Raw genomic sequence first — 144,179 nt, 5'->3', positions numbered from 1 at the left:
TTCTGTGTTGTTGGATTGTGCTCTGTGCTTTGGACCCTCTTTGTGCTGGTTCTTGTTCAAAAGCAGTCATAAATAAATTGGCAATAGAAGGGGCCATCGTGGCTCCCATTGCAACACTGTATACTTGCTAGTATAATTTATCTTCAAATTGGAAAAAATTATCTTTCATAACCAAGGTTGCAAATTCTGCTATGAAGGAGGTGGGTACTGCCAACGATGGTCTCTGTTCTAAAATCACCTTCAACACCACAATGACTTCATCCTGTAGAATTACAGTATAAAGAGAGGTAACATCTAAGGTTAGAAGGAGACACTGTTGAAGGTGATCTTGCAATGCAATCAAATGTCTCATAAATTGAGTAGAGTCAAGCCGCATTGAGTCTGCCATGAGTGGGAAAGCGCGAGGTACAAATGTAACTAAAAAAAAATATATATATATACAATTTGCCTGCCATTACCAGAGGTTGCAAAAAACAGTCAAGAATGCTAAAGCAATGATCCTCGACTGGAAACTATAGGTCTCCCGTGAGCTTTTTCAAGTGTCTTGTAAGTTGTAGGCAACATATAAAACACTGGAATCTGGGGATGTTATATTTAGAAAGTGAAATTCTTTTTAAGTGCTATATATATTCAAAGAAATTACTGCCACAGAAATATTAAAGTTTGAGGATTTCTTTCTTTCTAAAGTTTGTTGTGTTAGTCTATTGGAATACAGAGAAATAGTCACAAGACTATTTGTGTTTCAAGTATAATAAAACACTTTTATAACAATTCTAGCCTGGAAAAGCTCTCAGATTTACAATAACAGAGATGAGATTAGAGCCTGTGAATGATGTTGCTAGTAGAGTTACTGTTAGCGAGCCTCAAGGTGAAGCTCAGAGACCATCTTATTATCCATTACCCCAGCTGCAAAGGTGTGGTCTGCAAATCAGCCCACATCGCCGGATTTCTGTATAACGTGGCCAAATGGTGGAATACACTAACTAGAGACGTATGACACGATCCTGCTTATTTTTGAAAGAGAAGGGCGGCCATCTTCCGACAGAAATCGGGAGATGGCCGCCCTTCTCCTGAAGCCGGCCAAATCGTCATAATCGAAAGCCAGTTTTGGCCGGCTTTAACTTCTTTCCATCGCGAGGCCGGCCAAAGTTTAAGGGGTGTGTCGGAGGCGTAGCGAAGGCTGGACTAGGGCGTGGGTAAGAGATGGGCGCCCTGGGCCGATAATGGAAAAAAGAAGGCCGGCCCTGATGAGCATTTGGCCAACTTTACTTGGTCCATTTATTTTCAGGACCAAGCCTCAAAAAGGTGCCCAAACTGACCAGATGACCACTGGAGACAATCGGGGATCACCTCCCCATACTCCCCCAGTGGTCACCAACCCCCTCCCACCCCCCCAAAAAAAATTAGAAACATTTTTTGCCAGCCTCCATGCCAGCTTCAAATGTCATACCCAGCTCCATGACAGCAGTATGCTGGTCCCTGGAGCAGTTTTAGGGGGTACTGCAGTGCACTTCAGGCAGGTGGACCCAGGCCCACCCCCCCCCCACCTGTTACACTTGTGGTGGTAAATGTGAGCCCTTCAAAACCCACCCAAAACCCACTGTACCCACATGTAGGTGCCCCCCCTTCACCCCTTAGGACTATGGTAGTGGTGTACAGTTGTGGGGAGTGGGTTTGGGGGGGGGGGTTGGGGGACTCAGCACCCAAGGGAAGGGAGCTATGTACCTGGGAACAATTAATGAAGTCCACTGCAGTGCCCCCTAGGGTGTCCAGTTGGTGTCCTGGCATGTGAGGGGGACCAGTGCACTACAAATGCTGGCTCCTCCCAAGACCAAATGCCTTGGATTTGGGTGGGCTTGAGATGGCCGGCCTCAGTTTCCATTATCGGCGAAAACCGAGGCCGCCCATCTCTAAGGTCGACCTAAATGTGGAGATTTGGCCGTCCTAATTTCGATTATAGGTAGGGAACTATGGGCGTCCCCAGCTCATTTCGATTAAGGGTGACAATGATAAACGTCCACAGCTGCTCTTCCCATTTGGAAGCTTGCAATTCCTTGATTGGCACCTCTTTAAAACGGCTTTCTCTGTGCTTGCACAACAGGCCCTGAGAATGGATGTGTGCATCCCTCATGGTCAACGGTTCGCCATTCTCTGTATGTTCTCTGAATTCAAATCTTACCTATATTTTCACCAGGTTCACGGGTATCCACAGCTGGTAGTTTTTCTCCCGCTTTGCACCTCATGTGTCTTCCTGCTAGGTTCTGTTCCTCAACAGAAATGCCCACCCAGCCTCCTCCCCCTTATCATATAGCCATGCAGTTTGGAAGGAACAGGTGGCCTTCTGTATGGCCACACTTATCACACATATATACCAAAGTTTCTCTGTCACAGGTCACCTGTCATGCAACCCAGATTGCTGCCTCATCTCAAATCAACCCCAGCATTTGATAATATGTAGTGCACAAAATAGAGACACAGACCCTGGTTGGTGAAAAAGGTTAACATTGTATTGTAACTATATACAATAAAAAAAATATTTACAAGTCTCCCACCCCCTATCCCTCCCTCTCTAAATTCCGCCACAGCAGCTCTATTACCAGCAGCACCAGCCTGCTGTGGGTCTCCTGCTGCTCCCCCACAGAGTGCCGCAGTGCTGCCACCTCCTGCAGCAGCTGGTTGACTAAAGCAACCAGATGCTGCAGGAGCTGCAGTACTGCGGCACTGTTGTCTGTAGCTGCTGGTGCTGCTGGTGTGGGTGGAGCTGGTGGGTGCTCCTCCCCCTCCAGAGGAGGCATATCTTCCCATGTTGTTGCCGCCTCCTCCTGCTGCCGCCCTGTGTATGTAACAGGATTGTCTTTGAGATCAGCTCATCCAACATGGCTTGCATAGTGCAGGAGCTGGCTGGCCTGAGGCGGGGGATGGGGAAAGCTGTGGTGAGCCCTGGGCTATACCCATGGGGTGTGAGATGTATAAGATGACAGGGAACCCTGGATGCTGGTCTGACACAGAGTACACAGGCAGACCACAGTCATTGCTCAGCAGCATGTTTGCATTATGCTTTGTGACTATGGTTGGCTGACCATTTTGGGTTTTTTATTTTGGTTTTTTTGGGGGGTGGGGGGAGGGAAGCACATAACTTTAATATGAGGCAATAGCATCCACTAAGAGTAGGACCTCAGACAGGAATACCATGAAAGGGGGATACAGAAGTGAGGCATGTCATCTCATTCATCTCAGAGGAGGTTAGTTGGAAGTTGCAGCCACACTCATGGGAGGGTAGCTGCAACCTCAGGCCTTGATCTGGGTCAAAGGTGTTATGACTTACTAGTTGCCTATTAGCCACATGGAAACTGATATTGTACAGGACATTTGCATTATTAAATACATTTACAAATGAGTACAGGTGCCCTGTTTATAATACTTACGTCGAGCCCTGAGGCACAGTCTCGTTGCCCTGATCATGTCAGGGCTCTCTCTTTTCCTTCGGCGGAACCTCCGCCGGAGGGACTCGCGGTCCCTCCGAATGCCAAATCTTCTGCAAGATATAAGTTTGTACACCAGGAGTCAGGGGATGGCCCTTCTTGCCTTCAGCACACAAATTCATTTGGAAATCAAATAGGAGAGACTCGCAACACTGATTGGGGGGGGGGGGGGGACACACAGTATTGTAGGGATATGGGAATGTTTTTGCTTTCTAGTACATAGATTCTATTAATGAATGTGCATGTGCACATATGACTGATTACCCTTGAAAGCAGACTCCAGTTTGTGCTTACATTGCTGAGGGAGCTCTTATATGTGTAGCTACAGGAGGGGGCCCTGATAGTCCAGGAGGGGGGGGGGGGGGTGAGCAAACACTTACCTCTCTAACCTGTCCCTTATCTCACTCCAGGCTTCAATGGAGAGAGTCCTGGGGGGCAGGTGGTGGTGGTGCCTAAAGAGTACATGTCTGTGTTTGATGCACAGCTGCACCAGGTAAAGCACTTCAGCTTTGCTGAAATTGGGCTCCCTGCGGAGTGCCATGTTTCTCAGTGAATAACCATTAGAAAGCGTGCATCACCTTATATGGACGCCCATGCGTGATGAACGTCTATACATCTACAGCTCCATATATGGACGACCATCCCATATGGACAGGTCAGTATGTGCACATCTTGGCATCTATAATGGCTCCATACATCGACGGCCCTGACGCATGTGGGGCCTACGTGCGGAGTTCTCCTTATATGGAAAAGTGTGCAAACTTCATATATGCACAATAAAATATGTATTTTCCTTATATTTCCCATACCTGCATGTTCCGCAAGTACAGTGCATGTAGTTGTGAACAGCCAGGTACGGGGAAAATATAAGGAACATTGAGAAGTGTGAAGTACAGTAACAAGGACATGTTTCTCATAATTGCTGTATTTTTCGTATACTTTGGGCGCCCCTGATTTGGCCGTTTTCAACTCTGATAATGGATTGTCTAAGGGCGCCCATCTTCCTATACTTTGGGCGCCCTTGATTTGGCCATTTTCAACTGCGATAATGGAATGTCTAAGGCCGCCCATATTATTTTTCGATTATACTGCCTTATTTTGGCCGGCTTCGTTAGGGCGCCCAAATTCAGATTTAGCCGAACTTTCGATTATGCCCCTCCACATGTCCTACGAAAGCTTTCACAAAATACTGAAAACATTTCTATGTAGGAAATTCCTGATGACAGATGTAACTTAAAGCTGCGCAGTTGGTCACTTGATCTCGTATTACTCTCCCCAACGTAGCTTTGTAAAACTCACCCACAGATTTTGTGTATAAATTCAAGAAGCCATCCACTGTCATAAATACTTAAAAAGTGACAGTAGGAATATTAAGAATAACAACTATTTTCCATTTGCTTTTCTTTTTGGCAGTGCTCAAACACTTTCCTTTCTTTTATCCAGGGACATCATCACTGTCTGTAAGCACTTTGGGAGAAGGCTCTTAGTATTTTGTGGGATAATTTCTAGAATTTCTGTGGGACCTGAAAGCTACATTTTAAAAGAAATTTTCTGATAGACTTCCGTTTGCAAATTCAGAACCTATAGCACCACAGGCAGTTTACAATCCACCTTACAATCGAAAGAGAAAAACGCCTATATTTCGACCTAAATCTGGAGATGGACGTCTTTCTCTCGCAGGTGCCCAAATCAGTATAATCGAAAGCCGATTTTGGGCATCTACAACTGCACTCCGTTGTGGGAACGAATAAAGTCGATGGAGGCGTGTCAGAGGCGTGGTGAAGGCGGGACTGGGGCATGGTTATCGGCCGAGCAGAGATGGACGTCTTTAACTGATAATGGAAAAAAAAGGCGTTTTTACCGCAATTTGGGTCACTTTTTTGGACCCTTTTTTTTCACGAAGTCCCCAAAAAGTGCCCCAACTGACCAGATGACCACTGGAGGGAATCGGGGATCACCTGCCCTGACTCCCCCAGTGGTCACTAACCCCCTCCCACCAAAAGAAACCCACTTTACAAACTTTTTTTGCCAGCCTGTATGCCAGCCTCAAATTCCTCAATGACAGCAGAATGTGTTCTATCTTCTGACAGCCTTTCCCTGGTTCTGATGTGGGTCTCAGATGAGTGTGACACCTTTTCTGTTAAGGGCACTGCAGACTCACATCAGCAATGCATTGTGGTGGGTGTAGGGTACTGGACTCCTTGATTCTACTGGTTTGTGTTCAATGCTCACGATGTTGGTAGTTGGTAGGCTCTACTCCCATGGTGCTTTTCCCTCTGCTTACTGGGTCAGAGTGTGCCTTGTTGTGTTTCCGGTAGTCCATGAGGTAGTGGCCATTTTTGTAAGCCAGTTTTAGATCCCGGTCATGTGTTAGCCACATTACAGCACTTAGTTCTTACCTTGAATGTTGCTGAAAGAGGGCATTGTACAGCATTCTGCCAGCTCAGACCTACTGCTAATCTCAGTACTAGCGAGACTCGTTGCCAGTGGGGCACAACCTCTGATCTGCAGTTAACTGTGAGTAAACGTGCTTATTCAAATAAAGGACGTTTTCAGCGAGATTAGTCTTCAGGTGTCAACTGCTGTGCCAAGGTTATACAGCAGCAACAGGTCCTGTCCCTGGAATACTTTTAGTAGGTACTGCAGTGCACTTCAGGCAGGCAGACCCAGGCCCACCCCCCCCCCCCCACTGTAAATGGGAGGCCTCTGAAACCTACTGTACCCACATGTAGTTGCCCCCTTCACCCCTAAGAGCTATGACAGTGTTGTTCATTTGTCCCTTCCACGACCAAATGGCTTGGATTGGGATGTTTCTGAGCTGGGCGTTTTTATTTTCCATTATCGCAAAAAAAACAAACTGCCGAGCTCAGAAAGGACCAAATCCATGGGCATTTGGTCCGTTCAAACCGTATTTTCGAAACAAAAGATGGATGCCAATTTTTTTCGAATATACGGTCTGTCCCACTTCATGTACCCATTTTCGGACATAGACGCCCATGGAGATGGGCATTCACGTTCGATTATGCCCCTCCACGAGTACCACCATGTCCATCAACAGGCCTACCAATGCCCAAAATGTCCAGGAGATGGAGCAAGGTTGGCTTTGGTGGGAGGTGGAAGCCCATCTGATGATGCAAATGATTTGCCATAATCCCAATGATACAAAACCTCCATGGTGGTGGTATGTAGTCTCGTGATTTGCCTCATGAGGCTCATTGGGAAAGGGAAGGGAGTTTGGATTTAGCTCATGCTTTTTTCAGTTGTAGCTCAAGGTGAGTTATGTGCAGGTACAGTATGTACTTTTATGTCGGAGGGCTTACAGTCTAAGGGTGAAATTTGATAAAGTGGTTCCTTAAGATAGGGAACACTTAAGTGCGCAAAAGCTGCCATGTAATTGACAATTAGGTAGTTCCTAAGTTACATAGCTCCTAATTTCAAGATGGCAAAACATGGGTGGGCCATGGGTGTGTTTCCCAGTCACGCACATGATTTATAGAATAGTAAAAACTATGTGCTTCACATGATACACCCATGAGTGCCACTTACGCCTACCATTGACAAAGTGTAAGAGGACGCACCTAAAAATGGTCATGCTAATGTCGACCTTACTCTAGTATTCTTTAATTGCATCTTAGCACCCAGATGACATTATTGAATTGGTGCTAAGTGCACAACATTGGGGTGTGTAGTCTGAGGTGCCAAGTTATAGAATTGCCCTTCATGTTTGTACCTAAGGCATGACCCAAGATCAGAAGGAGCCACACACTGGTGCCCTAAGTGGTCACACACCTGTAGTGACAGCCCTGAATCCCAGTGAACTAAAGCCAAAGATGTGATTTGTAAATGTCAACCAAAAAAAAAAATGAAAACAAACCCCTATGTATCATCCAGCGGAATCGGATAAGAAATTGCTCAACATCCTATTAACTGTTGCCTTGCATTTAATTGTCTCCAATTGGAAAAATAATGTACATTTAAATTATAATGAATGGTGGAGCTATGTATGTGTGATCAGAAAATATGAAATGATTCTGGCTCACAAACACCATAGAGTTGAGTCTGTTTTAAAGACCTGGGCCCGCTTAGATTTATTTTGTCAAGATCCTCCTGGCACTAACTAATCTTGTATATTCATGCTGGTATCTAAGGATGGAACGCTGATAATGCTCTGTTCTTTTATTTTGGCTTCTTCTATTTGTCATGGATTGTTGATATTGTTTGATTTTCTGTCTGTTTTATGTTTTGAAAAACAAAACCTTTAATAAAAATATGGAAAAAAAAAAGAAATGTATTAAGTTATGTCTAATAAAAGAAATGTATCATCTTAAAAAAAAACAGAGGTGTGGACCAAATAACCCTCCAGCAGCCAGAAGATGGACAAACAAATATATTTATTGGAAAAGCACTCACATAAAACTGACATGACTGTGAACTTATATTCGTATGCAGATGATATGTTGTTCCTCGTACCAGTTTTTGAAAACTGGTCCAACACCATTTTGAAGGTGGTCAGTTGTATTGATAAGATCAAACACTACAGTTCTATTCATGGTTTTAAATTAAAGACAAGACCAAGGGGGTCTTTTACTAAAGCTTACCTCGAGTTATCTGTAGCAGGGTCCATTTTATTCCTATGGGCCTGTCCTGCAGATAACTCGAGCTACGTTTTAGTAAAAGACCCCCCCCCCCCCCCCAAGTTACTCTAGATAGCATGCAAGGGTAGCATTATCCCCGAGTATCTTCCTTTATTGAAAGATTTCTCTCTTAAAATAGATCTAACTTCCAAAATCTTTGGTGTCATTGTAGATTCCTCTCTCTCTTTAGAACCCAGGTTAATTATTTAACACAAACTGTTTTTTTTATTTTGTTTTTATTACATCAGTTCTGTTGTATCAGAAAGTATTTTGATAAACATAACTTTACTATTTTATTGCAGGCATGATTTTGAGTCACTTTGATTAGTGCAATGCTTTGCCTCCCCCCCTTGTTCCTTCTCACCCAGTACTTCCCTCGCCCTTAATTGTCTTGTCTGTCTGTATTATTTAGATTGTAAGCTCTTTTGAGCAGGGACTGTCTCTCTGTGTCAGGTGTTCAGCGCTACGCGCGTCTGGTAGTGCTATACAAATGCTAATAATAATAATGCTTTGTATGCTTTTCTTACTTTAAAACTTCATTCCAAACTACAGTTGTTGCAGAATATGGCAACAAAACTTATTTTGGGCCAAAAACGATTTGACAGCTCAACAGCTGATTAGCTGCTTTATATTGACTTCCTAGTCATTCTAGAGTTTTGTTTAAATTAGTCTGTTTAATTTTTAAAATGTTTGATGGCTGTGCTCCAGAATATTTTTTAAAATTAATTTGTTTTCCTCTTGCTTGCAGAATGTCTAAAGTTAGGGACCCGTTTCACTTGTTACTGCCTTCCTTTATTGGTATTCGATTTAAACAGGTTTTGGAAATGTCTTTTTTTTTCCAGGCACTGTAATTCTGGATTTCTCTCACTCAGGATTTACTTGGATCTTCCAGTTATCTTTCTTTTAGAAAATAATTAAAGACTGTGATAAGGCAATCCCAGGAAGTCCATCTAGGGGGTGGATTCCCAGCAAAACAACCCTTAGGGATAAAGCTTCTGGCCTTAGACCTAAGGGAAGGAAAGAAAAGGGAATGCCCTCAGGAAACAAGGATTAGGATTGTTCCTCCTAAGGCAGAGGTGGAGTTACCTTGTTTGGCAACCAGGGGAAGTCTTAGTAAGCGAGTCCAGCTCCCCTGGGTGGAAAAAGCACGATGTGCCTCATCAGGAGGAGAAGCAGGGGGGGCTGGAGCCATTCTCATCCCCAGCTGCAAATAGGCAGGCTTGAGCCAGAAGGGCAGAGAGGAAAGAGAGCACTTGGGAAGAGGAAGGTGTTGCACTCTTCCACCTGGAGGTTATGGAGTGTAGGGAGGAAGATAACCCTGACTCTGGTTGTGAAGCAGAGGGTGGTGAACTGGAATAGGAAGCCTGCTAAAGGAATTCCAGATACTGCAAAAGGCAGTTGTGGGAAGCCACAGAAAGAAGCTTCTTGGAGCCAGGAGCTGCCAGCCCTCAGTAGTGAATGGGGCAGACCACAGAAAGAAGCTTGTTGAGCACCTTTGGACTGGATACCCCTAGTGAGCAAGTAAAGGGGACAAAGACTTGGAGGAGTCTTTTGGGTTTGGACACTGTCCGTTTGCTGTTTTCCTTTTGTGTGTTACTATAACCTGTGGTTAAATATTATTTTGTTTGCCTGAAGGGGGAAGCTCATTTCAGACGGGGGAGGGGGGGGCGCAGGGTAGCCCAGAAATAGTCCACAATGCCACTGAGACCAGTACGGTCCATCCAGTCTGCCCAACAAGACAACTCATGTGTGCTACTTTTGTGTATACCCTACTTTGATTTGTACCTGTGCTCTTCAGGGCATAGACCATATAAGTCTGCCCAGCTCTAGCCCCGCCTCCCACCACCGGCTCTGGCACAGACCGTATAAGTCTGCCCAGCGCTATCCCCGCCTCCCAACCTCCAGCCCCGCCTCCCACTACTGGCTCTGCTATCCAATCTCAGAGCTTAACCGGTTCTATAAAACTTTTATAGTTCAACTAGGCTTTAAGTAAATCACATCTTCTGGAATAAACATATTCTATTAAACTTTCATCTTTTAATTTTCCTGTATATAATTACTTACAAAATATTCATTTGAAATCTAACAGCTTTTCTCTAGATTTTCACTTATTTTTCCTCTCACATTTTTTGGAAGTTGAGACAAGGCTAGTTTGTTAATGAAGCTTTTCCCTTTGTCTTTACATGAGCACTCTGAGGTAATGTTGTAGGCCACTGGTGACGTACTTAAATCCTATTCAGATACATGTAGGACAGAGTCAGGTCATGGGACTAGGGGGCTTACATTACACTGGTGTTAAAACTGCTTGATTGGAATAAAGGAAGAAAACCAGGAGTGGATCACTTTGTGGCCTTTACCTGAACTCATGTAAACTACAAGGCTGGGAGTGCTAACCAAGAGATAGAAGGGCTCAAGAGACCCGGGACCCAGGGATATTATCACAAGATGTATTTGTTTAGATGATTTATGTCTCAATGTATGTTTTTCTGTTATTTCTGTTTTGTTTTCTCCTTGTTAAACTGCTTTGAATCTCTGTTTAGAGGGAGTTAGGGGTATATAAGGAACATAACACATCACAAGTAGACAGTAAAAAATGAGGTGCAAAGACAACTATGAGCTGGCAGATTTGAGATACTAAGGACCCTTTGCCTTAGCTTTACAGTATTCTTTTGTGAAGACTCACTTTTTACTAGGTAGTAGTTGTCTTTGCACCTCATTTTGTACTGTCTACTTGTTGTGATATAGTGTATGTGATCCCTGAAGCAGGCATTTTCTCCGACAAAACAAGGTCCCAGGTTGGGCCCATCTTTTGCGAAGTGCTTTTCCAATAAATATATTTGTTTGTCCATCTTCTTGCTGCTGGAGCGTTATTTGGTCCACCCTTACTAAGTGCATAGACTACACACTCTCACATTCACCAAGGAAATAGGATATGATAGATACCTTTTAATGTGATGCCAGCAGAATAATCAGCTGACATAGCTTCTGGTTTCAGATGGACAGGCTGGGCTGGCTCTTGAGGGTCATGTCACGGCTCACAATGTTAGAGCCTTGGCAGTGTCAGTGGCCCACTTGAAGTCAGCCACTATTGAAAAGATCTGCAAGGCTGCGACGTGGTCATCTGTCCACACATTCACCTCTCATTACTGCCTACAGCAGGATACCCGACGCGACAGTCGGTTCGGGCAGTCGGTGCTTCAGAATCTGTTTGGGGTTTAGAATCCAACTCCACCCCCCTAGGCCCATTTTTTATTCTGTTCCAGGCTACACTCTCAGTTAGTTGGATAAGTTGTTAGGTTAATCTCAGTTATGTCCTCGCCGTTGTGAGGCCCAATTGACCATGTTTGTTGTTTTGAGTGAGCCTGGGGGCTAGGGATACCCCATCAGTGAGAACAAGCAGCCTGCTTGTCCTCGGAGAAAGCGAATGCTACATACCTGTAGAAGGTATTCTCCGAGGACAGCAGGCTGATTGTTCTCACGAACCTGCCCGCCTCCCCTTTGGAGTTGTGTCTTCCCTTGTCTTTGTCTTGCTACATATGAGACTGGCCGGCACGAGCCGGTTCGGGCGGGAAGACGGTCGCGCATGCGCGGTGCGCATGGGCGCGCGAGGGCTAGCAAACGTCTTTGCTAGTGAAGATTCCGATTGGAGGGGGTGCCGTGGACGTCACCCATCAGGGAGAACAATCAGCCTGCTGTCCTCGGAGAATACCTTCTACAGGTATGTAGCATTCTCTTTATGGTTGGTGTTCATTTAAATATGTTTCCTATTCATTTTACTTGTTTCTTTAGGTGCACATTGTCCCCCTCATTCTATAGAGTGCACCAAACATTTTGCGCATAACTTCAGCGCTACAATGGCAGTTACTGTATCTGCCAAAATGGGCGGGGGGGGGGGCAGTGAAACAGCAGATACACGCATAAGTAAGCTTATGTTCTGTTCTGTAACTTTGCACCCAAGTGCTCTAGTGCATATCTGCAAGGGGGGTGTTCATGTGGGAGGGGCACAAACAATTAAGTCAAACACAAATAGAAGAAAAAAACTCCATGGAAGGAAAACACCGGGCATCAAACAGTAGAGGAAAAAAGGAAGAAGCTCTCGCAGATGGTGTCCAGGAAAGATTTCTATTAACAGTCTTCAATAATAGTAAAGGGGACCTGACACGACAAGTCATGAAAGCGCTTTCCTTTGTAACCTTTACAAGTTTGTGGAGCATTAAAAGGCTGGGCTTGTTCGCAGATCACAGTATAAAAGAACATGGCCTTGCAGCGAAAGATTGCAAATAGGACACTTTGTTTCATGACTTGTCTGGGAATATGTTTGACATGACAAATTCCTAGACCCCAGATGCAGGCCGGTCGGGCTGAAACATGAGTCATGTCGGGTCCCCTTTACTATACTATTATTGAAGACTGCTGTTAATAAAGATCTTTCCTGGAAACTATCTGCGAAAGGTTCTTCCTTTTTTCCTCTACTATTTGATTCCGAGGGACACAAACAATACCACACTTAGACACGTGCATTTAAACTTCCTGTTGACATGGCGTGAGTGTGCGCACCTAAACACTGGCATGTACAGTGGTGGAAATAAGTATTTGATCCCTTGCTGATTTTGTAAGTGTGCCCACTGACAAAGACATGAGCAGCCCATAATTGAAGGGTAGGTTATTGGTAACAGTGAGAGATAGCACATCACAAATTAAATCCGGAAAATCACATTGTGGAAAGTATATGAATTTATTTGCATTCTGCAGAGGGAAATAAGTATTTAATCCCTCTGGCAAACAAGACCTAATACTTGGTGGCAAAACCCTTGTTGGCAAGCACAGCGGTCAGACGTCTTCTGTAGTTGATGATGAGGTTTGCACACATGTCAGGAGGAATTTTGGTCCACTCCTCTTTGCAGATCATCTCTAAATCATTAAGAGTTCTGGGCTGTCGCTTGGCAACTCGCAGCTTCAGCTCCCTCCATAAGTTTTCAATGGGATTAAGGTCTGGTGACTGGCTAGGCCACTCCATGACCCTAATGTGCTACTTCCTGAGCCACTCCTTTGTTGCCTTGGCTGTATGTTTTGGGTCATTGTCGTGCTGGAAGACCCAGCCACGACCCATTTTTAAGGCCCTGGCGGAGGGAAGGAGGTTGTCACTCAGAATTGTACGGTACATGGCCCCATCCATTCTCCCATTGATGCGGTGAAGTAGTCCTGTGCCCTTAGCAGAGAAACACCCCCAAAACATAACATTTCCACCTCCATGCTTGACAGTGGGGACGGTGTTCTTTGGGTCATAGGCAGCATTTCTCTTCCTCCAAACACGGCGAGTTGAGTTCATGCCAAAGAGCTCAATTTTTGTCTCATCTGACCACAGCACCTTCTCCCAATCACTCTCGGCATCATCCAGGTGTTCACTGGCAAACTTCAGACGGGCCGTCACAAGTGCCTTCCGGAGCAGGGGGACCTTGCGGGCACTGCAGGATTGCAATCCGTTATGTCGTAATGTGTTACCAATGGTTTTCGTGGTGACAGTGGTCCCAGCTGCCTTGAGATCATTGACAAGTTCCCCCCTTGTAGTTGTAGGCTGATTTCTAACCTTCCTCATGATCAAGGATACCCCACGAGGTGAGATTTTGCGTGGAGCCCCAGATCTTTGTCGATTGACAGTCATTTTGTACTTCTTCCATTTTCTTACTATGGCACCAACAGTTGTCTCCTTCTCGCCCAGCGTCTTACTGATGGTTTTGTAGCCCATTCCAGCCTTGTGCAGGTGTATGATCTTGTCCCTGACATCCTTAGACAGCTCCTTGCTCTTGGCCATTTTGTAGAGGTTAGAGTCTGACTGATTCACTGAGTCTGTGGACAGGTGTCTTTCATACAGGTGACCATTGCCGACAGCTGTCTGTCATGCAGGTAACGAGTTGATTTGGAGCATCTACCTGGTCTGTAGGGGCCAGATCTCTTACTGGTTGGTGGGGGATCAAATACTTATTTCCCTCTGCAGAATGCAAATAAATTCATATACTTTCCACAATGTGATTTTCCGGATTTAATTTGTGATGTGCTATCTCTCACTGTTACCAATAACCTACCCTTCAATTATGGGCTGCTCATGTCTTTGTCAGTGGGCAAACTTACAAAATCAGCAAGGGATCAAATACTTATTTCCACCACTGTAACTGCCAACTTACGCTCATATTCTAAAACACATTTGGCACCTTTTCGCACCCATTATAGAACTGCACTTCTTGAGTGCACAGGAACTTTATCTGTGTATGGAGGAAGGAAAGGAAGCTAAAACACTTCACCTACTCCAGGTATGAGGTGCAATTCTGAAAGCTACATCAATCGTTCGCCTGAGATTTACCCTCCAACACTGAGGTTCAAACCACCCATATTGTTTCTGTTAACTGCATGAAGAGGAGGCGTTTCCTGTGGATATATTTTGATGGGGGGGTTAGGATGGTTATAATATACCTAAATTGCATTTTCAGATCAATACAAATTATTGTGTATTAAACAAGTGCCCAGAGAAAAAGCAAGTGCAAACGTCTGTAGGTGTTTTGTACCTGTGGCAAACTTCAAAGTAAGCTGTTAGTTTCTCTCTGTATTTGCTTCACCCTGCTCATGATTTTGTAAACCTTTGTTGTATCCCCTCTCTGTCATCTCCTTTCCAAGCTGAGGAGCCCCAGTATGTTCAGCAGTTTCTTCACAAGGAAGTCGTTCCATCCACTTATATCATTCCTATTGCTCTTCTCTTTAATTTTTCCAGTTCTTCTCTGTCTTTTTTGAGATGGGTTGACCAGAACTGATATGGATATTCACTCTTACTGTATATGGCAGAAGAATAACTTCTGTATATGGAATGTTTAATGTTTAATATGTACTTGATATACCGCCTTTCCTAGGAAGGTCAATAGATATCGAGATATACACATGGAAATATAAATAAAATGTTTACTAATATATTATGTGTCTTGCTATAGTCTCTTCTCCTGTCCTATGGAGTTGGATAACCTGCTCAAACCAGCCTGGGAAACGTGTGCCCCAGATCTCTGATCCCTCCAACCTCCCTTGCCTCATCCTCCTGCTGCTTCTGTGACCCTCCTTTCCCATCTCCAGCAGCCCACACCTTACCCTTCCCTCCTCTCCAATGTCTTCATATCTCTCCACCTCCATTCATTCCCCTACACTTCTAGAGTTAGGTCCCTGCACTAGGGCTTGATTGGTCTCATTTTTCCTTTCTCTTTCCACTCAATTCTGCCTCCTGGGTGAAGGGGGAGGAGGGTGTCGTGGAAGTCATCAAGTTGTCAACATAGTAATAGAGCGAGAGTGCACAGTCCCCGTACCCGTAGCTGCTCCCAGTTCCCTAAATGCTTCATTTGGAAATATAAAGGCGCAGGCTGAAGGGAGGAAAATCTGATGTATCCCTATGCTGAAAATCCTGGCAGAGACTTTTAATTTTTTTGGCAAAGTATGCAGCAAAATCACTGCACTTTAGTTGTGACTGGGCAGGTTGGTTCTGTTGTGGGGGTTGCAGTAGGCTGTTTGCTATGCTGAACAAGTACTTGGTTGAATTGGCAGCCTGTTCAATGCATTGAGAGAAATATTGTTTTTTGGCTGCTGTTAAGGCGTGGCAGTACTTTGTCATGTGATTCCTACAGTTTAGCCTGTCTTCATCCACTCGAGATTTACACCATCTCCTTTCCAGTTTCCGACCTTCATGCGTAAGGGTCCGAAGTTCTAGAGAAGACCAAGGTGAGCGTTTGTTAGTGGGATATAAGACCTTTTTTAGTAGTGCTGTTTTCTCTAAGGTCTTAGCTAAGTGTGTATTCCAAATATCAACCTGTTCTGACACTGTAGTTGTCTTTTCATCCACATGTGGATAGTCCAAGCCTCTAGGAAATTCTCAGCAGTCAGCTATTTTTGTCTCTGATCTCCTTCCAAACTCTGGGAGGTGCCATTTGTTTCAGGTGATCACTTAGGTAAAATTTAATTAGAAAACGGTCTGACTATGATAGGAGTGTTATTTCAATACTATTATTATCCCAGAATTCTGAGATGTCACCCCCTTTGTAGAATACCAGGTCTAGTATGTGACCCTTTCCGTGGGTTGGGAAATTGATCACATTTATTTATTTGGTTCACTTGTATCCCACATTTTCCCAGCTTATGTGAGCTCAATGTGGCTAACAAAGTTACTAGAAAATTACATAATACAACAGGATAAATTTGGTCCAGTATACAAAGGTTGCATGTGTCATCATGTCCAGGAACCTGATTTCAGGTGCCAGTGGACACAATTTGTGAATAGCCTTTTGTACGTTGCATGTAGTTATAGTTTGTTTAGTTTGTTATATATTTTTTATTATGTGTGTTGTTTTGTACTCCACTCTGGGTAAGAGGGGAATATAAATATTAATAGATGAACTGAAATGATGGAAGGCAGCTGTGGTGGTGTCTGAGGTTTCCATGTAGTTTGAACTCTTCCATGATCACCATCCTGGGGTAATACAGGGTCACTTGTGTAAAAAGATCAAGGAATTTTAGCACAGATAATGTGTTGTTACAAGGTGATCGGTATACCATAAGCAGCCGAATTGGTTTCTCCTCTTCTAGCTGGATTGTAAGAGATTTTGATTCATTTACTGCTACTACTACTTATCACTAGCTGCAAGATGATGATTCTGCAGGGTTTGATTGTATCCCAAATCAAGACTACTACCCCTCTATCCTGTCTTCCTGGTCTTGGTCGATGTTGGATGTTGAAACCCGTTGGGCATAGTTCAGCCAGTGGTAATCCCCCACTTTCATCTAGCCAGGTTTCACTTATTCCTAAAATGTCAAGCTGCTGTTCATGGATGACATCATGGATCACTGAAGATTTCTTTGTAGCTGATCTGGCATTCACCAGTCTTACAGTTTCCAAAGGTATTCTGGGGATGCTGGGGGTAGCTTTGGTATGACAATTAGGTGATCTTTTAAGTACCGTTATAAAGGTGTTTGACTTTTGTCTTTTCTTTGGTTGGTGGGGATTGTAGTTACCTCTCCCACACACCACTGGGATCTCTGAGGTCTCAGTCTGCTGGGCCAAGGCACATTCCTTGTGACAGAAGTTCCTAAGGCAGATTTCACTGGGTGGCACTGCAGTCCACCCTGTTCATCAGCAATCTTACCAGTTGGCAATGTAGGATTAAAGGCTGTGATCTAAGAGAACAGACCTGTTTAAAGTTGTAAATTCAGACCAGGCTTGGGAAATCAAAGGCTTCCGGTTATAGAGAAACAAATGACTGTACTTTGCACGTCTATGTGAATTTCTTTGGACACAATGTAGAGGAGGTTGATGGTGGACTTTTGTTTTAACAGAATGTAACAGATTCAGAATCTTAGAAATAATTAATGTAGTTAAAACTACACAAATCAAAATGGGTGTGGCAACAAAATATACAAATATACAAAAATGTTCCACTTTCGAAAGAAATTATATCTCTAGGATAACAATAACTGTTGATACTCAAAAAAAGGAAGGAAAAGCCTCAAAGAGCTCCAGGTCAATCCAACTTGTAGAGCTATAACGATAAAAAATGATCTCATAATCATTGGCAAAAATCTTCCATATTAACCAAATTTTCAAAAATTTAAAGCATCACCCTAAAAGTGTTCAACTTCGCTATAATCCAATTTCTATAATGTCTGATATTCTGTTCATAACCAAAAACATATCTTCAGAGGACACACTTATCTTAGAATGCGTTTTATCAGCCAGCTTCTCAATTCCCCCAGTACCAATGATGGCCAGTGTTTTGCATGATCGCACTTCTTATGGATGCATCAGAATCCATAGAACTGGGGCTTAAGAGAATAAAGAATGAAAAATCAGACTTTATAATAAATCTTTTTGGAAAAATACAGCAAAACTTACTTTCTTCTTAGCGCTATTGCTCCTAGCTGCTTACGCATGGCTCTCACTACCTTTCAAAAAATGGCTTCCTCTTATAACTGATGACATTAGACGCCAACAGCAACTCCTACCAATCAGCACAAAGCACAGCATCTGTAGGAGAAGTATATTCAAATAAAATGACACCACTCAATGCATGAATTCAAACCCACAGGCTCCAAGGAATTTATTAAATAGATCCATTCTTGTTCATGCCTTAATAATAACGTCCAACGATCACCACTTCGATCTAGTGAAGCAATCCACTGTAGAGCTAAACATCGCAGATCTTGAAAAGAATGTAGTGCATGTGAACAATGTGCTACAAGTGGAAGTCCCATTGCATGTGTCTGCAGTGACCTTTTATGTTCTGTTAATCGGGTATAAAACAAGGAAGCCACACAAAGTGTGGAGGTGCACTTAATCCTCACGAAACAATATAGGGAAAAAAAGAGAAGAGTAGGAGAAGATAGGCTCTTTCTAATCATTGGGGGAGACATATATTTGAAAAAAGTATAATATTTATTATAACAGGTTGACTCAACACAGCCGTGTTTCGGTGCCGTAGCGCCTTCTTCAGGAGTCTACAAAACCAAATATAAAACATAAATATGACTATAAATTGTGAACAACAATAATCATAGAAGAATATTATAGATATTAACATAAAAGACATCTATAAAAGCATAGATTCTAGAGAATGCATGAAATGTTTTCACAAAAGAAAATACAAATTAGCAAAATTAAGAACATGGATAAAACCGAATAAAACCAAATAAAATGTGGTGTTGCAGAAGAAAACTTAAAATCTTAAAATATGCAGAGAGATAAGGGTAGATGACACATCAATATCTAATATAATAAAACGCACCGTGAACGTTCTGAAGACAACATTCTGAAGTCACTCAAACACTCCCTGGCTGTAGGGTTCGTGGATTCATGGTGTGAAGCCAGCCAGCCGTCTCTGCCCCGCCCTCGCGTCAAACGTCATGATGTCGAGGGTGGAAAATTATATTACATTTACCTCCGTGGTGGCGGTTCCGGCAGCGCAGCGTCAGGGAAGGAGGCGGCGCTCCTGACGTCTCTAGCCTTCCCTTCGCTGTGTTCCGCCTTCTTCTGACATCAAGGATGACGTCAGAAGAAGACGGAACACAGCGAAGGGAAGGCTAGACGTCGGGAGCGCCGCCTCCTTCCCTGACGCTGCGCTGCCGGAACCGCCGCGGAGGTAAATTTAAAAAGAAAAAAAAAAAAAAAAAAAGGGATGTTGGGGGGAGAGAAGAGGGTGGGCAGTAAAGTTGAACAATGGGAGCGGGAGGGCAGGGGAGAAATGACAGCATGGATGCGAAGGGGGGGCATGGATGCGAAGGGGGGGGGAGAAGAGGGCGGGCCAGGCAGGGACATGGGAGAGAGAGGAGCATGGATGCGAGGGGGGGTCATGGAAGGGAGAGAGGGGAATTGCTGGAAAAGGATGAATGGAGGGGGCAGGGGACAGAGGAGCATGGATGGGCATGGATTGGGAGGGCAGGGCTCAGGGAGAGAGGGGAATTGCTGGAAAGGGATGAATGGAGGGGGCAGGGGACAGAGGAGCATGGATTGGGAGGGCAGGGCTCAGGGAGAGAGGGGAATTGATGGAAAAGGATGAATGGAGGGGGCAGGGGACAGAGGAGCATGGATGGGCATGGATTGAGATGGCAGGGCTCAGGGAGAGAGGGGAATTGCTGGAAAAGGATGAATGGAGGGGGCAGGGGACAGAGAAGCATGGATGGGCATGGATTGAGATGGCAGGGCTCAGGGTGAGAGGGGAATTGATGGAAAAGGATGAATGGAGGGGGCAGGGGACAGAGAAGCATGGATGGGCATGGATTGAGATGGCAGGGCTCAGGGTGAGAGGGGAATTGCTGTAAAAAGGATGAATGGAGGGGGCAGGGGACAGAGGAGCATGGATGGGCATGGATTGGGAGGGCAGGGCTCGGGAGAGAGGGGAATTGCTGGATAGGGATGAATGGAGGGGACAGATGGGCATGGATGGATATGGATTGCAGGGCAGGGCTCAGGGAGAGAGGGGAATTGCTCTATAGGGATGAATGGAGGGGGCAGGGGACAGAGGAGCATGGATTGGGAGGGCAGGGCTCAGGGAGAGAGGGGAATTGCTGGAAAGGGATGAATGGAGGGGGCAGGGGACAGAGGAGCATGGATGGGCATGGATTGGGAGGGCAGGGCTCAGGGAGAGAGGGGAATTGCTGGATAGGGATGAATGGAGGGGACAGATGGGCATGGATGGATATGGATTGCAGGGCAGGGCTCAGGGAGAGAGGGGAATTGCTGGATAGGGATGAATGGAGGGGGCAGGTGACAGAGGAGCATGGATGGGCATGGATTGGGAGGGCAGGGCTCGGGAGAGAGGGAAATTGCTGGATAGGGATGAATGGAGGGGACAGATGGGCATGGATGGATATGGATTGCAGGGCAGGGCTCAGGGAGAGAGGGGAATTGCTGGATAGGGATGAATGGAGGGGGCAGGTGACAGAGTAGCATGGATGGGCATGGATTGGGAGGGCAGGGCTCAGGGAGAGAGGGGAATTGCTGGAAAAGAATGAATGGAGGGGGCAGGGGACAGATGGGCGTGGATTGGGAGGGCAGGGCTCACACTCTCTCTCTCATATACAATGTCTTTCTGACTCACACTCTCACACACTCTGTCTCACACTGTATCACATTCACTCTCTATGTGCCACACAGTCACTCACACACTCGCTTGGTCTCATACACTCACTCTCACAGAGAATCTATCTCACACACACTCTCTCTCTCGCACACACACACACACACTCTCTCTCACACTGTGTCTCACATACACACTTGCACACACTCTCATTCTCACACACACACTTTCAAAAACACACTCACACCCAGACTCACTCTCTCTCTCACACACACACACTCACACTTTCACTCTGTCTCTCACACAGTCACTCTCACATACACTCTCCCAAACATACACACTCCGAGGAAAACCTTGCTAGCGCCCGTTTCATTTGTGTCAGAAACGGGCCTTTTTTACTAGTCATATATAAACTCTAAATAAAGAATTTTTTAAAAAAAGCAGAAAAACTGTAAATGAACACAGTGACATGGTTAACACATTTGTAAAAAGGAAGCAAGAAAATAGTACCAACATTATCCACTGTAGGAAGTATACATGTACTTCTAATGATGTGGAACAACGAAAAAATGCATATATGTAAGCAAAAGAAATAATGTAATACTTATTGCATAAACAATGGAACCACAGTTATGGTACTAAATATTCCAAAGTATATACTTTTACAGTTAATACATATGAATGGATTTCAGAATAACATAAAACCTTGAAGAAATATATTTTAAAAAATGTAAAAAAATATATATATGTATGTATATGTGTATGCATGTGTATATCAAATGCTGAATGCATGATTGTTAGTGGTTGCTCAAAACACTGCCCCACATGTAACATAGCTCTATAAAAATGATAATAAGTTAACAAAACACACTTTTAATATACGATATATATCAACATGATTCCATAGTAGGTAGAAAGTCAAAAAGAAAAATGAAAGAAACAAAAGGATTGAAAAATAAAATTGTGAAAAAAAGGGGTTAGTATCTGAAATGCTTTTCTAATTAACATATCTTCTGGCTGCTGGAGGGTTCTTTAGTCCACCCTTACTATGTGCATAGACTACAGACTCTCACATTCACCCAGGAAATAAGATATAATAGATACCTTTAATGTGATGCCAGCAGAATAATCAGCTCATACAGCTTCTGGTTTCAGATGGACAGTATTCATTGCAGTCTCTACCCTCCCATGCAAAGGGAAGGAGTAATGAAGGGTCTGCCTGTACAGACTTAGCTATATCTCCACAGTGCACAGAGATGGAATATCAGAACAAAAAGTCAAAGAAAAGAAAGAAAAAAGCTCCAATGAAGTTTCCCCTAAAAAATACCAGTGCATAGTGCGGTTATATTCCTGCTCTGCCCAGCCCAGGTGGGGCAGAACCTGACCAGGATGACCAGTTAGAACATGCACATTTGAACAGAGCCTGGCCAGAGTAATATGTGTACTTACATAGAAAAAGAGCCTGTTTCCTTAGTACTAACTGATGAGGGGTCTTTGATTGTGGTAGGGGATTCAGAGACAAAGTAGTGTAAACATGGGCACCTAAAAAAAAAAAAAAAAAAACGTGAGGCTAAAAGGATGTAAAACCCCCATCCTCCAAATTTCTCCCTTCCTTCCACCTCATATCCCACCATTTCTCTCTCCTTTCTGCTGCACTGGGTTGAGGGGTGGGGGAGAGGTGGAAGAGAGATGGCTGACAGGGAGGGCACACCCTGAGGCTGGGGGATATTTACCTACAGGGCAGCAGGCTCTTCTGCTGTGGTTGATTCAAATTCTATTTTTCTATTATTTGCCACTCCTTGAAAGCTGCTACCTGAGACTTCAGTGTCAGTTGGTCTGATTATTGAGCCACACCTGCATAAGATTGCAGCAAGGTTAAAGTAGAAACCACAAATATTTACTTTCACTTTCAGACAGAGAAGGAAGAGAAGCAGGTTTAAGGTGAAAAAATGTATACTTATGCTGTAAAACTTAGGAAAAACAGTGTCCGACGTCCTTGTATTCATAATGTTTTGTTAGTAAACATTTAGATGGACAAATTAACATGTTTCTTGTTTTACATTTCAGAATATCTTCATTATGAAGGAGAGGAGTCAGAGATTCGACATATCTTGTGGGATCTGCACTTCCTGAGACTACAGAGACTATTCTGAGAAGACCATGAACATGAACATGAGGTAGAGTAAACTCTCCAAACACCTTCAATTGTTCTGATAAACCTCGCTGCTCTCCCCCAAACTTTTCAGTACATTTACAGAAGGGGAGTGAGGGGAGTTTTGCCACTTAGAGTGACTGGCTATGTACTGAGTGTGGGATATGAGACAGTGTGCAGGGTGAAGAAACTGTCATCTTTCCAAACAACCTTCAGAATCATATCGGCAAGATACGTGTACCTGTAACCCTACAGGGCGCCTTCCTCTAAATATAGGATAGAAGGGAGATGGTGGTGCTGCAGGACTGTTATAATTTTCACAACATTTTTAAAAAGTAAATTTCCATCATGAAATAACATAAACCTAATTTTATAAAACCAGGTATGCCCAGAGCAGAACATTTGACCACACCATTCTGGTACTGAAGATACATGGTCCTAAAAGCAAGTGGGGGTGGGGTGGGGAGGGGAATGGTCCCTCCTGAAATCACTAGAAATGGTGTCTTCCCCTCCTGCATTACCCTTGCCCAGATCCTCCCTTGTCTTATGTGCCCTCTTACTTCCACTGCTGTACCTTACTTAGCCCTGCAGCTGGAACATTGCTTCTTCTCTAAGTGATTTCCACTGCGGACTCTTCCAGCACTTGTGCACTAACAGGCCCTGAAATGTCCCACCTTTTCTGGCACAAGCTTCCTGTCACTATAAAAACCCAGGGAGAGGGAGGGCATCACACAAGGTCTGTCAAATGCACAATTGCTGAAAGGTCCCATGCTACAGACTTACAGAAGAAGCATTGCTGCACAGTGTGGGGTAATCTAAGGCACAGGCCTAGATCAAAGCTGGCAATTGCAGCAACTCTCCCATTTGTGCTGTGTAACACTATATCAGTAAACCCTGCTCTATTCCAGGATTGAGATACCCCACCTACACACACATACACATACATGCACACACATTCTCTGTCCCTGAGCCTCAATTTCTCTTGATGTCAGTGTAACTTAATTTCACTGTATTGTAGGTAATATGATTGTATTATTTTCAGAGGACCTAGAGATGGATTTTCTTGAAATATCTTGGAGAAGAGCTCTCTTCTCTCTTCTCGGCTTTGTCCTTCTGTTGACTTGTCGTCACTTCCAGAATGTAAATGCAGGTGAGAGTCACTCCAATGTGAAATTTTACAGCTTGATTTATTGTTACTATCAGCATTTATGTGCTGAGTGGACTGAGATTATCTTTAAACATTGTGAAATTAGAGACTTTTTAGCTTGACCACCTAGCAATTTTCACACACTCAAAAATTTTTGCACTGTAAAACTATCGCTATTTGGAAAAAAAAAAAAAAAGAAAATGGGTACCAGCTTACTGTTAATGATGTCACAGTGATGTGGACTTTTGTAAACAATAATTTGAGTTTGAGTAATTTATATTTGATAATATGATGATTGTGAGGGGAGCGAGTAGTGTAGGGGCAGGAAACACTCTCTCACTGATGAAGTTCAGCCTTCTTTCAGCAGATGGTGCTAGTCTTCTGAGTCTTAGTTCAGCCACCCAGCAGCAGGTGGCGCTAGGCGGCAGAGACTGAGCCTGAGTCAGAGGGTCAGGGCTCAGGCCAGGAGGGAGCTAAAAGCCCTCGGGCAGTTCAGAGAGAGGAGGCCCCCGATACACAGGGCGGGTCTTAGCAAGTGCGGGGCCCTATGCAGACCAATTTGATGGGGCCCCCTCCCTAGCTCCAGGGCCGGCCACCCCTCCCTCCAAGCTCCCAGACCACTCCCTCCGAGCTCCAAGGCCCCCAGCTCCAGGGCCTCCCTCCCTCCCAGTCATTTTTTAACATTCCCCTCCAAAATCCAGTACTAGGTATGCCGAGAATACAAAACACTCAGGACCTATAGAGCAATTCTACCATACCATAAGTAGTCATTTCTACTAAATCACACAAAGAAAAGGAAAACATCTTAAAACACTACAGTGAGCACTACAGCATCAATTCACCTATTGTAAAATGAAACCAGACAGAATAGTACAGATCGTTGTCAATCCTGCACAGTCAATGCCAAGTGAAAGCCATGTCTTTTTCACAAACACAGATACACCCTAATCCACTATAGAATAAGTAGTAATATTAAAACTTTCTATTGAGAAAAAAATTAAACTGAACCCCCAAGATGCCAGACTCTGCATACAATGCAACACCACAGAAACAGAAAATGTCCCCTAGTACTGTGCAAAATATAAAGACAGCAGATGTAAATTTGAAAAAAAACCTAACAAATACCAATCACTACTTTACAAATTAACAAATAGAAATAAAACAAATATAGAAAATAAAATAATACCATTTTATTGGACTAATAGACTTAGCTTTCAGAGGCCAAAACATCCTTCCTCAGGTCAATATAGTATAGTGCTGTTACAGTATCCTATCCTGACCTGAGGAAGGGGGTTTTGTTCTCCGAAAGTTAGACAAAATGTATTAAAATTAGTCCAATCAAAAGATTACCTTGTTTACATGTTCTATATTATAAACATTTATTAACACATCTACAATACTACTTTATCCTAAAGCAAAAAAATAAAAATATATATTTTATTTACAGTTTGTTGTCTCAGGTTTCTCCTTTCCTCATCTTCTTTTCACTGTCTTCCTTCCATCCAGCATCTGTCTTCGGTCTCTCTCTGCCATCCAGTGTCTGCCCTCTCTGCTGTCCCCTCCATCCAATATCTGCCCTCTCTCCCTGCTCCTTCCATCCACATCTGCCCTCTATCTCTGCCCCTTCCATGATCCATCCACCATCTGCCCTCTCTCTCCCCTTTCTATCCCTTCCATCCACTGTCTGCCCTCTCTCTCTCTGCCCCTTCAATCCACCATTTGCCCTCCCTTTGCCATCCATCCAGGGTTTGCCCTCCCTCTCGCTCCCCCATCCAGGATCTGCCCCTCTCTCCGCCCCTTTTTTCAGCCCCCAGTTCCAGCCCCACTATCCCACCAGTCCCGAGCTTCAGCCCCCCAGCCACTTCTCCCTGTCCCCTTTTCAGCCCCCAGTCCCAGCCTCCAGTCCCAGTGCTAGCCCCCTTATCCCACCTACCCTCCTTTTCAGCCCCCAGTTCCAGCCCCCTTCATCCACATGCCTTGTATTAGGGCCCCCTTTTCAGAACCATTCTCCCACCTGACCCACGCATGCCCCATTTTCCCACCAGCCCCAGGCCCCATATGGCCCCTTCTCAGACCCCAGTGACAGTCCCCTTCTCCCATCCAAGAACCCCAGTCCCCTCCCCACCCGTCCCCTTCAACCATCCAAGAACCCCCTCCCCGCCCCCTTCTCCCATCCGTGATCCCCTCCCCAACCCCAGTCCCCTTCAACCATCCAAGAACCACCTCTCCACCCCCTTCTCCCATCCATGAATACCCCTCCTACCTCAGTCCCCTTATCCCATTCAAGAACCCCAGTCCCCTCCCCACCTGTCCTCTTCTCCCATCCGAGAATCCCCTCCCCAGTCCCCTTCAACCATCCAAGAACCCCCTCCCCACCCCTTCTCCCATCCGTGAATACCCCTGCCCCCTCAGTCCCCTTATCCCATTCAAGAACCCCAGTCCCCTCCCCACCTGTCCTCTTCTCCCATCCGTGACCCCCTCCCCAACCCCAGTCCCCTTCAACCATCCAATAACCCCCTCCACACCCCCTTCTCCCATCCGTGAATACCCCTCCCACCTCTGTCCCTTTATCCCATTCAAGAACCCCAGTCCCCTCCCCACCTGTCCTCTTCTCCCATCCGTGACCCCCTCCCCAACCCCAGTCCCCTTCAACCATCCAATAACCCCTCCCCACCCCCTTCTCCCATCCGTGAATACCCCTCCCACCTCAGTCCCCTTATCCCATTCAAGAACCCCAGTCCCCTCCCCACCTGTCCTCTTCGCCCATCCGTGACCCCTCCCCAACCCCAGTCCCCTTCATCCATCCAATAACCCCCTCCCCACCCCTTCTCCCATCCGTGAATACCCCTCCCACCTCTGTCCCCTTATCCCATTCAAGAACCCCAGTCCCCTCCCCACCTGTCCTCTTCTCCCATCCGTGACCCCCTCCCCAACCCCAGTCCCCTTCTCCCATCCGTGATCCCCTCCCCAACCCCAGTCCCCTTCAACCATCCAATAACCCCCTCCCCACCCCCCTTCTCCCATCCGTGATCCCCTCCCCAACCCCAGTCCCCTTCAACCATCCAAGAACCCCCTCTCCACCCCCTTCTCCCATCCATGAATACCCCTCCTACCTCAGTCCCCTTATCCCATTCAAGAACCCCAGTCCCCTCCCCACCTGTCCTCTTCTCCCATCCGAGAATCCCCTCCCCAGTCCCCTTCAACCATCCAAGAACCCCTCCCCACCCCTTCTCCCATCCGTGAATACCCCTCCCCCTCAGTCCCCTTATCCCATTCAAGAACCCCAGTCCCCTCCCCACCTGTCCTCTTCTCCCATCCGTGACCCCCTCCCCAACCCCAGTCCCCTTCAACCATACAATAACCCCCTCCCCACCCCCTTCTCCCATCCGTGAATACCCCTCCCACCTCTGTCCCCTTATCCCATTCAAGAACCCCAGTCCCCTCCCCACCTGTCCTCTTCTCCCATCCGTGACCCCCCTCCCCAACCCCAGTCCCCTTCAACCATCCAATAACCCCCTCCCCACCCCCTTCTCCCATCCGTGAATACCCCTCCCACCTCTGTCCCCTTATCCCATTCAAGAACCCCAGTCCCCTTCTCCCATCCGAGAATCCCCTCCCCAACCCCAGTCCCCTTCAACCATCCAAGAACCCCCTCCCCACCCCCTTCTCCCATCCGTGATCCCCCCTCTCCACCTCCCCATTTGAGAACCCCCACCCTTCTCACATCTGAGTCCCTCCCCCGACCCACCTACCAGCTGAGCTCAATTCTGCCGCCCACCACCCTCACTGCCTTTAAAAAAAACAATTTGGAAGCGTCGGAGAGACAGTGACAGGCAGCACCTCGGTCTGCCCTGCTAATAAAAATCTCTTCAACATCGTTCGGGTCTTCCCCACATTGAGTCTCGCCCGCCCTCGCGGTAATTGGAAGTTACCTCAGAGGAGGGCGGGACTCAATGTGGGAAGGCCCAATGACGTCGAACAGATTTTAGTAGCAGGGCGGGCAGACGCGAGGCGCTGCCTGTCACTGTCTTCGGCGCTTCCAATTTACGTTTTTAAAGGCAAGAGAGCAGCGACTCAGAGCACCCCCCCCCTCCCGCTGACATCGGGGGGGGGGGGGGGGGGGGGGCGACCGCACTGGCCTTATTCTACAGCTTCTGAAGCTGAATTTTGTCTAACCGTGATCAGAGCACAGACCGCAAAAGTCTGCCCAGTACTGGCTTTGTCTCCCAATTACCGGTTTTGTTTCCTGATCTCTGCTAAGCTTCTTTAGATCCATTCTGTCTAAAGAGGATTCTTTTATGCTTATCCCACACTTTTTTGAATTCTGTTACTGTTTTCATCTCCACCACCCCCTGTGGGAGGGCATTCCAGGTATCTATCACCCTCTCCATGAAAAAATACTTTCTGATATTATTCCTCAGTCTGCTGTCTTTCAACCCTAATTCATGTCCTCTCATTCTAGTGCCTTCCTGTCTCTGGAAAAGGTTTGTTTGCGGATTAATACCTTTCAAATATTTGAAAGTCTGTATCATATCACCCCTGTTTATCCTTTTCTGCAGGGTATACATGTTCAGGTCAGTAAGTCTCTCCTCGTATGTCCTCGCAACGCAAATCTCATACCATCTTCATTGCTTTTCTCTGAACCGCTTCTATTCTTTTTACATCCTTAGTAAGATAGGTCCTCCAAAACTGAACACATTACTCTAAGTGGGGCATCACCAACGATTTGTAGAAGGGCATCAATACCTCCTTTCTTCTACTGGTTATACCCCTCTCTATGCAGCCTAGCATCCTTCTGGCCACGACCACAGCCTTGTCACAGTGTTTCATCACCTTCAGATCCTTGGACACCATCACCCCAAGGTCCCTGTCCTGAGCCAAACTTACCAATCTCTCCCCTCCTATCTGCTACATCTCTTTTGGATTTCTGCACCTCAAGTGCATCACTCTGCACTTCTTGATATTAAATTTTAACTGTTGACAATGCTATAAACCAATAAAGTTTGTTGTATAAAAGCCCACACACTCCTTGTTCTGTGAATCCATTTTTTTTTTTTTTGCTTGAGATTTGATAAATGGTAGTCTTGCCTTTCTGTAGAACTGAAGTTCATTTAGAAAAGCACATTCACCCTGGTATTCTATGGTAGTTTTGTACAGGGGAATCTTTTTGCATTGATTCTTTTTTATCTCTTAGAAATGGAACCAATGATAGAAATGCACTCTTGATATAGTAGTGGGTTAACTATTCATCTTGAATTTCCTTACTTGGAGGTTTGAGGTTTCCTTTGTCTAATTTTTTTGGATTCACAGAACCGGGAGCATCTGGGCTTTTATACAACAAACTTTATTGTCAACAGTGAAAGTTTGTTTTTCCTATTTTTTGTTTGTATTAGATTTTGACTGCCAGACCTTGACCGTTCTTCTAACTTTTGGAGATCCCTTCTCATGGTTTCTACTCCCTCCAGGGTATCCACTATATTGGCTATCTTCGTGTCATCTGCAAAAAGGCAAACTTTTCCTTCTAACCCTTCAGCAATGTCTCTCACAAATATATTAAACAGAATCAGCCCCAGAACCAACCCCTGAGGCACTCCACTACTCACCTTCTTTTCCTCCGAGCAGATTCCATTTACCACCACCCTCTGTTGCCTATCGGTCAATCAGTTTCCAATCCAATTCACCACTTTGGGTCCTAAAGTTCAGTCCTCTTAGCTTATTCATGAGTCTTCTGTGAGGGACTGTATCAAAGGCTTTGCTGAAATCCAAGTAGATTACAACTAGAGAGTGTACTTCATCCAGTTCTTTGGTCACCCAGTTGAAGTCAATAAGATTCATTTGGCAGGATTTTCCTTTGGTGATACCATGTTGCCTTGGATCCTGTAACATGTTGGCTTTTAGGAAGTTAAGTATCCTTTCCTTCAACAGCGACTCCATTATTTTTCCTACCACCAACTAGAGGCTTACTGGCTCGTGGTTTCCCACTTTTTCCTGTCTCCACTTTTGTTAAGAGGAACCACATCAGCTCATCTACAGTCATGAAGAACTTCTCCCGTCTTTCTAAAGATCTATTAAATAAATCCTTAAGAGGTCCCGCCAGGACTTCTGTGAGCTTCCTCAATATCCTGGGATGTATCCCATCCGGCCCCATAGCTTTGTCCACTTTCTGCTTCTCAAGCTGTTTATAAACACCTTCTTTTCCATTCCCAGATACTCCCTCAGCAGACAACAGCAATCCTCCTCCAGGATTTGTGTCCATGAACACCGATGAGAAGTATTTGTTTATCACATTCACTTTATCCTCATCACTCTCCACATAGCCATTGTCATTATCTTTCAGTCTTTCAATTCCATTCCTATCTTTTCTCCTTTCCCCAATTTCTCTGAGGACAAGCAGGCTGAATATTATCACCGATGGGTTGTCGTCCGTGATGGCCCAGGAGACCGGAACTTGTAAAAAGCAAAGAACTTTCCAGAAACGCGCCGTCGCTCGGGACAAGATGCACCGCGCATGCACGAGGAGCTTCCCACCCGTGACGTGAGCATGCCCTCCTCAGTTCTTTTCTATCCGTGGACTGGAGAGTTGTTTTTCGACTACGCTCTTTGTTTTCGGCTCAGGAGAACCGTTTGGGCGTTTATCGCTCTCTTTTTTTCAGTGGCTATTTGCCTTAAGTTATTTCACATTTAAAAAAAACTTAGCTAGTTTAGTTTGTTTCCTTTTATTTGTTAGTTTTCTTCATTTTTAAGGTTTCCTTACTTTTTTCGTCGCGGCCGCCTTAGGCTGCTCGGTCGGGTCTTTTTCCCCTTTTTTGTGCCTTTTTATTTGGCACCATCGAGCCTTTTAATTTCACGGCCACTATTTTCCCACTTGCTGCAACTGGACCATCTCGGGCACCGACCCCCACGCATGGTGTCTTCAGTGTCTTGGGCCAGACCATCTCCCAGCTGCCTGTAAGCTGTGTAAGTTGATGAAAAAAGGACCCAAGTGGCTTGAGAGGCTCAGCATGAGAAACGTTTTGCACATCGGTTCGGTCCTTTGACATCAGCATCGACATCGGCACTGAGGTCAGCGGCATCGGCGTCAACGTCGAGGGAAGCAGTGACACCAAGAGTCCAGGTAATGGCTGCCAAAAGACCGCATTGAGCTGGGAGCAGCAAGGCATCGAGTGGGTCTCCACCCATCTCGAGGCCTACTGCTGTGCAGGCCCCCCGGGAATAACCTGCATCAGACCCGGCCCCGAGGAGGCGTGAGGATTCCACGTCCTCCTCTTTGGTACTGAGGAGTCTCGATGACGGGCGTCGAGCGAAGGCTAAGAAGCACCATCATTGATCTCTTTCCATGCATGGTACCAAGAGCTCCGGAGAGCCAAGGGAGTTGGCGCCGACGCCGGGAGGACCGCTCACCCTCCATTCAGGAGGTGCCGATACGTCAGTCATCTGGCAGCCTGGTACCAGCTCTCGAGCCCCTTCAGATTCTGCAACCGACTCCTGCACTGGCCCCCCAGCCTTTTCCGATGGAAGCTCTCGATGAGTGCATCCGGCCCTTCTTCCACAGCTTCTGGAAGGGTTGCTTCGCCAGTCTGCCTCGGTGTCGGGGTGCTTGTGCTCCTATACTGACTGCAGAGGCGGCATCTGGACCATCGCCTGTGAGGAGGTCCCCCAAGCAGTACCGGCGTCGGCTGCCACCCGGGTCAATTCCCCCTCGACGCCGGTGGAGGAAGCTTCATCGGAGTCCAGGCAGGGGTCGACTTCTCGACACCCCCCTCAAGGTCGTCGATCCTCGACATCGAGACAGGATCGGGTTCAGGCTGCTCTTAGGGAGCTCTTGTCCGACACCGATGAGGAGCGCTCGTGGGAAGAGAAGGAAGACCCCAGATACTTTTCGGAGGAAGAGTTGTGTGGGGTTCCCTCTGACCCAACTCCGCCAATTGAGAGTAGAATGTCTCCACCTGAGAGTCTCTCATCTTTTGTGCGGGAAATGTCTAAGGACATTTTATTCCCTATGGAGGTTGTGGATGAGCCCAGGGCCGAGATGCTCAAGGTCCTGGATTATCCTTCTCCGCCTGCTGAGGTTGCTACGGCCCCCTTGAATAATACACTGAGGGAAGTGCTTATGCGAAATTGGTCGTGCCCTCCTTCTAGTCCAGTTGTCCCCAAAAAATCCGAGTCCCAGTATAGAGTCCATGAAGAGCCTGTAATGGTGAAGGCCCAACTTCCTCATGATTCCATGGTGGTGGACTCTGCTCTCAGAAGAGCCAAGAGTACTAGAGACTATGCCTCGGCGCCCCCAGGCAGAGAGTCTAGGACCTTGGATTCTTTTGGGAAGAGAATGTATCAGGCCGCTATGCTCGCCGCCAGGATCCAGACATACCAGCTCTACACAAGCGTCCACTTCCAGAACTCGGTGAGGCAACTGTTCAGTTTAGTTGAAGCATTTCCTCCGGAGCTTGCTGAACCTATTCACCAGGTGGTCAGGCAGAGGAAGGCTTGTCGCAAATTCCTGGCCAGGGGGTCTTGATGTGGCATCTCGAGTAGCTGCTCAAGGTATAGTGATGCGCAGACTCTCATGGCTGTGTGTCTCTGACCTGGATCAGAAGACCCAGCAGCGAATGGTGGATGTTCCTTGCCGGGGAGATAATCTTTTTGGAGAAAAAGTAGAGGACATGCTCGATCAGATAAAAAAGCATCATGATGCCATGGCTTCTCTCTCCCGCCAGACATCTTCTGCTACTGCCTCCTCTTCTAAGAGGTTTTTTGGAGGGAAGAGGAGTGCTCCCTATTCCTATAACAGACGTAGGTACACTCCTGCTGCTCGCTAGCTGGTTCAGGCTCAGCCCCAGCATGTGCGTTCCCGTCAACGCCGTGCGCCTAAGGCCCCTAGGGCTCCCCAGCAAAAGTAAGGGACGGGTTTTTGACTGATTCTAGTGCAGCATAGCCTCGGTACAAGTGTCCGTGCCGGACGGCTTGCCCTTCGGGGGGGAGGGGGGGAGGTTGATATTTTTTCACCAAATGTGGCCTCTTATAACCTCCGACAGGTGGGTTCTTCAAATAGTCCGGTTAGAATACACTCTCAATCTGGTATCCAAGCCTCCAAATTGCCCACCGGGAGCTCAGTCCTTCAGCTCCCAGCACAAGCAGGTACTTGCAGAGGAACTCTCCGCCCTTCTAAAGGCCAATGCGGTCGAACCCGTTCCACCAGGGGAAGAAGGGCTGGGATTCTATTCCAGATACTTCCTTGTGCAAAAGAAAACGGGGGGGGGGGGGGGGGGGGGGGATGTGTCCCATCCTAGACCTAAGAGCCCTGAACAAATTTCTTATCCGAGAAAAGTTCTGGATGGTTTCCCTAGGCACCCTTCTTCCCATGATTCAGGAAAATGATTGGCTATGCTCTCTGGACTTAAAGCATGCCTATACTCACATTTCGATACTTCCTGTGAGCTGGAAGTATCTTCGATTTCGGTTGGGAACTCAGCACTTTCAGTACTGTGTATTGCCCTTTGGTCTCGCATCTGCACCCAGGGTATTCACAAAGTGCTTGACAGTTGTTGCAGCATCGTTATGCAGACTGGGAGTGCATGTGTTCCCTTATCTCGATGATTGGCTGGTGAAGAGCACCTCGGAGGCAGGGGCTCTACAGTCCATGCGGATGACTATTCGACTGCTGGAGCTACTAGCGTTTGTAATCAATTATCCCAAGTCCCACCTTGTCCCAGTTCAGAAATTGGAGTTCATTGGAGTTCTGTTGGACACATGGACGTCTCAAGCTTATCTTCCCCAGGCAAGGGAAGACAATCTCTTGGCCCTAGTGTCCCTGGCTAGAGCGTCTCAACAGGTCACAGCTCGGCAGATGTTGAGACTTTTAGGGCACATGGCTTCCACAGTTCATGAGACTCCCATGGCATGCCTACATATGAGACCAAACAAAAAAAACAGCACCACGGGCCTTTAAAAATGGAACACAGTTCTTTAATGAATGAGCCTTGACAAAAAGACCCATTTTGATACAGAAAGTGAAAGTGCCTTGGTGCTTTGTAGCTTTTACTACATGAGACGTGGGGTAAGGAATAATATATTGTAGAGGAATATATTCGAGTTAATCCCCAAGTTTTCCACGTCATCACTGTGTATTCTATGTAGACCCCTGACGCAGGTGCTAGTCACCGAAACACGGCCCGTGTCGGGTCTTTTTGTCAAGGCTCATTCATTAAAGAACTGCGTTCCATTTTTAAAGGCCCGTGGTGCTGTTTTTTTTGTTTGGACTTTAGTTTGTACTTTGTTCCCTCTCTTTTGTTACATCCATGCCTACATATGAGATCAGCTCAATGGACCCTAGCTTCCCAGTGGTGCCAGGCCACAGGGGATCTAGAGGATGTAATCCATCACTCCACCAAGTTTTGCAGATCCCTTCAGTGGTGGACCATTCGATCCAATCTGACCTTGGAACGTCCATTTCAAATTCCTCAGCCTCAAAAATTGCTGATGACAGATGCATCCCTCCTGGGGTGGGGAGCTCATGTAGATGGACTTCACACTGAGGGAGCTTCCTGGAATTACGAGCGATCTGGAACTCTCTCAAGGCTTTCAGAGATCGGCTGTCCAATCAAATCATTCTAATTCAGACAGACAATCAGGTTGCTATATATTACACCAACAAGCAGGGGGGCACTGGATCTCGCCCTCTGTGTCAGGAAGCCGTCCGGATGTGGCTTTGGGCTCACCACCACGACATGTTTCTCCAGGCCACATATCTGGCAGGCGTAAACAACAGTCTGGCCGACAGACTAAGCAGGATAATGCAACCTCATGTGGCCACTGAACATGGATGACGTCCAAGCGTGGGGCACCCCCTCGGTGGATCTTTTTGCCACTCAAATCAATCACAAGGTCCCTCAGTTCTGTTCCAGACTACAGGTGCACGACAGACTAGCGTCAGATGCCTTTCTCCTACATTGGGGAACAGGCCTTCTGTATGCATATCCTCAAATAACTCTAGTAGGGAAAACTCTGCTGAAACTCAAGTAAGACCGTGGAACCATGATTCTGATTGCACCTTTTTGGCACCGTCAAATCTGGTTCCCTCTTCTTCTGGAGTTGTCCTCCGAAGAACCGTGGAGATTGGACTTTTTTCCGACCCTCATCACTCAGAACGAGGGGTCGCTTCTACATCCCAACCTTTAGTTTCTAGCTCTCACGGTCTGGATGTTGAGAATGTTACCCATCTGTGGTGAGACTTCACACAGTATCAAAATACCTCTAATATGTAGTCGCGCCAGCCGAGGGAACTAACTGTGCTCAGGTCACCAGAGACAGAGTGAACATAGAATAAAACATCATCCTTAAAAGATAATACCGGATGAATCCATAAAGGTGAACATAAATTCCTGTGAATGGAATCAATTTGATTTACAATAAATCCAGATATTACTCCCTTATATATGTAACAAGAAATTATTTATTAAAGTGGAATGAAATTATTTAACTGTACTGGTAAACAGAAAGAAATACTCTTCAGTTAGATTGTACAGGATTAGACCAGTAAAACTGCTGATTCCCTACTGGATCCAGTATACACTCTACTTTCTTTACTAACCAAACCTTTAGTCTCCTAACCAAATTGCAAGTCAGTATAACACTTCAAAGATTTCCAACTCAAAATATGAATGTTCCTTAGGTGTATTTCATGTAAAATCTCAGTTCACTTGTGTGGTAAACAGGAGTTTCAGAAAAAATGTGAATTCTCTCTCTCTGTACTTAGCTGAAGGAAACTTCCAATTGCAGACTCAACTTCCAGTTGCAGACTCAGTCTTCAAGAGATCTCTCCTTTAAAAGTTGTCTTCTTCCTAAACTTAAACTAAAAATAAAATAAAAGGAGAAATACTGCCTCCCTGCAGTGAGTGTGTCTTTTAGATCAGCCTGCCTGAAACTGGAACCTGGACTGAGTACTAAACTATGAAAAAATAAAATAAATTGAATTTCCTCAGTTCTAATTTCCTAAGTAGCTTTATTATAACTTTACCCTGACTATCTAAAAAGCAACCCTTTTTGTTTCTTCCAAGCTGCTGAGATCTTGAAGCCCACTGCTGGATCTCATATACACACACACACATTCATAGATCCACTCCCCTCTCAGCAGAGAAAACTCAAGCTTGTAAATCTCAACCAATCTCTTTCAGAAATAAATCTTTTTCCATAAATGTTTAATGATTTCTGCTCCTTACTATTAGGACCAAATCAACTTGGAAACTCACAATCCTTTCCTCAGGAGAGAGAACTAAAACTTTCAAATCTAGTACAAACCTCTCCTCAATTTCCTGGGAATCTTTAGTCAAAAACACTAGATAAACCCTTCGTTTTTGGATCAAACTCCACATTTTTGATCAGAGTCATGCCCTAGCATTAAGACTGTAAACATTTCTAACTATTTTTACCCATAAATATGCAAATGAGAACCCCCCAAAAACGGACTAATTTGCATATGATTTAAACAAATTTGAGTACATAGCATATCAATCCCATCTCCTAACACCTAAATTCTGCAATTAGATTTAATGCAAATACTTTTAAAACTTATTTTTAGCACTTTTAAAATCTTAGGTGTCAGTGCAAATCTCTATGGTATGTTCTGTTCATGCATACAAAAAGAGAAGTCCAAATCTCCCGTGAAGACAAAACAAAACACAAAAAAAGGCGGAAGACAACCCAAAACAGACCAAAAACAAGGGAGTTAGAGCGCCAGAAAAGTTTAATAGGACCCTACACGGTCCATGTTTCGGCCAGCAGGCCTTCCTCAGGGGTCCTGAATCTGACGTTTACAGGTACTCCTCCAAGATATTCATGAAACAAAACTGGGTTGTTATGTTCCAATAGTTGATTTGTATTGTACTGTCCGCTCCAAAAATGCAAGGAAGACAAGGGTAAACTAGCCTCTGCTGGGAAACAGCATCCTCCATGCTAGAAGCACAATAGGTCTGTTTTGGGTTGTCTTCCGCCTTGTTTTGTGTTATGTTCTGTTCATGTGCAGGAGTCTCTATGGTATCAACTGCTCATGTGCAGGAGTCCTCCTGGCTGAATATTTCCATAGCAACTCAGGACACCTCTAGCAACCCCCCCCCCCCCCCCCCCCCCCGCTCTCTCAGCAGTAAGGTAAACACATTCAACCAATTTATACAACTGGTTACAAGAACTTAGAAGTTGCCTCTTTAGGCCTTTCAGAGGGTGTCTCCTGAGTCTTGCTTGCTTCCAGGAAAGATTCCATGAAAAAGTGTTATTCTTTTAAATGGAGGAGGTTTGCCGTCTGGTGTAACAGCAAGGCCCTAGATCCTTTTTCTTGTCCTACATGGACCCTGCTTGAATACCTTCTACACATATCAGAGTCTGGTCTCAAGACCAACTCCGTAAGGGTTCATCTTAGTGCAATTAGTGCTTATCATCAATGTGTAGAGGGTCAGACTATCTCTGGACAGCCTTTAGTTGTTCATTTCATGAGAGGTTTGCTTTTGTCTAAGCCCCTTGTCAAACCTCCACCAGTGTCATGGGATCTCAACGTCGTTCTCACCCAGCTGATGAAAGCTCCTTTTAAGCCACTGAATTCCTGCCATCTGAAGTACTTGACCTGGAAGGTCATTTTCTTGGTGGCTGTTACTTCAGTTCATAGAGTCAGTGAGCTCCAAGCCCTGGTAGTGCATGCACCTTATATCAAGTTTCACCATAACAGAGTAGTCCTCTGCACTCACCCTAAGGTCTTGCTGAAGGTGGTGTCGGAGTTCCATCTGAATCAGTCAATTGTCTTGCCAACATTTTTTCCCCGTCCACATACCCGCCCTGGTGAGGACAAGTTGCACACATTGGACTGCATTGGCCTTTTACGTGGAGTGGACTAAGCCCTACAGACAGTCCGCCTAATTGTTTGTTTCATTCAATCCCAACAGGAGGGGAGTCGCCATTGGAAAATGCACCATCTCCAGTTGGCTAGCAGATTGCATTTCCTTCACTTATGCTCAAGCGGCCATGTCACGGCTCATAATGTCAGAGCCATGGCAGCATCAGTGGCTCACTTGAAGTCAGCCTCTATTGAAGAGATTTGCAAGGCTGCAACGTGGTCATCAGTCCACACATTCACATCTCACTACTGCTTTCAGCAGGATACCCGACGCAACAGTCGGTTTGGACAGTCAGTGCTGCAGAATCTGTTTGGGGTTTAGAATCCAACTCCACCCTCCTAGGGGCCATTTCTGTTTTGTTCCAGGCTGCACTCTCATTTAGCTGTGTTTCTTTTCAGATCAATCTCTGTTATGTCCTCGCCGTTGCGAGGCCCAGTTGACCAATGTTAATTGTTTTGAGTGAGCCTGGGGGCTAGGGATACCCCATCGGTGATAATATTCAGCTTGCTTGTCCTCAGAGAAAATGAAGATACACACCTGTAGCAGGTATTCTCCGAGGACAGCAGGCTGAATATTATCACAACCCTCCCTCCTCCCCTTTGGAGTTGTTCCTGTTTTATATTTTGCTTTTTTATTTAACTGAGGAGGGCATGCTCGTGTCGCGGGCGGGAAGCTCCTCGCACATGTGTGGTGTGTCTTTTCCCGTGCAACGGTGCGTTTCTGGAAAGTTCTTTGCTTTTTACAAGTTCTGGTCTCCTGGGCCGTCGCGGACGACGACCCATCGGTGATAATATTCAGCCTGCTGTCCTTGGAGAATACCTGCTACAGGTATGTTTCTTCATTATATCTGAAAAAGGTCTTGTCATCTCTCTTAACATATTTAGCCATTTTTTTCTTCTGCCAGAGCTTTCATTAGACATATTTCCCTCTTCGCTTCTTTGAGTTTAATCCAATAATCTTGTCCAGTGGTGTGCTGGTAAATTTTTAACAACAGGCTCTCTCCCCGGGTATAGCCAGCCCTGCAATTTATTTTGTTGGGGGGGGGGGGGGCGCAGAGGCCCCTGTCTACCTCTGCCCCCCCCCCAAATTGCAAGGCTGGCTAAACCCAGGAAGAGAGCCTGGGAGGGGGCAATGCATTACTCTCTCCAGAAAAAAGAAAGATGTTATATGCTCCCAGGTTCCAATCTAATTCATGTTTAATGTGGGATAAAATGCCAAAAATAAGTAAATAGATAGATAGAAACTCTGAATGTTGAGCACCTGATTCTCATAATATGATGTCTGTTTTAGTGGACCTTTTTCCAGGAGAAAAAAAATCTCTGCAAGCATATAACACATGCTAGGGTGTCCCTGTAACCAGCCCCTCCTCCAAATGACACACTAATTACGATTTATAACAAATTACTACTCTACCTATAAAAAGTTATACTTTCTCTAGTACATTTGTATGCTGCAGCAGCTGGCTGGTATGTTTGAAAATATAAATAAGATTAAATAAAAATGCTACCAACAATTAAGCACAATGTGGTTGCAGCAGCTCTTATCCAATCCGATCTGGTCCGGCTCCCTCCACCCCCCATCCCAGACTCACACTTTCTGTGGCTCCTCCAGCTCCATCCTCTCTGGTGGCGCTGCAGGTCCCTCTCTCCTGATGATCTGCTCTCTCCGACAATAAGAGCAGATCGGGAAGGAACCCGCCACCAGAGACATCTTCCATCTGGCATCTGTCTCCGCGCTGCAGCACAGCCAAGAGGACCAGGCCAGGCCACGTGAAAAAGCTGCGATCAGGGAGGCACAGAGACCACCACTGGCACTACCGGCAACAAATCGAGAAGGCGCGCAAGCGAGCACACAGCCGCGGCGCAGTCAGTTTTTTTCAAGCAGTGCTGGTATACGTCGGCAGGGAACAGGCTACTTCAGCCAATCCAAGGGGCCTTCCTTCAGCCTGTCCCACCCCGGAGGGATGAAGAAAGGCCCTGGGATTGGCTGAAACAGCCTGTTCCATGCCGAAGTATACCAGCACTGCTTTAAAAAAATTAAGTGCTCCGCAGCCGGCAGTACAAGAGGCAAGGAGGTGCAGGGGGGCAAAAATTGAACGCAGAAAGGTATGGGGGGGGGGGGGAAGTGGGGAAAAAAGATGCCTAGCCTAAGCCACAGACATAGGGGAGGGGGACGCCAATGCCAGGAGGGTATCCAAACCCAAATTTTGGGAGCCGGTTGTTAAGTAGCTACATTAACAACCGGCTCCCAAAATTCTTAAAAATTTAACAAATGGCTCTTGCGAGCCGGTGAGAGCTGGCTCCAGCACACCACTGATCTTGTCTGCCATCCTCCTGTTGCATTCTTCTGTATTTTTTGAATGAAGCCTCTTTTTCCCTTATTTTTTCAGCCACTTGTTTGGAGAACCATATAGGCTTCCTGTTTCTCTTGTTTTTGTTTACTTTCCTTGTGTAAAGATCAATTGCCATATTTATAGCAGTTTTCAGCTTGGACCACTGTGCTTCCACTTCACCCACGCCTACCCATGCCATCAACTTCTTCTTCAGGTGTTCCCCCATTTTACCCAAATCAGTACATCTGAAATCCAATACTTTGATATGTTCATACTCTGCTGTTGCTCTTATATTAAAACATATTGTGTGATGATCACTATTACATAGGTGGGCACCCACCATAGGCGCCCGGTATAAGAGGCTTGGACAGGCTAAGCCTCCCCTGCTGTGCTCTGAGAGGTTTAAATTGTTCCTCACAGCAGGAGCTGCAGTGAAAGCCCTCTAGCCTTGTGTAACCAATTGTAGAAATTGGTTTATGGTTTGTTTATCTTACTGCTGGGAGAGCTGGGGAGGGGGGGGGGGGGGGGGGTTGGCGGGAGGTGTCCTGGGTTGCCAGGGAGATATTTAAGGAGGATGACTTCCTGACCTGCACTGAGCACAGATAGCAACAGAATTGGATACTGGACCAGCATGATCAGAAAAAGTCACCAGACTACAAAGGTAGAAAAGATCATTTTATTTTCATTATAGTGTTTGGAATATGTCCACTTTGAGAATCAGGTGCTCAACATTAAAAGTTTATATTTATTTACTTATTTATGGCATTTTATCCCACATTAAACATGAATTAGGGTGTTTTGTGGCTCTACATGAGAATTGTGATGATATGATCCCTTGTTTCATATTGTTGACGGTCTGCATTTTCCGTATGGGTGGTATATTGGTGTATTAGGTTCTGCCCAGTGTAATATTTATGGTACAGTAAGGTTCTGAGTGTGTTTTTGCACAAAGTTGTGCATAGTGGAGGAGTGGCCTAGTGGTTAGGGTGGTGGACTTTGGTCCTGAGGAACTGAGTTCAATTCCTGGCACAGGCAGCTCCTTGTGACTCTGGGCAAGTCACTTAACCCTCCATTGCCTGCCACATTGAGGCTGCCATGAGTAGGAAAGCGTGGGGTACAAATATAATAAAAATAGTGTTTTGCAGTTGAGTGATTGTGGTTAGAATATGCTTTGAGCAACCACTTTATTCTTTGACATATGATACATATCTAATATCTAAATTTAATAAAAGGTATTGTGACTTTATTTATTTATTTTTTTCTGTGTTATCAGACAATTATGGATTTAAGCTCCACCCCTGGCCCCACCCCTAACCCCGCCCCCTTTAGCCCCCCCCCCCCCCAAACAGTTGGGCCACCGACCGCCTATGGCACCTACACAGATATTGGAAACACTTCCTTCATTGTTGTGAGCACTAGATCCAGTGTCGACCCTTCCCTCGTGGGTTCCATCACCATTTGTTGAGCAAGGCACTTTGACAGGCATCCACAATCTCTCTACTTCTTTCCTATTCTGCTGACGAGATGTTCCAGTCAGTGGCGTAGCCAGACTGCCAATATTGGATGGGCCTGAACCTAAAGTGGGTGGGCACAAAATTTTCTCTCTATTCCCCGTTCCCCAGCAAAATTTAGTCACACTAATCAGATGCATTTGTCACATAGGGGTAAAGTGCTGCTTTTCAGTGCATCAGGTTTCAGAAAATTTATTTAAAAGCCTAACACCCTTTTCAATGAGCTTTCAGAGGCCAAAACCTCCTGCCTCAGGTCAGCATAACGCTGTTATGGTATCCTCTCCTGACCTAAGGAAGGAAGTATTGGTCTCTGAAACTTTATTAACACAGGTACCATATTACTTTATCCTAAATTAAAATCAAATTATTTTCTTTAACTTTGTTGTATGGCCATTTACTTTTTCTCATTGTGTTGCTCCCAGTCTCTAGATTCTGCTTTCCTTCGTCTTTCTCTTGCCAGGGTTTCCTGTCCATTCATCACCTATGGCTTTTCATCTTTTCCTCACCATTGTTCTCCACATGCCCCTTCCTCTTATTCTCCAGTCTTTCCCTACTCTGTCCTCTCCCTCTTTCCATCCAGCAGCTCCCCTCTTTCTTTTGCATCCAGCGTCTCCTTTTTCTCCCTACCCTTCCATCCAGTGTCTTCCCTCTTTTTCTCCTCATCCTTCCACCCATCTACCCTCTCTCCTGATCCTTCCATCTAGTGTCTCTATCTCTCTACCCTTTTCTGTTCAGTCTCCCCTCTCTCTCTCTCCACATCCTTCCAGTCTCTCCCCTTTCTCTCTGCATCCTTCCATCCATCTCCCCTCTTTCTCTCCCTATCCTCCCATGTCCAGCGGCTCTCTCCCTTCCCTCCTGTCCCTTCTTCCTCTCCCTCCCATGTCCCAGCGGCTCTCTCCCTTCCCTTCCCTCCAGTCCCTTCTTCCTCTCCCTCCCATGTCCCAGCGGCTCTCTCCCTTCCCTTCCCTCCAGTCCCTTCTTCCTCTCCCTCCCATGTCCCAGAAGCTGTCTCCCTTCCCTCCAGTCCCTTCTTCCTCTCCCTCCCATGTCCCAGAAGCTCTCTCCCTTCCCTCTAGTCCCTTCTTCCTCTCCCTCCCATGTCCCAGAAGCTCTCTCCCTTCCCTCCAGTCCCTTCTTCCTCTCCCTCCCATGTCCCAGAAGCTCTCTCCCTTCCCTCCAGTCCCTTCTTCCTCTCCCTCCCATATCCAGCAGCTCTCTCCCTTCCTTCCAGTCCCTTCTTCCTCTCCCTCCCATATCCAGCAGCTCTCTCCCTTCCTTCCAGTCCCTTCTTCCTCTCCCTCCCATATCCAGTAGCTCTCTCCCTTCCTTCCAGTCCCTTCTTCCTCTCCCTCCCATGTCCCAGCAACTCTCTCCCTTCCCTCCAGTCCCTTCCTCCTCTCCCTCCCATGTCCCAGCAGCTCAGCCATTTTTCCTCCAGGTCCGCCCATCCGCATCCTTCGCGCTGTCTCTATCCTTTTTGTCCCACGGAGGCAGCTCTTCCTTCCTGCCCTGTCTTCTCCCGAAGCTCCGCTGCATTGGTCCCTCCCTGCAAGTAGAATCCTCCTTCGCCGGTTGCGCTGCGCTGCCATGCACATGGAGCTTCGCTCCTCCCCCTGCCGCGTTCATCCGGCCCTAAACAGGAAGTACATCACAGAGGGCCAGATAGACGCGGCAGGGGGAGGAGCATAGCTGCATGTGCAATTGCATGGCAGCGCAGCGCAGCGCGACCGGCGAAGGAGGATTCTACTTGCAGGGAGGGACCGATGCAGCGGAGCTTCGGGAGAAGACAGGGCAGGAAGGAAGCGCTGCCTCCATGGGACAAAAGGGAGACAGCAATGCGGATGGGCGGGCCTGGAGGGAAAATGGGTGGGCCTGGGCCTGTCCAGGCCCACCCGTGGCTACGCCCCTGGTTCCAGTCCACATTAGGCAAGATAAAATCTCCTAACAATAGCATCTCCCATTTCTCCAAGCTTCCCCAAGCTTTTGAATATCTTCTATCAGATCCTTATCCAACTTCTCCATTTGTTCCGGAGGTCTGTAGATAACACCCATGTGGATACAGATTCCATCTTCTCCTTCCAGGACAATCCATATAGCTTCTTCCTTTCCACAGGTTTGCTGATATTTTTTTTCACGTATAGCGCCACTCCTCCAGCTCTTTGTCCATTCAGAGCCATTTTGACCCTAGCATCATATTGAATAGAAAGATATGCCCAATATAGGGTAAGCAGATCACGTCTGTATTTAGAACATAAGAATTATCATGCTGGGTTAGACCAATGGTCCATCTAGCCCAGTATCCTTTTTCCAACAGTGGCCATGTCGTCACAAATACCTGGCAGAAACCCAAATAGTGGCAACATTCCATGCTTCCAATACCAGGGCAACTAGTAGCTTCCCCATGTCTGTCTCAATAGCAGAGTATGGACTTTCCTCCAGGAACTTGTCCAAAGCTTTTTTTTTTTTTAATTGTTTTTATTAACTTTTTCTTTACATAACATCAACACAGCCCAACGTGTAAATCTAGGCACTTTCTCATACATGTATCATCAAAATCCCTCCCCCCCCATCTAGGCATCTCAGGTATATAAAGGGCTCCCCCTGCTTAGAGTACCCCCACTGTACATATGTCACCCTGTTAAACCTCGCCATTCCACATAGGAGGACCATGTTTTTAAGAATCTCACCATTCCCCCTCGCCTTAGGGCTGTAAGTTTGTCCATTAAGCAGCAATAGTCCACTTTAATCAATACTTGATCCACAGTGGGGGTCGCCGATTGCTTCCAATATCTTGCAATTAGAATCCTGGCTGCTGTTACAATGTATGATAAGGGGCCATGACGCAAGCTATGTCCTTCCCTTGACGGAATATTCAACAAACACAGTTCAGGAGTTAGTGTAACCTCAGCTCCCAAGCCACTCTGCAGTCTCATCTGTAAGTCCTTCCAAAACTGCTGTATCACCGGACAGTCCCACCATACATGCCAAAATGTTCCTTCCGCCCCACAATTATGCCAGCAACTCACCGCTCCCGTTTTAAACAGCCGACTAGGAGTCATATACCATTGGTACAGCATTTTATACCCATTTTCCAACAAGGGAGTAGCCACAGAAAATGACAACAGTTGTTTAAATATCTTTTTTCAAGTTTCTGGTTCATATGTAGTACCCAATAGGGACTCCCATTTATTAATACACTTATTTAATGGTTGGGACTTATGAAGCAAAGCTCTATAAATTCGGGAGATCCCTCCTTTACCTTCCCCAGATCTCATTGCCATTTCAAGCTCCGTGGCCACCAGAGACAGATCCTCTCTAGCTTTCTTCTGCACAAAATCTCTGATCTGCATATAATGAAACCTGTCCCTGTCCTCCAAACCAAATTCCTCTTTTAAAGTTTCAAACGAGTGGCATTTCCCATCCTCCCATATCTGTCCCAGCAGTCGTAAAGATGCCGCTGACCAATGCCCATACACCCCTTCTCTCCTACCAGGAATAAAATCTGTGGCATATATTATGGGCGTAGTCAGATGATATTTACGCCCCGGGAACCAGGCTGCTCTGCATCTTGCCCATTCTCCTAGTGCCACCCTCATTGGGCACCCCCTTCATCCCCCACTGTGCCGCATAAGTCCACAACTTATTCGGACCCCTCTGCACCGTGGCCAGCATTTGAAATAGAGCAGCTCTATAATAAAGCCCAAAGTTGGGTACCCCCATACCCCCATCGTTCCTTAATTGATATAGTATTCTACAATTCTTACGGGGTGGCCTTTTGCGCCAAATAAAGGCGAACATTTTCTTGTTAAGTGTGTGAAAGAAAGTATGCGGCACAGAAACAGGCACAGCCATGAATAGGTAAAGTAACTTGGGGAGCATTGTCATCTTTACTGCTGCTATTCTGCCCATCCATGACATTTGCAGCCCCCCCCCCCCCATCTCTCTAGTTCTTGTAAGAGTTCCCGCATTTTAGGGACAAAGTTCTCCTGGAATAGATCCCCCGTATCTGGTGTTAAATTAACCCCCAAGTATCTAATGTACTTAAGAGACCACTTAAAAGGGAAGTGAGATTGTAATTCCTCTTGTAACCCTGCAGGGCATTGTATTGGCATGAGCTCTGATTTTTGAATGTTAATCTTGAGGCCTGCTACCTGTCCATACCCCTGAAGTATCTTCATCACCGCTCTCAATGAGGACTCAGGTTGTGAAAGTGTAAGCAGGACATCATCAGCATAAAGCATAATTTTAGTTTCTTGCCGCCCTATTCGGATGCCCTGCACCTCTGGATCCTTTCTAACCAAGATTGCCAGAGGCTCCATAGCTAATGCGAACAGTAGTGGGGATAGGGCACACCCCTGCCTAGTACCTCTAAGCAATTCAAATGAGTCGGTGTATGTGCCGTTAATCCGCAACTGAGACATAGGGTGTCGGTAGAGCGCCATGACCCAATATAAGTATTGCCCACTGATGCCCACTTTCTTCAACAATTCAAACAAATAGGGCCACAGCACTTTATCGAATGCTTTCTCAGCATCCAGTGAGAGAAAGACTGCCGGTTGTCCCACCTGTTTGATTCTGTCCAATATATATTGTGCTCGTCTCGTGTTGTCAAAAGTTTGCCTATGTGCTATAAATCCCGCCTGGTCCTCATGGACCAGGCGAGGCAGCACCTTTTGCAACTGGTCGGCCAAGATTGTGGTTAGGATTTTATAATCGGTTCCCAATAAAGATATGGGCCGATATGAGCCGCAGCTTTGTGGGTCTTTATGCGGCTTAAGAAGTAATACCGAGAGGAAGTGATGTATTTATCCGACATGGCTGCCTAACTCCGTAACTCCATCTCCCAACACTTGACTGTAGCGAACATCAGCGATCTTAAGCTGCATGGAGGAGAGAAACAGCGATCTAAACACCCCTACAAACAAAAGCGCCATGAGTAAAGCGGCGTCCGCCCATAAAAAAGATGCGGAGAAGCGGGAGAAAAGCGCGGGGGGACAGGACGCGCATCGCCACGAGTCCCCCGAGCGGGCCTCACAATCAGACTCGGATTCTGATTTATCCATGGAGGAGACTCGCCCCCCCGCCCCCCAAAAAAGGTATATCCGGAGAGCTCCGACAATTTCTCTCTAATATTCAGGACGAGATAAAGCAGTCCAAGGAAGAGATCCTGGAGCGGATGGACACTCTGAGCACTGAAATACGGGAGCTGGGGGGCAGGGTGGAGGAGGCCGAGCTTAAGCTTGACGAGCATGCGGAAAGTCTGAACAAACATGCAGAATTGATTCAAGGGCTTGAGAAACAAAATGCTGAATTGGCATACAAGCTGGATGACCTGGAAAATAGGGGCCGGAGGAATAACCTCTGGTTCCGTGGAGTCCCGGAAGGAGGTGAGATGGAGGACGTGCCTCGGATAGTGCAAAACCTGTGCGCTACTTTGATGGGCTCTGAAGCAGGGGAGGCCCTGGAAGAGCTGGACAGAGCGCACCGAGCGTTGGGAGCGAGGAAAGAACAGCAGACGAGAAACATAATAGTTCGCTTCCACAAGTATGAAGCTAAAGAATGGATCCTGGCGCAGGCCCGGAAAACGCAAAACCTGGAGTTTGAAAGGGCCAAAGTATTGGTATACCAAGATCTTTCTCAGTACACCCTCCAACAGCGACATCAGCTGAGGCCAGCCCTGGACATTTTGGTTAAGAATCAAATACAGTATAGATGGGGCTTTCCGTTCTCTTTGAACTTCATGCTGCAGGGCACTAAATGCAGAGTGCAAACTCTGACGGAGGCCTGAGAAGCGCTGTTCAAGGGGGGTCTAGTGATATCTCAGAGTCCACCTGGGGCAATGGCCCCAGCAACCAGAGCTAAACTACAAAAATGGGAGCGAGTGACTGAGCCCACCAGACACCATACACAAAAACGTTGAAAACACCGGAAGGAGATGGCCCGGCCACAGAACATTTGTGTTAAGTACAGAACTGTGCAGGGATGCGAGTTCTGCTAGCTCTGGTGATACAGGCCAGAATCAGGACTGCTAAAGTTTGGTTACAGTGTTCTTATTATGCTATCTAGTAGAGGTATTGGAGGATGTGTAAAAAGTGGAATGAGTTGGGATGTATTATAGAATGATTGAAAGAAAGGCTGCTTAAGATGACTAGGGGGGGAGTGGGGGATGGGGTGTCATTGAGGGGGGTGGGTCATTTCCTTGATTCCCATCTGGAGGACTTAGATCTCTGGGTGGTGTTCAAGTTGGAGGAGGGGGGAATTGGGGGTTTGGTAGGGGTAGAGGGGACAGGGTACGATTCAGGGCAAGCGGAGGTGCTCTCACTTTAGGACTGCGCTGGTATATTGTCACATTTATTACATAAAACATGACTACAGACTTAAAGATATTATCTTATAATGTTAAAGGTCAGAAGAGACAGAAACTGTTTAAGGAATTGCAGCAGTACAATCCCCATGTTGTCCTTGTGCAAGAAACATATTTGCGACGTAAGCATGAGAGGCTTCTTTCCCACCCTAGCTACCCAGTGGCCTACTTTGCGTCTTGGAAGTGTTAGGATTTGGGTCTCGGTTCCGGGGATGGATACAAGCATTTTACGAATCACCCAGGGCTTGTCAATGGAGGCAACTCGGAGCTTTTTTCTTTGCATAGAGGAACTCGGCAGGGCTGTCCACTATCTCCCTTGCTCTTTGCTATGGTGATGGAGCCTTTCGCCTCTAGGATTTATTTATTTTTTATTATTTTATTATATTTGTACCCCGCACTTTCCCACTCATAGCAGGCTCAATGCGGATAAGGACGTATCCGGGTATCTCAGGACTACGCATAGCGGGCAGGGCACACAAATTGGCCCTTTTTGCGGACGATGTCCTGCTGTTCATTACTCGACCCCTGGTATCGTTTCCTAACTTGCTGCGCACAATTGAGGAATACTCAGCAGTGTCAGGGTTTAGAGTAAATATGACAAAATCAGAGGCTTTGAATGTCACGCTACCTGACCGGGAGGTGGACCAACTGAGGACATCCTTACCTTTTCGATGGGCTGCCAAGAGCATACGGTACCTGGGGGTCAATCTGACCTCTGATCACTCGGAGCTTTTTACTGCCAACTACAAGGGATTGGGACGGGCCGTTGCGGCAGACTTGGAAAGATGGGGGGAAATGGCGTTTTCCTGGTTTGGGCGAATAGCTATAATTAAAATGAATGTCTTACCACGGTTACTGTACCTTTTCCAACTGCTGCCTGTGATGATGCCCAGGCGATTTTTGCCAACGCTGCAGGATAAACTAACGCGTTTCGTCTGGGCAGGTAAACGACCAAGTCTATCACGTACCCTACTGTATCAAGATAGAAGGAAGGGGGGGCTGGGAGTCCCGAACCTCATGTGGTACTATAGAGCGGCTCAAGGGAAGGTGGCAGTTGAACGGTACCAAGATTATCCAGATAGGCAATGGGTGCACCTGGAACAGTGGTCATTAGGCCATACACCGCTGGGAGCAGTTATGTGACTCCCAAAGTCTCTTAGGACCCTGGGGATGGGAGAATGCCCGACCATAAGCTTAACTCTCCATTATTGGGATAGTCTTTTTCCAGTGTACACTTTCTAGACTGTCCCCTATAGCATACAACCCACTCTTCCTGCCAGGACTCGCGACAGGGGTATTTACGGGATGGTATGCTAAGGGCTTAAGAAATTGGGGTCAAATGTCTGAGGCAGACCAGTTGTTATCTTTTCAGAACCTGCAGACACTTTATCCTGTGGAGAGGGGGAGACATTTGCCTACTTCCAATTGGCACACTTCCTCAAAACGGAAGCAGTGCGAGTGGTCATAAAGAGAGAAAAACTCAGACTGGAGGATATCTGTGAGAAGGTTACCGCCACTAGTGGATTAATAAGCCAATTATACAAATGCATCGGTGAGCAGCTCCCATGTTATAGCATCCATAGGAAGAGTTGGAACAGGGAGCTGGGAGTTGCCCTGGGGGAGGTGGAGTGGGAAAGAATCGAAAAAATGGCGGGGGGTGGGTTTATTCATGTACCACTAAAAGAAAATGCGGTGAAAATTCTGTTCTGCTGGTATCTCACACCGGACAGATTACAAAGAATATACCCAACTGCTTCGGGCCTTTATTGGAGGGGATGTGGCCAACGGGGCACAATGGGGCACATATGGTGGACATGTGTTAAAGTCAAAGCATTCTGGAAGGCGGTCCACAGCAGGCTACAGAGATGGGTGGGATGCACCTTCAGGTGGGCCCCAGAAGTTTTCTTGTTCTCTGTTCAGGCAGTAGGGTTAACACCCCACAGCAGAGATTTGTGAGAATAGCGGTTGGTGTGACCAGAGTGACAATAGCTGCTCAGTGGAAGCAAAAGGGTGTACCTTCCATTAAAAAGTGGCTCTCTAAACTGGGGTATGTCTGTGAAATGGAAAGGTTACTAGCAGAACGTAAACAGAGGCTGAATACCTGGCAGTTGGTGTGGGGCACCTTTCAAGCACAAAGCGCACAGTGAACAGAGTGGACCCTTGGACTTGACTGTTTGATGTGTTTTACCCTGGGGATGGGAGGGACGGGGGGGGGGGGTGAATAGGGGGGAGTGGGAAGGGGTGGGATTGGGTCACTTCTCTAAGCCAAAACCCTATAAAAAATCTGAAGTTTAATGGAGTTATAGTTAAAGACTTTGTCACTAATGTTGTTTTAGTCAATCTATGTATTCATTCAATGGCATTATATTAATGGATTGACCTGAAAACACCAATGTTATGTTTTAATGGTTAAAAAAGACTTCATGAAAATAAAAGAAGTAATACCACGGTGGCTAAACGCCATGACCGTGGGAGCACAGAATCAAGCTGAAGGTGTTAGGATAGAGTTAAAGCATTTATAAAATCTATTGCTGTACCCATCTGTACCCGGGGCCTTTCCCCTAGGCAAACCCTTGATTGCCAAGGTCACTTCCTCTAGTGTTATGGGTGATAACAATTCTTGCTCCTCCCCCCTCAGGCTAGGTATGTCTACTGTGTCCAGAAAATTCTGTATAGCTTCCTCTGCCACCTGCCCCTCCGGTCAATAGAGCTTCTGATAGTAATCAACAATTATTCTCTGAATCTCTTCTACTTGATCCCAGCTCTGACCATCCTCCGTTCTCACTCTACCAATGGCATTACGGCCCTTAAGCTGTTGTAATTTATAGGCTAATAATTTACTCGCTTTATTATTAAACTCCTGTTTAATAGTAAATTTCTGTTGTGTCCGCTGCATTTGTTCCTTAATGACCTTAAGTTCCAAATCCAATAGTTGTACTCTGGACCTATGTAGTTCCTCTTGCTGTCTGGCCGTAGCCTGGCCATGTTTAACTAATGTTTCTAGGTGTTGTACTGTATGTCTAAAAGCTGTTTCTTTCTCCCTATGGTCTTTCTGTAAGTATGCTTGCAATGCTATCATTTTCCCTCTAATCACCACCTTTAAGCTTTCCCAGAGTATCTCTGGTGTAATTCCCGGTGTATCATTAAACTGTAAAAACTCCCTAATTTCTCTTTCGATTCTTTGTACATTTTGTGGATCATCCAGTAAACTATAATGGAATTGCCAACTTCTGGATCTTGTACTCATTGGAAATCCCCTCAAGGCTATTGCTATCGGAGCATGATCGAACCAGGACTGGGTATAAATCTCTGTAGATTCTGCCTGGGTAACTATGCCTGCACTTCTCATCCACATATCTATTCTCGAGTATGTATCACGTGGAGCAGAATAGCACGTGTGGAGGGGTATAATCGAACGGAAACGCCTATCTCCATGGGCGTTTATCTCCGAGAACGGGTCCGTGAAGGGGCGGGCCGAACCGCATTTTTGAAAAAATGGACGTTTTTGAGCTGGGCGTTTGTTTTTTTTAGCGATAATGGAAATTAAAAACGCCCAGCTCAAAAACGTCCTAATCCGAGCCATTTGTTCGTGGGAGGGGCCACGATTCGTAGTACACTCGCCCCCCTGATATGCCAGGACACCAACTGGGCACCCTAGGTCAGTGCGGTGGACTTCAGAAAAAGCTCCCACATGCATAGCTCCCTTACCAAGGGTGCTGAACACCCAACCCCCCTCCCCCAAAACCCACTACCCACAAATGTACAACACTACCATAGCTCTTAGGGGTGAAGGGGGCACCTACATGTGGGTACAGTGGGTTTTGGAGGCCTCCCATTTACCAGCACAAGTGTTACAGATAGGGGGGGGATGGGCCTGGGGCCACCTGGCTGAAGTGCACTGTGGTACCCACTAAAAGTGCTCCAGGGACCTGCATACACACAGGCCTCTAGGACTGGTTGCTGCTATATAACATTGGCACACCAGTGGACACCTGAAGACTAATCTCTCCGAAAACGTCCTTTATTGGAATAACCGCGTTTACTCACAGTTAACTGCAGATCAGAGGTTGTGCCCCACTGGCAACGAGTCTCCCTGGTACTGAGATGAGCAGTAGGTCAGAGCTGGCAGAATGCTGTACAATGCCCTCTTTCAGCCACATTCAAGGTAAGAACTAAGTTCTGTAACGTGGAAAGGGAACTAAAACTGGCTTACAAAAATGGCCACTACCGCATGGACTACAACAGGAAACACAACAGGGCACACTCTGACCCAGTAGGCAGGGGGAAAAGCACCATGGGAGAAGAGCCTACCAACTGCCAACATCGTGAGACTGTAACACAAGCTAACACAATACCCTACACCCACCACAATGCAATGCTGATGTGACCCTGTAGTGCACCCGAGAGCCACATCTGACCCAGGGAAAGGCTGTGAGAGGATCGAACACATTCTGCTGTATTGGAGGTGGGTACGGCATTTGAGGCTGGCATACAGGCTGGAAAAAAAGTGTTTAAAGTGGGGGTTTTTTTTGGTGGGAGGGGGTTAGTGACCACTGGGGGGAGTCCAGGGAGGTCATCCCCGATTCCCTCCAGTGGTCATCTGGGCAGTTGGAGCACTTTTTTGAGACTTGTTTGTGAAAAAAAAGGGTCCAAAAAAAGTGACCCAAAATCGCGGTCATTTTTCCATTATCTGCTAAAGACGCCCATCTCTCCTCGGCTGATAACCACGCCCCAGTTCCGCCTCCACCACGCCTCCGACACGCCCCATCAACTTTATTCGTTTCCGCGACGGAGTGCAGTTGGAAACGCCCAAAATCGGCTTTCGATTATACCGATTTGGGCGCCTTTGAGAGACAAACATCTATCTCCCAATTTAGGTCACACTATAGGCGTTTTTCTCTTTCGAAAATAAGCTGGATAGTCTCTCTCACCCCCGTGCACCACCCGCCAGATATCCACCAGCCCCCAGTGATTCAGAAATTGGAGTAGTTTGTCCCGTTCTGGCTGAGCATATCCAGCCAACCCGGTCGAATTATTCACCGCGGGATCTATCGTCAGATTGAAGTCTCCTCCTACCAGTATCTCCCCCGGCACACATCGCGTGAGGTGGTTGCCAAGGGTGACATAGAAATCTTCCTGGGAGTGATTTGGAGCGTATATGTTAACTAATGTGTAAGATTGCCCCCCAAGGGACAGTACCACAATCACAAATCTACCCCTAGTATCCCTTTTGACCTCCTGTACTTCCCAGCTGCAACCTTGCCTAAAAAGGATCCCCACTCCCGCTGTTTTATTTTGTTGTCGATTAGAGGCTAAATATTGGTGAGGATATCCAGAATTATATAATAAATGTTCATGTCTGGGCAGCAGATGTGTCTCCTGTACAAACAGTATATCCGCTCCCACCCTCTTCGCCTCCCTAAACAGCCTCCTACGTTTTTTAGGGGAGTTAAGGCCCCTTGTATTGAGGGATAAACAGGTTAGTTCTATCATGGGGGTTTATAATCAGCCTCCCTGCTGGATGTGATCCCCTCTGATATCAAAGGAGTTTGTGAGGACTTTGCAACTCTAGCAGCGGACTCTCCGCGGAGGTCCGCTGCTAGAGTTGCAAAGTCCTCACAAACTCCTTTGATATCAGAGGGGATCACATCCAGCAATGCCCAAAAGTCTTTAGCAGACAGCTCCCTTTCCTTCGCACTCTCACCGGGTGAAACATTACCCCCAGCGCTAGCGGTTTTCCCCGCTCCTCGACAGGCGCCATCTTGTCCACGCTCTGATGCGATACATATGTAAAGTCTTTTATTTATTTATTTTCAAATTTGTTTATTAGTTGCTGTCTGTACCTTACAGGCTGCGGAGATTATTATACATATTATGTTAAACACATAGGATCTTATATAAACAATTTATTTATTTATTTATTGCATTTGTATCCCACATTATCCCACCTCTTTGCAGGCTCAATGTGGCTTACAATTCATCATGGATACTGGAAATAGGAGAGAATAAACATTTGGTTTACAGAGGGTTTTGTGTTACATGGTGGTGAAATACATGAAGGTGTTAAAGCAAAGACATTATAGGACAGTTGTGGAGGTTTTAAAGATTATACAGTTACACATGTTGATCTTTGTGATATATCTTGTCGAAGAGATAGGTTTTCAATAGTTTGCGGAAATTGGTCAATTCATAGACCGTTTTCAAGTTACGTGGCAGCGCGTCCCAGAGCTTCGTGCTCGTATAGGAAAAGGTGGATGCATGCATTGATTTGTATTTCAGACCCTTGCACTTGAATCTATTGTCAATAGCATCTGCTTGTATACTTTAGACAGCAAATTTCTCGTATATGGAGACTAACTTAACTAACACAGAATGAACTACCAGAACTAAACTGTCCAACCAAATCCCAACTTCCAACCCCTCCCTTTTATCCCCCCTTCTCCTGAAACCATCCCTCTGTCCCGCTGTAAGTCTTCCGATACACTTATATTAAATTTCTCCTCGCTATATCCGTTCCCAGTGGTTATATATGATGAAGCTTCTAAGCTGGCATGCGGAGCTATTCTCTCACACCGCCATTGCTCAGCGTGACGTCACCGCTCTGTCCAAAGCTTTTTTTAAACTCAGATACACTAACTGCTGTTACTGCATCCTCCGGCAAAGAGTTCCAGAGCTTAACTATTTATTGAGGGAAAAATATATTTCCTCCTATCTATGTTAATAATATTTCCATGTAACTTCATTGAGTGTCCCCTAGTCTTTGTACTTTTGGAACGAGTAAAAAATAGATTAACTTCTACTCATTCTACACCACTCAGGATTTTGTAGACCTCAATCATATCTCCCCTCATCCGCCTCTTTTCCAAGCTGAAGAACCCTAACATCTTTAGCCTTTCCTCATCTGAGAGAAGTTCCATCCCCTTTATCATTTTGGTTGCTCTTCTTTTCTAATTCCACTATATCTTTTTTGAGATACGGCAACCAGAACAAATCACAATACTCAAGGTGAGGTCACACCATGGAGCAATACAAAGGCATTATAGCACTTTCGGTCTTATTTACTATCCCTTTCCTAATAATTCCTAGCATCCTGTTTGCTTTTTTGGCCACCACCACACAACTGAGCAGAAGATTTCAGTGTATTATCTACAACAACATCTAGATATTTTTCTTGGGTGCTAACCCCCAAGGTGAACCCTATCATCAGGTAACTATGATTCAGATTATTCTTTCCAACGTATATCACTTCGCATTTGTCTGCATTAAATTTCATCTGTCATTTGGATGCCCAGTCTTCCAAATTTCTAAGGTGTTCCTGCAACTTTTCACAATCCGCATGTGTTTTAACAACCTTGAATAGTTTTGTATCATCTGTAAATTTAATCACCTCATTCATTCCGATTTCCATATCATTTATAAATATGTTAAACAGCACTAGTCCCAGTACTGATCCCTGCGGCACTCCACTGTTCACCCTCCTTCATTTAGAGAAATGACCATTTAACCTTACCCTCTGTTTTCTGTCCAATAACCAATTCCTAATCCATACCAGAACATTGCCTGCTATCCGATGACTCTTTAATTTTCTGAGGAGTCTTTCAAGTGGAACTTTGTCCAAAGCTTTCCGAGAATCTTCCAAAAGACTCTGAACATTCATGGAGTACAAGGCAGAGAGATCAGATTGCAGATTCACCCCCTGAGTTTTTAGGACCTGCTCCTCCCAAGTCAATGTAAATGCCCCCACCCAAGAGGTCCACACACCTGGCAAAATAGGAAGGGCCACCAATTTTGACAAGTTGAGAGTAAAACCCGAGAAGTGTCCAAATTCAAAGTGCTAAAAGATGTTCCAAGGCTAGCTGAGGAGTGGTTAACATCAATCATGTCATCTGCAAAAGCCAATGCTTTGATTTCTTCAGTGGAAATCTGCACCCCTGGAATCATAAGGTCACTGTTAATCCGCCTCAACAATGTCTCCAAGCAAAGACAGAATAACGGCAATAAGGGGCATTCCTGCTGGGTGCCTCGCTGAATGGAAAAGGTCAGCGTCCGGACTCCATTGACCAGGATCTGGGCTTGAGGATTCTTACAGAATGCCTGAATCGTAGCAATAAATCACACTGATATGCCTACCCTGTTCACTACCTGAAACAAATGGTCCAAGTGCACTTTATCAAAGGCTTTTTCTGCATCTAAGCTTACCGCCAACGATGGAATCCCCAGGTCCTTACAATGGGACATAGCTATAAGGATTTTCTGTACATTCTGCACCGACTGATGAGCCCCTCACAAATCCCATCTGCGCTTCACTCACTAGCATAGGCAAATAAATGACAAGCCGATCGGCCAATATTTTAGCCAGAAGTTTCATGTCCAAGTTAAGTAACAAAATTGGTCTGTAGGAATCTGCTTTCTCCAGGGGATAAGAGAAATAAGGGCCACATTATCATGAAGATGAAAAATCCCCTCTGTCACTACCATCTGAAAATAGTCCTAAAGAGGACCCCTGAATGGCATCCATCACAGGGGCAGCCCTAGTCTTAAGAGATTTGCTTGCTCCCTGGAGTTTCTTTGCTTGCAGGGGTCGAGGCAACCTGGCATGATCTAAGAATCCCTCTCGGAGTCCGCCCAACATCAGCATAGAGGGTTTCAAAGTGTGCATGAAATATATCTGTGATCTTATCGCTATGCGTGATTAGCATTCCAGAAGCATCCTTCAAGGCAGGTACAGCTCGAGATCCACCCCAGCACTTAATTACTCTCACCAACTGCCTACCTGCCCGATTCCCATATTTGTAAAATTTATATTTGTAGTAGATCAAACTATGGGTTGCTTGCTCATGGATTAGTGAATTGAATGCTATATAGGTAGATTCTAGGGTGCCTTTGGCCACCCGATATTTTGTTCGTATATAGGCCCATTTTGCTTGTCGCAACTAACCCTCCAATTGTATTATACTGTCAGCCAACCTTTTCTTCCACACATTAGTGTATAAGATGATGTCTCCCTGCAATACTGCTTTTGCAGTATCAAAAATAGTTTGGGTTGATCCAAATGTTGCACATTAGTGGTGAGATAACCATTCCACTAGTCCTGCACATACTTCAAAAAATCAGAGCTCTTGGCCAGATACACAGGAAAGCACCACCCCTGGGTAGCTTGGTGACAGCTAGGCACTTCCGTGTCTATCCTTACAACTGTGTGATCAGATATCATTTCAGGATCAACTTCTGCTGTCTGAATCGACACAAACAAGCCTTGCTTCACAAATATATAATCAAGCCGAGACAGTGTACCATGTGCCCAGGAGTGATGAGTGTAATACCTGAGGCTGTCCCAAATGAGGAAAGAACACCAGTTTCCGGGGGTCCCCAGCCTTGCAAGCCTGTTGCAGTGCTGTCCTCTGCAAGATGCATGACCAGATTCATATCTCCTACTGTCACTAGGTCAGCTTCATTGTAAGGGAGTAAGTGTTTGATCAGTTTGGGGTAAGAGGATCTATCAAATGGCATGGGGCCATATGCCACCAAGATATAGAAGTCTCTGCCATGTACCCTTTCCTTCAGGAGAAGATACCACTCATGTTCATCTTTTAAAGACCACCTGGGCAGAGTAGGACAATGTTTTCCTGATGAGAATGGCCACACACGCACACACACAAACAAACACCCTCCACCCCTTGGTGTCCCCTAGACAAGGCATAAAACACATCTCCCACCCAGAGACCACCTGAGTTTCTGGCGCTAAGCATCTGTGAGTCTAGTCTCCTGGAGACATGCCACATCTACTCCTCTCAGTTCAGGGCAGTCAAGATTTTGACTGGTGAGGTCACACCACCCACATTCCAGGTCCCAATCCGACAGCTAGATTTGCTTATGATGGTCAGCTGTCAAAGTACTCAGCATCCTCTGAATATCGTACTAGAGACTCAGAATGTCCAGCCACCACTCTAAATCCCACTTTCTGGATGATACCCCCTACTGTACCAAAGTGCTAAAACACAAGTGCTAGCACTGATGTACCAAGCACACCACTACCCCAGCACACACACACCAAATTGCTATCATGTCCACCCTACCAATTCCCCTCAACTTCCCCTGCCCACCCCTCCCTTCCACCCCGCTTCATCCCACAATATCTTCCACCGCATGTTTAAGCAGTAGAAAATGAAAACCACTAAGGATGTCAGGAGACCCACAGCCCACCACCCAGCTCAAAAACATGAGAAGTCTCTAACAAGATGTAACATTAAAGAAAGCCCACTATGAAAGCATATGATCTTCAGCATTTTTCTATTTAGCCCCAAGAATGTGGAACAATCTACTGAAATTTAGACTACTGCAATCTGCTTCTTGCTGGCCTCCCACTTAGTCACCTCTCCCCTCTCCAGTCGGTTCAAAACTCTGCTGCCCGTCTCATCTTCTGCCAGGGTCGCTTTACTCATACAACCCCTCTCCTCAGGACCCTTCACTGGCTCCCTATCCGTTTTCGCATCCTGTTCAAACTTCTTCTACTAACCTATAAATGTATTCACTCTGCTGCTCCCCAGTATCTCTCCACACTCGTCCTTCCCTACACCCCTTCCCGTGCACTCCGCTCCATGGATAAATCCTTCTTATCTGTTCCCTTCTCCACTACTGCCAACTCCAGACTTCGCGCCTTCTGTCTCGCTGCACCCTACGCCTGGAATAAACTTCCTGAGCCCCTACGTCTTGCCCCATCCTTGGCCACCTTTAATCTAGACTGAAAGCCCACCTCTTTAACATTGCTTTTGACTTGTAACCAATTGAAACCACTCTCCTCCACCTATCCTCCTCTCCTCCTTCCTGTACACATTAATTGATTTGATTTGCTTACTTTATTTTTTGTCTATTAGATTGTAAGCTCTTTGAGCAGGGACTGTCTTTCTTCTATGTTTGTGCAGCGCTGCGTATGCCTTGTAGCGCTATAGAAATGCTAAATAGTAGTAGTAGTAGTAGTAGATCAGAAACCTCCTTTTAAAATTTCAAATCCTGTTTAAAAACACATTTTTATGAATTGGCCTATGGCTCCATAAATTCCTGACTTTTGAACTGGTAGTTTGTAAGACTGGAGGGCACTCTGATTGTCAGTCTTTTACCCCGTCCCTGACTTTTTATTTATTTTCTTAAGTATTGCCATACTGGGACAGACCAAAAGTCCATCAAGCCCAGCATGCTGTTTCCAGCAGTGGCCAATCCAGGTCACAAATACCTGGCAAGATCCCTGTTACCTCTCCTATCTATAAATTGGTGTTCTTTTCCTTACCTGTTTATTTTTAATGAAATTGTAAACCACTTCAGATCAGTTTCTGGCAAGCGGTATATCAAACACATGAAAGCTACTACGTAGTAAATTTAAAATAAATCAGAGAACATATTTCTTCACTTAACATATAATTAAACTGTTGAATTTGTTGCAAGAGAATGAGGTGAAAGTAGTTAGCTTAGCAGGGTTTTAATAAAGGTTTGGACAAGTTATGATGACCCACCTCATTCGAATGGAGATCCAGGCCCTCCTCCAAGCGTCTGCCATTGAGCTTGTTCCCCTGGCAGAGCTCAACCAGATGTTCTACTCTCGTTATTTCCTCATCCCCAAGAAGACAGGAGGATTCAGACTCATCCTGGACCTCTGAGAGCTCAGCCAATGCATCCTGAGGGAAAAGTTCCAAATGCAGTCTCACTGATCTTGAAGAACAATTGGCTAGTCTCTCTGGACCTCTAGGATGCTTGCACTCATATTCCAATCCAGAAATCCCACAAAACAAAGAGAGCACATTCTCCTTACCATTTTGGACCTAGTTGTCATGTTAGTTACACAGCCATTCTTGTTTCCTTTCTCATTGTTTGGCTCACCATGTGGGCCTTAATAAAGTTCAGCAAAACCAGAGCTCGATGTCTCGCTTAATTTCTTCCCTGTCTCCACAGCCTCATCCTACCATAGCGGGCTCTCGAAGGGGCCCATCCAATAGGCAAAAGTATCTGGGCTCTTCTCACCCCTCAGCTGGAGAGTCACCAATGTGTGGCTGAATCATCCTGCTTGTCCATGGAGCAAATGGAGCTACTTACCTGTAACGGGGGTACTTCATGGACAGCATGAAGTCTTCTCCCCTATGGATGAGTCCACGGAACCAAACTGGAGACACCTGGAGGGGAGAGGGCCGCACAGGGACCTATATAGTGGGCAAGTAATGCACGCTCAGAGGGAGCCTTCCAAACACTTTCCTCTGAGTTCTGGGAGAGCATAATCTACTTCCAGGTTCATCGGGTAACGTTGCCTTTTAGTAAATCTAGCCCTCGATTTTAAGCCTTCTGAGGCAAGGATCTATCAGAATTGACTTTGTACATGGATTTGGAAAGGTGGGTGATGAAATCTAAATAAGGTTTCAGTAACTGAATGAGTTATCAGGATCAGGATCAGGGAGTGTCTTTTGCTATCTCTGGGATAGGTTTTTCCACCTCTGAGAACCATAAAAATGTAAAAACACAACAATTGCCATACTGGATCAGAGCAGTGGTCAATCCAGCTCACAAATAGCTGGCAGAATCCCCCAAAAGTAGCAAGATTCATGATACTTACATCAAGGATAAGCAGTGGCTTTCTCCAGGTTTACCTTAACTGTTTATGGACTTTTCCTCCTGGAACTTATCCAAACCTTTTTAAAATACAGCTATCTTAACTGCTTTTACCACATCATCTGGCAACGCGTTCTAGAACTTAATTATGTGCTGAGTGAAAAATATTTTCTCCTATTTGTTCTAAATGTCTGTAACCTCATGTTGTGTCCCCTACCTTTGTACTTCCTGAAAAAATAAACAATCAATTTACATTTGGAAGTTTCAGTCCACTCAAGATTTTGTACACCTCTATCATATCTCCCCTCAGCCATCTCTTTTCCAAACTGAGGAGCCCCAACCTCCCCAGCCTTTTCTCATATGAAAGTCATTCATTCGTAATCATTTTGGTCGCACTTTTTTCTTATTTTTCTAATTCTTTTTTGAGATGCAGCAACCAGAATTATGCACAATACTCAAGTTGCAGTCGCACCATGGAGCAATACAGAGGCATTATGATTTGTTTCTTATATTCTCTATTCCTTTCCTAATTATTCTGTTTGCTTTTTTGGCTGCTGCAGCACACTAAGCAGAAGTGACATCTAGATCCTCTTCCTGGGCAGTGACTCCTGTATAGTTATAATTTGGGTCATTGTTCTCTCTGTGCTTCAAGTTGTATACATCCACATTAAATTTCATCTGTCATTTAGATGGCGTCTTCCAGTCCTTCTGCAGTTTCTCACATTCCACATGACAGGATTCCTACAATCCAAGATAAACACTTGGAAGGTTATCCAGTTTGTAAGAAAAGTTTATTGGTCATTTTCACTCCCCTGCCTCAAGGCCCTTGTAACTAGTGCAGACTGTTATATCTCTTTATATGCCTCATCAATCAGACCCATATTCTCCATTGCTAATTAATGTCTTTCCATTTGTTTTTAATATAATTTACAGAACACTTTAAAGTCATCGGTCCTGATCAGCCAGTGGTTGCTGTTCTGGGTGAAGATGCCGAGTTATCCTGCCACCTCTCCCCAGACCTCAGTGCTGAGCACATGGAGGTGAGGTGGTTCCGATCCAGGTTCAACTTAGTCGTGTACCTGTATGAGAATGGGATGGATCAGAATGAGCATCAGATCCCAGAATACAGAGGCAGGACAGAGCTGATCAGAAATTATATTTCAAGTGGTATCGTGTCATTGAGGATACAAAATATTGGGCTTGATGATGAAGGAAGTTACACTTGTTTCTTTCAATCTGATACGTCCTATGAAGCTGCAACATTGGAGCTGAAAATAGCCCGTAAGTGGAAGATTTCATTCTCTTCTGACTTTCTATCTTATCTGTGTTCAGTGTGACATTGACTAAAAGACTTAAGTAGCTTTTATGGCTACACCGCCATAATGTGGATACACTGCAGGTCTCACTGATATTACAAATACATTGTTAAGGAAAGAGGCAGAGAAGTGATAGGAGAGATTAAATGTGGATAGTGAGCTCAGACACTAGGGCAGACAGGAACAATAAACACTGAACAGGACCCTGACCAGGAGTCAGACCTAGACATATTACAGGCTGAAAGTAGGGGATAAAATGTTGTCTCGTATATCTTCCCTTAAGGTATTGAGAGAGATCCTGTAAGAGGATGGGATAGGGCAGAAACTACTCAACCATGTGGACACCCCCTCACAGTTACTGCATAATTATAGAATAGGGTATATCGGCGGGGTGGTGTCCCTCCCCCGCTCCGCGGGGATGAGCTGGACGGATTCCCCTCTCCCACTTGTGTGGGGATGAGCTGGGTTAATTCCCCTCCCCCGTTTCGGCAGTGGTGAGCTGGGCAGAGTGTCCCTTTGTGGGTGTAATTCTCTAAGTGCTGAGTCCTGCTGATGGAGCTTTGATATCGACATACTGAGGAGTTTCCGGCAGCACATGACCACATATAGGGAGGCAAAAGGTTTGCTCTCTATCTCCACCTGCTGGTAGATGGACACAACCCACCAGTCTATGGATTGATCAGCTATGATTAATGGAAAGAAAATTATCAGGTATGATACATAATTTTACCATAGGGTATAGGCACTATACTGCCCTGTATGTGCTTAAGTAAACACTGACCCATGTGGATGGCAATATTCTATAAATGTACATGTGCAATTAATATGCAAATTTTAGCACCCTGTTAGAGAAAGAGGTGGAAGGAGCCTTCATTACAAGGGACACCACTCTGCTGTATTGTGGATACACTGTAGGGCTTGCTGATATCAAGTTTCAAGTTTATCAAGTTTTAAGTTTTATTAGAGGTTTACTATCCTGCCTATCAGATCAGGTGTCTAGGCAGCGTACAGGCTAATAAAAAATGAGTTAACATGTATGTATGGACAGTACAAGACACAAGAGGAAAGAGGGCAGAACTACAATATCTCGATTGGAAAGAGGGAAGGGAAGAAGGAGCAGGGCATTAAAAATCACAGCCAGTCAGACTCATCCTCTGCAGCAGAGGAAAGGGGAATGTATATAGAGGATTTAGGAGAATGCATCTAGGAACAGCTGCTTTTTGAAACTTTGAAGGGAGGTGTGGTGACAAAGTGTCTGTGGAAGCCTGTTCCAGTATTCTGGGCCCTGCACAGAGAAAATAGCTTTCCTAGTATGTTTGAGTACAAGAACACAAAAAGTTGGTACTACTAGTAAATTTTGAGTGGATGATCGGAGTAGTCTCAGGCTGGTGTATGGAATCAATAGTCAGGAAAGATAAAGTGGTTCTCCAGTTTGGTGGGTCTTATAGACCAGCAGCAGAATTTTAAATATAATATGGTGGGGCAATGGGAGCCAGTGTGCAGTTTAAGGAGTGGGATCACTTGATCAAATGTCTTTTTTCCAGTTATTAGTTTTATAGCTGTGTTTTGGATTATCAGTAAGCATCTAGAATCTGTAGCTCTGAGATTTAGTTATAATGAGTTGCAAAAGTCTAGTCTGCTAATCACAAAGGAGTGTATAAGGATGTTAATGTCTTGCGGATCAAGGAATGGACGAATGGATCTAATCTGTTTGAGTCTATAGAAGCAGTTCTTGATGATGTGTGAAGTCTGTATGGAGAATGTAAGAGATTCATCTAGGTAAACTCCTAAGTATTTTAGTTGATTGCACTTGTAGAGCAGGTGTAGAGTTAAGGAGAATGGGGTGTGGTATACCGTTTGCAAAGTTGGAAAACAGAAGACAAATTGTTTTTCTAGGATTCAGTATAAGCTTATTGTGGGATAATCACTTGGTTATTTGTACAAGCTTATGATTTAGTGATTGAATCATGTGAGTATCTGTTGGGTCAATATGATGTAGAAGTTGTATATCATCTGCATATATGAATGCTGTGAAATCTAGGGACGAGTGTTAGTAATGGGGCTAAAAAAATACTGAACAAGGTCAGAGAAAGGATTGATCCTTGTGGAACGCCTGAATCGAGAGTAAATGGCTTCTATTTCTGGTCTTTGACATAAGAATGTATATGAGCAGTCGGAGTGGAAAGATTTGAACTGGCTGAGTGCTTGGTCTCGAATCCCTATTTGAAAAAGTCTATCTAACAACAGATTGTGATTTACCAAATCGAATGCTGCTGAGAGGTCGAGTGAGAGTAGGTTTGTTGATTTATTGTGATCTAATTGATGGCGAATATGAGTTGTGATGCCTAGCAGGGCAGTTTCTGTACGATGATGTTTTCTAAATCCTGTCTAATTTGGCTAAAGAGTATTAGTTTTGAAAGGAAATCTTGAAGCTGTGTGTGAATGGTGGTTTTATAATTTTTATCAGAAAAGGAAGGTTTGCTATGGGGCAATAATTCCCCTTGTCTGAGAGAGGTTTGGATGGGTCTTTTAGCTTAGGCCTTAGGATAGCTTGCTTTCAGGCCTCCAGGACTATACCTGAAGAAAGGGAAGAAGAAATCATGTGTGAGATGTAAGGGCCTATCTCCCGGGCAGATTTTTAATGAAAGTGGAAGGGATGGGGCATTAGTGAGTTTCATTCCTTTCATTATGGTGTCTTGCTGAGATTTGGATGGGGTATGAAATACATTGAGTAGGCTGAGCGATAGATGAGGTTGTGAAGTAGGGCTATGTGACATAATGTATGGGTGAAGGTGCTACGATGAACAGTGATTTTATCTTTGAAATAGTCCGCAAGATCTTGGCTGGAGGGGACCATGGAGGGATCAACAGGAGGGGGATGAGGTGCAGTTAATGATTTCAGGGTTTGATAAAGTATAGCTGTGTTTGGTGCTTTAGCTAAGGAAAGAGACAGAGAAGTGAAAGGCGAGATTAAGGCCCCCTATGCTCAAGAGTCGCCATTAAATGCTGCAGTTGCTCTTGAATTTACTAATTTCTACTACTACTACTACTATTTAGCATTTTTATAGCGCTACAAGGCGTACGCAGCGCTTCACAAACATAGAAAGACAGTCCCTGCTCAAAGAGCTTACAATCTAATATAATCTAAACAGCGACCAAAGGAAATTGCATGCAAATGAGATGCATGGAAAATCTGCAAGTGACTTGGTAGAGAAAGCGCTTAGCACATGTGCAGAACAATCTCTCTAAGAGTCCATGTTCTGCGCATGCCTAGGAATCATTTTGTCCCACTGCTCCTTTCCCCTGCAGAGCTCAGCTTACTTGCTTTCCTTCTGCCCCCCCCCAGATTGATTTTGCCAGTGTGCTTGGGAATCTCCTCCTTGTTTAAGCCCCCCAGGTGATATCATAGGGGCTTTCCCCAGCCGATAGGCTGTCTGCTTTTGTTTCTCTGCCCCTCTAAGCTGTTTTCTGCTCTCTGACACTATTTTGCTCCCCCTGCTATTGAAAAATGCAAACAGACTGCACACAACTACAGCTCCAGACCAGCATGGGCAGATGGGAAAAATTTTCCCCACCCCCAAATCGGCCCTAAACCAGCCCAAAACCCACCCAAAGTCAAACCCCGCCTCCAACGTCACCGCCCCCACCCCCAACGTCACCGCCCCACCCCCAACGTCGCCACCCTGCCCCCTGACGTCACCTCTGCCGTCGTTAGCCTCGCCCCTGACATCACCTCTGATGTCATTAACCCCGCCCCTGATGTCAACCCTATCCCGGAAAAGCTTCTATTGTACCAAATTGGACCAATAGAAGCCCCAGAAAAGCTTCTATTGGACCAAATTGGACCAATAGAAGCCCCCGAAAAAAGCGCAAACCCCACACAGCTGCAACGAAAAAGAAGCCCAATTTCCCGCAGCCTTCGAAAATTTCCAGCATCCTGGCTTAAAAACCAGCCCAATTGGGTGGGAAACCCACCCATCTGGCAACACTGCTCCAGACCCGCCCTAAATTTTAGCACATTAAAGGTAGGTGCTTCTTTCTGTGCAACACAGGAATGCTGATTGTAATACTAATAAGCTTGTTATAATACATTTGCATAGGATTCTCAGTAGCTGCTATGGCAAATAGTTAAAGCCCTGTAAAACCCCTTTCTGCATTAGACGCTACATAACATTTGCTTTAGACTGGCTACAACAGGTCTGAAGCAAACGTTGCAACCATGGTAAACTTTGTGCATCGGCCCCTTAGTGTGGATAGTGAACTCAGGTTTGGCACAAGGGCAGACAAGTACAATAAACTCTGAACAGGACAGTGCTGCCTAATACTGATCAGAAATCAGAACTGAACACATTACCAACAGGAGTGAATGTACAGAGCCATGAGGGCCCACTTGTACCCTGTTCCCCATTGAGCTACCTGATTCAGGGGATAACCCATTCCTTTCTAAGTATCTTATTCTGTATGTACCATATATAGACTCTTCTCCGGTAGCTGCTATTGAGATAAACATAGAAAATGATGCAGATAAAGAACACACAGTCTATCCAGTCTGCCTAGTCGTACCGACTACTAATCTCTACTATCCCTTCCTCTCCCTCAGAGATCCTCTGTGCTTGTCCCCTGCTTTCTTGAACAGATACAGGCCTCAGCTGCACCACCACCATGTATCCACTGTTTTCAGAGCTACCTTTCAATTGTATCTATGCATCTTAAGATGATCAAATATGATTAGACCCACCTAACAAGCTGAAATTTCAAATAATAATAACTTATCACTGTGAGCTGTTAGTGTATGATATAATTCTTATTTATATTAATATTCATGGAGAAGTGCTAGCTTAGAAATTTTTGATCTGCTGCCAAGCATAGACTGTTGAGGTCTTTTCCTCCACGAATATCAATATAAATAAGAATTATATCATACATTAACAACTCACGGTGATAAGTTATTATTATTTGAAATTTAAGCTTGTTAGGTGGATCTTTACATTAATTTCACTGAAAATTTGTCTAGTCAATATTGTATCTACAGCAAATATGATTAGAACCAGGTCCTTTTTTTCTTTTGTGCGCACAAATACTTCACTCCCTATACTGTTCCATTTGGTTTTTGCAGCCTAAATGCATGTCTTGCAGTTTTTAACATTAAATCTTAGATCATTCCTCAAGTTTAGATCACTACTTGTGTTATCCCACTTTTCAGGGTGTATACCCTATTACAGATTTTGGCATCATCCAGAAATTGTCCCATGTAAGCCGCATTGAGCCTGCCATGAGTGGGAAAGTGCGGGGTACAAATGTAACAAAAAAAAAAAAGAGACAAATCTTATCTGACAATCCATTAACACTCAGAGCTAGTACCACTCAGGGTCCATCCACTCCCACCCCTTCCCCCCTCACTCTCCTCCCCTCCATAACCTATCAGTAACACCCTACAGAAAGACACAACACACCCAACTGGAGTGACAAAAGGCCACATCTTTGTTTATTATTATAATTAAGCAATATAACAATTCAACATTTGAAAAACACAGTTTCCCCACCTATCTACTTGCCTTATCAGCTAAGCAGCCAAATTCAGCATGTCATCACATAGCAACTCCTCTTAGCCCTGCCCTGGTAGCAAGGGCCCAGGGAGCAGGCTTGGACGTCCATGCCTGCATAACCGGGTCACTTGACCCAATAGTAAAACCCCAGGCTCATCCCCTACGAGCCCGATTCCCTGTAGCTTAGGAAACTGGCACCAGAAGCCAGCACCACTTCCTGCTGCCCCCCCCCCCAAAAAAAAAAATAAATGGAGGCTGTGGTCCTTCTCAGTGGCGTAGCCAGACCTGACTTTGGGTGGGCCCAGAGCTAATATGGGTGGGCGTATGTAGGTATGAGTAGTGTTTCTTGGGATACTACAAAATAATGCCTTAGAATGCTGCCCAACAGCTGCCCTGCATCAATATAAACCACATATATACTTAAAAAATGATATTTGTAATTATAGTTACATTATGCCATATCAAACTTGACCAGACATAAGTCTACTATAATAGCAAACATCTCAATGCACATGACAGGATCCTGCATTATAATTACAGCAATGACAGCCGCTGCTCCCCCAAGCTGACCTACTACTCTGCTTTCGGGTACATTAGATACTTTTTTGCGAAGATCCGGAGTTCAACAGAGGTCGGAGAATGGCACGCTTGCGACGCCTGGAATAGGTGGAAGCTCCGAGACGCCGCTAGTGCATGACATCTCTCTAAGTCCCGATCCCTGGGCACTCTTTCTCCGGCAGCGTCGTCGTCTCCTCTGCAATCAGGAAGTGTTTCAGCAGCGGAGCTACGGGGGAACATAATAAACTCGCCGGAGAATAAAAGTGCTGAAGGGAGCTTCAGCCTTTCTTTAGCCCAGGAGTCTACACCTTTGTCTGCGGGAGTTCCTCTGAGTTCAACAGAAATGCAACTTGTAAGTACTTCTGCTGAAGGGCAACAGACTTTGAACACTCTTGCGTTTTTAGAAGTTAAACCAGCAGAAGTGACCCTGGAAAATTTATGGCTTTTGATAGTCAATTTAGGAAAAGCTCTATGTCCTCAAGTTCAAGTATTAGAATCCCGAGTAAAGAAATTAGAAGAAATAGTTGTAACTGCGGAAAATGAAAGGAAAGATATATCAAAAAACATAAAAAACCAGCAGGAACTCATAGGAAAAATACAAGAGACACAAACAACTTTAAAGACTGTATTAATATGAGAAGGAAGATTGAATTTCTGGAGAACTCCCAGAGGGCCAATAATTTGAGACTCTTAAACTTCCCTAGGACAATTACGATTGCTCCTAGGGAATTGTTGAAAAAATATTTCAAAGAGTCCCTGGGGATGACGGAGGATTCTCTTCCTCCTCTAATTCAGGCTTATTATTTACCAACTAAGGTGCCTGGAAATTCTTCGGATCAATTGCTAGATGCCTCCGCAACATTAGAGGCTCCAACTGTTGAATTAGTTTCTCCAGCAACATTGCTGGTAACAGTTGCTTTTCCTCCAGACAAAGTCTGGATTATGAGACAATTCTTCAAAAATAAAGACAAAGAATTTATGGGATTAAAAATACGCATATTTCCTGATGTTTCTAAGGAAACACAAAGAAGACGTAGACAATTTTTGCTTCTAAAACCAGGTGTCCTTCAGCTGGGCGCTACCTTTTACCTATGCTATCCTTGCAAGTGTGTAATCTGTTACCAGTCAGTGAAGTATGTTTTTTATGAATCCTCCAATTTACAGAATTTCTTGTTGCTAGAAGATCTTGAGGACTAGTGGATAATATTAACATAAATAGAGCTATGATTGAAATAGGAACTCTTTGTTTAGACAGGTTTAATAATTCTTAATGTTATATTTCTTTAATATTCCACTTGTGTAACTCTTGGATCATAAAATTGAGGACTTGAGAGTACTTAAATCTGATAATCTATAATTTTGAATTTATGTGAATGTATTTGCTTTTGTTTCTTTTTTTCTTGATGAAGTACCTTTTTTGTTCAAGTTGAAATGCTTGATGAATTATGTAAAATAATTATAAATAAAAAAATAATAATAATTACAGCAATGACATAATACAATGTATTCAAATTCTGGTAGTACCTCAATAGCAACAAAATCCCGTCACTGCCAGGTACTTTGTGAAGTAACACTAAATCCTGCAAAGAGGCTTCTTAGAGCCTATATTGCAAACCATAACACCAGTTCCAATAACATTACCTTTAAAAAAGCAGCAGTGAATATACACAACAGCAATACGCATACCATTGGAAAAGCCAGACAAGTCAGACTCATAGATCCCCATACAAACCACATGCCAGCAGAAACTTTCACCTGCTCGGTCACATGCAGACCACAGACCAACCCTCATCAATTACAGAATAATGGACCAAAAATTAGAAATTTATAGATTTAATTTCTAAATTTCTATGCCACACTATCACTGCAATTCTAAGCAGATCACAATTCAACACACATAATTTTAAAACATATTACAAAAACATAAAACATAAAGACCTTCCCTTCCCCCACCCATCCATCCCAGCAGCCTGGCATCCACTTTTCCATTCCCTACTCCCTATCCATCATCCCCATAGCTCACCTTCCCTTCTCTGTTACCCCCACCCCATCCCATCCCTCCCTGTAGCCCAGTATCAATCCTTCCCTTCCCCACAATCCATCCCATAGCTAAGCATTAGCCCTATCCTACCACCCCACCCCTCCCTCCCAGTAGCCTAGTGTCAGCCTTGTCCTACTCCCTACCCACCCCCATGGCATTAAATATAAAAGACCTTTTTTTTTTATGTCCTGGGCAATGCAGAGCCCACCTCCACATCAGTCCACCCAGAGAAAAACACCTACACTTAAAAAAAAAAACTTTAACCTAAGCACTGCAGAGACCACCCCCCCTCCCCCGAAAAAAAAAACAAACAACAAAATGAGAGAACGACAACTTTTAAAATTAAGCTGGGTACTATTAAAATTTATTATTTGTGAATTTCTGGGTAGGGATAGGCTTGCTCATTGCTTAGGGCAAAAGAGATATATTTAATGATTAAATATATCTTTTTTATTTTTTGCCCTAGGCAGTGAAGGGTCCACCCCACCCCCACACAGAAGTCCACCACCAGACCAAGTCATCATTTTGATTACAAGAGTAATCAAAATGCTGGCTGGGGGTGGGCTCTTCACTGCCTAAGGCAATAAAAAGGTATATTTTACTCATTAAATATACCTTTTTTGCCCTAAGCAGTGAAGTGCTTACCCCACCCAGAAGCCCACCACCAGCAGCCAGCATTTTGAGTACAAAAATTACACGAGGTTAAAAAATTTTTTTTTAATGCATTTAAATTTTATTACCTGCTGGGCAGCTGCTTGCAGTTAAATGTGCCACGTGGTGCAGAGTACCCTGGTTCCTATCCTAGCTGTCTCAGACTGTATTGTGAGGCCGCGGGGGACGGCTACTGCTGCTGGCTGCTGTGACATTGACCCAAACGGCAGTGAATCATCTAGATCCAGACCTGGCCGGCAGGGCACCAGGGAGACACTGCGATGGACTAAAGAGCTGCGCCCACAACACAGCCAAGCCGGCAGCAGCCTTTCTTTCCCGCCAGCACTGCATCCGGCCGGCACGCTATTATCATGCCATGCGCACTGCAGGCCCGGGGCAGAGGAGGAGCAAGCAGTGCCGTGTGGCTGCGGCGCGTTCAGCAGCTGAACTCATGCTGCTTAGCTTAGTGCTTACTTTTTTAGCGTGAGAACGAAGCCGAGGAGGAGGAGCTGGAGGACCAGAAATCAAGAGCTGCCTGCAAGTGGCGACTGCTGAAGGCAGGTGAGTGGGATTGGGACGTCAGCTGAGCGGGTCACGCCGGCAGAAACTAAGGCTGTGGCCCGCGGTGCTCAGCTGCTGCTTTGCTAGTTTGCTGTGCACTTTTCACCAGTGGTGGCACCTAAAACTGGGTGGGCCTGAGCTGAGATTGGGTGGGCATGGGCCCACCCGTAGCTATGCCCCTACAATGCTCAATAGCTTCCTTGTTAAGAAGCACGTCTAAGCCCACATCCCATAAGTGTACCCCGCTCCACCAAAATATCCTCACGCATTTATGATTCACCCAGCTATGTCTCAACTGATATCCTCCTCCTACCCCAACTAGGAACCGAGCAACGGGCTCAAAGAAAATGGCATACTGTACAACAAAGAGAAAAAAAGGGAAGGAGGAAACCAAGAGGAGCAATTTGTTTTTACCACCAAAATACTCTCGCCAAATCCAGGACCTACATAAGAACATAAGAGAAGCCATACCGGGTTAGACCAATGGTCCATCTAGCCCAGTACCCTGCTTCCAATAGTGGGCAATCCAGGTCAAAAGTACCTTACAGAATCCCAAATAGTAAAATAAAACACAAAAAGGAGAAATAAACCTATCCCTCGAGAATAAATAAAAAAAATCAAACATAGGGAAATAGGTGTCTCAGCCAACAGAACTTCTCTTCAATGATATACCATCAATTTCTATATGGCAGAAAAGGAGGACATCATTATAGAAATATAAGGTACCGGACCTCTCACAGCACACAGCTGTCCCAAGTCCTAGCCTTGTTTAAAACAACACATCTGTCACTCCAGCCTCCATCCTACCTCAATATTCCTGTAGCAAAATTCTAAAAAAAAAAAAAAGTAGAAAAAATGAAATAAACCAAATAGAAAAAAGAGCAAACACATAGCTTCAAAGCTAAAGTAGCAATGCTGTTGTCAAATTGCACACCCGATGCCCACAAAAGCCCAATGACATTTTGGCGGTACAGGCTGTTTACAGGGTCAACAGTGTGGCGTGATTGAATTAATTTTCAGGGTTATTAATTTTGCTGGATACAGATATATAAAAATGTTTTGCAAAGAATCAGAAAGCAGATCTGGCCCCATCCTCCTCCTTCAGACCAAGAAACCAGAGACTAAAAGAACTGTTAAATGGTTAATCAGTGTATAACAAAAGCAGGCTGGGTGGATATAGGAAAGTTAATCACCACATTCTCTAAGAACAGGATCCATGTATTGATAGCAAAGAGGCTGGACATGACAAAAGAAAAGACCATCTACCTGAAACTCCCAGACAATGACTCTTAATCTTGTTAAGTACATTCTGGAGTGTGTAATACAGCACATGGTCAGCCAGGAAACATGTGACCAGCTAAATCAACTTTTTCATGTCTCCATCTCAAAAACCAGAAAGAACCAGTTCCTGAGTTTTGATTGGATTAATACACCCCACCTGGACTTCACCCTAAGACTCAACAAGAATTATAAAAACTGGATTCGCACTGAAACAGTCCCTCTCTGGCATCTCTCTGGGCCTTTGCTAGACTCCAAACACACCCAAGATAAGACTTTCTCCAGGTTCCACTACCATCAACTCTGCACATAGAAGACTTCTTTCCTAGCAGAGGATCCACCATGAAGCTACAGACACAATACCTAATTCACCACTCCAACAGCAGCAGAAAAAATACATCTGAGCCTCAATCAAAGTGAGTTAATATTAATCCAGCATAATTAATAATTCTGACTTTCTAACAATATTTACCTTGTGGCACATTTCCCTTGTGTAAAATTCCTAAACTGAGCTAAAATTATCTTTATATATATCTAAGAATAAGAATCTAGTCTTTATATTTCCTTAAACATTATATAGTGCAGGTTAGGGCAATTCTCCAACACACATATAGATCTTTATTACAATAAAACAATGCCAGTTGCTCAAAACTACACAAAAAAAACAAAACAAATAAATTCAGCACATCAATAAAATACCCCACGGAGACTATTGCATGTAATTAGATTAATGATGATTGGTAGAATTTATTTTTTGGTATGTTTTGTCTTTGTTTTTGTACTTCTATGTGTGTATATTGTACCTCTCCCTGGATAAATGTGGGTTATAAATAATAAATCTAAATCTAAAAACATAAAGTTAAACAACATCTGGGACAGCTCTGCACTGTGAAAGGTCCGGTACCTTATATTTCAATAACTGATGTCCTCCTTCCCCTGCCATATAGAAATTGATGGTATATCATTGATGAGGAGCTCTATGGACTGAGATACCTATTTCCCTATGTTTGATTTGTAAAAACCCAAATAGTAGAACCATTCCATGCTACCAATCCCAGGGCAAGCAATGCCTTCCCCCATGTCCATCTCAATAACAGACTATGGACGTTTCCTCCAGGAATTTGTCTAAACCTTTTTTAAACATCTCTGACCTGCTCTGGAGCTATTCCACAGTGTTTGAAACTCTGCACTTGCAGTCTTTGCTGATTGTTATCCTATCGGGACTCTTTTCTGATACCATCTCATTGCGGCGTGGGAGCACGCTCCTCCCTTTGTTCTTCTTTGTCAACTTGGCTTTGGGTGTGGGAGCAAGCTCCGCCCACTGACTGTCAGATGCCGTGGGGCATTTAAACTGCAGCACCTAGCAGCGCCCACCACTCAGCATGCTGCCTAAGGTGCAAGCCAAAGGCACACACCTTAGTGCAGTACTTGGGTTATTGAGAATATATTGCCAGATCTGATTGATTTTAGGTTGTTTTTTTTAGTTTTTCTTTTCTGTTTGTATTTCTAGTGGAGATAGAATGGTTTCCAATATGGTTTGGTTCATTTGGATTACAATTTGGTTACTTTTATCAGGGAGGCTTGGATTTTATGTTTGTAGGGACAACCCTACTTTTTTATGATTACAGTAGATTCAAGCACTTAGGGGTGTAGAGCACTGACAGAAATGGCAGCATAATCACTGAGCTCCTGATGACTCCCGCATTAAATTGAAATATCATCTCAATCCATGCAGCAATTTAACCTTTTTTCTTTAACATTAATCTTCGATCCGGCTTACTGACATGGCTTCTGGTAAAAATAGCAAACATCATAGAATAGAACCAGTTTCTCCACAAAAAGACGTCTCAGATAAGACTGAAGATTCTGCTACAGTCACCATATTGGAAGAGATTCGCGCTCTCAAAGACCTAATATCAGAGTCTAAAGAGGATCTAACAGACATTAAAGACTACCTATCAGTCATAAAATCAAACTTATCCCTGTTAAATTTCAAAGTGATCATGTTAGAAACAAAACAGTGGTAGCAGATGAAAACATAAAAACGCTGCAAAGACAAATTAAGAAGATCTCACAGTTTGAGTGGGAAATTACAGATAGCAACAATAGAGCAAAGAGGAATAACGTCTGTCTCCTGGGCCTACCTGAAAACACGGAAGGTGCAGATCCCATACAAATTTCTCCAATGACTTTGAACTGGAGCATGCGCATCAAGTACTGACTCAACGTGGCCCAAAAGATGAATATCTGCGGCCCATTGTGATACAGCAGACATATTGCAATGTACTTGTCACGTCCCTCACCTGTTCGACGCTCCTCCCGACTAGGTCATCCCGCAGTTCCATCTAAAAGGGACAAGGATCAGTCTTAGGAAGGTCTGTTTCTATTTCCTATTTCTGGCAGCCTCATCTTGGTTGGATCAATGGCCGCAGCCATCTTGGATAGCTCAAGAGTTGTAGCCATCTTGGATAGCTCAAGGGGTACAGCCATCTTGGATAGATCATCTCCTAGGAAGCCATCTTGGAGTTACGAGGACAGGAAGGAAGCCCATATTTGGTCCTTTGAGATCTCCTGTGGGGGCAGCCATTTTGGATTCAGCTGAGGATGGTTGACTCTGATTGCCTTACTATTTAAAGCCTTGCCTTCAATCCTTCTGTGCTTCGGCTTCTATTCAGTTCCTGGGTAGTTGCAGTGCAGTTGGACCTTCTTGTATTTGTTCCTGATCTTTGACCTTTGCCTGATTTGGACTCTGCTTGTTTGCTGCCTGCCCTGACTTTGGACCGAATCCTGACCATTGCTTGATTGCTGCCTGCCCTGACTTCGGACCGAATCCTGACCATTGCTTGTTTGTTGCCTGCCCTGACCGCGGACCAGATCCTGACTACCTCCTTCTGGGTATCTGTTTTCCACACGTGTCTTTCCTGGACAACAACCCCACGTGGTTCCAGAAGACCTGTAGACCACCCGCACCTGGAGGCTCAACTTCCAGGGAACAGCTTGCATCTCCATATCAGATCATGGCTGCCACAATGATATAAGTGCTCATTAGATTCTAAGTGACTTAAATCATATTACTAGTTTTCTTACTTATAATCATATATTTTTCATCATATATATAATAATATATCATTGTTGATATTTCAATCTGTTAACACTATTCACATCATTATTATTGGAGTCAGTGAAGGGTTGCTGCCCATCTGGGTCTCTACATCTAATGGTTGTAACATACTGTGCTTGTTTTCTGCACAATGCTGTTTTTTTTGTATTTATACTCAGTTTGTACATCACATTGTCTTTATTCTACTGCCTCAGAAAAGATCACTGGCCAAATTTCTCAACATTTATTTATTTACTAGTAAAAAAAGGCCCGTTGCTGAAAGAAATGAAACGGGCGCTAGCAAGGTTGTCCTCTAATGGCAATTATGTTTTTAAGGGAACTGTTAGGAGAGAGTATGTGTGAGAGAGTGAATGAGTATGTGTCAGAGAGTGAGTATGTGTGTGAGAGAGAGAGAGAGTGTGTGATTGAGAGAGAGAGACAGAATGTGTGAGTGAGAGAGTGTAGTGTGTGTCCCATTTGCACCAATTATGCTCTGTCCCCTGCATTCATCCATATGCTGCAAACGCCCTCTGTGCTCTGCCCCCTCCATCCATCCATGTGTAGCATCTCTCCCCTGCCCCCTCCATCCATCGTGGTGCAGCAATTCTCCTCTGTCCCTTGCCCTCCCCCCCTACATATGCATCAACTCTGCATTCTCCCCTGGCCTCTCCTCCATCCCCCTTTATCCAGGGCCCCCCTCCCTCCATCTCTCTCCCCTCTGAGTTCCAGGCCCCCTCCCCACCTCTCTGTGTGCCCTCCGAGTTCCAGGACCCCCTCCCTTCCCTCCGAGTTCCATGCCCCCCATTCTCATTTGAGTTCCACACTCCCGCGCCTCCCTCCCCTTCGAGTTCCAGGATGACCCCCCTCCCCTTTGAGTTCCAGGACAACCCCCTCCCCTTCGAGTTCCAGGACACCCCCTCCCTCCCTACGAGGTCTACGCCTCTCTCTCCTTCGACTTCCACGCCTCCCTCCCTCTCTCTCTCTGCCCTCCAAGCACGACCTGTCCTCCCGCAGCCCATTGCCTTCCTAAGTGCTGGCTGTATTTTAAAAATTCTTACCTTGGGGTGCGGCGTCCACAGTGAAGGTGAGTGACGCTTCAGACTGCCTTTGCATGTGTCTCAGTTCTGCCTCTGGTCCCGCCCTCATGTCAAGGGCGGGACCAGAGGCAGAGCTGAGACACATGCGAAGGCAGTCTGAAGTGCCGCTCACCTTCACTGTGGACGCTGCACCCCAAGGTAAGAATTTTTAAAATACAGCCAGCACTTAGGAAGGCGAGGGGCTGCGGGAGGACAGGTCATGCTTGGAGGGCAGAGAGAGGGAGGGAGGTGCGGGGGCTGGCAACTATACAGAGTTCCCTCTAGGGTGGGGCGATTACGAACCCTGCCTTTATGAAGGAATTCACTCAAGGCTGTGTACAGTAAGAATAGATCAAACATGAGCAATAGGCAATCACAGCAGTAAAAATATTCCAATAACAATACAAAGTATGGCATTGTATACTGCTTACAATGTCAACACAATACGTAATAGAATATTTTAATTGATAGTGAAGGGTAAAGCAAAGATAGCAAGAAAGTAAGAAGAGTTAGAAAGTAAGGTGACTGATTTAAAGAAAGTTGCATGTCTGTTGAGAATATTATATACCTTTGATGTTACATGACTATCACTATCATATCCCTTAATGTTAAGGGTTTTAACAATCCTATGAAGAGGAAAAAAATATTGAACTCCTTGACCAAGCATTCTCCAGCTATTGTCTTTTTCCAAGAGACACATTTGTCAGAGTATGAATCTGCCAAATTAAAAACTAATTGGTCTCTCCCGCCGCTTTTTTCTGCAGCTGATGATAAAAAAGTGGTATTTTGCCATCATTATCAGTGACTTTAGGGCCTGTACCAAGAGTGCTCAGTTTCTTCAAAAGTGGTTTATTGGGAACCATGTCAAAGACTCTGATAAAATCTAAGTAAACCACATCCAGCGCTCTCCTCCAATCAATATCTGGTCACCCAGTCAAAGAAATTTATCAGATTTGTCTAACAAGGCCTAAAGTCATGCTACTTGGGATCCTGCAATCCATTGGATTCCAGACATCTCACTATCTTTTGTTTAGCAGTGTCCCTATTATTACAGTCATCACAGAGAACAGACTAACCAGCCTATAGTTCCCAACTTCTTCCTTACTTCCTATCTGGTCAGAGAGGGGAGCCATGAGAAAGTTTGTAAGTTCCTTCAATATCTTTGGATGTATCCCACCTAGCTTTGTGGTTTTGTCTACTTTTAGCTTAACTAGTTCCTCGTAAACAGTCTTCTGAAAATTGCTGGAGGTCTAACTCACTTCCATTCCTATTTATGTTTGTTTTCTGCAATCCTGGTTCCCCCTAGTCCTTCATCTATGAACACAGAACATAAATATTTGTTAAGCAGTTCCACATCTCCTGATCAATTTCTACATATTCCTCCTCTTCACTCTTTTGAGTCTCACAGTGGCACTTTTGTACCTCCTCCTGTCACTAACATATCTAAAATTAAAAAAAAATATATTGTATCCCCTTTTTACTATACTGGCTATTTTTTCTTCCATTTACATCTTTTTCTGACTACTATCCCAGCTTCTCTTAGCTTTCCAGATATTGTTGCTTGTCTTCCTCATTCTTGTAGTTTATGAAGGTCAACCTCTTTCCTTATCTATTGAACAACTTTTTTTGAAGAAATGGAACTTACTTTGATTGACTTTACCAACAAAAAGATTAGTTACCCTTAAAATACCTCCTTTCATTTTTGCCTACTGCTGTTCTGCTTTCCTCATATGTTTCTGTCCAGTCAATGACTTCTTCAGATATTCCACTGTCTTGACAATGTTAATCTTCCTGAAGCCTAGGACCCTCACTTTTGAATGAATCATCTCCATATATATCCTAATATTGAACCACACAATCTGGTGATAATGGATGCCAGATGATCACCAACTATAGCATCAGAAATATTCTCCCCGTTCATAAGCACCAGGTCCAGTATGGCCCCTTTCCATGTGGGTTCTATTATTGGTAAGAACAGCTCTAACTGTAGAGAATCCAGGATCTCCCACAACTGGATTTCCCAATCAATATTCAGCATATTGACATCACCTATCAGTAGAACTTCTTCTTTCATAGAAATATTCTGAATGTTTTTAATTAAGTTTGTCCATTTCTGCCTGTGAAGGAGGTCTGAATATCATATAAATATAAATATATGCTCCATTCCCTCCTTCCAGATTAACTTATGGTGCCTATTCCTTAGCATGTAAGTTTTTAATTTGATACATATACTGTAGCTCCATTCTTCTTCCCTTTCTACTTATTCAGTCCTTCCTGATGAAATTATAGCCAGGTATAACTATATCTCAGTCATAGTTCTCTATGAACCACAGATTCAAGACCACTGCCTCTTCCTTCACAACCACTAGATCCAGAACCTTATTTCCCATACTATGGGCATTAGTATGCATGGCTTTCCAGATATTTTCTGGGTTTTCCCATTTTTCTGTAGAGGTATTTAATGTTTTACTTACCTGATGGTTTTGTTCACCTATCCCCAGTGATCCTAGTTTAAATCTTTCTTCAGTAGATTAGACAGTCTGTTGTAGAAGACACTTCACCCCTTCTTTGATAGGTGGATGCCATCTCTGCTCAGCAGCTCTTGGAAAATCATCACATGGTCCAGGAAAGTGAAAGTCTAGATGACACCATCAGTGTAACCGTGCATTCATCTAGAGGATGCAAGCCTCTCTGTGTTGGCCTATCCTCCTCACAAAGGTTTGATAAGAACCATCCATGCACCTATCTGCTTCGTCCTCCCTCCTTGACAGATGAAGTTACCTTTAAATATATATCTTCTACATCTTTTATTTTTTGATTTAGTATGCCTTTTAACATATTTGGTTTACGTGTTTTATATATTTTTATATATGATTCTGTATTTTACAAGATATGTTTATCAAATCTTTTTTTATTGTAGACTCTTGAAGCAGGCACGACTGTCCTGAAAACGGTGCCATGTCTTTGGTGTTTTGGGAAGTGATTATTACCATAAAGTGGGGCTAATCTAGTTACTCTTTTCCCCATAACAGATCCCTATTTATCTTTTTCCATACCAGCAGAGTTGTGTAAGTAAAGTGGTTATCTATTCCCTTTACTATGCTTCTCAAATGATTTTGTCAAATTACATCCCTAATAGGGTTCCTCCAAACTCATCTTCTTCCAGCTGTACCCATTGCTATTGCTAGTTAGCCCCCCACCCCCAAATCAAAGAACACTCTCATCTGGTCTGCTATGCAGTATTTATTTCAAAACAGGGGACCCCCCCCACTCCTCTTTGCTCTTTCCCCAGATATAACACTTCCCTTGCTACTCATGTGGTCTCCAGTTCCAAATGAAATAAAAAATCTGTTTCTGCTATTTCATAAAGAATTTATCTGACAGCCTCTCACTGGTAGAGTAATAAACAAGTTCAAGATTCTTGGAGGCTCCCTCGATCCCATCTATTGAGGTCATGACCAATGATCTTCATGATGAGCTCATAATTAATTTTCTCTAGCTGCCTGCAATCCTTGGTTACATAAAAACTCAAATATTTGATGGGGGACTGCACCTGTATAAAAGGAAATAACTCCTTCGAATCCCATTCATACTCTTCATTCAAGATTGCCTTCGAAGCTTCCATTTTATCCCAAGTTATTCTGTATATCTCTTGATCTCATCCATAAGAACATGCAATGTTAGTCATGGATTGGATTGCTAATGATAAAGATGATATCATCTGCAAAGTGTTTAATCTTAAAATCACGGCCTGCCTCCTGAAATTCCAGAATGTCCCCATTAGCTTTCACATAAGATGTTAATTGCTCAATGGTCAATGAGAAAAACAAGGGTGAGAGTAGACAACCCTGCCAAGCCTACAGCTTTCTGTATGACCCCCATTAATCCTAATCTGTGCCTTCAGTTTCAGACAAAGGGCCCATATGCCATTGAAACATCTACCCAATTTGCACTTTCTGGAGGACTCAGAACTGGAACCCCCACCCCACTCTATCAAATACTTTCTTAGCGTCGACTGCCAAAAGCATGACTGGGTAGCCACCTCTCAAATCCTTCTAGATCAGGTTCAGTACCTTACGAATGTTGTCACCTACCTGCCTTTGGGGAATAAATCTACATAGATTAGCCCTTCAATAACTGACTTCAACCTATCTGCCAATACCCTTGCACAAAGCTTGGCATCGAGATTAATAAGAGATATGGATCTGCATGCACTGGGATTTTTTTCCTGTCTTCGGCAGGACCATTATTCCCATGGACTCTTGCATGCAGCCACTCTGCAAAATGTCATTGAATACTCTGATAGGTTTGTGTCACATCTGTGGCCGTGACCACCCTCAGACTTACCTTATTCCTGTGGGTCAGCTTCCTAGCTGGCTCCTGTTTCTTCTGTCTGTCCTTTCTGAGCTAGCTCTGGCTCCCTGTGCTGGCTGCATCCAGCAGCAGGGCACTGATTGCTTCACTATACTGCACCTATGGGTGTTGCCTGGGTAAGCTCTTTCTCTATGTGCTGGCTGCTTCCAGCATGACTCTAATTGCTTCACTACACTACACCTGGGTGTGGGAAGCCTCTCTGTGTTTCACTGTGCTTTCTGCCTGCTCCTTGGTTTATGCCTGAACAGCCTCCTTAGTTACTTAGAGATTGCTGCAGCTGCGCCTCTGGTGTTGAAGGGCTTTATTAAGCACTTAGAGACTGCAGCCTTTGCATCGTCTAAGGTCCCTGGTATGTTAGAGTGCTCTGTGCACTGCTACATTGTCCAGTTCAGTGTGAATTCCTAGTGTATGACTAGTTAGCTTGGGCACAGCTTAGCTTGTTAGCCTGTGTACAGCTTTACTAGTTCTCCTGTGTTTGCTTAGTGTGAGTTCCTAGTGTATGACTGGTTAGCTTGGGCATAGCTTTCCTGTTAGCTTGTGTACAGCTTCTAGTCTTCCTGTGTTTAGCTTTCTGGTTTTCCCGTGTGTGTTTTCTTTTGTTTCTGGAGCTTCAGCCCTAGTTCTGTCTGTTGCCAGTACTCCTTGTTACTGGAGCTCCAGCCACAGTCTTGCTCCTTGACCTGACCACTGCCTGTACCCAGATATTCTCTGCTTGCTCCTTGACCTGACCATTGCCTGAATCTGACTACTGTCTGCCCGCTGTCTGTCCTGCCTACTGCCTGGACCCGGATATGCTCTGCCTGCGGTCAGTCCTGACTATTGCTGGAACCCGGACATTCCCTGCCTGTTCTGCCTTGCTTTCGCCTAGGTGCCTGGGGGCACTTCTGTATCCTGACTCCTGTTGTTCCTGCCTGCTAGTTCCAGTTCCGTTTCTCCTGTAAGCCCTGCCGGCCGCCCGAAACCTGAGGGCTCAACCCTCGGGGAACGGTGGCTGAGCGTAGGTGAAGCCTAGGTCCAGTGTGTTCCTGTCCAGCAGGTTCCGGTCCCGTGGGTTCCAGTCCAGCGGGCTCCACTCCAGTGCGCTCCCCGTCCGGTGCGTTCCAGTCCTGTGTATTCCTGTGCAGAACTCCAGTCCGGGGTTCCAGTCCAGTCTTGCCTTGTCTCTACCTTGAAGGTGACCTTGCCCTGCCACTGCCGCTCCACGGTAGTGGCCCAAAGACTCACAAACCCAGTGCTCCCAGGGAAGAAGCCTGACAGTTTGGGTATCAGGCTAGCACTTAAAATCTTGTAGATCTTACCATGTAGCCACTAAGGCCTGGAGTTTTGCCCATATTCAGAGTTTGGATAGACTTCCTTACCTCCTCTTCAGAAATCATCCTATCCAACTTCCTCTACTCCCTCATTGAGTGATTGTAATGGATACTTCTCCAGAAAATCAGCAACCTGCTATTCTCTCATATACACTTCACTCTGATACAAAGTTTCATAAAACCTCTTAAATGCTTGTTTAATCTTCTCATTTTAATGTACCATATCCCCACCACTACCACCATCTTTAATTGTAAAATATTTTGTTGGCCTATTTTAACTTTTAATTTGTGAGCTAACAGCCTCCCTCCTTTATTCCTCTATTCATAATATAAATATTTAAACCTCTCTAGATGAAAAGCAGTTTCTAGATTCTGTAATCTCCCTAGTTCACACCTTAATCCCCCCAACTCAAATGTATGTATAAGTTTTTAAAAAGTGCTCATTTCAGCCAGGGCTGTACACAGGGGATTAAGAGAGTTATTGTCCGTAATTACATGTAATTTAATTTCTGCTTCTAAAATGAAACCAAGTAAAATTGTGGCCTCATTACTTTGTTGCACTGGTGTCACCACAGGTGGCCTAGGTGGGCAAGGGTCCATCCACTCTGTCTCAGCACACCCCGTAGCAATGCACCTTTTCTCTGGCTGGCAAGGATCCCCAAGCCCCGCCAGCTGAAGGCTTCCTCCTGCAGCAGACAGAACTCCTAGAAAGTTCAGCAGTCAGTGCCAATGTCCCTGGGCCACGGCTGACATACTGAGCGTACTCAGTTTTCTCAAATGCGCAAAAACTAAGTATTCACAGTTTGCTGGCAGCAGCAGTGATGGCTCAAGGACAGTGCAGCTGATAGCCCATCTTGGTAGGAGCTCTGACTATTGGAGGAGCAGGTCTTCAACTGGGGGATGAGGGGAAGGAAAGCAGAGAGAACATTTTGTGCCCATCCACTTTGTGCTGAGGCCCATTCAAAACTGGCCGTCTGGCTGTGCTACTGGTATAGGGGAAAGTAACTGATCACAGTGGGAAAATCTGTCTGAACTGGTTTCGGTATTTTGGACCTGATACTTCCACATTTCTCCTGGTGATCAGGATTTCTGGGCCTGTTCACCATCAGCAGCAGAAAGAAAAATCACCATCACTTTTATTTTCACTATCAAAATGAATCTCTAATATTCTGACACATAGATGTTATTTTCCTTCAGGTCTGGGCACTACTCTTTCAATCTCTATGAATGACTATCAGGACAGAGGGATAATGATACTGTGTGAATCGGCAGAATGGTATCCAGAGCCTGAAGTGACTTGGAGAGAAGAAGCTGGACAGAGTCTGGTACCAGCATCTGAAACAGAATTACAAAGGCAGAATGGTCTGTTCAACGTCAAAACTTCCCTACTTATGAGAACAAATCAGTATGACAAGATTACCTGTCATATTGGAAACACTGTAATGAAGCAAGAGAGAGAATCAGCGATTTCTATAGCAGGTCAGTCACAGTCACAAAAATAAGCTTCAGTAACATAAAGTGTTCATATGATTGAGATCTAATTTATATCATGAGTAGAGGAGTGTGGTAGCCGTGTTAGTCCACTTTTAAAGGTAATCAATAGAAATAAAACAAAATAAAACATGGAAAAGAAAATAAGATGATACCTTTTTTATTGGACATAATACATCCTTTGACAGCTAATCAAGAAATGTATTAAGTTATGTCCAATAAAAAAGGTATCATCTTATTTTCTTTTCCATGTTTTATTTTGTTTTATTTCTATTGATTACATTTATATCATGAAACTGGCAGCACCTCCTAGAATCAGATCCAAAGAAGGTTGTTACCATCTTCCTTTATTTGGTTCCTCTGGTATATTTCCATTTTCAAATTAAGAATGCTCAAATATGGATTTTGATATTCTATTTAAATTTCATATCACCTGGTTTCATTTGTTTTTCAGGAATATTTTTCCAGCGGGTCTCCCGTTGGATGATCTCTCTCTCCATCCTTCTGGTGTCTGTGATAATCCCGTTGTGGTTCAATGGTTGTGTTGGTTATTTTACCACTTGATGAAAGAAAGACATGAGAAAGGTAAAATCTCTCCCCATCCCCATATTCTAGCAGTGTCTCAAGAGATTTACAGGAGGAGAGAGGAGGAAACAATTGGAGTAGATGGATGGGAGGTCTTCCTGGCATGGGCAAGGTTTGGGGAGTGAGGAGGGCATTGTCCCTCCCAATCAAGCTGTTTTTATCTGGGTTGTTGTGAATGGCTCCATAGGCACCATTTATAAGAGTCATGGGGAAGCAAAGCATCCCCAACCCCAACTGCTAGCTTACCCTTCCTTGCTCTGCTTGCTCTCCTGCCCGAGTCCTTGGCAGTAACACCAATAGGAACTGCCAGCTTCTCTTCCCTTCCCTGCCGCTGTCTGCCCGACTAGGTGAGCATAAATGAAATGAATCCATGTGCAGGGCCAGAGCCCTGTGCACGCCATTGCCAGTCTCCCTCCTCCTCCTCCCTTCCCATGATGTAACTTCCTGTTATGGGGAAGGAATAGGAGGAGGAGCGAGACCAGCAGCAGGATGCCCAGGGCTCTGGCCCTGCATGTGGGTTCTTTTTGTTTGTGTTCACCCATTCTACTACTACTACTTAACATTTCTAAAGCGCTACTAGGGTTACGCAGCGCTGTACAATTTAACATAGAAGGACAGTCCCTGCTCAAAGAGCTTACAATCTAAAGGACATTCGGGCAAACAGCAGCAGGGAAGGGAAGCTGGCTGTTCCTATTTGGTGTTGCTGCTGTAGATTCGGGCAGGCAGCAGCCTAGAAGGAGGTGTGAACAAATGAGTTATGTGGGTGGGGGGAGGGAGAGAATGAGATGAAGCAATTGTGGGATAAGAGGGGGGGAGAGAGAGAAAGGGGTTGGAGTGATGGTGGGGTAAGGGGTGGTCAATACTGCATGGTGAGGGATATGGAAAGAGAGAGACAGGACTATTGGAGGGGGATAGATAGGCAATGCTGGATGGAGGGAGCGGAGAAATAGAAGGGGCAATAGTGGATGCTGGAGGATGAGGGATAGAAGGGTGATGTTATATGGGGAAGAAAGAGAGAGAAGCTATGGGTACTGAGAGAGACAGAGGGACAATTTTGAATTGGAGGAAGAAATAGGCAATGTTACATGGTAGGGGATGAGAGAAACAGGGTTAATGTTCATGTTCAGTTGGGGCAAAAGAGAGAGATGCAGAGGAGATCCTGGATGGCCAGGGAGAGAGAGAGAGGAGATTTTGGGTGGGGCTGGGACTGGGGCAGGGGCGGGGGAGCAGAAAGAGAGGGCAGATTCTATATGGCAGGCAAGCAGACAGAAAAACAGAAGATTCTGGATAGAGGAAGAGAGAGGAGATGCTGCATGGCTGAGGAGGAGAAGAGATACTGGTTGTAGGGATGGGAGAAGAGAGGCTGCATGGGCTGGGGTGGGGGGAGGAGATGACACATGACGGGGGGAGAGTGAAAGATGCCACAGGACTGGAGAGAGGGAAAGAGACATAGAGGAGATGCTACATAGATTGCAGAAAACAGAGAGAGAGAGCCACAGACAGGAGATGTTATATGGCTGGAGGGGAGGGGAAACAGTTGGTGACAGATTGGGGAATTAGAGAAGCAAAAAGGGAGGACCTGAGTGAGGGAAAGAGATGAAAAGCCGTAGGAAGATGCAGAAAAAAAATGGGGGGGGAGGGGTCAAGACTGGATACTAAGAATAAATTAGATCTGAGTGGACAGAGGCACAGCAAAACAGAAGAAAGCTGAATGGAAAATATAAATGTCAGAGATGGATGTAGTACAACAGGTGAGGAAGATCACAAAGAAAGAGAAAAAAATGACAAATGAAAGACCCTTGAATGAGTTATGAGAGACAGAAAAAACTGACCAAAGACTGCGACCTACAATTAGAAACATTAACCGCCTTATTTTCGAAAGTGATGGGCGCCCATATTTCGACCCCCAAATTGGGAGATGGGCGCCTATCTCGCAAAGGCGCCCAAATCAGTATAACCGAAAGCTGATTTTGGGCGCCTTCAACTGCACTCCGTCGCGGAAATGGCCAAAGTTGACGGGGGCGTGTTGGAGGCGTGGTGAAGGCGGGACTGGGGCGTGGTTATCAGCCGAGGAGAGATGGGCGCCTTCGGCCGATAATCAAAAAAAAATAGGCGTTTTTAGCGGGAATTTAGGTCACTTTTTTTTTACCCTTTTTTTTCACGAACAAGTCCCAAAAAAGTGCCCTAAGTGACCAAGATGACCACCGGAGGGAATCGGGGGGACCTCCCCTAACTCCCCCCAGTGGTCACTAACCCACTCCCACCACAAATAAAGACCTTTAAAAACTTTTTCCCAGCCTGTATGCCAGCCTCAAATGTCATACCCATCTCCATCACAGCAGTATGTAGGTCCCTGGAGCAGTTGTTAGTGGGTGCAGTGGACTTCCTGCAGGTGGACCCAGGCCCATCCCCCCCCCCACCTCTTACACTTGTGCTGGTAAATGGGAGCGCTCCAAACTGCCCCCAAAACCCACTGTACCCACATCTGGGTGCCCCCACATCTGGGTGCCCCCCTTCAGCCATAAGTGGTATGGTAATGGTGTACAGTTGTGGGCAGTGGGTTTTTTTTTGGAGGGGGGGATTTGAGGGGCTCAGCACCCAAGGGAAGGGAGCTATGGACTTGGGAGGTATTTTACTTTTTTGTTTTTAATTGTTACAAGTGCCCCCTAGGGTGCCTGGTTGGTGTCCTGACATGTGAGGGGGACCAGTGCACTACGAATCCTGGCCCCTCCCACGACCAAATGCCTTGGATTTGTTCGTTTTTGAGCTGGATGCCTTCGGTTTCCATTATCGCTGAAAAACGGTATCGCCCAGCTCAAATCAGCACAAATCCGATGCATTTGCCCGGCACAAACCGTATTATCAAAAAAAAAGATGGACGCCCATCTTTTTCGAAAATACGGTCTGTCCCATCCCTTCACTTACCCCTCCTCGGAGATAGACGTCCATGGAGATGGGCGTTCGCGTTCGATTATGTCCCTCTAAGTGAACAGACAACAAAGGTAGAAAAAATAATTTTATTTTTAAATTTAGAGCGAAATAATGCAGAATGTAGTTTATATGAAAGTTAATATATAAAAATAAAGTGATTCCTTTTTACTGGACTAAATACATTTTTTGACTAACTTTTAGAGGCCAAAATCTAAATTCCTCAGGTAAGTAAATTATCCTGACCTGAGAAAGGAGGTTTTGGCCTCTGAAAGCTAATCAAAAAATGTACTAAACTAGTCCATTAAAAAGGTATCATCTTATTTTCCCTTTTATTTTTATTTTTATGTATTAATTTTTAATTTCATGAGTGGAATGTGTTCATTTTTGTATACATCTGCTGTCTTTATATTTTGCACAGTAGATAAAAAAATACATTACTGTTTCTAGCTCTCTGGTGTTATATGGTACGCAGAGTCCAGTTTAATTTTTGTCTACATATTTCTATCTTTAGCTTGTGGGTACTTATCCCATGCTTGGTGAGGGTCTGTCTGTGTGAAAGAGGCCAGTTATTCTGTTAGCACTGAATGTCTGTGTAGAAATCGATCTGTAGTAATCCAGTTTGTTTAGTAGGTATATTAATGTTCTTGTTTCCACTGATATGTTTACAGCCTTACCTTTTCCTTGATAGGCCTTTGTTATGTGACTCATGGAAGTAAGTGCTATGATGGTACCGTAGATTTGGTTTATAGGTCCTGAGTGACTTTAAAGTTTTGTATTACTTTACAATATGCCTAGTACTAGATTTTGGATTTGGATTTAGCTCACGTTAGTGTGAGTTACATTCAGGTACATTAACAGGCTTATTTTCGAAAGAGAAGGGCGCCTGTCTTTCGACACAAATCGGGAGATGGGCGTCCTTCTCCCAGAGTCACCCAAATCAGCATAATCGAAAGCCAATTTTGGGCGTCCTTAACTGCTTTCCGTCGCAGGGATGACCAAGTTCACGGGGGCATGTCGGAAGCATAGTGAAGGCGGGACTGGGGCGTGCTTAACACATGGGTGTCCTCAGCCGATAATGGAAAAAAGAAGGGCGTCCCTGACGAACACTTGGACGACTTTACTTGGTCCTTTTTTTTTTTTACAACCAAGCCACAAAAATGTGCCCCAAATGACCAGATGACCACTGGAGGGAATCAGAGATGACCTCCCCTTACTCCCCCAGTGGTCACTAACCCCCTCCCACCCTAAAAAAAATTTTAAAATATTTTTTCCAGCCTGTATGCCAGCCTTAAATATCATACCCAGCTCCATGACAGCAGTATGCAGGTCCCTGGAGCAGTTTTAGTGGGTGCTGCAGTGCACTTCAGGCAGGCAGACCCAGGCCAATCCCTCCCTACCTGTTACACTTGTGGTGGTAAATGTGAGCCCTCCAAAACCCACTGTACCCACATCTAGGGTACATCCCTAAGGGCTATGGTAGTGGTGTACTGTTGTGGGGAGTGGGTTTTGGGGGGCTCAGCACACAAGGTAAGGGAGCTATGCACCTGGGAGCTTTTTCTGAAGTCCACTGCAGTGCCCCCTAGGGTTCCCGGTTGGTGTCCTGGCATATCAGGGGGACCAGTGCACTACGAGTGCTGGCTCCTCCCATGACCAAATGGCTTGGATTTGGTCATTTCTGAGATGGGCGTCCTCAGTTTCCATTATAGGCGAAAATCGGGGATGACCATCTCTAAGGACGACCACCCCTAAGTCGACCTAAATGTTGAGATTTGGGCGTCCCCGACCGTATTATCGAAACAAAAGATGGACACCCATCTTGTTTCAATAATACGGGTTTCCCCGCCCCTTTGCCGGGACGTCCTGCGAGGTTGTCCTCAGGAAAACTTGGGTGCCCCGTTCGATTATGCCCCTCCACGTATTTTCTTGGAGGGTTTACAACTGGTTTGTACCTGAGACAATGGAGGGTTAAGTGACTTGTCCAAGATCTCAAGGAGCAGCAGTTGGATTTGAAGTCTGGTTCTCAGCCTGCTGCTCTAACCATTATGTGCGGCTAATATATGTTTGGTATCTCAACAATTAACTAAAGGGCAGCTGGTCTGAAACCTGGCATAGCATAGGGAAGGTGGGAAGTGCTGGGTAAAGAGGGAGGAAGGGAGAAAGAGCTGTGCTTTGGAGATGAGAATAGGGGAGGTACTGGTGTCAGGCCTAGGTAAGGGGGGACAGAGAAAGTGTGGTCTCCCTTTTGCTAATTCAAGTGAATGTGAAAGGGGGCATACTGAGAGAAATTTCTCATTGTTGGCTAATTTCAATTTTAAGAATAATAAATATAGATATATATACTGTCTTCCTAATCAGTTGATTTTTTTTTTAGAATAACCATAATGAATATGTATGAGATGTATGTATGCAAATAATATACTATTTAGATTTCAGGAAAACCTTTGACACGGTCCTGCATAGACAACTAAAAAATAAACTGAGTGCCCTCAGTATGGGCCCTAAAGTGACTGGGTTAGGAACTGGATGAGTAGAAGGCAAAGGTTTAAGGTAAAGGTTGAATAATCAGTATTAAAAAAACCCCAAGGTTTACCATAAAATAAGATTAAATTGAAGCTCATAGAAGAAATTAACAATATTTCAATCTCTGAAGAGCTGAGATGATTTCTCAGAAAATCCTAGTAATTTGTTCCCCAGTATTATCAATAGAAATCAAACAAAATAAAACATGGAAAAGAAAATAAGATGATACCTTTTTTCTCCGAGGACAAGCAGGCTGCTTGTTCTCACTGATGGGTGACGTCCACGGCACCCCCTCCAATCGGAATCTTCACTAGCAACGACGTTTGCTAGCCCTCGCGCGCCCATGCGCACCGCGCATGCGCAACCATCTTCCCGCCCGAACCGGCTCGTGTTCGTCAGTCTTCTTTTTGTCCGCGCTCGGGACGGTTGTGTTTTGCCGCCATTTCGTGCCCCTCAGGAGACCTCGCGCGTCTTTCGCGTCTTTTCTACTTTTTTCTGTGTTTAAAAAAAACAAAAAAAAAAACAAAGAGGATTCCCTATTTTCCCGTATTTCTAGCTTTTACCAGTGTAAGTATCCTTTCGCTTTCGGAAGCAGCCTTGTTGGCCGCCAGTACGGGTTTTTCTTCCCTTTTTTCTCGGTGCCTCTTGTCATCATCGCGAATTTTGATTTCGCCGGCGCGATTTTTCCGCCCATGTTATCGAAGCCTTCCAGCGGCTTCAAGAAGTGCACCCAGTGCGCCCGGGTAATCTCGCTCACTGATAGGCACGCTTCGTGTCTTCAGTGTCTGGGGGCTGGGCACCGCCCGCAGGCCTGTAGTCTTTGTGCTCTTTTGCAGAAGAGGACTCGGGTAGCGAGATTAGCCCAGTGGAACGTTCTGTTCTCCGGCGCTTCGACGGCAACAGCATCTCGGGATTCGTCGAGTGCATCGGCATCGACAAATTCTCCCGCCGGCAGCCTTCAGCATCTACCTCATCAGGTAGACGTTTTTATGGGGGAAGGAGGACTGTTCCCTACTCTTCTGGTAAGCGTAGGTACAATCCTCCCTCTCGACAGCCTGCGGCCCAGGCTAAGCCCCAGTGCGCTCGCTCTCGTCAGCAGCGTGCGCCTCAGCAAGGCCCCACAGCTCCCCAGCAAAAGCAGGGGGTGAGCTTTTGACTGGCTCCAGCAGAGCATAGCCGATATCAAAGTGTCCATGCCGGACGCTCTGCCGGTCGGGGGGAGGTTGAAAGTTTTTCACCAAAGGTGGCCTCTTATAACCTCCGACCGCTGTGTTCTTCAAATAGTCCGGCAAGGATACGCCCTCAATTTGGCCTCCATGCCTCCAAATTGCCCACCGGGAGCTCAGTCTTTCAGCTTCTAGCACAAGCAGGTACTTGCAGAGGAACTCTCCGCCCTTCTCAGCGCCAATGCAGTCGAGCCCGTGCCACCGGGGCACGAGGGGCTGGGATTCTATTCCAGGTACTTCCTTGTGGAAAAGAAAACAGGGGGGATGCATCCCATCCTAGACCTAAGGGCCCTGAACAAATATCTGGTCAAGGAAAAGTTCAGGATGCTTTCCCTGGGCACCCTTCTTCCCATGATTCAGGAAAAAGATTGGCTATGCTCTCTGGACTTAAAGGAGCTTACACACATATCCGATACTGCCAGCTCACAGACAGTATCTCTGATTTCCGTCTGGGAACACGTCACTTCCAGTACTGTGTGCTACCCTTTGGGCTCGCCACCACGCCCAGGGTGTTCACGAAGTGTCTGGCTGTGGTAGCAGCAGCGCTCCGCAGGCTGGGAGTGCACGTGTTCCCTTATCTCGACGATTGGCTGGTGAAGAACACATCCGAGGCAGGAGCTCTACAGTCCATGCAGATGACTATTCGACTCCTGGAGCTACTGGGGTTTGTGATAAATTACCCAAAGTCCCATCTTCTCTCAGTACAGAGACTCAAATTCATAGGAGCTCTGCTGGATTCTCAGACGGCTCGTGCCTATCTTCCAGGAGACAAGGGCCAACAATCTGTTGTCTCTCGTCTCCTGGCTGCGAGCGTCCCAGCAGATCACAGCTCGGCAGATGTTGAGATTGCTCGGCCACATGGCCTCCACAGTTCATGTGACTCCCATGGCTCGTCTTCGCATGCGATCTGCTCAATAGACCCTAGCTTTCCAGTGGTTTCAGGCTGCTGGGGATCTAGAGAACGTGATCCACCTGTCCACGAGTTTTCTCGAATCCCTGCACTGGTGGACGATTTGGTCCAATTTGACTCTGGGACGCCCTTTCCAAATTCCTCAGCTGCAAAAAGTGCTGACTACGGATGCGTCTCTCCTGGGGTGGGGAGCTCATGTCGATAGGTTCACACCCAGGGAAGCTGGTCCCTCCAGGAACGCGGTCTGCAGATCAATCTCCTGAAGTTACGAGCGGTCTGGAACGCTCTGAAGGCTTTCAGAGATCGGCTGTCCCACCAAATTATCCAAATTCAGACAGACAACCAGGTTGCCATGTATTACATCACCGGATCTTGCCCCTGTGTCAGGAGGCCGTCAGCATGTGGCTGTGGGCTCGTCGTTACGGCATGTTTCCCCAAGCCACGTATCTGGCAGGCGTAAACAACAGTCTGGCCAACAGGTTGAGCAGGATTATGCAACCTCACGAGTGGTCGCTCAACTCCAGAGTAGTGTGCTGGATCTTCCAAGTGTGGGGCATCCCCTTGGTAGATCTCTTCGCATCTCGAGCCAACCACAAGGTCCCTCAGTTCTGTTCCAGACTTCAGGCCCGCGGCCGACTGGCATCGGATGCCTTCCTCCTGGATTGGGGGGAGGGCCTTCTGTATGCTTATCCTCCCATACCTCTGGTGGGGAAGACTTTGTTGAAACTCAAGCAAGACTGAGGCACCATGATTCTGATTGCTCCTTTTTGGCCGCGTCAGATCTGGTTCCCTCTTCTTCTGGAGTTGTCCTCCGAAGAACCGTGGAGATTGGAGTGTTTTCTGACCCTCATCACCCAGAACGAAGGGGCGCTTCTGCATCCCAACCTCCGGTCTCTGGCTCTCACGGCCTGGATGTTGAGAGCGTAGACTTTGCCTCTTGGGTCTGTCGGAGGGTGTCTCCCGTGTCTTGCTTGCTTCCAGGAAAGATTCCACTAAGAGGAGTTACTTCTTTTTATGGAGGAGGTTTGCCATCTGGTGTGACAGCAAGGCCTTAGATCCTCGCTCTTGTCCTACACAGACCCTGCTTGACTACCTTCTGCACTTGTCTGAGTCTGGTCTCAAGACCAACTCTGTAAGGGTTCACCTTAGCGCAATCAGTGCATATCATTACTGTGTGGAAGGTAAGCCGATCTCGGGACAGCCTTTAGTTGTTCGCTTTATGAGAGGTTTGCTCTTGTCAAAGCCCCCCCATCAAACCTCCTACAGTGTCATGGGATCTCAATGTCGTTCTCACCCAGCTGATGAAACCTCCTTTTGAGTCACTGAATTCATGCCATCTGAAGTACTTGACCTGGAAGGTCATTTTCTTGGTGGCAGTAACTTCAGCTCGTAGAGTCAGTGAGCTTCAGGCCCTGGTAGCCCATGCTCCCTACACCAAATTTATATCATAATAGAGTAGTCCTCTGCACTCACCCTAAGTTCTTGCCAAAGGTGGTGTCGGAGTTCCATCTGAACAGTCAATTGTCTTGCCAACATTCTTTCCCCGTCCTCATTCCTGCCCTGCTGAACGTCAGCTGCACACATTGGACTGCAAAAGAGCATTGGCCTTCTATCTGGAGCGGACACAGCCCAACAGACAGTCCGCCCAATTGTTTGTTTCTTTCGATCCCAACAGGAGGGGAGTGGCTGTAGGAAAACGCACCATATCCAATTGGCTAGCAGATTGCATTTCCTTCACTTACGCCCAGGCTGGGCTGGCTCTTGAGGGTCATGTCACGGCTCACAATGTTAGAGCCATGGCAGCGTCAGTGGCCCACTTGAAGTCAGCCACTATTGAAGAGATCTGCAAAGCTGCGACGTGGTCATCTGTCCACAATTTCACATCTCATTACTGCCTGCAGCACGATACCCGACACGACAGTCGGTTCGGGCAGTCGGTGCTTCAGAATCTGTTTGGGGTTTAGAATCCAACTCCACCCCCCTAGGCCCATTTTTTATTCTGTTCCAGGCTACATTCTCAGTTAGTTGGATAAGTTGTTAGGTCAATCTCAGTTATGTCCTCGCCGTTGCGAGGCCCAATTGACCATGTTTGTTGTTTGAGTGAGCCTGGGGGCTAGGGATACCCCATCAGTGAGAACAAGCAGCCTGCTTGTCCTCGGAGAAAGCGAATGCTACATACCTGTAGAAGGTATTCTTCGAGGACAGCAGGCTGATTGTTCTCACAAACCTGCCCGCCTCCCCTTTGGAGTTGTCTTCCCTTGTCTCTGTCTTGCTATATACGGGACTGACGAACACGAGCCGGTTCGGACGGGAAGACGGTCGCGCATGCGCGGTGCGCATGGGCGCGCGAGGGCTAGCAAACGTCATTGCTAGTGAAGATTCCGATTGGAGGGGGTGCCGTGGACGTCACCCATCAGTGAGAACAATCAGCCTGCTGTCCTCGGAAAATACCTTCTACAGGTATGTAGCATTCGCTTTATTGGGCATAACTTAATACATTTCTTGATTAGCTTTCGAAGGTTGCCCTTCGTCAGATCGGAAATAAGCAAATGTGCTAGCTGACAGTGTATATAAGTGAAAACATTCAAGCATTACTATGACAGTCTGACAGGGTGGGAGGATGGGGGTGGGTAGGAGGTATGCATGGGGACATCAAAGCATATCATTAATATTCTAACAGGATGGGTGTTAAAAACCCACCTCCTTTTCTACTGGATCTTGGTTGAGAGAATGCCTGATAGTTAAGAGAACACAATTGATATATTTATTTGGATTTTGCTTGCACCTTTTCAGTAGTAGCTCAAGGTGAGTTACATTCAGATACACTGGGTACTTCCCTGTCCCTGAAGGGCTCACAATCTAAGTTTGCACCTGAGGCAATGGAGGGTTTAGTGACTTGCCCAAGATCACAAGGAGCAGCAGTGGGATTTGAGCCAGCCACCTCTGGATATCAAGCCCGGTACTCGAACCACTAGGCCAGTCCTCCACTCCACTAGACCACTCCTCATACATCAAAACAAATTTACCTTATCAGTTTCTAACAACCAAGATTCAGTAATGCACATAAAATGGGGTAGGTGTAAACAAACAAGATCATACATGATCGTTATCTTATTCCTACCTGATCAATTGTGCACTAGAAAAAGTCTTTCTCTCTTTTTGGATATTCCCTTGGGGCTGTCGTCATAGGCACTAATACTCTATTTGTTCTTACGTGATCATCCTGCTTATTTTCGAAGGAGAAGGGCGCCCATCTTCCGACACAAATCGGGAGATGGGCGTCCTTCTCCTAAGGGTGCCCAAATCGGCATAATTGAAAGCCGATTATGGGCATCCTCAACTGCTTTCCGTCGTGGGGACGTCCAAAGTTCAAAGTTCAAAGTGTACCGAAGGCGGGACGGGGCGTGGTTAACAGATGGGCGTCCTCGGCCGATAATGGAAAAAAGGGAGTCCCTGACTAGCATTTGGCTGACTTTACTTGGTCAACCTTTTGTTCACGACCAAGCCTCGAAAAGGTGCTCTAACTGACCAGATGACCACCGGAGGGAATTGGGGTCACCTCTCCTTACTCCCCCAGTGGTCACCAACCCCTTTCCATTTTTTTTAACATGGAGCATTTGTAATTATGCAGGATGTTGATGAAAAAGTCAGGGGCTTTTGAGAGAATGTAGCTAGGGCATGTGTCAAGAGTACAATATGAGCGAGAGTATTTGCTGAGGAAGGATCTGACCACTGTGGTAGAAGGAAGATTGAAATAGGACTAAATCCTTTCAGTTTTTATTCCTTCATATTGATGTGTGATATTCAAGTAGTTGATGAAATTGATATAAGCTAGTTAGACTTGTTCTAATTTTGGTAATTCTTTGATCGAAGAATGTTGCTAGGTGCAGGGCAGATGGAACAGATTCACTTGATAGTTGGAGGTCTTTGGTATCAAGTAGATTAGTAACTAAATTATAAAGTCTAGTTACAGATTGTTGACCCTCATCAATGAATTTTTCATAATATTTGAATTTGGCAGATTTTATAGCTGATTTGTATTTTGTGAGTGCTTTCCTCCATTCAGTTTTGTTTTCCTCAGGTTTATGTTTGTACCATTTCCTTTCAAGTTTTCTGCATAATCTTTTCGTGTTCATAGTTTTAGTATCAAACCATGGTGATGATTTAGTTTTTTTTGTTTTTTATTTGTCCAGGAGCTATGCAGTCTAAGGTCTGTTTTGTTGTTTCATTTCAGAGTCAGGAAAATTACTTGGATTATGTAGAAATAAATGTGAATTGACTTGGAACTGGGACTAAAATTCTGTTATGTCTATTTTGCTCCTCGTTATATAAATCACTAGTAAAAAAGGCCTGTTTCTGACACAAATGAAACGGGCGCTAGCAAGGTTTTCCTCGGAGTGTGTATGTTTGAGAGAGTGTGTGTGAGAGAGAGAGAGAGTGAATGTGCGAGTGTGTGTGTGTGACAGAGAGAGAGTGAGACTGGGTGCGAGTGTGTCTGTGAGATAGAGAGTATGTGTATGAGAATGAGAGTGTGTGCCATGGGTTCCCCCTCCCTCCCTCCAAGTTCCAGGGTCGTCCCTTCCCTCCCTCCCTCCAAGTTCCAGGGTAGTCCCCTCCCTCTCTCCAAGTTCCAGGGTCGTCCCCTCCCTCCCTCCCTGACTACGAGTTCCAGGGTACTCCCCTCCCTCCATGACTCCGAGTTCCAGGGTCGTCCCCTCCCTCCCTCCCTGACTCCGAGTTCCAGGGTCGTCCTCCCCCTCCCTCCCTCTGAGCTCCAGGGTCGTCCCCTCCCCCCTCCCTCAGAGTTCCTCCGAGTTCCAGGGTTGTCCCCTCCCTCCGAGTTCCAGGGGACCGAGTTTCAGGTTCCCCCCTCCCTCTGAGTTTCAGGTTCCTCCCTCCCTCCCTCCGAGTTTCAGGGTCCCTCTTCCCTCCGAGTTTCAGGGTCCCTCCCTCCGAATTTCAGGGTCCCTCCCTCCCTCCCAGTTCCAGGATCACCCCCCTCGGAATGCGACATCACACGCATGAGGGTGTCGTCATCTCTCCTTTCCTCCCTCCCTCCCTTCCAGTTCCAGGCCCCCTACCTCCAAATTTTAAAAGTCATCTTCACTTATGAAGTCAGGTTTACGGCGGCCGATAGCAGCAGCGGTAACAGGCATTAAGGCTTAGCCCTTCTCTCTCTCTCTCTCTCTGCTCTGGTCCCGCCTACTACTACTACTACTACTATTTAGCATTTCTATAGCGCTACAAGGCATACGCAGCGCTGCACAAACATAGAAGAAAGACGGTCCCTGCTCAAAGAGCTTACAATCTAATAGACAAAAAATAAATAAAGTAAGCAAATCAAATCAATTAATGTGAACGGGAAGGAAGAGAGGAGGGTAGGTGGAGGCGAGTGGTTACAAGTGGTTACGAGTCAAAAGCAATGTTAAAGAGGTGGGCTTTCAGTCTAGATTTAAAGGTGGCCAAGGATGGGGCAAGACGTAGGGGCTCAGGAAGTTTGTTCCAGGCGTAGGGTGCAGTGAGACAGAAGGCGCGAAGTCTGGAGTTGGCAGTAGTGGAGAAGGGAACAGATAAGAAGGATTTATCCATGGAGCGGAGTGCACGGGAAGGGGTGTAGGGAAGGACGAGTGTGGAGAGATACTGGGGAGCAGCAGAGTGAATACATTTATAGGTTAGTAGAAGAAGTTTGAACAGGATGCGAAAACGGATAGGGAGCCAGTGAAGGGTCCTGAGGAGAGGGGTAGTATGAGTAAAGCGACCCTGGCGGAAGATGAGACGGGCAGCAGAGTTTTGAACCGACTGGAGAGGGGAGAGGTGACTAAGTGGGAGGCCAGCAAGAAGCAGATTGCAGTAGTCTAAACGAGAGGTGACAAGGGTGTGGATGAGGGTTTTGGTAGAGTGCTCGGAAAGAAAGGGGCGGATTTTACGGATGTTGTAAAGAAAGAAACGACAGGTCTTGGCGGTCTGCTGGATATGAGCAGAGAAGGAGAGAGAAGAGTCAAAGATGACCCCAAGGTTTCGAGCTGAGGAGACAGGGAGAATGAGAGAGCCATCAACAGAAATAGAAAACGGGGGGAGCGGGGAGGTGGGTTTGGGGGGGAAAATGAGAAGCTCGGTTTTGGTCATATTTAATTTCAGGTGGCGTTGAGACATCCAGGCAGCAATGTTTCCCATTTCCTGTTTCCGCAAGGGCGGGACCAGAGCTGAGAGAGAGAAGGGTCGAGCCTGCATGCCTGTTACCGCTGCTGCTGTCGGCCGCCGTAAATCCGACTTCGTAAGTGAAGTTGACTTTTAAAATTTGGAGGTAGGGGACCTGGAACTGGAAGGAAGGGAGGGAGAACGACACCCTCATGCGTGTGATGTTGCGTTCCGTTGCCTGGCAACTCTGCAGCATTCCCTTCCAGTGATTGGTCTTTACGAATACGGAAGTACGTGACGTCATTTCAGGAGATGGATACAGCAGGAGCACGAATGCTTCAGGCTTCACTTTCTCGGAGTCAGCTTCAGAACGTTGGAGGTGCTTTTTATTATATAGGATGGTAGAATGAAGAGTCTTAGGTTTTGGGGACATTTACTCCAATTAAATGTGAATGTTAGCTTTCTGTGGTCTGACATTGTTGTAGACTTCCAATCATAATTATCTATGAAATGTAAATTCTGAGAGGGGAATCTGAATGTAAATAAATCTAAAAGATGGCCTTTCTCATGGGAAGAATGAGATGGAGGTCTAATAAAACTCCAAGAGTTTAGAAAGTTGTTAATTTCCTTAGCATGAGGGTCATTTGGATTATCCAAGTGTAAATTAGTGCCTTCAACCTGGCTACGCTTCTGCCTAGTAGAAGTGTTTTCAGCATTTAAGCATATATTAGATACAAATTCAGTAAATAATGATTGGGCATCAGTCCAATTTCCAGGGGGCCGATAAAATAAAATTTAAGTTAGGTGATTATGGGGTTCTTTTATTAAGCTGTGAGAAAAAGGGCCCTGTGCTGTTGTCGTTGGCCATTTTTCCTGTGCACAAGGGTCCTTTTTCCCGCAGCCAGTAAAATCCGAAAGAAATGGCCATGTGTTGAAAGAACGCTCACCATGTGGCCATGCAGTGGGGAGCCCTTACTGCCACCCATTCAGGTTACCGCGGGGCAAGCCATTTCTGGGGTTTTTCTTTTTCAACAACCCAGGAGAAAAAATTGTATCATTATTCCTATTTCCCAGGGTAGCGCATAATATAATTAAAAAATAATAAGTGAAGGTGCTCAGAAAAATCTCATGACCAAAGTGAAAAACTCAGGGGTCCTTTTACTAAGCCACGGTAAAAAGTGGCCTGCGGTAGGGCAGGTGCATGTTTTTGGTGCACACTGGGCCATTTTTACCACGTCTGCAAAAAATGGCTATTTTTTAATGGGACAGGAAAAGGGCATGCAGCAAAATTGAAACTAGCACGCGCCTAAAACCGGCCTGAGCCCTTAACACCACCCGTTGATCTAGCAATAAGGGCTCATGTACTACACGTGTGGTGACTGGTCTGCGTGAGCCAACTGACGATTGCTACCAGAAATGCCGTGTATGGGATAAATAAATCATCCAAGTGGTAGGGGTGCACTGCATATCTGAAATTACCGCCAGGGGCCACGGTAGCCTGGCGGTAGTCTTGTTTTGGCAGAATCTTGTAAAAGGGCCCCATAAATAGCCACCTTTCTGTATCATCGCACTTCCTCATTGACTTATGACAAAAGAACATTCAAAGTGTCCATTAACAGTTGAACAGTCCAATGATCCAATGGGTCACAGTTCTCAAAAAACATCTTGGTTAATAATTCATGAAGAAATAAGTTCAAAGATAATGATGTACTTATCCTTTAATGCTCAAATATATGAATCAGCGATGATAGATATGGTGCGGTAGATTCTTATCATTATTCCTTCCCCGACTTGTATCCAGGTTTCGCAATTACTTGCTTCATCAGGGGGATACAGGATAAATCACTTATCAGGCTTCAAAAGATTTTGGGTGTCTGCTCAGAAATGACACCAATTGCCATATTTTCCAATTAATGACTCTGTTTTGAATTTTAATGTGATTATTGTTCCATTTTGGAGTGAAATGTGTATGAGACCAAGGAGCTATTAAACAAGATTCAGTGATTTTAACTACCTCTGTTGTGCTTTGAGTTATAACATCTTTCAATTGAGCATCATTTAGAGAGGTAAATGGTATTAAATGAAGGGAATAAGCATGCCAACATGCTGTTTCAAAATGATATTTTGGTGGAAGCAGTGCAGAGTTCAGGTCTTCAAACCAAAGTGATGTTTGTTTCACAATGGATGCTACATGATAGTTGTAGGAACAAAGAAAATTTATGCCACCCCGTTCTTTAGTGGACTTCAATTTTTTTACTGCAATGTGCGGTGGTTTTCCACACCATAAAAAGGTTAAAACATGTTTCTCAATAACAGTATAAATGGTGTGGTCAAACAAGAATGGCAACATATCCTATATAATAATTCTCACCTCCAACGTTCTGTGCTTGGGACCGTGGCTCCTTGGCTGGAGGTGGTCTGTGAGGCAGACACGCACGGACGTCACTGACGTCAAAACAGCTGATTGCAAGGCAAGGGGAGGAGTAGGGAAACACGCGCAGCGTGTTTCCCTACTCCTCCTACTGCCTCGGAATCAGCTGTCACCCCCCCCCCCCGCGCTATGGACCCCTCGAAACCCACCCCTCCCGCAAATCTGTCGATTCCCCCCCCCCCCGCCGGAACGCCGAAAACTGCCGCCGCCGTTGTTGTGCTACCTTCCCTTCCCTTCCCGTAGGTTGTTCAATCATCTTCTTAGAAAGTTTAACTCCGTGCGTCTGACGTAAGACGCACGGAGTTAAACTTTCTAAGAAGATGATTGAACAACCTACGGGAAGGGAAGGGAAGGTAGCACAACAATGGCGGCGACGGTGGCGGTAGTTTTCGGCGTTCCGGGGTGGGGGGGGGATCGACAGGTTCGCAGGAGGGGGTGGGTTCGAGGGGGCCGTAGCACGGGGGGGGGGGGGATTGCCTGCCTAAGGCCCGTTTCCTTGCCTACAGAAACGGGCCTTTTTTACTAGTTTAAGATATAATTGACTTTTGGAGCAATCATCATTTTGATTATATTGAGTCATCCCCACCACGATAGCCTCAAGGGAGACCATCTCAAAGTCAGACTCTTAACTATTTCCAGAAGATGATTACTAGTTAGAAGTTTTGTCTCTTCCACTATAGGACCAAAGAGGATACCCAAGTATTTTAGTTTGGTAGGAGACCAAATGAAGTTAAACGCAGAAACATCTTGCTGTATATAAGGACAGTTAATAGGCATTAATTCTGTCTTTGTTTATTTGGTTAAACTTGTAGTCAGATGAGCGAGAATAATCAGATATAATGGAAAGCAAATGAGGGATCGAAGACGGCATTAGAAACAGTAGAATGTCGTCTGCATAGGCTGAGAGTTTGACAGAAAAATTTCCACAGCAAATACCTGGAATGTTAGGGTTGTTACATACAGTGGTGGAAATAAGTATTTGATCCCTTGCTGATTTTGTAAGTTTGCCCACTGACAAAGACATGAGCAGCCCATAATTGAAGGGTAGGTTATTGGTAACAGTGAGAGATAGCACATCACAAATTAAATCCGGAAAATCACATTGTGGAAAGTATATGAATTTATTTGCATTCTGCAGAGGGAAATAAGTATTTGATCCCCCACCAACCAGTAAGAGATCTGGCCCCTACAGACCAGGTAGATGCTCCAAATCAACTCGTTACCTGCATGACAGACAGCTGTCGGCAATGGTCACCTGTATGAAAGACACCTGTCCACAGACTCAGTGAATCAGTCAGACTCTAACCTCTACAAAATGGCCAAGAGCAAGGAGCTGTCTAAGGATGTCAGGGACAAGATCATACACCTGCACAAGGCTGGAATGGGCTACAAAACCATCAGTAAGACGCTGGGCGAGAAGGAGACAACTGTTGGTGCCATAGTAAGAAAATGGAAGAAGTACAAAATGACTGTCAATCGACAAAGATCTGGGGCTCCACGCAAAATCTCACCTCGTGGGGTATCCTTGATCATGAGGAAGGTTAGAAATCAGCCTACAACTACAAGGGGGGAACTTGTCAATGATCTCAAGGCAGCTGGGACCACTGTCACCACGAAAACCATTGGTAACACATTACGACATAACGGATTGCAATCCTGCAGTGCCCGCAAGTTCCCCCTGCTCCGGAAGGCACATGTGACGGCCCGTCTGAAGTTTGCCAGTGAACACCTGGATGATGCCGAGAGTGATTGGGAGAAGGTGCTGTGGTCAGATGAGACAAAAATTGAGCTCTTTGGCATGAACTCAACTCGCCGTGTTTGGAGGAAGAGAAATGCTGCCTATGACCCAAAGAACACCGTCCCCACTGTCAAGCATGGAGGTGGAAATGTTATGTTTTGGGGGTGTTTCTCTGCTAAGGGCACAGGACTACTTCACCGCATCAATGGGAGAATGGATGGGGCCATGTACCGTACAATTCTGAGTGACAACCTCCTTCCCTCCGCCAGGGCCTTAAAAATGGGTCGTGGCTGGGTCTTCCAGCACGACAATGACCCAAAACATACAGCCAAGGCAACAAAGGAGTGGCTCAGGAATAAGCACATTAGGGTCATGGAGTGGCCTAGCCAGTCACCAGACCTTAATCCCATTGAAAACTTATGGAGGGAGCTGAAGCTGCGAGTTGCCAAGCGACAGCCCAGAACTCTTAATGATTTAGAGATGATCTGCAAAGAGGAGTGGACCAAAATTCCTCCTGACATGTGTGCAAACCTCATAATCAACTACAGAAGACGTCTGACCGCTGTGCTTGCCAACAAGGGTTTTGCCACCAAGTATTAGGTCTTGTTTGCCAGAGGGATTAAATACTTATTTCCCTCTGCAGAATGCAAATAAATTCATATACTTTCCACAATGTGATTTTCCGGATTTAATTTGTGATGTGCTATCTCTCACTGTTACCAATAACCTACCCTTCAATTATGGGCTGCTCATGTCTTTGTCAGTGGGCAAACTTACAAAATCAGCAAGGGATCAAATACTTATTTCCACCACTGTATGGCAATTAGCAGTGGCTTATAAAATGCTATAAAATACGTGCATTCCTGACACACTTAGGCACTTGCACTTGTGCCAGGTCTATGGTTGGCATAAGTGTGAGTTGCTTTACATTCATGGTTATGCAAGCATTCCTATTTTCCATTACAGAATGAGCATCTAAGTAGCAGCACCTAGTTACAGAGTTACCTCTTTGGTAATTTGCCCGTCGGATGTGAAGATGGGACCTCATGCACAATATATAAGACTAGGAAAAAAGCCCGTTTCTGTCAGAAATGAAACGGGCGCTAGCAAGGTTTTCCTCAGAGTGTATGTGTGTGTGAGAGATGGATTGTGTATGTCAGAGAGAGAATGAGAGAGAGAGAGACAGAGTATGTGTGTGTTTGGGTGAGAGAGAGAGTGTGTGAGAGACAGAGAGAGAGAGTGTGTGTGTGTCTGTGAGACTGTGTGTGAGAGAGAGGGACAAAGAGATAGAGAGAGGCCCATTTCGGTAGGAAGCGGGGGGAGTCCTTCAGGCACTCGTCAAAGTCCACGGTAACCTTCATGCTCCGCCGGGGAGGAAGGTGACAGACAGCTCGTAACTCCCCAGCCCTTGTCGCTCCCTCTGCTGCCACAAACTGTTCCTGGGCCGAGCTGAGAGGACACCGGGATCCTTTACCCCGCCTCCTCTTCCTCTTGCAGCATCTGCCATGGGGACGGGGAGTGGAGGGGAGTCGGGCAGGGAGTAGAACCAATCAGAGGCTCCAGGAGGACGAAAGGGCTGAGTCCGCTGACAGGGAGAAATGTGAGAGTGGCTCACCCTGTGCCGGATCTCCCTTCGTCCTATGCTGGCCGCGAGGGGGGAGGGGTAGGGGCTTGGGTGATGCACCGTGGGGGAGGGGGAAGAGGAAGTCTGCAGTTATACCTGAAGCGGGGGGAGTCCTTCAGGTACTCCTCAAAGTCCATGGTAACCTTCATGCTCCGCCGGGAAGGAAGGTGACAGACAGCTCGTAACTCCCCGGCCCTTGTCGCTCCCTCCGCTGCCGCAAACTGTTCCTGGGCCGAGCTGAGGACACCGGGATCCTTTACCTCGCCTCCTCTTCCTCCTGCAGCGTCTGCCATGGGGACGGGGAGTGGAGGGGAGACGGGCAGGGAGTAGAACCAATCAGAGGCTTCAGGAGGACGAAGGGGCGGAGTCCGCTGACGGGGAGAAATGTGAGAGCGGCTCACCCTGTGCCGGCTCTCCCTCCCTTCTTCTTTTTGAGTTGTTTGATAGGTGCATGAGGCGTGATTGCATTCCGTTGCGTGGCAACGGTGCAGTCGTAGAAAATGACTCCTCCCGACTGATGCCTTCGCCTCAGACGCTCCTCCCTTGTTCTATTCCTATTGGTGTGACGCTCATCCGTGTGTGTTGCAGCTGTGACGCTCGTCCAGGTCATGGCGGCGCAGAGATGTACTGTGCTTAAAAGTGGTTACAGAGCTTCGAACATACGAACTATTGAAGCCTCGTTAATCAGTATTTTGCCGGGTTTACTTGGTCCTTTTATTTTCACGACCAAGCCTCAAAAAGGTGCCCCAATTGACCAGATGACCACCGGAAGGAATGACGTATGACCTCCCCGTACTCCCCCAGTAGTCACCAACCCCCTCCCACACGAAAAAAATAAAAATAAAGCACTTTTTTTGCTAGCCTGTATGCCAGCCTCAAATGTCATACCCAGGTCCCTGACAGCAGTATGCAAGTCCCTGGAGCAGTTTTTAATGGGTGCAGTGCACTTCAGGCAGGCAGACCCAGGTACATCCCCCCCCTACCTGTTACACTTGTGGTGCTAAGTGTTGAGCCCTCCAAACCCCCCAACACCCACTGTACCCACATGTAAGTGCCCCCCCTTCACCCATAAGGGCTATGGTAATAGAGTAGAGGTGTGGGGAGTGGGTTTGGGGGGGATTTGGTGGGCTCAGTACCCAAGGTAAGGGAGCTATGCATCAGGGAGTTTTTTGTGTATTTTTAAAACATTTCTGGAAGTGCCCCCTAGGGTGCCCTGGCATGTGAGGGGGACCAGTGCATTACAAATGCTGGCTCCTCCAACGACCAAATGCCTTGGATTTCACCGGGTTTGAGATGGCCAGCATTTTTTCCATTATCACTGAAAAACAAAACTGGCCCTCTCAAACTCAGCGAACTCTGGCATTTGGCCGGGCTAAACCGTATTATCGAAAAAAAAGATGGCCAGCCATCTTTTTCGAGAATACGATTCCGGCCAGCTGTTGCGCCGCCGCCAAAATAGATCGCCGGCGAAATTCAATTATGCCCCTCTAAGTCTCCTATATTAGTCCACAATATGAGGGAGATACCAAGTTCAATACTCAGGGAAATTCTTATATAATTTTTCTCATTCAGTATAGAGACTATGAAGGAAGATGTTTGGGATATAATTTATAGTTGAGGTGTAGAAGTTATCACCATTTCAGAGACCAGAGTTGGAGTGACAGCTTTCCTAGAATCCAAGAAAGTTTTAAATTGCAAAGGTTAAAAAAATATATATTTCACGGAGTTAAGCTTTACCACACATTTGCAGGGATAATTCAACCAGAATAATCCGCCCAATTGCAACACAATGGGGCGCAATTTAAGAAAAGATTGACACCTCTTTTGTGTAACTTTGGCTACTTCTGGATATATTCTTACTTGAGTGTTAAGGAACATTTCTTTCCTATGTCTGAAGAATAACTTTAATATCCAGTCTCTATCTGGCTGTAATACAAATGTTACAATAAGAGTTGCTCGTTCCAGACTCTCATCTTCTCCTTCAATCACTTGAGTTAAATTCAAAGTTTCAAATAACATTCCATTCTCTTTGCCTCAGTTTGTTCACCTCTGGTTGATCTTTTAAAAGGTTGTAGATAGTAAATATTTGAAATAGGTGGACAAGCTTGTTCTGACACTTTTAAGATTTCAAACATATACTTTTTAAATGTCAGTATCTGTGCAATCATTTTTTGTTTTGGAAAATTTATAACTCTCAAAGTTTTTGACCTTTGCTGATTTTCCAAAATCTCAATTTTCCTATGTAACCATTTATTTTCCTTAATAATGGTTGCTTGGACCGATTGTACTGACATAATAGCAAGTATTTTTCTCAGATATTTCTTCTACTTTTTTAATTTGTTGTCCCATATTTGACAAAGTTTCTTTAGAGATTTGTGAGGACTGTGATAATAATAGCATTTTTTGAGATAGAGAAGTTTCCAAAGTTAGAAGTGTGTCCCAAATTGTTTCCAAGGTGAAATTTTGAGGTTTAGGTAATAATGAAGACTTACTCAGAGCTGAGGTAATGTTCTCGGTTTCCAGCGAAGAGCTCTCCTGCTTCTCTGTCCTTCTCCCCCCTGAAACGCCGTTGCCATGCTTGTTGGTGTTTTTTCCAATCGGGGTATTCTGCATTCGATTACAGGAGTCTGGCCCTGTTGCAGGGCTTACTGCCCCCACCTCGGAGGGTATGAAACCCTGTTCTAAGACTTCCCGGACCGATGCAGGCATTGGGGGCGGAACTCTCAACTCCGGGCTGAGCTCCGTCTCAAGCAGGAGGGACGCTTCTCCCCTCTCCGTCACCCCCGACAGCAAGACCTCAGATCCCGCCTGGGCTCCCACCACAACGATGAAGCGGTCCATCGCGTCAGAAGCTGGAGAGGCAGCTGCCACAGGACCTGGCCCCCGCCTGCCTCTCCGTTTCGGCATTTCTTTAGGTAATAGCTGTATAAGGAAATTTAATGAGACTGGCAATCGGAGCGACTTCGACGTGCTCCCTTCAAGTCGCCATCTTGGATCCCCCTTATTTGTTACCTAGAACACCTCACCTTATCCCAGGAAGCTAATAAGCGTATTTCAAAACCTATTACAGAGGCAAATATTACCTCGAAAGACATGGCAAGAAATTAAGCTCCTGGCCCAGATGGGCTGACACTAGAATTCTACCAGGCATTTCAGTCACTACTAGTCTCTCTGATGTGCTCCTTTGTTTTACTTACCTTATTCAGTCTGGAGATGTCAGAAGTTCTTTCACTGAGGTATCCATTATTGTTTTATTGAAGCCCATCAAAGACCTATTGTCAGTCCAAAACTATCGTCCCTTATCCTTAATAAATCTTGATGCTAAAATTTTTGCTAAAATCTTAGTCGGCCATTTACAATTAGTCATGCCTAAAATAATTTCATCAGATCACACAGGTTTTATGTATGGAAGATACTACTCAGATAACACTTGATTATTTACTAATGTATGTTGAAATCATATTTATTAAACAGAAGCAGTTACAATACAAAGGCATGAAGATAACTTTTCAAATAGCTGGATAACAGGTCCACTAAATAATTCCTCTCTCCAAAATAAGCTCTCTCCCCCCTCCCCCATATAGCATTGGACTCAGGAGGAGCAATGGGGAGAACAGTGTTGTCCGAAAGGCAAATTGAGGACATGACTGTGAGCTCGTGGGGTCAAACTAGACCAAAATCTCTCCCAGATCCTTTGGAAATGAAGCCCCTTGGGAGATTGGTTGTCCTGAATATCGAGTCTGCATCTGCAATAATAAGATCATCTGTTGTTTCCAAAGAGACAGTGATGGGGCCTCTGAAGCCAACCAGACAAGAAGTATAGTTCTTTTAGCCATCACAAAGCCCCTGGCCAGAAAGCCCTGCATACCTGGTTGGGTAGGAGATGGTAGGTGTTGATTTACACCCTATATGTGTGTAAACAAAGAAACTGACACCTGTTATAAAAAGAATAATCAAAAAGTTTTATTTTTTTCAACTGTCCTCCGTTGGACAGAAGCAGGGGGGGAACTCCACCCTGGAAGCAAAGTCAAAGTCTGCTTATATAATATATTTTTAGCAATAATACAGAGATATATATTTGCTTAGCAGTAATACAGAGATATATGCTTGCTCAGCTTTGCTCTTGCTTTGCTTTGCTTAAGATACTTATCTTCTCCTCTGTTTAAATACACTTACATTCACACTGCACCCAATGTGTGCACGTCAGCAACCCTCTTTCTTTGAAGCTTGTTCTCACATACATTTCTTATCTACAAACACATTCTTTCTGTCCAGCACAGACTCTCTCCCCTCCCCCTTACACAGCCTCCTGTCTCCACTTCACACCAGGCTGCTCAAGGTTAATTCTATGACTCCCTCATTGTTCTCACAGGTTTGTGACTCATAGGTTCTTTGCCTTAAATCACTGACCATAGGAACTTTATACTGCTGACCAGTTTCTCATTATATTTCTGTAGCATGTTCATTATTATTAACATAGGGCATATTGACCAAAAAGGAGTTGAGGTTCACATCTTAATGTTCTGTTCCACATTTCTTTAAAGTAGTCTGTTAGTTGTTGCTAAAATGCCAGCACTGTAGGGCAGAACCAGAACATGTGCCCGAGTGATACGCCCTGTTTAGAACACTTAGGACAACAATCCTGAGTAGCAATTCTCACCCAGAAAGCTCTCTGGGGAAATTTGTAGAGGTGGTGAACAAAATTATAGTGCATCTCCCAGTGCAGTTCGTTAGAAGAGGTAGTCCTAATAGAAAATCTGAAGGACTGCAGAGTATCTGCTGTTAAGTCAATATGCAAGTCTTGACTCCAAAGAGAGGCCAGACGAGCAAAGTCAGTATGTAGTGTAGTATCCAATAGTGAGCGATGGTGAAAGGAAAGTGGTACTCTGTTGGGAATCCAGTGTAAATGCTGAGGAAATAGTATCTTACACATCCTCACATAAATGTTGCCAGGGCAGTGATTGAACATAATGTTTTAATTGCAGATAAGCAAAGTAATCAGTTGCTAAAAACTGGAACAGTTGTTGGAGTCCAGAAAATGGCTTTAATTTGCCATCCTCAGTAAGAAGCTGAAACAAGAATTTAAGGCCCTTACTCTTCAAAGCATAATGTTATCACTCCCAGAAGGGAAGTCCGGGTTATTCTGTATAGGCAAAAAGGATGTAACTCCAGCAGAGAACTGGTGCCACCGACAGAATCGCCTCCAGACAGCCCGCAAGGGGCGACAAAACAACCCCAGCTGTTTAAAGGCGCGGGCAACACCCCATCAGTGGTATGGAGTTGGTAGCTAAAGTGAACCTTAGGGATCAACTTGGTTTCCAAAGAGGAAACAGAAAATTCCTTGTTATGAAGCCAGTTGTTTGTGTCTAATACCACTGGCTATAGACAGATATCACAGGTTCAGAAGTCCTAGACCCCTGTGCAGCCTTGAAATCATCAAAGTAGTAATAGATAACCTAGCTTTCTTCCTGTTCCACCCGTTAGGTATAAAGGCAGGGGTGTGCTGGTAAATTTTTAACAACGGGCTCTCTCTCCGGGCATAGCCGGCCCTGAAATTTGGGGGGAGGGGGGAATACATGCCTCTCTCTCCCCTCCCTTGTGCGGGCACACTAGGCATACCTTTGCCGAGCCCCACTAGCCAATAAATGAACTGCCACCATTCTCTGCTGCTTGTTTCTGGCTCTGAGCAGCATGATGGAACCTTCTTGCAATTGCATGAAAAGTCCCAGCCTGATGCTCAGAGTCAGAAACAGGGAGCAGCAGCAGCAGTCTATTTACTTAGCTGGTGGGGCCAGCATCACTGCCAACAATGTAAAAGAGAATTCAGGAGGGGGCCGAAGCCCACATTTTGGGAGTCAGTTGTTAAAGTAGCCATGGGGAGGCCTTCTTTAACAACCGGCTCCCAAAATTCTTAAAAAATTAACAAACGGCTCTCGCGAGCCCGTGAGAGCCCGCTCCAGCACACCACTGTATAAAGGCAACATTTGGAAAATATACGTGAAGCTAGTCGCCCAAGGAGAGAAATTGGGTATGCTCTCCATAAGGTCAATATTTTCCCCAGGGATTAAATCCAGGGCTGCACATTCAAGGAATACAACCAGTCTAGATTAAAAGGTATGATCACCAGAGAACGGGCCCTATCCAGGAGTCTCTGGCTGCCTCTGACAGAGGCAAGACATTACATTTAATATGGTTAAGATGAAAACCAGATAGTTTCCCATACTCCTCCATTAAATGCAGGAATATTGGCAATGATTTAGGTGGGTCTACCAAGGTCAGCAAAAGAGCATCTGCAAAATGCCAACACCTTTAGAGTGCCATTGCCCATAGCCACCCCCAGAAGATCCCTAGAAGCTCGTATGGTACACAAAAAAGGTTCTAAAAACAGCACAAAAAGTAGGGGTGAAAGGGGACAACCCTGGCAAGTACTCTTATGAATAGAGAAAGGAAGTGTGTGAACCCCATTAATCAATAGAAAAGCTTTCGGAGATGTGTAGAGAGCCGCCAAAGCCTCTTAATACCACCCTGTGACACCCATATAGCATGGTGTTTGCATAAATAATGGCCAGCTTACGTTATCAAAAGCTTTTTCAGCATCTGGGCTAATCAATAAGGCTGGAGCTTCTTGGGCCTTAATATGTAATATGGCCAATAACAGTCTTCGCATATTGATCACAGATTGGCAACCCTTTACAAATCCTAGCTGATCCGCCCCTATCGCCTCTGCTAGACATTGAGCTAATCTATCAGCCAAAACCCTGGAAAAAATCTTGATATCAACATTAAGGAGTGATATTGGGCAATAAGAATCTGGGAGATCCATGGGTTTCCCAAGCTTAGGCAAATGGCTTATTAGAGCTATATTCTCATGGCTAGGAAAAGTCACTATGTTCACTACAGTGTTATAGTAGTAATGAAGTGGTCCCACTAGTTGTAAATTTAGAAGTTTATAAAATTCACTGGAGTAACCATCTGGCCCCGGGGTCTTACCCAGTGAAAGTTTCTTGATAGCCTGTTGGATTTCTTTGGCTTGTAAAGGTTCATTAAGCATGGCACACATCTCCGATGTGAAAGTGGGCATACCCGAGCTTCTCATATATTTCTCAATTAACTCAGTTGTACCATCCCTAGGGCGGTCTGTGTAAAGCTTAGTGAAAAAAATCAGTCATGTAACATGCTATTGCTTCCCCTTTAGAGACAAGGGTACCATCTCCTCTCTGTAAAGCCAAGATATGATGTCTATGCTTCATAGCCTTTGTTACCCTTGCTAACAGGCAGCCCAGTTTGATTCTAAATGCACAGAAGCGGTACTTCCTAAACAGTAACATGCAAAAAGCATGCTCCTGCAAGAGGGAGTTCAATACCACCTGGGCTGCATAGAATTCTTCTCTAGCTTAGGGGGTATGATATCTCAGGTAGGTCTTAAAAGCTTTAGATAATTGGGCTTGATGTTGGAAGATACCCCTGGCTACCATTTGTTCCGGACACACATATACACCAGAATATGTCCCCGCACCTTTGCTGCAGGCCAGCGTTGTGATGCAAATAATCTTCCCATTTAGCTGTCAGGTCTTAAAGTCCTCATTCTTAAATAGATAGGATGGGAAACGCCACCCCAGTTGTTGGGAATAAAATGAATCTGCCTCAATATCAATCCAGATCATATTGTGATCCGAGACCTCTAAGAGTCCTATTTGGGCAGACAGTATCATTGAAAAAGAAAATCTACTGCAAAAATATAGTCAATATGGGACCAGGTATCATGTGACTGGGACAAATGGGTGCAATCCCTCTCCCCCGAGTGTAACAAATGCCAGAGATCAGTTTAATGTTGAGCTTGGGTTAAGTGAAAAAGAGCAGTGTCTCTCCCACCAGCCCTCTTCTGAGGGATGGAAGATCTATCATGCTCTGTGTCCACCACTAGAATAAAGTCCCCTGCCACCAACAGGCCCCGGTCCATATAGGGTGTACATTCAGTGATTATTTTCCAAAGAAAAATGTTATTCAAAGTATTGGGTCAATATACAACCTTAAGAGTCAGTTCAAGTCCTAACACTGACAGACCAAGAAGAAGCAGTCTCCCTTCTGTAATCTTAAACAGCACTTTAGCCTGGCAAGATAAACTTTTATGAATAAGTACAGCAACCCCACCTTTACGCCCAGACGCTGGCAAGTAAAAAAGTTGGCCTACCCTCTTAAGTTGTTCTTGTTCCTCTGCAGACAAGCGGGTCTCCTGGGGGCAGGCAATCCTAACACGCTGGCGGTTCAGGGCAGATAATATTTTTGCTCTCTTTACTGGAGAGGGTATACCTCCCACATTCCAGGAGATCAGCCGCATGCTACCAAGATCGTTCCTCGTTCTGGTGGTTCCCAGGAGAAAGAGAGAAAGCTACAACTAAAGTTCACCATCAGATCTCCAGGATACCCAGCCCCCACCCCAGGAGAAAACGGAAGTATTAAGAACAAATTCAGCCACAGACAGTCCCCAAACCCCTTCCGTGCAAGTTCTGAAATAGAAGGTTAATATTTTTCATATAACAGGGTGTGTGTCTCTACTTTGTGCACTACATATTATGAAATGCTGGGGTTGATGTGAGAGGAGGCAGCAATATGGATTGCATGGCAGGTGAACTGTGACAGAGAAACATTGGGACATATGTGGCCATACAGAAGGCCACCTGTTCCTTCCAAAGTGCATGGCTGTATGGTAAGGGGGGAGGCTGGGTGGGCGTTTGTGTTCAGGAACAGAAATGTCCATCCAGGCTCCCCCCCTACCATAGAGCTCCACAGCACAGAGTTGTGTAAATATATTGTCTAGCACTAGTGATCTGCCAAGTAGAAACTTGCAGATAACCATAGGTAGTGCATAGATGATGTTTCCTCTCTGATCGCCAGACATCCTTACCCACAACTAAACCACATTGGTGAGGGCCAGCAAGGAGCTACAAACAGCTGGGTCATCTTTTCACATCTTTTCAGCAATGGTATACGGTGCTGAGGAGAGAAGGGAAAACAAGGGTAAAAGCATTAGATGGATGTTTACTTCATCACAATTGCAATATAATACAACAGGTACAGAAGGGCACATAAATATATGTTGTTGTATTTATTTTGCTCACAGCTTTTTCAGTAGTAGCTCAAGGTGAGTTACATTCAGGCACTCTGGATATTTTTCAGTCCCAGGAGAGCTCTAAATTTTTGCATCTGAGGCAATGGAGAGTTAAGTGACTTGCCCAAGATCACAAGGAGTAGCAGTGGGATTTGAACCTGCAACCTCAGGATTGCAAATCTGGTGGTCTAACCACTAGGTCACTCCAGCCACCAGGCTGTAGCTACCTGCAGGTAATTTGGATTAGGAACTGTAACCAGAAACCCTCTCCCTCACCATGACTTAAGGGCTCAGTACCTGTGTGGCCACCTTGAAAATAGTTTGCAGGCTAGAATTTAGAAATCTTGTTGTTCCATAACTATGGAGAATTGTAGGACTGTGTTGAATAATGTGGAAAAGACATTCAGTGCATATATACTCCCCCCTCCCCACCCCCAACAACCTTGACAATGGGTGGGCACTTCATAAAAGGGGACTGGGGTTCACCACAAAAAGGAGCATGGAACCTAGCGGGGAGACAAATGAGGTGGAAAGCGGGAAAAACTACCTGCTGTGGATACCCATGAACCTGGTGAAAATAGAGGTAAGATTTGAATCCAAAGAACAGAGACAGAATGGGGAGCCCTTGACCATGAGGGATGTACACACACAAGAGGGACCTCTTCCCCTCCCGCACCCAGTGCTTTTTTTGTGCCGGTACGCAACGGTACGGCGTACCGGCACCTTTTTTTGCCCGCCCCGCCCCCCCCCCCCCCCCCGCGACACTCCGGGCGAGTCCTGCACTTAGTTTTTTTTTTTTAAGACTCAGAACGTGCGAACGATGCAGCCGGCAGCGATTGAAAGAGGCTGTCTGGGCTGGCGTCTGCGTCGGAGCTTCCCTCTCTGCGAGTCCCGCGAAACAGGAAGTTGTAACAACGAAGGCGGGACTCGCAGAGGGTGAAGGAAGCTCCGACGCAGACGCCAGCCCAGACAGCCTCTTTCAATCGCTGCCGGCTGCATCGTTCGCACGTTCTGAGTCTTAAAAAAAAACGAAGTGCAGGACTCGCCCGGAGTGTCGCGGGGGGGGGGGGGGAGGATTGGGGAGCGAAAGAGGGAAACCAACAGAGGGAAGGATTGGGGAGAGAGGGAAACCAGCAGAGGGAAGGATTGGGGAGAGAGAGAAAGAGGGAAACCAACAGAGGGAAGGATTGGGGAGAGAGGGAAACCAACAGAGGGAAGGATTGGGGAGAGAGAGAAAGAGGGAAACCAACAGAGGGAAGGATTGGGAAGAGAGGGAAACCAACAGAGGGAAGGATTGGGGAGCGAGGGAAAGAGGGAAACCAACAGAGGGAAGGATTGGGGAGCGAGGGAAAGAGGGAAACCAACAGAGGGAAGGATTGGGGAGAGAGGGAAACCAACAGAGGGAAGGATTGGGGAAAGAGGGAAACCAACAGAGGGAAGGATTGGGGAGAGAGAGGGAAACCAACAGAGGGAAGGATGGGGAGAGAGAGGGAAAAACAGATGGAAGGAATGGGGAGAGAGGGGAAAAACAGATGGAAGGATTGGGGAGAGAGGGAAAAAACAGATGGAAGGATGGGGAGAGAGGGGAAAAACAGATGGAAGGATGGGGAGAGAGAGGGAAAACAGATGGAAGGATGGGGAGAGAGGGGGAAAAACAGATGGAAGGATGGGGAGAGAGAGAGGGAAAACGGAAGGATAGGGAGAGAAAGAGGGAAGACGCTGGATGGAAGAATGCAGAAAGAAATAGGGGAGACACTGGAAGGATGGGGAGAGAAAGCAGAGCTGCTGGATGGAAAAGGGGAATAGAGAAAGACTGGAGAATAAGAGGAAGGGGCATGGGGAGAACAAGGGTGAGGAAAAGATGAAAAGCCACAGGTAGATGAAGGAAATTAAAGAATGGATAGTAAGAATGAATTAAATCTGGACAGAGAGAGAGCCTGAAAAATATTGAAGAAAGCAAAGAAAAAGGAGACAAAAATGACAAATGGCACAGAAGAGTTAAGCGAAAACAAAGGAAAGCAGAATCACAGACTGGGAACAAAATGGAAAGAAAAACAGTCACCAGACAACAAAGGTAGAAAAAAATCATTTTATTTTCATTTTAGTGTTTGTAATATGTCCAATTTGAGAATTTACATTGGCTGTCTTATTTTGAACTGGGTATACTGGAGCTGTAAGAGCTTACAGAGATTATTTATCATGAAAAAAAATCACGTTATTTTTTTCTCCTATAGTACTATAATATTTTCAATGATGTCTGTTTATATGCGCCATGGCTGGTATAGGGGGTGTGGTTAATGTGGGTGTGGCTATCATAGGGGTGGAGCCATATGTGGTGACCCCGCCCATAATGAGTACCGGCACCTTTTTTTCTACAAAAAAAGCACTGCCCGCACCCCACAGGCAGCCACAACTGAATGTGTCCAATAGAGAACAAGACATCTGTACAATGAATTGGGTAGAAACAATCATGGCTCTCAGAGTCCAGGGTATTACAGTCCACTGCTGGCTCTTGCATTCCTCTTGACCAGCTGTCCTGCAAGATGCAAGAAGTGTTTGTTTAGTACCTACATAGCAGAAAGGGAAGAGGTGGGTGAGAGGTATGAACTTACCTTGAACTTGTGCTGCAAGAATCTGTTGGCTCAAAGGGACCAGAAGCTGCCTGCTTCAACAAAGGAGAAAGAGAATTGGGGGCAGTGAGGAAGCACATCACACACAGCAATGAACTCCTGGAGGGTAGAGAATGGAGAGTTGATCGCATGTAGAAAATGCAGAGTATATGCTAAGCTACCAGCTAACATCCAGTCTGAAACCAAACTCACACACCAGTTATCTTTCAAGAATTGGCAAAATAGTACCCCCCCCCCCCCCACCAAAACAAAAAAAAACCCAAAACCACAAACAAACAAGTGTACACAAGCATACAGTGGGAAAAACAAGGTTTACTACAACTGGAGCTCAAACGCTTTCAAATACAACCCATAATGTAAAGAAATACCTCTGAAGTGCAACACAGAGTAAGCTGTTTTAAAGAGGTGCCAATAAAGCAAGTGCAAGCTTCCAAATGGGAACAGCAGCTGCAGACGTTTATCATTATCACCCTTAATCGAAGTGAGGACACCCAAAACAGAGCACCAAGGACCACCCATATTTCCCAAACCTATAATCGAAATTAAGCCGGCCATCTTTGTTTCGATAATACGGTCAGGCCAGCCAAATCTCAGCATTTTGGCCGGTTTTAGATATGGCCGGCATTGATTTCCGCCGATAAAGGAAACTAATGCTGGCGATCTCAAACCCGGCCAAATGCAAGGTATTTGGTCATGGGAGGAGCCAGCATTTGTTGTGCACTCGTTCCCCTGACATGCCAGGACACCAACTGGGCACCCTAGGGGGCACTTCTAAAAAGTAAGAAAAAAAATTACAGTAGCTCCCAGGTGAATGGCTCCCTTCCCTTGGGTGCTGAGCCCACCCCCAAATCCCCCCCAAAACCCACTCCCCACAACTCTACACCATTACCATAGCCCTTATGGGTGAAGGGGGGCACCTACATTTGGGTACAGTGGGGTTTGGAGGGCTCAACACTTAGCACCATGTGTAACAGGTAGGGGGGTGGACCTGGGTCTGCCTGCCTGAAGTGCACTGCACCCATTCAAAACTGATCCAGGGACTTGCATACTGCTGTCAGGGAGCTGGCTATGACATTTGAGGCTGGCAAAAAAGGGTTTTATTTTTATTTTTTTAGTGTGGGAGGGGGTTGGTGACTACTGGGGGAGTACGGGGAGGTCATACGTTATTCCTTCCGGTGGTCATCTGGTCAATTGGGGCACCTTTTTGAGGCTTGGTCGTGAAAATAAAAGAACCAAGTAAACCCGGCGAAATACTGATTAACGCCGCTTTTTTTTCCATTATCCGCGAAAGCCGGCCATCTGGTAGCCACCCCCTTGTCCTGCCTTCGCTACGCTGCCGACACGCCCCCTTGAACTTTCGCTGGCGAGGCGATGGGAAAGCGACAATGCTGTCAAAAAAGCCATTTTCGTTTATACCGATTTGGCCGCTTTTGCGAGATCGCCGGCCATCTCCCGATTTATGTCGGAAGATGGCCGGTGATCACTTTCGAAAATAAGCCTGATAGTAACAAAAAAATCCCCAACCCCTCCATTCTATTCGTACCCACCTTAACAATAATCCTGCCCAATGAAAACCTCAAATTATAAAGCACTGAATGCCTTTTAGTGAGATACACATGTGTCATGCCAAGGTCCCCTACACCATCTTGAAGCAGTAGAAGAATTTACAATACTTCCCCCTTTATAAATGTTGTTAATATACAGGCATACTAGTATAAGATAAGCTTTCTCTGTCAAGGGGGATGCTGCCCTGGCAACAGGACTTGTTGAATGTAATCCTGGGTAAGCTGGGGAGATTCAAATGCATGCCACTGGCCCTTGTTCATGATTTTCAGCGTTGCCAGGTATACTAGCATGAACCGAATTTTCTGTGCATGTAAAGCCGAGCATAAAGGCGAATACTTCCATCTCTGTTCCAGTAAAGCTTGTGAATTGTCTTGGAAAATTTGTATCTTGGTTCCATCATACTCCAGGGCATCTCGTTTGTTTTTGAATTCTTGCAAAATGGTCACCTTGTGGAGATAATTGTGCACCTTGGCAATAACCACTAGGGGTCGCAACGCACCCTCACGGCATCTTCCTAGTCTATGCACCTGGTCAAGGCAAATGGGCCACAGGCCTTCTGGTGTGGAGAACCTTTTTATCCAGTCCTCCAGCAGTGCGTCCAGCCGCTGTTCAGGTACATTCTCTGGGAGTCCCACAAACCACAAATTATTGTTGTGGGAGTGATTTTCAAGATCTTCTAGTCATTGAAATTGCTGCTTTAAAGAGGTTTGTAGTGCTGCGAGTTGCATGTTAATTTCCTTAAGGGTATCCTCTGCCACCGATATTCGGTGCTTCAGTTTGTCTGTTCAGCGATTAGTTTCTTCCAGCAGTGATTCCACCTTGGTAATTTGACCAGAGATAGTTGACAGCCAAGGTTCCAGAGCCTGCACTATTGCCGAAGTAAGTTGTGCAATTTGCGCTTCAGAAAATGCTGCTGCATTTCCCACGGTAGGCTCCGTCATATTGTCTGCTCCTCCCCGTACCTTCTCCGCTCATTGTAGAAGCCATACGTTTTTCCAAAAACTTGTCCATAAGCTGTAAATCTGCTGTATTTGTATTCCTAATGCCAATATCATCAGGGGAATGAAGTTATTAGTGCAAAGATTATCTTTGGGGACCAGAGCTACAACTGCATGTGTCTGTGCAGCTCAAAGCATCACGTGATCTCTATTTAATAATGTATTAATGCAAACTAACTCCTCTAGCAATTCCTGTGTTACTCTGGGACTAGATACAGAGAAAGCCTTTGAACGTGTTGAATGGTTTGGTTTCTCATCTGACATCATTCACATGATCAAAGTTCTGAACTCTGCATGTACGATTAAATTACAAATCAACTGAATACTGTCCTCCCTTTCCAACCCAGAAGAGGCAATAGACAGGGTTTCCCATTATCTCCCCTCTTACTTAACTTCACCCTTGAACCTCTCTTGATTTCTTCCTGAACTTTCCCTCTAATTCATGGAGTGGAAATGGGCACAATTATTGCTGAGATCTCCGCTTATGCGGATGATGTGCTAATATATACCACCCCTTCATCCATTCCAGCTATATTAGATGTCATTGCTAAATACTCGGTTGTATCTGGTTATAAGCTGAATGCCTCCAAATCAGAACTGTTGCCATTAAACAATCATACTCTTAAACATACAGTTGAGCAACACCAATTTAAATGGACTCCCAATGATATAAAATATTGTTTATATTATTTGCTCCAACCGTTGAGGATACTGTTTGACTCAAGAACAGGAACACGGGAAGGAATATCGGAGGAAACTGAAAGAAGCCAAGAGAGAGATACGTCTGGCGAAAGCGCAAGCGGAAGAACAAATGGCTAGAAATGTAAGGAGGGGTGATAAAAATTTCTTCAGGTATGTTAGTGAAAGGAGAATGACTAAAAAGGGAATTGTGAGACTAAAAGATACTGCAAACCGCTATGTAGATAGTGATGAAGAAAAAGCAAATTTGCTAAATAGATACTTTTGTTCTGTTTTCACAGAAGAAAATCCTGGAGCAGGACCGCAATGGACTGGAAAAAGTACAAATGAAAATGGAGTGGATACAGCATCATTTACAGAAGAGAGTGTGTATGAACAACTTGTAAAGCTAAAGGTGGACAAAGCCATGGGACCGGACTGGATCCACCCCAGGATATTAAGGGAGCTCAGAGAGGTTCTGGTGGGTCCTTTTAAAGATTTATTTAATAAATCCTTGGAGATGGGAGAGGTTCCGAGGGATTGGAGAATGGCGGAGGTGGACCCTCTTCACAAAAGTGGTGATAGGGCAGTAGCTGGAAACTACAGGCCGGTAAGCCTCACTTCAGTTATTGGAAAAGTAATGGAAGCGATGCTGAAGGAAAGGATAGTGAATTTCCTGGAAGCCAATAGGTTGCAAGATCCCAGACAACATGGTTTTACCAAAGGGAAATCGTGCCAAACGAATCTCATTGAGTTTTTTGATTGGGTGACAGGAGAATTGAATCAGGGATGAGCTATGGACGTAATCTACTTAGATTTCAGCAAAGCTTTTGATACGGTTCCCCACAGGAGGCTTTTAAATAAACTGGATGGGCTGAAGATAGGACCTAAAGTGGTGAATTGGATTAGGAACTGGTTGACGGACAGACGCCAGAGGGTGGTGGTGAATGGAGTTAGCTCGGAGGAGGAAAAGGTGAGTAGTGGAGTGCCTCAAGGATCGGTGCTGGGGCCGATTCTGTTCAATATATTTGTGAGTGACCTTGCCGAAGGGTTTGAAGGTAAAGTTTGCCTATTTGCGGATGATACTAAGATCTGTAACAGAGTGGACACCCCGGAGGGAGTGGAAAACATGAAAAAGGATCTGAAGAAGCTAGAACAATGGTCTAAGGTCTGGCAATTAAAATTCAATATTAGCAAACTATAACAGAAACCCTAATTAGAACTTTAAAGTATTAGAAATATTCTCATTTACTCATATTGTATAAATAATTACTTTTTGTAAAAAGCTCAATAAAATTGTATAAATATTTATTTGTTGTGCTCAGTTTTTTTGGTGTATTGCTGTGGACTAAAAATCCAAGCGTTGCAGGGACACCACATTTACATCATAGCACATCCTACCTCCATCCTGATCACAATATTTAATTAATGGACAATATCCAGAAAATGATGTTAAAAAACTAATGTTCAAAAAAATATATTGAATAACAGCTACTTAGCTTAGGTAGAGATTGTGCAGAACCAAAGATCTTCTTCCTGCAAAGTTCTTGTCCACTGCAATACTTTTTTCAAAAAAATCACTCTGTGCAAGACATAAGAATCACTGTTCATAGATTTCAGTTCCCTACAAGGGGCCATGTTTCGCCAGACTAGTGGCGTCTTCAGGGGAACTGATTTTTCAGCAAAACCAGGGAGGAACAACACCCTGTCCCGTTCACAAACCTACTTCCATTAAAATTCAAATTCCAAGAAATGCAAAGTGATGCACTTAGGGAATAGAAATCCACGGGAGACGTATGTGTGAGGTGGCGAGAGTCTGATAGGTACGGACGGGGAGAGGGATCTTTGGGTAATAGTATCTGAGGATTTGAAGGCGACAAAACAGTGTGACAAGGCGGTGGCTGTATCTAGAAGGTTGTTGGGCTGTATAGAGAGAGGTGTGACCAGCAGAAGAAAGGGAGTGTTGATGCCCCTGTATAAGTCATTGGTGAGGCCCCATCTGGAGTATTGTGTTCAGTTTTGGAGGCCGTATCTTGCTAAGGATATAAAAAGAATCGAAGCGGTGCAAAGAAAAGCTACGAGAATGGTATGGGAATTGCGTAACAAGACGTATGAGGAGAGACTTGCTGACCAGAACATGTATACCCTGGAGGAAAGGAGAAACAGGGGTGATATGATACAGACGTTCAAATATTTGAAAGGTATTAATCCGCAAACGAACCTTTTCCAGAGATATGAAGGCGGTAGAACGAGAGGACATGAAATGAGATTGAAGGGGGGCAGACTCAAGAAAAATGTCAGGAAGTATTTCTTCACGGAGAGAGTGGTGGATGCTTGGAATGCCCTCCCGCGGGAGGTGGTGTAGATGAAAACGGTAACGGAATTCAAACATGCGTGGGATAAACATAAAGGAATCCTGTTCAGAAGGAATGGATCCTAAGGAGATTAACCGAGATTGGATAGCAGAGCCAGTAGTGGGAGGCGGGGCTGGAGGTTGGGAGGCGGGGATAGTGCTGGGCAGACTTATACGGTCTGTGCCGGAGCCGGTGGTGGGAGGCGGGGATAGTGCTGGGAAGACTTATATGGTCTGTGTCAGAGCCGGTGGTAGGAGACAGGGATAGTGCTGGGCAGACTTATACGGTCTGTGCCAGAGCCGGTGGTTGGGAGGCGGGGATAGTGCTGGGCAGACTTATACGGTCTGTGCCCTGAAGAGCATAAGTACAAATCAAAGTAGAGTATACACAAAAAGTAGTCTACATGAGTTGTCTTGTTGGGCAGACTGGATGGACCGTGCAGGTCTTTTTCTTCCGTCATCTACTATGTTACTATCCACCTTATAATTGAAAGAGAAAAACGCCTAGATTTCGACCCAAATCGTAAATCGGTATAATGGAAAGGCGATTTTGGACGTTTTCAACTGCACTCCATCGCGGAAGCGTACAAAGTTGGCGGGGGCGTGTCGGAGGCGTGGCGAAGGTGGAACTGGGGCGTGGTTATCGGCCGAGGAGAGATGGGCGCCTTTCGCCGATAATGGAAAAAAAGTATGCGTTTGTAGCTAGAATTTAGGGCACTTTTCCTGGACCCTGTTTTTTCACGAATAAGGCCCCAAAAAGTGCCCTAAATGACCAGATTACCCCCAGAAGGAATCGGGGATGACCTCCCCTGACTCCCCCAGTGGTCACTAACCCCCTCCCACCACAAAAAATGATGTTTCACAACTTTTTATTTTCACCATCAAATGTCATACCCACCTCCCTGGCAGCAGTATGCAGGTCCCTGGAGCAGTTGTTAGGGGGTGCAGTGGACTTCAGGCAGGTGGACCCAGGCCCATCCCCCCCCCTACTTGTTACAATTGTGCTGCTTAATGCTTATTAGTCGTCCAACCCCCCAAACCCACTGTACCCACATGTAGGTGCCCCCCTTCACCCCTTAGGGCTATAATAATTGTGTAGACTTGTGGGCAGTGGGTTTTGAGGGGGATTTGGGGGGGCTCAACACACAAGGGAAGGGTGCTATGCACCTGGGAGCTCTTTTACCTTTTTTTTGTTTTTGTAAAAGTGCCCCCTAGGGTGCCCGGTTGGTGTCCTGGCATGTGAGGGGGACCAGTGCACTACGAATCCTGGCCCCTCCCACGAACAAATGCCTTGGATTTATTCGTTTTTGAGCTGGGCGCTTTCATTTTCCATTATCACTGAAAAACAAAAACGCCCAGCTCACAAATTGTCGAATAAAACATGGACGTCTATTTTTTTCGAAAATACGGTTCGGTCCGCCACTTCACGGACCCATTCTCGGAGATAAACGCCCATGGAGATAGACGTTTTCGTTCAATTATGCCCCTCCACGACTGAATGCTGATCGGTTGCTCCATGAGCTAATATCTAAATGGTCCCCTCTCCGCCTAACTTGGTAGAGAAGGATGAACACAATAAAAATGATGATTGTTACAAAAATTAGTTACACACTTAGCATGATCCCGATATTATTCAGCCCTAATATTAAAAAAAAACCTCATCAAATTCGTGTGGGTAAACAAATCCCCTTGTGTTGTCACCAAGTGCTTAAAATGTGATAAGCCACATGGGGGAATAAAAAGTTTCCAAGTTTCCATGACTATCACCTAGCGTTCTTATTAAAGCAGACTTCTAATTGGATAACTTTGCGGTATTTAAGTAGTACTCCTTTGTGGATGGGACTCCATTCCACTCTTGAGCCTGCCTTGCAGGCTTATTTTCAAAAGTGATCGCCGGCGATCTTCCGATATAAATTGTGAGATGGCCGGCGATCTTGCAAAAGCGGCAAAATCGGTATAATCGAAAGCTGCTTTTTTGACACCATCGCCGCTTTCCCGTCGCCACGCCAGCGAAAGTTAAAGGGGGCGTGTCGGCGGCATAGCAAAGGCGGAACATTGGCGGGTATGGGCGTGGCTACCAGATGGCCGGCTTTCGCGGATAATGGAAAAAAAAAAAGCGGTGTTCATCAGTATTTCGCCGGATTTACTTGGTCCTTTTATTTTCACGACCAAGCCTCAAAAAGGTGCCCCTACTGACCAGATGACCACTGGAGGGAATGGGGGATGACCTCCCCGTACTCCCCCAGTGGTCACCAACCCCCTCCCACACTAAAAAAATAAAAACCTTTTTTGCCAGCCTGTATGCCAGCCTCAAATGACATACCCAGCTCGCTGAGAGCAGTCTACAAGTCCCTGGAGCAGTTTTTGTTGGTTGCAGTGCACTTCAGGGAGGCGGACCCAGGCCCATCCCCTGCCTACCTGTTTCACTTGTGGTGTTTAATGTAGAGCTCTCCAAACCCCCCCCCAAAACCCACTGTACCCACATGTAGGTGCCCCCTTCACACATAAGGGCTATGGTAATGATGTACACTTGTGGGGAGTGGGTTTTGGGGGGGGGATTTGGGGGGCTCAGCACCCAAGGTAAGGGAGGTATGCACCTAGGAGCTATTTCTATATATTTTTTTAATTTTTAGAAGTGCCCCCTAGGGTGCCCGGTTGGTGTCCTGGCACGTCAGGGGGACCAGTGCACTACAAATGCTGGCTCCTCCCATGACCAAATGCCTTGGATTTCGCCGGGTTTGAGATCACCGGCATTTTTTTCCATTATCGCTGAAAAACACAACCGGCCATCTCAAACCCGGAGAACTGTGGCATTTGGCTGGGCTAAACTGTATTATCGAAAAAAAAAGATGGCCAGCCATCTTTTTCGATAATACGGTTCCGGCCAGCTCTTTACGTTGCCGCCAAAATAGATCGCAGGCGACCTATTTCGCCGGCGACGTTCGATTATGCCCCTCCCAGTCTTCACCTCCACCCCAACAGCAAAACCCATAGTTGTTCTCTGCCCAAGCAACCTTTAAGTCTGTGGAAAACCTTTGTTGAACGACCATACTATGGGGCTCATTTTCAAAGCACTTAGACTTACATAAGTTACTATGGAACTTTATAAGTCTAAGTGCTTTGAAAATATGCCTGTATATCACTTCTCATATATAACTATGGCACAACTCTATTTTAAAATAAATAACAAGCTGGTATACTGGCCCGTGTGGATTAAAGCTGGCATATACTATTTAATATCAATTACTTGAGCACAATACATGGTTTCCTTTCAATGTTTTACAAGCAAAGTTTAATTTACCATCACACCTATATTTCCAATGGCTCCAACTTACTCATTGTATATCTGCTAAACTAGACATTAGGACTTTAACTAAAGCTAAACCCAGCAGCTGATTTTATGCTCACAACTATGCAAAGGTGCCGGAATAGCTTCCAAGTGCTATAAACTGTTAAAGCAATGGAAATTCTGCTCATCTTCTGCTCTTGAGGTCGTATGGGAAAAAGATTTACACACGTCACTCTTGTCACAGCAGCGGCAAAGCTTCTGGGTATCCTTTGCTAAATCCACCAAATCTGCTGCTTACTCAGAAACCATATTTTTCCTACTGCATACAGCCTTATGGACGCCAAATAAGATATCCAAGCTCTCCAAGAACATGGATAATAAATGTAGAACATGCTAATCTGATATTGGAACTCCGGACCATCTTATGTTCAACTGTTCTTTCCTTCAGTATTACTGGAAATCAGTTTGGACTTTTGTTGACCATAACCAAACCTTTATCTTTCAAGATCCTCATTCTTGCAGGCATTGATTTATCTAGTACGGTTGATGACTATAAAGCAAAATTGTTGTGCATCCTTTTACACATAGAGGGACATTTTCGAAAGGGACATCCAAGTTTTGATTTGGACGTCGCAAAATGTTCCAATCCAGGAATGGGGAAATCCGTATTTTCAAAACAAGATGGACGTCCATCTTTTCGTTTCGATAATACGGTCAGGGATGTCCAAATCCTGAAATTTGGTCGTCCCTAGATTTGGATGTCCCAAGACATGGACGTTTCTGATTTTCGGCGATTTTCGAAACCAAGGATGTCCATCTCAGAAACGACCAAATGCAAGTCATTTGGTCATGGGAGGAGCCAGCATTTCTAGTGCATTGGTCCCCCTGACATGCCAGACACCAACCGGGCACCCTAGGGGGCACTGCACTAGACTTCATAAATTACTGGCAGGTACATAGCTCCCTTACCTTGTGTGCTGAGACCCCCAACCCCCCCCCCCCAAAAAAAAAAACCACTACCCCCAACTGTACACTACAACAGCCCTTACGGGTGAAGGGGGCACCTAGATGTGGGTACAGTGGGTCTGTGGTGGGTTTTGGAGGGCTCGTTGTTTCCTCCACAAACGTAGCAGGTAGGGGGGGATGGGGATGGGTCCGCCTGCCTGAAGTGCACTGCACCCACTAAAACTGCTCCAGGGACCTGCATACTGCTGTGATGGACCTGAGTATGACATCTGAGGCTGGCATAGAGGCTGGCAATCAATATTTTGAAAGATATTTTTTGAGGGTTAGTGACCACTGGGGGAATAAGGGGAGGTCATCCCCGATTCCCTCCAATGGTCATCTGGTCATTTTGGGCACCTTTTTGTGCCTTGGTCGTAAGAAAAACATGACCAGGTGAAAATGTCCAAGTGTTCATCAGGGATATCCTTCTTTTTTTCGATTATGGGTGAAGGACGTCCAAGTATTAGGCACGCCCAAGTCCCGCCTTCACTATGCCTCTGACACGCCCCCTTTAACTTTGGCCGTCCCCGTGATGGAAGGCAGTTAGGGACGTCCAAAATCGGCTTTCGATTATACCGATTTGGATGTTTCTTTTTTTGTTTTCAATTTGTATGAAGTCTTTATTTAGCATTCAAAACTTTACAACATATTATTAAGACAAACTGTCATTGCACTATTATGTGTACATCAAAACAAAGTAATGTTCATCTGATACAGCTTGTGCCTACACATTTTACATCCAAATGGTAACCTCTATAAACTTCAGTAACTTTCTTAAAATTTTCTTAAAGAGTATTCCCCCCCACCAATGACCCTCCCTTCCCTATGATTTGGACTTTTCTGTGAGAAGGACGTCCATCTTCCGATTTGTGTCAAAAGATGGGCGTCCTTCTCTTTTGAACATGAGCTCAATAGCTATTAAGATGATACGCCACTGCTGAAAAGACCTCTCTGAACTTGATTATGATTTGTAATGGACAAGGTCTGTTTAGCTGTAAAATGAGAGAAAAAAAGCTCTCTTGCAAAGTATGGGCCCCCATTACTTGATTATGCTATCTCTATATTTATTTATATTTTGCTCACACCTTTTTCAGTAGTAGCTCAAGGTGAGTTACATTCTGGTCCACTGCATATTTCTCTGTCTCAGGAGGGCTCATAATCTAAGTTTGTACCTGAAGCAATGGAGGGATAAGTGACTTGCCCAAGATCACAAGGAGTAGCAGTGGGATTTGAACTGGTGAACTCTGGATTGCAAGACTGGTGCTCTAACCTCTAGGCCACTCTTCTGTAATGTGTTCTCCTGTTGTTGTTGTTGTTATTGTTGTTTATTTGACATCTTATGTATATTTCCTACATTGCATAACTTGAATAAAACATTTGAACAAAAACAAAGCAAAAACTTGGTAGAAACCTATTCTATAAAGAAACTCAGGCACCTGCTTTCCTAGATAGAAGACCAGCCTAACAATGAAAACAAGAGCCTATAATTCAGGTGCAAGCAATTATGCCATAGGGTAAGTGCAATTGCTCACACCTTTAAATGTGGAAAATATGTGCATAACTTATAATGTTCTATAAGATATGTGTATAATTGATCACCTGCCCAGACTCCACCTATGCGTACACCCACCTTACAATTACGCACTATTAAGATAGAATAGTGTGTAAACCGTTTAGGCAGCATGTTTGCACCTCCATGCCAAAATTCTATAACTAACGTGTATGTTGTATATAAGGGGTAGGTGCTTATGTTACGTGGAGGGGCATAATCGAAAATGGACGGCCATCTCTAAGGGCGAACTAGGGAAGGGGCAGAACAGACCGTATTATCAAAAAAGATGGGTGCCCATCTTTCGTTTCGATAATACGGCCCAGGCCGGCAAAATCCCAACATTTAGGTGAACATTAGAGATGGCCAAACTCGGTTTTCGCCGATAATGGAAACTGACAGTGGCCATCTGAAACATGGCCAAATCCAAGGCATTTGGTCGTGGGAGGGGCCAGCATTTGCGGTGCACTGGTCCCCCTCACATGCCAGGACACCAGCCGGACACCCTAGGGGGCACTGCAGTGGACTTCATTAATTGCTCCCAGGTACATAGTTCGCTTTCCTTGGGTGTTGAGCCCCCCAACCCCCCCCAAAAAAAAAACCCACTCCCCACAACTGTACACACTACCATAGCTCTTATGGGTGAAGGGGGGCACCTAGATGTGGGTACAGTGGGTTTTGGGTGGGTTTTGGAGGGCTAACATTTACCACCACAAGTGTAACAGGTAGGGGGGGATGGGCCTGAGTCCGCCTGCCTGACGTGCACTGCAGTACCAACTGAAACTGCTCCAGGGACCTGCATACTGCTGTCAGGGAGCTGGGTATGACATTTGAGGCTGGCATAGAGGCTGGCAAAAATTGTTTTTTTTTTTTAGGGTGGGAGGGGGCTGGTGACCACTGGGGGAGTACAGGGAGGTCATCCCCGATTCCCTCCGGTGGTCATCTGGTCATTTAGGGCACATTTTTGTGGCTTGGACCTGAAAATAAGTGGACCAAGTAAACCCGGCCAAATGCTCGTCAAGGCCGGCCTTTTTTCTATTATCGGCCGAGGGCGCCCATGTGTTTACCACGCCCCAGTCCCGCCTTTGCTACACCTCTGACATGCCCCCTTTAACTTTGGCCGCTCCTGCGACGGACTGCAGTTGAGGCCGGCCAAAATTGGCTTTTGATTATACCGATTTGGCCGGCCTTAGGAGAAGGGCGCCCATCTACCGATTTGTGTCGGAAGATAGCCGGCTTCCTTCTAAAATGAGCTGGATAATTACCTAGAGCAATTCTATATCTGTTCACCTTTATTAGGTGTCTGTACCATAAAGGAAAGTCACTGCCTACTTTTCTTTACAGAATACTAATGTTACAGGTCAAATGTGCAGGTAATAGGCCATTTCTGCACATAAAGCACTGCTTTACCTATGTAAATGCCTTTAGAAACCCATAGGATTTGAGCCAAAAATCAAAGCAAAAGCTAAGACAAACTTTGATTATTCCCTTGGAAAAATTACTTAGAAAAAATACACATGCTGCTTTCTGAAAATAACTTTTCCTCCAGAAATTACCTGCGTGTCTATAATCTCTTCTCACTTGTTCCTAAGTAATATTTATGGAGATATTCTAAAAATGACAGCCAAAGTTGTGTGCAGCCTGAGTTGCATGGGCAATTAAATTGGTTAATGAGCCAATTACTGCCAATTATTGGGTGCTAACAGTCAATTATGGGTGTTAATTCACAACATTTTAGATTTGTACGTGCATCTCACTAAGTGCTACTCTATAAAGATCTGTTCACAAATCTTATGGTGTGCAACTCAGAAGGGCTGTGGCCGTGAGATGGGCACAGGTGGGTCAGGAGCATAAAGATGCGAAGTATTGCAGAATTCCTGGGATTTGCACCCAACTTGGGTGCCGGAATTTACACCAGGTTTCAGCAGGGGCAACTTTGGTGCTCAAAGTAAGGTACGAGATCTGTAATTAAGCATTATTCTATAAGGGGAGCATGTATTTTATAAAGTAGCACTCGGTGATGATTTTTCTCTACACCCAAATTTGGCTTCTATTTACTGAATCCAACCCTTAGTGTGTATTAATATATGCAGAGACAGGCTAAGCAGTAATCAAACTCTGACGCCTGTGGGGGTAATTTTATATATTTCCATAGGTAAAACAGTTTTACTTGCATAAATTGGAAATAGTGCTATGGACATTTTTAGACACCCAGAACTCTAACTTTTATCTCTTTGTATTTTTATGTAGAGTCTCTTCGTACTGAACTAGGTAAGTTTCTCTTCTCAAGTACGTCACACTGCTGCTTAAAGATTTTCTGAACTCTGACGGTTGTGTTTCTCTGTTTGATTTCAGAGTTTAGAAGATGCTGTAGCTATGCAGGTAACTCAGTCTGACAATCTCACCTACACATTATGAATTTCCTCTTCTATGTAGCTGTTGTCAGTGTGCTGCCACAATACAGCCTTGTACATAAGAACATAAGCTCTACCATACTGGGACAGACCAAGGGTCCATCAAGTCCAGCATCCTGTTTCCAACAGTGGCCAATCCAGGTCACAAGAACCTGGGAAGATACTAAAACAGCAAGACAGGTTTTATGCTGCTTATCCTAGAAATAAGCAGTGGATTTCCCAAGTCCATCGTAATAATGATTTATGGACTTTTCTTTTAGAAAATTATCCAAACCTTTTTTAAACCCTGTTAAGCTAACTGCTTTTTCCGCAATCTCTGGCAACTAATTCCAGAGTTTAATTAAGTAGAGAGCTGTGGTAGCCATGTTAGTCCACTTTTAAAGGTAATCAATAGAAGTAGAATAAAATATAACAAAGAAAAAAAATAAGATGATACCTTTTTTTATTGGACTAACAATACATTTTTTGATTAGAAGGTAGCCCTTCTTCGTCAGATCAGAGGAAGATGGGCTACCTTCAAAAGCTAATAAAAATGTATTAAGTTAGTCCAATAAAAAAGGTATCATCTTATTTTCTTTTCTTTGTTTTATTTTATTCTATTCCAGAGTTTAATTATATATTGAGTGAATAAATATCTTCTCCAGGGTTTTAAATGTACTACTTAGCAGCTTCATTGCGTGCCCCTAGTCCTAGTATTTTTGGAAAGAGTAAACAAGCAGTTCATGTCTACCTATTCCACTCCACTCAGTATTTTATAGACCTCTTGTTGTATCATCTGTTCTCCAAGCTGAAGATTCCTAGCCTCTTTAGCCTTTCCTCATAGGGAAGTTGTCTCATCCCCTTTATCATTTTTGTCACCCTTCTCTCTAACTTTTCTAATTTTACTATAAATATTTTAAGATGTGGTGACCAGAACTGCACACAGTATTCGATGTCAGGTCGCACCATGGAGCAATACAAAGGCAACATAATATGCTCATTTTTGTTTTCCATTCCTTTCCTAATAATTCCTAACATTCTATTTACTTTCGTAGCCACCGCTGCATACTGAGCAGAGGGTTTCAACGTATCATCAATGATGACACATAGATCCTTTTCCTGGGTAGTGACTCCTAATGTGGAACCTTGCATCACGTATCTATAGTTCGGGTTCCTCTTTCCCACATGCATCATTTTGCAAAGGTGTTAAGTACAAATCCCTCTTCGCATCAAATTTTTCCTTTACAGGTAGCCAGCTTTGGAATGCTCTACCAAGACCCATCTGTACCATTAACGGCCTTTTGCCCTTCAAGAAAGCACTGAAGAGCCATCTCTTCAAGATAGCCTACCCTAACGATTCAACCTAATCAAAACTTGCCCACATGATTTTATTGACATCTGTTTTACATTGACCATGTTCCCATTACCCTTATTGCTACCCGATATCCATTCCTTTCTATCTTTCTACACCTTCCTCCCAACACCCAATTCCTTCTGCACCCTATTCCTCATATGCTTAATTTACTTATCCGTTAAGCCCATTAATTTTGTGTTCACTACAAACTGTATATTCTTTTTTACAAATTTGTAATTCTTTACATTGTTACTATGTAAGCCGCATTGAGCCTGCCATGTGTGGTAAAGCGCGGGGTACAAGTGTAATAAATAATAATAATAATTTGTCACATAAAACATCTTCTGCCATTTGGATGCCCAGTCTTCCCGTCTCGTAAGGTCCTCTTGCAATTTTTCACAATCCTCTTATGATTTTACAACTTTAACTTTGTGTCTTCAGCAAATATAATGACCTCACTAGTTATTCTCATCTCTAGATCACTTATAAATATGTTAAAAAGCAATGGTCCCAGCACAAACCCCTGCAGAACTCCATTGTCCATTGAGGATACTGATCATTTAACTGTACTCTGTTTTCTACCTTTTAACCAGTTTTTAATCCACAATAGAACACTACCTCCTATCCCAATTTCCTCTGGAGTCATTCATGAGGTACTTTGTCAAATTCCTTTTGAAAATCCAGATACACAATATCGACCAGCTCACCTTTATCCACGTTTGTTCACCCCTTCAAAGAAATATAATAGATTGGTGAGGCAAGGTTTCCCTTCACTAAATTCATGTTGGCTTTGTCTCATTAATCCATGCTTTCGAATTTGCTCTGTAATTTTGTTCTTTATAATAGTCTCTACCATTTTGCCCAACACCAACATCAGGCTCACCGGTCTATAATTTCCTGGATTACCTCTGGAACTCTTTTTAAAAATCAGTATTACGTTGGCCACCCTCCAATCTTCCAGTACCATGCTTGATTTTAAAGATAAATTACATAGTATTAACAATAGTTCAGCAAGTTCATTTTTCAATTCTATCGGTACTCTGTGATAAATACCATCTGGTCTTGGTGATTTGCTACTCTTCAATTTTGTGCCATTACATCCTCCAGGTTTATAAAGATTTCATTCAGCTTCTCTGACTCGTCAGCTTTGAGTATCATTTCTGGCACTGGTATCTCTCCCAAATCTTCCTCAGTGAAGACCGAAGCAAAGAATTCATTTAATCTCTCCGTTATGGCTTTATCTTCCCTGAGTGCCCCTTTTACCCCTCAGACATCTAGCGGTCCAACCGATTCTTTTGCCAGATTCTTGCTTTTAATATATCTAAAAAAAATTTTACTATGTGTTTTTGCCTCCAATGCAATCTTTTTTTCAACGTCCCTCTTTGCCTTCCTTATAAGCACTTTGCATTTGACTTGCCTTTCCTTATGCTATTTCCTATTATTTTCAGTCAGATACTTCTTCAGTTTTCTGAAGGATTTTCTTTTAGCTCTAATAACTTCCTTCATCTCACTTTTTAACCATGCCAGCTGTTGTTTGGTCTCCTTCCTCCTTATTTAATACGTGGAATATTTTTGGCCAAAATGATTTTCGTTTATTCCTCCCTAATCCTAAACAGGCCATCTTTGAATCAACTAGGCATTGTGCATTTTATTTCATTGCTCCCTTCCATTGGAACTCCCTCCCTTGCGATATGAGAGCTGAATCATAGTAACATAACATATAGTAACATAGTAGATGACGTCAGAAAAGGACCTGCACGGTCCATCCAGTCTGCCCAACAAGATAAACTCATATGTGCTACTTTTTGTGTATACCTTACCTTGATGTGTACCTGTCCTTTTCAGGGCACACACCGTATAAGTCTGCCCAGCACTATCCCTGCCTCCCAACCACCAGCCCCGCCTCCCACCACCGGTTCTGGCACAGACCGTATAAGTCTTCCCAGCACCATCCCCACCTCCCAACCACCAGTCCCGCCTCCCACCACCGGCTCTGGCACAGACCGTATAAGTCTGCCCAGCACCATCCCCGCCTCCCGCCACCGGCTCTGCCACCCAATCTTGGCTAAGCTCCTTAGGATCCATTCCTTCTGAACAGGATTCCTTTATATTTATCCCACGCATGTTTGAATTCCGTTACCGTTTTCATTTCCACCACCTCCCGCGGGAGGGCATTCCAAGCATCCACTACTCTCTCTGTGAAAAAATACTTCCTGACATTTTTCTTGAGTCTGCCCCCCTTCAATCTCATTTCATGTCCTCTCGTTTTACCGCCTTCACATCTCCGGAAAAGGTTCGTTTGCGGATTAATACCTTTCAAATATTTGAACGTCTGTATCATATCACCCCTGTTTCTCCTTTCCTCCAGAGTATACATGTTCAGGTCAGCAAGTCTCTCCTCATACGTCTTGTAACGCAAATCCCATACCATTCTCGTAGCTTTTCTTTGCACCGCTTCAATTCTTTTTACATTCTTAGCAAGATACGGCCTCCAAACCTGAACACAATACTCCAGGTGGGGCCTCACCAACGATTTATACAGAGCTGAATCCTCCTTTAAAAATTTTTAATTAGCCTTAAATACTTGGCTATTCCACCAGACCTATAATACTCCATAAGAAGTTTGCTGGTGAAGGTCCAGTTCTCCCTTCCCTTTTATTTTCTATTCTCTGTTTCCTTCCTGTGTTGTAAATTGTTCCGTTCCTACCCGGATACCCTGTTTCGCACTATCCTAGCTTTGTGGAATGCTTGTGTATACTTTCCTGTTGAGAGATTCCTGACCCCACTTTTGAGAAGAGGGGTCACATCTGGTCGTCTCCCATCTCATGAAACCTGTCTCATCTCCAGAGATCTATAAAATGAATCCTTAAGAAGTCCCACCAGAATATCTCTCTCCATACAAACAAAAACCCATTTGCTTTAAAGAAAGTGTCTGGTAGTGGAAGGGGTGTGTACTGTTCCTGAGGTGAGTATCACAATTTGAATATTTTTTGTATGATGAGTTGTAAAGAGGATAGATCTCCATTGTTTGGTAATATGAAGTCTGTGAAACAGAACTGGAGAGGCGGAGTTTATATTGAGATTTTGTTCCGTCCTGCAGAGATTTCACTCTCACACAGAAGAATTTGTTGAATGATGCTACCAATTATGGCGATTTTACCTGGTAGCTGTAACTGGCTGGCTTGGAGAGGGTTTCTTATGTAAAAGAATATATGTGGGGAATTGCATTAACTTGCTCTGTATAATATTTAAGGAAGTGTGCTGAGAACATAAAGGACCAGATTTTTACTAATAATGTTTATTTACAATACAGGTAATACAATGTTAGAAGGCAGTTTTTAGGGATTTTACACAATTGAAATGTGCCACACGATAAATATTGTTAGAAAGTCTGAATTATTAATTAGGCTAGATGAAGAATAACTCACTGGGATTGGGGCTCAGATTAATTCTTTCTGCTGCTGGCTGGAGTATGAAGGAGGTTTGATGATGATCCTTGCTGGAAAAGATGTCTTCTTGTTGCAGAGTTGTTGCTGGAGCCTAGTTCACAGAGATTCAGTGAAGGTCCAGAGAGGTAAAGGAAAAGAAGGATGGCAGACTGAGAGGGTTCTTTTTTTTCATAATTTCTGGTTGGGCCATAGGCTGAAGTCAGGTGGGGTGTATTTGATCCAATGAAAACTCAGGGATAGCTGAAAACTGGTTATATCTGGGTTTTTAGATGGAGCAAGGTAGCTGGTCACATGTTTAAATTACATCAGTAGGAGAAGGTGAGGAGGAAGTGACATCACTGCACGATATGGCAGCCTAGCTCCTTCGGTCTTACCCAGCCAATCCAATATACGGCTTTAACCACCTCCATCAGCTTTTCTTTTGAACTTTTACAGAGTTGGTCTCCAGATCTCTGAGGACTATGAGTAAATCCACTTCCTCACAGAAAAAGGTCGCGAATCACCCACCGAGATGAGCGGGAGGTAAGGCCTCGGGGCACCATGTGTCACCAGAGCGGCTCTCCCCTTCTGACTTAGACTCCGCAGTATCACTAGCAGAGTTGCGATCTGCCTCCCTTGAAAATGGGTATCTCTAGTGAGCTGCGGCAGCTTCTATCCAGGATACGAGCAGATATAAGAACCTCATAGCTACATTAAGCATGGACCTTCACAAGCTGGAGGGGAGAGTAGAGGATATCGAACTGAAGGTAGATGAGCATGCGGATTCGATTTCGACCCAAACCTCCAGTATTCAAGAACTGGGGAGGCAGTACGCTGAGTTATTTTATAAGTTGGACGACCTGGAAAATAGGGGTCGTCGGAAAAACCTCCGGTTTCGAAGTGTACCAGAAGGTGGGCGAACTGAGGATGTTCCAGCCATAATTCGCCTCCTCTGTGCTACTCTGGAATCTGAACCGGGCTCACCCCTGATTGAAATTGAAAGAGCTCACCGATCCTTGGGTCAGCGTGCAGATAACAAGCCACGAGATATAATTGTACGTTTTGTTAAATTTGCGGATAGCTTATACTTTCCCCGTGCTCGACAGACCCCTAATTTGGAGTACAATGAATCTCGGATTGCTGTTTCCAGGATCTCTCACAATTCACGCTGCAGCAATGGAGGCTGATGAAGCCAGCTTTGAATATCTTAACTAAAGAACAGATTCCATATAGATGGGGATTTGCAGGGTAAACATCATTGGGTGCAGTTTCTGGTGTGTGCCTGGAAGCTTCTACATGCAGCGGGACTGGTTGTGTTCACCACCCACCCGACCATTCTAGCTCCCACAATGAAAGCCAAACTTCAGTGCTGGCAGAGAGTTTCTGCATCCCCTAAGAAGAATGTGGAGAAAGGTGCAGCAATGGTGGTGGAGCAATGACTTGGTTCTTATATGTGGACAGGACTATTTATGTCCCCAGTATAATGGAATGACTCGTGTGGGGAGGAGGAAACTTACCTTTCACAACCTGATGGTTGGATGTGCCAGTGTGTGTATGTAGATGGCTATTTCCCCGTTAGAGAATGGGTTTGAGTCAGATTGAATTGTGTAGTATGGGAGAGGAATGGAATAAGCTTTGGACTGGGGATGTGTGTTTTGGGGAGGAGTTTGAGGGGGGGGGGCAACCTCTACATTTAGTTGTATGAGTGCACGGTACTTTGTACGGGGTTGTATGGTGAGATAGTACGTAGGGGGGGGCAATGGGTGGGTGTTAATTAGTTTGTGTATGGGGAATGGCTCTTCTTCTTCATCACTTATTACAGTCCTAGAAGTTCCAACATGGTCTGTGGAGGAAAAAATTGGATTTATATATATTGGTTATACTTGGACTTAGCATCAGGAGATGAGTGCTGATTTAAAAGTCTTGTCCTATAATGTAAAAGGCTTAAATATGCCTCAGAAACATCAAAAGCTTTTTAGAGAATTGATGCAGTTTAAACCACATGTTGTATTTTTGTAGGAGACACACCTTTGCCGTGTCCACAAAGGGCTCCTCTCTCATCCTTGCTACCCCACTGCTTGCTTTGCTTCACCTGTTGATTCTTCTAAGAAATGCGGGGTAGCTATATTGATACATTCGTCTCTGCCAGTTCAGGTTGTTAAGATTAAACGGGACCCGAGTGGGCGTTTCCTATTTTTATATATTACTATTGATGAGGTGGATGTCACCTTGGCTTCCATATATGCACCCTATGATCACCAGGGTGTCCCATTTCTTCGAGACACCTTGGTGATGGGCGGCGATTTTAACGCCACGCTAAACCCTGGCCTTGATCGTTCCCATGGGTCTTCTGGTGTAGATTCTAAGATATCCTCTTCCCTGAGCTCCCTCATACATTCTCTGGGATCTTTGGACATTTGGCGTCTCTCTCACCCGCGGACTGTTCTTACTATTCTTACTATTCCCCTGTACATGACTCCTACACACGCATTGATTATATCTTTCTGGACTCTAGATTGGTTGAAGTTATATACCTTCTAAACCAGCCCCTATGTGAAAACCAGTCTTTGATTTAATAAATTGTGTGAGCTAACACCAGTTTTAACAAAAGGCGATACTCTCAAAGAATCAATCAGCACTTATCTGGTTTTTCCCTTTTTCTTTCGTGCTGTCTCTTTAATGCCTCACTATGTCCAAAGGTATATTATTCGGCCAAATGCCTTCTCCTGAACACGCCCGACTCCGCAGGTTTCAAAATTCTTTCTTCAGGGACTAGGGTTAAGGCGGCTCTCTGCATCATCTGTCATTGAAAAGCAAACTGCGAGACATAGCTCGGACTGTGTTGGACTATACCTGGGCAGGGGGGAGGGGTGTTTACATCTTCTGGGTTTGTGAAGAGGGGAAGGGCCTAGGAGGTGGTAGTTGGGGGGTTAACTTTTCTTATTATGTAAATCCTTTAAAACGTTTTGAAGTTCTATATGGTAACTTTTGCCTGGTTGGTGCTGGAGGGAACCCTGTTTTGACCTTTTATTGTTACCCATATTTCTCGCATATGCTTAACTTGGCAGGCTTTTTTGTTACACATGATTGCTTGTTTCTGTTTTTCCTCTGTGCCGGAACAGTTAATAAACACTTCATACAAATTAAAAAAAAAAGTGTAGGAGAAGGTGGGTTTGATGTGGTAGTGGCTATGATGTACAAAAATGTCACTTTCATCCCCCCCCATTCCTAGCTTGTTCACCTGTTGCCACCCCAAATATTTCTGCCTAGAGAAACCACTGGTGCTGAAATGGGAACACTCATGCATGCCCAGAGGAGTCTCAAAGGCTTCTCTGAGCTGGAGGAGAGCACCGGCACATTGTTTCCATCATTGACATCACCATGATGTCTGCCCGCATCTCCCCTGTTCATCTGTGGAGAAAATGTCATACAAAGCTAAAAATGTGTTCTTTAATAAGTTGATATTATTATATGATGGAGATGCCAATGTTTAGTGATGTTTAATAGTCTGATCACATCAGCTGTAGAAGGACACGTCCCATGAGGTCTGTAGTGCAGTCTCTGCAAAATTACCAAGTGATAAAAATTAGATTTAATAATTGAAGTACTGGATTTCAGACGTACTGATTTTGATAAAATGGGGGAATACCTGAAGAAGGAGCTGTTCGCGTGGGAAGGCGTAGGAGAAGTGGAAAAACAGTGGTGCAAGCTAAAGGCTGCTATAAATATGGCGACTGATCTTTTTGTGAGGAAAGTAAACAAAAACAAGAGAAGCAGGAAGCCTATAAGGTTCTCCAAACAAGTAGCTGAAAAAATAAGAGCAAAAGAGGCTTTGTTCAAGAAATACAAAAGAATGCAACGAGAGGATCACAGAAAAGATTATCGGATTAAACTGAAAGAAGTGAAGAGGGAAATACAGCTAGCGAAAGCGCGAGCGGAAGAAAAAATGGCTAAAGATGTAAAGAGAGGTGACAAGACTTTTTTCAGATATATTGGAGATAGGAATGAAATTGCGAGACTGAAAGCTAATGAGAATGGCTATGTGGAGAGTGATGAAGATAAAGCGAATGTACTAAACAATTATTTTTCTTCGGTGTTCAAGGAGGAAAACACCGAGGGAACGTCTGGGAATGGAGTGGATACTGCGCCGTTTATGGAAGAAAGAGTTTATAAACAGCTGGAGAATCTGAAGGTGAACAAAGCTATGGGGCCGGATGGGATATCCCAGGATACTGAGGGAGCTCAGAGAGGTCCTGGCGGGACCTCTTAAAGATTTATTTAATAGATCTTTAGAGACGGGAGAGGTTCCGCGAGATTGGAAACAAGTGGATGTGGTCCCTCTTCACAAAAGTGGAGACAGGGAAGAAGTGGGAAACTACAGACCGGTAAGTCTTACGTCGGTGGTAGGAAAAATAATGGAGTCGCTGCTGAAAGAAAGGATAGTTAACTTTCTAGAAACCGACGGGTTACAGGACCCATGGCAACATGGCTTTACCAAAGGAAAATCCTGCAAAATGAATCTTATTGACTTTTTTGACTGGGTGACTAAAGAACTGGATGAGGGACGTGCGCTAGATGTAATCTACTTGTACTTCAGCAAAGCCTTTGATATGGTCCCCCACAGAAGACTCGTGAATAAGCTGAAAGGGTTGAACTTAGGACAGAAAGTGGTGAACTGGATAAGAAACTGGTTGACCGACAGGTGGCAGAGGGTGGTGGTAAATGGAATCCGCTCAGAGGAAATGAAGGTGAACAGTAGAATTCCTCAGGGGTCGGTGCTGGGGCCTATTCTGTTTAATATATTTGTCGGAGATTTTGCTGAAGGGTTGGAAGGAAAGGTGTGCTTTTTTGCGGATGACACGAAAATAGCCAATAGAGTGGATACCCTGGAGGGAGTTGAAACGATGAGAAGGGATCTCTGAACGTTAGGAGAATGGTCGAGGGTCTGGCAGTTAAAATTTAATACGTCTTTTAGGGATCTATTATAGAAAAACTGGCGCTAATGGTTCAAATAGTATAATAATTGCACCAGAGAATACTCCTGTATCTTATTGTGAGTGCTTATATATTTTTTATATTTTTTAATCTGCAATGCTCAGTATCTTTCTGTTGTGCCTAATAACCATATATTACGGAGTTAGCAAACAGCCACCAAACATCACAGCACTGACCCTTCCTACCTTCCTATCTCATTGTCACAGCTGAGATCATCTCACTTCATAGTAACATATATACATAATAAATGATGGCAGATAAAGACCAGTACGGTCCATCCAGTCTGCCCAACAAGATAAACTCATTTTACATGGTTTGTGATACTTTATATGTATACCCAAGTTTGATTTGTCCTTGCCTTTCTCAGGGGCACAGACCGTAGAAGTCTGCCCAGTACTGTTCTTGTACTATGTTCTGAAGCTAACATTGAAGCCCCTTAAAATTTACACTCCAGCCCATCCCTATCTATTCAGTCACAATCAGGGCGTAGACCGTAGAAGTCTGCCCAGCTCCTGTTTTGTTTCCAATTTCCGGCGTCACCGCTCAATCTCTGCTAGGATTCCACGGAACCATTTCTTCTAAACAGGATTCCTTTGTGTTTATTTATTTATTTGTTACATTTGTACCCCACATTTTCCCACCTATTTGCAGGCTCAATGTGGCTTACATAGTGCCGGAGAGTTGTTGCAGACTCCGGAGTAAACAAATATAAGGTTTTGTTGTGGTAAGATAAGGTTCATGTGATAGGACCATGTAAAGGAATCGTACAACGCATCCCACGCATGTTTGAATTCCATTACTATTTTCATCTCCACCACCTCCCGCGGGAGGGCATTCCACATATCCACCACCCTCTCCGTGAAAAAATACTTCCTGACATTAGTCCTGAGTCTGCCCCCCTTCAACCTCAATTCATGTCCTCTAGTTCTACCGCCTTCCCGTCTCCGGAAAAGGTTAATTTGCAGATTAATACCTTTCAAATATTTGAACGTCTGTATCATATCACCCCTGTTTCTCCATTCCTCCAAGGTATACATGTTCAGGTCAGCAAGTCTCTCCTCGTATGGTTTGCAATGCAAATCCCATACCATTTTCGTAGCTTTTCTTTGCACCGCTTCCAGTCTTTTTACATCTTTAGCAAGATACGGCCTCCAAAACTGAACACAAAACTCCAAATGGAGCCTCACCAACAACTTGTAGAGAGGCTCAACACCTCCTTTCTTCTGCTGGTTATGCCCCTCTCTACGCAGCCTAGCATCCTTCTGGCCATGGCCGTCGCCTTGTCGCATTGTTTCTTCACCTTCAGATCCTCCGACACCAACACCCCAAGTCGTTGGTGAGGCTCCGGCACTATGTAAGCCACATTGAGCCTGCAAATAGGTGGGAAAATGTGGGGTACAAATGTAACAAATAAATAAATAAACACAAAGGAATCCTGTTTAGAAGGAATGGTTCTGTGGAATCTTAGCAGAGATTGAGCGGCGACGCCGGAAATTGGAAACAAAACGGGAGCTGGGCAGACTTCTACGGTCTACGCCCTGATTGTGACTGAATAGATAGGGATGGGCTGGAGTGTAAATTTTAAGGGGCTTCTTCGATGTTAGCTTCAGAACGTAGTACAAGAATAGTACTGGGCAGACTTCTACGGTCTGTGCCCCTGAGAAAGGCAAGGACAAATCAAACTTGGGTATACATATAAAGTATCACATACCATGTAAAATGAGTTTATCTTGTTGGGCAGACTGGATGGACCGTACAGGTCTTTATCTGTCGTCATTTATTATGTATATATGTTACTATGAAGTGAGATGATCTGAGCTGGCAGTCACAGAATAGTGAGACATGACACAGTCAGTCTCATTACAGAGCTCAGAGGACAGGAAATGTGTCATATGGCAAATGACACGCAGATGGCACCTTAAAGAAAAATGAATTTAAGCCATGGTCTTTCAAGGACTGGGGTCCACTTTGTCACATGCACATCCTTAAAAGTTAAGTCTAAACACTAATGAGTTTATTGAGGACTCCACCAGACTATGGGGTCTTTTCACTAAAGCTTAGTGCACATTTAGAGTTCTCTAATGGAATTAATGTGAGGTAAATGCCAAGAATCTTATTTTATACCTATGGGCTTCTTAGCATTTAGATCGCTAATTCGGTTAGCATGTGCTAAGCTTTAGTAAAGGGACTCCTAACACAGCTCCCCCTTTGAAAGCAAATGACAAGAAATTTTACAGGGTCAGCCGTTTCAGGTCAGGTGCATGTATATGTGTGTTAATTTCCATGTAAAATTATGTTAAATTAATTTTTCTATAGAAAGCTGCTGCATAGAAAAATGGCCTATAAAACCAAGAATGTGCTTTTGTAATAGTTTGTATAATCCTTACTTTTTGGAAAATCTTAAACTTTAATAATTGACTGATGACATTGCTTCAAAATGACACATCCTGAGTGTGGAATAATTTATTATGTACAATGTGATTCATTTTTTTAAAAATCTTTTAGGGGCTTTAGGAATACAAATAACTGCTCAAACCATATATGACAAATGGAGAAATAGTTCAAAAGGAAAAAACTGGGGAACAAACCTAGCTAATAAATCCCACAGTGGATGCTATACTATTTATTCATAAGTTCTAGGAGCTGTAAGACCAGAACTGCTGGATATAGGGATCAGTGAGAGACTGAGATTTGAGAAGGGTTGCCAGGTGGAACATTTTTTCCCCACCCAAATCAGCCCAAAACCCGCCCAAAGTCAAACCCCGCCCCTGACACCCCCACTCCCGCCGTCATCAACCCCGCCCCCGCCGTCATCAACCCCGCCCCGCCGCCATCGGCCCCGCCTCCCCGCCATTGGCCCCGCCTCCCCGTCATCGGCCCCGCCTCCCCCGTCATCGGGCCCGCCCAGAATGTCACTAACCCCGCCCAAAACGTCACTAACCCCGCCCCCCGCGGCCCGAAAAACCACTCAAAAAACTGCGGAAAGACCCCAAAACAAGCCCAAAAAACCGCAACCCGCCGCGGGCAAAGGAAAACCGCCCAATTGGGCGGTAAAACCGCCCACCTGGCAACACTGGATTTGAGTGAGCTGAACTACTTCGTCGTGCTATGGGAACATGAGGGACCAATGAGGAGACTTGTTTTATGCAGCCTGTCAGTGAGTCAGCCAATTAGAATCTTTATTTCATCCATTTGCTCAATAGAGGAGCCCCATAGGGTAAAGTTACAGATGCTAACCAATAACATTGTTTTTCTGTAAATTAAGTCAGTGAATAATAACCAATAATGGAGTGTCTCTCATTAAATACGTTAACCTACCAATGACAGCAGAGGTGGGTATGTGAAGAGCCAATGAGAAATCTCTGCACATGTTTATTAATGTTTCTCCCTCCCTTCCCTGTAGTGAATGTGACTCTGGATCCTGAAACTGCTCATCCTAATCTCATCCTGTCTGAGGATCGGATAAGTGTCAGATACAGAGATACAAGACAGGACCTGCCATACAGTCCCCAGAGATTTGATTTTGTTGTCAGTATCCTGGGGTGTGAGAGCTTCACCTCGGGGAGACATTACTGGGAGGTGGAGGTGGGAGACAAGACTGAGTGGACATTGGGGGTTTGTAAAGATTCTGTGAGCAGGAAGAGGGGGATCCCACTATTACATGAGACTGAATACTGTACAGTGACACTGAAGAATGGAGATAAATACTGGGCCCACACCTCACTGGGGACCCGGCTTCCCCTGAATGTGAGACTCAGGGCAGTGGGGATTTTCCTGGACTATGAGGCAGGAAAGGTCTCATTTTACAATGCAGATAATAAATCTCATCTCTTCACCTTCACCAACACCTTCACTGGGAAACTCCGGCCTTTCTTCAGTCCTGGTCTCAATAAAGCAGGTAAAAACACAGGGGCTCTAAGAATCTGCCCAGTGCCAGACTGGGAATGAGTGAGCCAGACTTAGGGGTCTGATATATAATCTGGGAGTTGATTTTCAGATCTGGATAAGAAGAATCAGAGAGTGTTACTTGTGAGCTGTGCTGTTCAGGTTCACTATATACAATCTGTGATCTGATTTTCTAAACTTAGACTAACCTTGTAAAGAAAATGTACTGTTGAAACAATAAGTGAGGAAAAATTAATAATGACAATAAAATAATTTTAGAATACTAAAAAAAAAATGAATGACATTTCATTAGCAGCTGGAGAGGTGGGATTAGAGCTTGTGAATATGAGGAAGGGGCTCAGTGACACTGTGAGAGACACAGATGTGGGACTAGAGCCTGTGAATGTCAGGAGGGGGTCTCAGTAACACAGTGAGAGTGACAGAGATGAATTAGAGCCTGTGAATGTGAGGAGGGGTCTCAGTAACACAGTGAGAGTAATAGAGGTCAGTTTAATGCCTGTGAATATGAGGAGGGGTCCAAGTGACAGAGCTTGGTTTAAACCCTGTGAATGTGAGGAGAGGGTTTAGTGATACTGCGAGAGGGATACAGGTAGGACTGGAGCCTGTGAATGTCACGGGGTGTCTCAGTGACTCAGTGAGAGTGGCAGAGGTCGGTTTTATCCCTGTGAATGTGAGGAGTGGTCTCAGTAACACAGTGAGAATCAGATGTGGGAGCAGAGTCTCTGAATGTGAAGAGGGGTCTCAGTAATACAGTGAGAGTCAGCGGTGGGATCAGAGCCTGTGAATGTGAGTAAGGGTCTCAGTAACAGTGAGTGAGAGGTGGGATTAGAGTGTGAAT

The 144,179-nt window shown here is 45.1% G+C and overlaps 1 pseudogene; it reads left to right on the top strand.

The window, feature by feature from the left end:
- The first annotated feature begins 23,914 nt into the window (after positions 1-23,914).
- On the top strand, positions 23,915-143,383 carry LOC115464427 (annotated as a pseudogene).
- The last annotated feature ends 796 nt before the right edge of the window (positions 143,384-144,179 follow it).

The sequence above is a fragment of the Microcaecilia unicolor genome, chromosome 3 (genome assembly GCF_901765095.1).
Source record: "Microcaecilia unicolor chromosome 3, aMicUni1.1, whole genome shotgun sequence".
Lineage (NCBI taxonomy): Eukaryota > Metazoa > Chordata > Amphibia > Gymnophiona > Siphonopidae > Microcaecilia > Microcaecilia unicolor.
This window is presented reverse-complemented; position numbering and strand designations above follow the sequence as displayed.